Source organism: Callorhinus ursinus, unplaced genomic scaffold (assembly GCF_003265705.2).
Source record: "Callorhinus ursinus isolate GAN/ISIS: 27379988/994484 unplaced genomic scaffold, GSC_fseal_2.0 scaffold3, whole genome shotgun sequence".
Taxonomy (NCBI): domain Eukaryota; kingdom Metazoa; phylum Chordata; class Mammalia; order Carnivora; family Otariidae; genus Callorhinus; species Callorhinus ursinus.
The window spans coordinates 6085152-6229330 of NW_027397065.1; the positions used below are offsets into that span (position 1 = coordinate 6085152).

The following is a 144179-nucleotide window of genomic DNA, read 5'->3' on the forward strand; positions in this document are numbered from 1 at the left end:
GCGACTGCCTTCGGCTCAGGTCATGATCCTGGAGTCCCGGGATCGAGTCCCACATCGGGCTCCCTGCTCGGTGGGGAGTCTGCTTCTTCCTCTGACCCTCCCCCCTCTCATGTGCTCTCTCTCTCTCTCTCATTCTGGCTCTCTCAAATAAATGAATAAAATCTTTAAAAAAAAAAAAAAGAACCACTGATCTATACTGGAAGCATTTGTAGGCAAAAACACAACAAGCCCAGCAATCATTTCATTTGCATTCCTTGGCATGGATGAAAGGGTTAGTTCTTAAAGTAATTTAAGGGCACCGAATGCTATGTGAACTTGTACAATAGCACTCCATCTAGTTGTAGAAAATGAAGATCTCAGGAATGGTGTTATCTATAAGAATTTTATGACCCTAAAAAGAGCTTAAATTTTTCCTCTGGCTATTATTGAAGTTCGTGAATTAATACCTTTGATAATTTTATAACTTTCTCTGGAAGACAGCTAGTTCATTTCAGTGATTATGAATCAAGAACTATGTGGAGGGGTGCCTGGCTGGCTCAGTTGGAGGAGCATGGGACTCTTGATCTTGGGGTCCTGAGTTCAAGCCCCACATTGGGGGTAGAAATTGCTAAAAAATAAATAAATTTAAAGAAAGAGAGAAATATGTAGAGAATATGCTAATAGTGTCTTTGAAGTTGTCTTTTTCTCCAGTAATAATCTTTTCTCAGTTCTCTTCCTCTTCTCCCCCCAGTCCCTCTTCTATTCCCAATACCCAGTCCCCACCTAGGCCCATTCTTCCAGGCTGACCCAAACTTACTTAGTCTGAGCAACATTTTCAGAAATCATCAGCAGCAGATTACAATGAACAATTTTTTTTCAATTTGGCCCAAGTCTATGAAATTAATTTCCATTTCGACAATCACAACACTTCGCTTGGAAATATCAGTGACTGCACAAGCCATAGACAGATCAAGTGTAGGTGCTCAATCATCTGAATGGGGTTGGGTTATGTTTTCAATTGGAACAAGGTATTAAGTGATTAAACTGTGCCAGCAGACGTAACACTTTTATCAAGCCCTTTTCTTTCCAAGCAGCACAAGGATAGTCAATCCCTGGTTCTGAAAGTCTCTAAGGAAAACTTGGAATGTTTTAAGAAACCATGTTTGCAATTAAAGCACTGGCATTTTTTTTTTCCATCACAGAATAAAGGCTGAATACCATTTTGGAAACTTTACCTTTCTTTTTATTTCAATAAGCTGCTTAAGATCCTCTTGCATTCATTGACGGGATTTTTGGCCCCATTCTGCTGCACTAGTCCACAACCATTTAATTATTAAATGTTAACAGATTACAAGTGACTTAACAAAGGCACATTTAGAATTCGAGATACCATTATCTTAATTCCTACCACAGCTAGCATTCATACAATACAGAAGATCAAATACCAATTTGGGCACCATATTTTGCCTGCCTTTTTGTAGATGGAGTTAGAACACTGGTATGTCTTTACTTTACTCCTATCAGCATACCTGGCACATGGATGGGAGAAGGAGTTAATTAATAAAAGAATGAATGAATATGCAGGGTACTCAGTGTCTATAGACTATTTGAATCATGGGAGAAGTGGCAGCTTTTTAGTAATTCCTAGGACACTTCCTAAAAGTGCTCTTAAATGAAAAATACAAAATGAACACAATAAAATACTAAATACATATAATAAATCTGAAATAAAATTAAGCAGTCCATTATCATAAAATTATTTTTAAAAGTCTTCCAACTGATGGAAATGGGAGAAGTTAAAATGAAACTTCCTTGGGAAGTCCAAGAGATTATTGTGTCAGGCATTGTTCTTAGTGTTTTGTGTGGATTATCTCATTCAATCTCCCAGGAAAATCCTCTGAGACATAGACTATTTTGACCATTTTACAGGTATGGAAATCAAGGCAAGGGATTTGACTCACTACTCCACATCATATGATGCTGATGACTGCTATACGGTGGAGCCAAGTTTCAAATGGAGGCATTTAGCCATTTAGGGGGCACTTAGCCATTTAGGTGGTACTTTCACACAAAAGTGTTAAACTGATGGTCACATAATTTGTTGAAAGACATATAAGAACATGGGAATTAAAGAAATATTCAGAAAAATAGCAGGTGCTTCAAAGAATCCAAAGATTATACTCATATTTCTAATGGCAAATAAATAAATAGGCAGCACAGCATGAACTGTAGGGTCAGCTGAGCTGGGTTCACATCTCTAAGTCCTCATTTTTTGGCTGTGAGACCTTGGGCCAGTTACCTAACCTCTCTGAGCATCAGTTCTTCAACTGTAAATTGGCAATAAAAATACCAACCTTATGGAATTGTAATGATTAAATACAATGGATACAAAGAACTTTCTATAAAATAAGTATATAGTAAATATCAGTTATTATGTGTGACATAGATTATAAGATTGAATTGTATCCTAATTTCAGCATTGACTCTGTTTTGAAAATTGAAATGCCGATTTTCAGTTGAGTTAGGCTCCTCTAGCTACTTCCATAACATCCCCACTGTTTTTCCCAATTTGGTATCTTCAGAGAATATTTCTGTTACAATTAACATGAAACCAATGTTATGCTCTTTGTGTTTCAAAGATAAACTTGCAAACAATCTCCCTACCTCCACCAAAAGTACTGTCTTTGAAGTATTAAGAATATCTAATCTGGAGGGATGCCTGGATGGCTCAGTAGGTTAAGTGTCTGCCTTAGGCTTGGGTTGTGATCCTGGGGTCCTAGGATCGAGTCCCACATTGGGATCCTTGCTCAGCAGGAAGCCTGCTTCTCCCTCTGCCTGCTGCTCCCCCTCCTTGTGCTCTCTCTCCCTCTGTCTCTCTCTGACAAATAAATAAAATGTTAAAAAAAAAAAAAGAATATCTAACTTCAGGAGAAGGCCTGAAATGTGAGGAAGATGTGTGCAAGGGCATAAGGGAGCTTGAAATGAGGAGACAGACTTTTTAATCTAGTCATTAATTTTCCTGTAAGAAGAGCTCTCTCTGATAATAACATATTTTTACAAATTTTTATCAAGGTAAAAGATAATATATGGTTAAAAATAGTACATAGATTGACTATAATGAAAAGGAAGTGTCCTGCCCTTTCCTCACTTTCATTATAGCCCTTCATAAAGAATCATTTTAAGTTTTCCATTGTTTCTGATTTTCTTTCTGGTGATTACTACCATATTGCTAAATATTATGTTTATACACCTATTTGTTTATTAATTTTGGACAATGTCATAAACTTCCTGCCATGGTTTTGAAATGCAGATATAGGTTACCTATATGTACCACTTCCCATACATTTTCCCAATATAGTTTCCTCACCACGTTTTACTTTCTACAATGTTTGTCTTTTTAATTTTAAATATTTCACATGTGTTTCTTGATGCAACAACCTCAGGTAATATCCTTTGATTTCGCACTTTAGCTATCCTCCCATCTCTCACCACCCAAAGAGTATTTTTTGTGTTTTATGTTTATCTTACCAAATTTGATGACATTACACTCTGCTTTTTAAATTCATAAAATTGTTTATGTACTGGGCGCCTGAGTGGCTCAGATGGTTAAGCATCTGCCTTCGGCTCGGGTCACGATCCTGGGGTCCTGGGATCGAGTCCCACATCAGGCCCCTGCTCCTTGGGAGCCTATTTCTCCCTCTGCTTCTCTCTCTCTCTCTCTCTCCCTCTGTCTCTCATGAATAAACAAATAAAATCTTAAAAAAAATTTAAAAAAATTGTTTATGTACCTTTTTATAAATTCAATATAAAGTTGAAAATCAATAAAGTTTTACAATTGTGACAATGTAAATATTATTGATTTATTGCACAACTGTAGTATTTTCTCTTGTACAGCCTTTTTGTTTTTCCTGGAGTTTCCTATTGCCTTTCTTTTTTTCTTTGAATTCTCTTTGTTGCCTCCATAAATTTTATTAGAATCAAACCTCTGAAGTCTATTTATCTAAAACCTCCCTCCATGAGCTTTCTCCTTTTCTGCTCCAATTTTGACAAATAGCTCTCCAAGCTGTCTCTACAACTGATAGGCTGAGACATCCTTCATTATTTTCCTGGGTGGTAGCCAATATTTTCTGCATTGTATCTAATGTCATTTTTTTTTTAAGATTCATTTATTTGAGAGAGAGAGCACACACACGTGTGCATGGGGTGGGGAGGAGCAGAGGGAGAGAGAGAAAATCTCAAGCAGACTCCCCACTGAGTGAGAAGCCTGATGTAGGGCTCCATCTCACGACCCTGAGACCATTACCTGAGCCAAAATTAAGAGTCTGATGCTTAACCGACTGAGCCACCCAGACACCTGTCATGTCATTTTATTGATTGATTGATTGATTGATTATTTTGTGTGTGTGTGTGTGTGTGTGAAGAATTCTAGGTTTAAAATATTTTCCTTCAGAAAATTTAAGACACTGATCTACTATCTTTTGCTATGGCTGATACGAAGACCAACTGAATCTGATTCTGTTGTAAAAGTTCAGGCACCCCTGCCCCCAGGAAACTTTTAGTCTTCTCTTTATCGTTAGTGTTCTGTACATTTAAATAATGTATTGAATATGGGTCTGCATTTATTCACTGTTCTGAGCATTGAACTGATACCTTCAACCTGAGTACTCATGGTCTTTAACTCTATTTCCTTTCTTTAGTTGTCTTTTTTTTCTGTTTCTAAAATTCCTATTAGCTTTTTATTTTTTTAAAGATTTTTATTTATTTGTCAGAGAGAGAGAGAGAGCACAAGCAGGAGGAGCAGCAGAGGGAGAGGGAGAGGCAGGCTCCTCACTGAGCAAGGAGCCTGATACGGGACTCGATCCCAGGACCCTGGGATCATGACCTGAACCGAAGGCAGACACTTAACGACTGAGCCACCCAGGCGTCCCAATTCCTATTAGCTTTTAAGACAATTTTTTTCTCTCTTGCATGTCCTTTATATTTTCTATTTACCTTTCTACCTTTCTTTTGAAATTTAATTTTATTCTTCATTCAATTGTATTTTAGTCTGATAATCACATTTTTTAAAATTTCATTTTATTATGTTAGTTACCATACAAAACATCATTAGTTTTTGATGTAGTGATCCATGATTCATTGTTTTCATATAACACCCAGTGCTCCATGCAGTACGTGCCCTCCTTAATACCCATCACTGGGCTAACTCATCCCCCACTCTCCTCACCTCTAAAACCCTGTTTGTTTCTCAGAGTCCTGATAATCACATTTTTAAATGCAAGGAACACTTACCCCATCTATAATCTTTTTTTTTTCCATCCCATTCTTTTTTTACTGACGTTTATGCTTTCTTTTACGGATTTTTTTCTGTTTTTGTTGTTCCTGAACAATCTATTTCCTTCAAAGTACTGTCATCTCTGTGTTTGTTTCTCTCTTTTTATGAGTTTTTCTGGGCCTTTCTCATTCATAATGGTGGCTCTTCTCAAATGATTAGGGATGCTTGGCATCTGCTTATAAATAGGAAATAGTAAAATGGCTGACTGGTTGCTCTCTGAACATGGGTAGGGTCTTATCTACGGGCAGTTCGATTAATAAAATGTAATTTGGGAGCTGGCCATTTTATTGAAGAACACATACTTGTCATAACACACAGGTCTATGTTCTGTAGTATCAATGGCAGCACAAGTTCCCTGGATCCACTTTGACAATTTCTCTATAGAGAAGGACTTTCATTATATTGCAAAATGATACAATTGCCTATGCTGTACATATTGGAGTGGGGGCATTGATGATTTCACATATAATCGATTAAATGTCTGTTTTTAGTCACACATCTCACCTTCATCCTCCCTCACACCTATTTCTGAGTTCTGAGCCTTTCAGGGTTCCACAAGGCAGTCTGGACCCCTCTTTGTCTCTAGTCACCTCTGCATATTCTAGGTAGTGGCTGCTTCCTCCCTGGTTCATTAGTTACCATTCCTCCATCTATTTTTCAACTTCTAGAACTTTTACAAAATCTCTCTTTCGCAGATTCTTCTTATGTTCTTTTATACATTTAAACATGGCTTTCTATAATTTATTAATGTTTTAGGAGGGTCAGACTGCCATGTTGAATCAGAATCTTATGTTTAAAAAATTTAAAAACCTTTTTATATTGTTCACACTTTACTTATTTCAGACATCTGATTTATTGCTTTTTATTGGCAGTTTGTAATCAATCATGAACCTGAGTTTAATTTACAGTATAAATTAGATAGTTCTAAGGCACAGTCTTGGATGATTTGAATGACCAAACATAACTCTTTCTTTTGCAAACTATGCTTCAAAATGTGAAATGGATATAAAATATTTATTTCCAGGGAGTCCTATGTTAGTGTTAAGAGCCTAGAAAAAACAGTGCTCGCTTCAGCAGCACATATACTAAAACTGGAACAATACAGAGATTAGCATGGAGAGACTTTTTTTTTAAAGATTTTATTTATTTATTTGACAGAAAGAGAGCACAAGTAGGCAGAGAGGCAGGCAGAGGGAGAGGGAGAAGCAGGCTCTCCGCTGAGCAGGGAGCCCGATGTGGGGCTTGATCCCAGGACCTTGGGATCATGACCTGAGCCAAAGGCAGACACTTAATGACTAAGCCACCAGGTGCCCCATGGAGAGACTCTTAACTATAGAGAACTGAGGGTTGATGGAGGGAGGTGGGTGGGGAATGGGTTAAATGGGTGATGGGTAGGGGCACCTGGGTGTCTCAGTTGTTAAGCATCTTTACATGGCATAAAGAGTTTAAGTCAAAATAATATCCAGCTTATAAAGTGTTAGCACTCATTCAGTGTATTTAACTTAAAAACAAAAGCCTCACAGAATTCAAAAATAACAGTTTTATAAGCACTGAGGGCAAATTAGGTTTTCTTTCTTAGATCAACTCTATAAAGTTATTGAATGGACATTTAGACATTTCATCTTGGTATACAAACCACATTCTTACAGCAAGGTTAAAGACCATATCTGCTTGGCATTGGAGCTGAATTAAAATATAATACTAATTCACTATGCAAATAGCCTTACTTACAGTTGATTGTCTGCTTAGAAAATAAGGACAAATATCTTTCATTCTTGATTATGTTACTAAGTTTTAGCAATTTCCACTTGCAGTTCTTAGATTTTCTTGATGAAAACAGAATGTCTGGATATTTTAACGTTCTGTTTACAAATATCCAGGTGCTCACACTTTAATCAAATAAACCACAAGGTAGATTAGGCAGAACTAAATGAATCTGGTTAATATTCCCCAACTGAGCACAAACAGGGAGAGATTGTGACACTCGGGGTGAGCTGGTGCACAGACTTGGCAAAGTTTTATCTGGGCCCCCTTTGAAGCAGAGTTGGGAGTCACCATCAATTCCAATTTTCCTAATAAAGCAGTATCTCAAAAGAGACAAAGATAGGGTGGGTACCTGGGTGGCTCAGTCGGTTAAGTGTCTGACTTCGACTCAGGTCATGATCTCAGGGTCCTGAGATTGAGCCCTATATCGGGCTCCCTGCTCAGTGGGGGGGTCTGCTTCTCCCTCTTCCTTGGCCCCTCCTCCTGCCCCCCCAAATAAATAAAATCTTAAAAAAAAAAAGACAAGGATACACATGACTATTTGGAGAAAAAAATGTAACTGAGTAAAGAAAAGGAGGAAATAATGATAACAAATGATAAAATGGTAATAAGAGTCAAGCACTCTAAGTTCTTTACATGTATTAGTTCACTTAAAGAGAAAACACAGAAGAAGGAAGCTAGGGAGATAATTTATTTTCCTAGAAAGTCTGATGTTAAAATGACATCGTTTTTCTACTGTTATCCTTGAGGAAGTATGATGAATGGGACTCTACCTTACCATACTGTGGCTCTGAAGTCTTGGATCTTGTCAGAAATCAGTTTTGCTTTTTAGGTGATAAAAAAGGCATTCACATGGGTATGAACTGGAAACTCCACCAAGATAGCCAGATAGGGAGAAATGCTTAGTGCCTTTCAATTTGGGGGTGCTGGGCACTCTAATTAATTGTATTAATAAATCTCAATGCAAATTCTAGATTTCTTAAGTCTAAAAACTGGAGTTTCATTTTGTTTTTAAAATTTATTTATAAGCTATATCCTAACATGTTAAGTCCTCTTCTAAAACGACACATCATAATTTTAAATAGAATGATCAAAAGCACAGTAGTAAAAGCACACTGGTGAGATAGGAGTCTTGGAAACATGGATTCTAATCTCATCTCTGGCAAGAATCACCTGGTTAACAAAATAGACCATGGTTTTCTGGACATCTAATGTTGCCAGAAACTTAAACTAGAAACCTGCTGAATGCCACCACCTACACCCCACCATGCCAAACTGATTTTATGTCTTTGAACTGACTTTTTTGCATTTAGCTTTGTTCTGATCTAAGATTACATTCTCCTTAGTGAACTGGCTGAGCTCTACAACTCTAACTCTAAAGAAATGAAATGTGCCATTCACAGCCATCACATGGAGGAGCCATGTACTATTCAGGATATCCCAGGGGTGTAAATCGATTTTAAAAGGCAGAATTATACATGTGCTTTAGTGGAACCCCATATTACAAGTCAATATCTAAACTACGTGGTCATTTTAAATTTCAAAGATTATTTTTCCTATTTTACATGAGCAGGGCTTACTGGTGCTCTAAAACATGCAAATCAAAGTCCAGCAAAATAATGCAAGCTAATGGCAAAGTAGAAAGAAATCTTTAAAACCTGCTTTTACAAAGTTTTGACCTCTCTTACAAGCACCAACTTTCTAAACATTAGTCTCTGTCTCAAAGGAACTAAAAGGTCACTATCTCATTTTGCAGTGTCTAAGCCACCTTGCCCACATTTATGACACTTATTTTGCACTCCCCACATGCCTATGCCCATCCAGACACTAAATTAAGTGACCAGTAGTGGTTTTTTAGACCAACCGTTTGTTTTTTTTTTTTAAATTCTGGCAAAGCCGAGTAACAATGGAAGGCTGCTTTGGAGTTAGCAGCATTGCCAAAATTACACCCATGTGTAAGCACCACTTTTGTGGTGCGCAGGTCTCCAAAACGGCAGCTTTGCTTCTGCTAGCAATGGACTGTCTCTAGGCAGGAACATTCAGAGCCCCCAAGTGTAAAGGAGCAACACCTGGAAAGATTATGAGAGCATTTGCAGGCTGTGCATAGTACTAAAAGCTCTGCTGAATCGTTCCACTGCTGCTCTAGTCAGTAACAAATTGAAGCACTTTATAAAATTTGTAGCTCTTCAATAATTTTGAATCACTTTAAAGTGCTCATGCTCCAAACCATAAAGTCTTTCTTAACCACTGCAAACGTATAAAAGGTACATCATCAAAATGACAGTAATCAACTCCTTCAGTTTTAGGTGTGAAATTGTTCTGTGTTTTTTCTCCTTGTTTTTTTCACCAAGTGCCAAAAAAAGAAAAAAAAAAAGGTCATAAGGACACAATGTGCAAAATAGTCACTTTTCTTTTTTAAAGATTTTATTTATTTATTTGGCAGAGAGATAGAGAGAACAAGTAGGCAGAGAGGCAGGCAGAGGGAGAGGGAGAAGCAGGCTCCCCGCCGAGCAGGGAGCCCGATGCGGGGCTTGATCCCAGGACCCTGGGATTATGACCCAAGCCGAAGGCAGCCGCCTAACCGACTGAGCCACCCAGGCGCCCCAAGTCATTTTTCAATAGCACCAAGTAATCAAACTCCTAAAAATTTCTCAGATGAAGAAATATTTGATTTTAGACAAGATACCCTATGGTAGGGGTGTGTGTGTCTGTGTGTGTGTGTGTGAGAGAGAGAGAGAGAGAGGTGTCCAGGATCCTAATGAACTAAAAGAGGTCATTCATAGGCACAAAAATTGCTGATGCAATTTGGGAACGCCCTTGACATAAGATGTACCAGGTTGCCAGGGAAAGTAAGGGAAGGGAAGGCAAAGGAAGTGAATTAAGGCACTTTACAGTGTCTAAGTTTCTTTTTGAGTTAAAATAAATTTCTTGTGGCTTAAACCACTAACTGAACAGCACTAAAATATTGTCATGTTGACACAATTTTCTAATTTGCTTTTTTCTTTAAATTACTGAACTGATCCCATTTGGATTAGGTCCTTTCAGGTAATGAGTTATCAAGCCTCGTTCAGACTTGTTTACAACCAAACCAAATAAAACCAAACCATTAGTTTCTAAATGATGGTGTTCGATAATGTAATAATGTCTTTCATTTCCTAGGATAGCTGGAAATTAGAAACATTCTATGACCAGTTTTAGTACAACTCAAATTTAGCTCACTTGAAAGCATTCATAAACATTTTTTTTTAATACATGCTTACAAATTTGAGGCTGGGTGACACACATCTCTCACAGCTCTACTCACCCTAGTTGGTAGAACTAGTCACATGGCCCCGCCTAACTGCAAAAGAGCTAGGAAGTATGAGGGAACATTCACATATTTGTTAAGCAGTGAACATCTCTGTCATGGGTTCTACCCAAAAGAGCAGCTATTGTTTATATGCAAGCCACCTAGTCTATAGTCTTCTGTTATAGCAGCTTAAAAGGACTAAGGGAAAGAAACATCTCTAGCTGGAGACTGTCTATCTTCTCAATGAAAGTAGGCTACTTACTATACACACCAACAGTGAAGAAGGGGAATGAACTTGTTCCAGTAGCCTGTTGGCCCGGAGAAGATGTAGCCCTTCCTCATCTAATCAGAGAAAGAGAAACAGTCTTCAGCACATCAGCAGGAGGGACACCCAAGAGGGACAGTCCTCAGTTCCTATTTTTATGAGCCTAGCCTTGACTGTTACCTAGAAGCTGACTTGACTAAACCCAATCTACCATTTCTATAAAAATATACAGCTCAAAAGCTAACAACACACATTTCATATATGGCATTGGGAACTTAAGGGACATTTCAATGATGGAAGAAAATTTTCTTACAAAGCAGCATTTGGTTTTGGGCCTAGGTGCCCAAAATAGGATCAAGAGGGGACATTTACCAAGCCAAAAATCATGCATTTTTTTGTTTTTATCAAAAGAGAGAGCACTGATTTTACAAGGCTAACCCACTTGATGGAGAATAGATTGAGGTAGTTAAACTGTTGTGTTTCCATGTAAATTAGTGTGAACCTAAGAATGTATTAAATGAACAGCTATTATACAATTGCAAAGAGCGCCGGGGGTTTTCAACGAGGGGAGGGTTGCTTTCCTACAAGGCAGCTGAAAATTAAGTGGGGGGCCTCAGGTGGCAACAGTGAATGTAGAGTCAGGGAACAAAATATCTTGCAGTGTATGCGACAATCCTACAATAAAGCATTTCTTGCTAAAAATACTAAGGGAGAAACACTGAGCTAAACAAATACAAATACAAAAAAGATAAAAGTAGAAAAGCACTGACTCTTTATATTCCTCTTTCGATGAGGCAAGAGCTCTCCCTATCATATACCCAGAGAAATGCAGATTAGTCTGGAAAAGGAGATAAAATATATCAAGAAGTTGGAGGAACTTGAGACAAAGGTAACATCTCAAGTTAGTTTTTATTCAGATATTAAAAAGTACTTTGACCCCTTCCTCCTCTTTAACAATGCGGTGCTTAAAGGCTTCAGGTGGGCATCCATGGGGGGGGTGGGGAGATGGCACTGCAATGGTGTCAATATATAGAGACGGAATATGAAAAAAAATCATTGTAAATCAATGTCCACATATTTGCACAAGCATGTGTGCATGTGTACGTGAAATCAGACTTACCTATCCCATAGTTCTGTCCACTGAGAAAGTCTGGGAACAAGGATGATCCAAAGGCAATCAACACACCTGAATGCTCAATTCATGGTGTCTATCATTCTCCACTAAAAGAAAACTGGGTTTCTTAGAGAAATGATTGATTCCAGAGTAGGGAAAGTGCAAGAGGAGTCTGGAATACTTTGCGGTGCCAGAAAATAAGAAAGATCTCAGAGAACAATGGAGACACATTCCAAGGGTCACAGAAGCCAGCCTGAAGGAACTTCCACTGGCATTATCTGGGACAATATGAGCATCACAATAAATAACAATAGTAACATGTTACGACCCATTTAATAAACATGAGTCTATATGATTTAAGTTAATTGTACATTTGGTGAGGACCAAGATATTTACATTTTTTCAAAGTACCTCTCCACAAAATACTTATTACAAAGAGATTAAAAAAAAAAAAAACCTTCAGAGTGGCAGACACCACCTTAATCAAGGGATTAAAGTGAACAATAATTGTATGCCAGCTGATAGGATACAATGAGAAAAGCAAGATGTCACTTATGTGATAATCCTCCCAAAGTTGAATAACCTGAATTTACCCATAAAAATCAGAAAAAGCCAAACTGAGGGTCATCCTAGAAAATAACCCACCTAAAATCTTCAAAATGGTTAAGGCCATGAACACCAAGAAAAGATTAAAAAGCTATTTCAGACTGAAGGGCCTGACAACTAAATTGAGTGAAATTCTATACTGGATTACATAAAGAATATTATCAACAAAACTGGCAAATCCTGACTGTGGTTTAAAATTTAGATAGAAGTTATGTATCAATATCAAATTTCTGATTTTGATTGTTACACCCTGATTATATAGGTCTTTCACAAGAAAACACTATAGGATTAGAGAGTGAAAGGGCATTTCATGAGCAACGTACTATCAAATAGTTCAGCAAATTAAAAAAAAGTCCTTTGTAATATATTTGAAACTTAGATGTAAATTTAAGATAGTTTTAGGGTGTCTGGGTAGTTCAATCAGTTAAGCATCTGACTCTTGATCTAGGCTCAAGTTTTGAGTTCAAGATCTGTGTGGAGCCTACTTACAAATTAAGATAGTTTTAAAATAATTTTTTTAAGGGCTTGTTATAAATCAGGCTGTCTGCTAAACCCTAGAGAGATAGTAGTGGAGGGGGGAAACCCCTCAGTTCTTGCCACCCAGTCCTTATATATAGTCTGGCAGCAAAAAATAATAGTTGAACAAGTAATTAAAGTGCAAGAAAGGAAGCTGTTCAACTGTAGATTGAAGAAAGCCCACCCCCTCCCTGCCAAGAAGGTGATCTTTATGCTAAGGATGTAATGATGCATAGGTTTAGTCGGATGATGCGTGAATGAGTACGAGTCTGTGTGCTGTGGGGCGAGGGGATTTTAGACTTTGGCAATAGAATATCAGTGGTATGATAAAGCTGTGTAAACACTAGACATGCAAAGAAATTGATTACTTATGGTATCCACCATCAATACGATAGACCTGTAAGGTGCAGATACCAATAGTTGAAGCTGCTCAACAAATTATTAAAATGAACCAGGGTATCATTCCTGTTAAAATTTGTAAAGGGATTGAATTTTGAAAGAAAAAATAAGCTATAACACCTTGAATTTAAGTAGCTACTTCCTAAAAGAAATTCAACATATTCTCATTTACTAGTCAATTTTTAAAACATTATTATTAAAAAGAAGCGGTTTACCATTACTGTTTTATACTTGGGGAAACTGAAGCAAATGACTTGCACAAAACACACATAAATCTTAAAAGTGGTAGTGCCAGGACTACATTCACTGTTAAATGCCTATCCCAATGCTTTTTAGAATTACTTGCATTGAAAAAAGATCAACCATGTTCTTGTGGCATGAAAAAGAGGGAAATATTTTACATTCTTTTCATTATATAAACAGAAATATACTTACAAAGACTGAGTACAAATACATAATTATTTTATTTCATCAGTGTCAATTTGATCATTTTCCCCACTATTACCTATTTCTCTTCCATCCCAGCCTTTACTTTTTGGTGACTATTCTACTTTCTAGAGACTTCAGACCTTTTCCTTAGCAATTCATTCTCAAACATAAATGAGCTCCTACTTCAATGATTCTTAACCTTTTTAGTCACAAATCTCTTGAGAATTTGATGAATATTACGAACCACTTTCTCTTCCAAATGTTCACACACAAATATTTTAATAAAATGTTGAGGTTGCTATTTTAAAAATTTATTTTCCTTTTTCACGGTCATTTGTGTACCCCCCGATGATGAACCCCTGATCTTCTATATGTCAGTCACTGATTTATTTTCATGACAACCCTGAATACCCCGGAAGGTACTGTTACCCTCATAATACTGGAGGAAAGTAGGCCCTGTCAAGTAGTATAAATATGCTAGGATTTGAATCCATGTGTATACCTTCCCTAGATCCTTCCACTTACATATTCTTACCTACAGAATAGCCCTCAAAAGTCACCCAACTAAATCTAGAGTCCTGTGTCTAGCCTTCATCTGTCCAATCAGCTTTCTCCACATGCCAAATCTTTTGACCATTTTCCCACTCGAGGAAAAATCAAGCCTACCAAAGCTGCCAAACCTCTCAGGAGGTTTATAAAATTATTTTAATAGTATCCCCTTGCTAAGTGGTCTCTGGAGGCAGCTTCCTAACAACCAGCCCAGCTTTTAGGGCCACTGCAAACTATTTTTAAAAGTTCCCCCAGTGAGGAATGTTTCCTTTGTCCAAAGCTTCTGTTTGTAACTCCCAGGATAATGATAAACAGGCATGTGGCTGGTCTTGGCTTTCTAAATTCTCAGCCTTCTTCTGGTTGGTTTGCCTCTTTGGTGACAATGTATCCTCATCTCTAGAACCAATTCTGTGCCTTTCATCCTCTTGCAGTATTAAAGAAGGAACTATATGGTAGTCAGAGTTCTGGAAATGATTACATATAACAAACTCAGGCAGGTGAAAACAATACCTCAACTAAGCAGTTCCTTTTTAAAGATTTGTAGTCTAAATTTGAAATAAAGTTTTACCTTCTTGTACTTATATGCATCAGCAGGCAGATGGACAAATTATTGTCACTTCTTTGATTGATTGATTGGTTATTGGAGAAGGGAGAAATAAACTGAAGTCCTATTAGATGAATTAAACATGGGCAGATTCAGGTTTTGTGGGTTCTGAAGCATAAATAATTTGGAGGAATTCTCTTTAAGAAAAATATGTAATTATGTATACAGAATTAGGTTAAAAAGTGAATAGCTACTTACAATGAAAAAATCACTTAAAACACTGAAAATAACAACAATCTCACAAAATCCAGAAAAACAACATATTTTTATTAAATGACGTATCTCTGGCCCAGCATCTCATGACATGATGCTGGATGAGTGAGTCAGCACGGTGGGAGTTAGAAATATTCTAGAAGCCATGCTTTACTTGGATGGCCAACAATAACTACACATGGAAATGACAGAAAAGCACATAAATATACCCCACTAAACTTGAATGACAAAGATCCATAATTCAACTTCCCTTTAGCTGGATGCCCCATACACTTCAACACCATCCAACATCAGGAGCAGTGCAACCAGGGGTTAGTGTGAGTTTGAGTCAGCCATATTAAACTGTACATTTTGCAGAAAATATTAAAACTGAAGAGATCCAGGAAAACAGCTGCTACAACTTTCTTCATTTTGCCTACTAGCCAATAATTATCTTCATTTGAGACTATCACATGGTCTTTGCCTTGGCACTGAATGTGCAAAAAGATACTCTGCTGTAGAAGCACCTCTCCGCTCTCTGCAGCACACAACCCACCCCTTCTTCCACTGTCCCTAATCTAAGCTCCACCTCTAGACTGTTCTAGCTTTGTCTCTGTCTCCAGATACGTGTATGCTTCATATACTTAGTGTCTTCTGCTTTGTGTTCCATTAGCAGCTACAAAGAGATTAAGGCAAGGGATTCGAAATAAACCGTATCTTTCTTTTCCCTTGATAGACTATTTTTCCTCTCTCATCTTACAAATAAGGAATCCTACCAAAATCAAGTTTATAATTCAGATTTGCAGACCTCTCTAAAATAGTGGTTTAAATAATGGTTCATACTGTTGCCCCCCATATCTGTGATTGGTGAATATATCTTTTCTTCCAATATTATTCCGATTACTAAGTTTGAAATTTCTACCTTGATTACTCTTAAGAGTATTGATAACTCTTTAACATCTTGATTTTCTTAACATTCAGCTGATTCAACCACACAAACTACAACTTCCAAGACAGCTTTTGTCCTTCATAAAGTTTTCCCTAAAAATCAAATACATATTAATCTTCAATAAAGTACTTATCATACTGTGTTGCAATCATGTCTCTCAACTAGATTAGGAGCCACTTCAAGGCAAAGATGATCTTGTTCACATGTATACGCACAGGACACATTACAGTGGCCAACAGTAACCACTAGTTTGCTGGGCAAACTAATGCACATTTGAATGGAGGATACACATCACTTAAACATACATTTAATGTACAAAGGTACAGCTATCAACAAGAACACTTGAAACTTCACATTGCTTTCTAAATGTACTACCATACAATGTCATAGCAGTTGTAGAAGCCGATGAAGGTTTAAATTATTTCCAGATAACGTGAAAAGGTCAGTGGAATTTGCAACTTTTATAGATCTAGGAAGAAAAAACCCCAGCTCACTCCACCCTAAAACATAAAAACCCATGATTAACCTTTTTGGGTTCCATTATGGACAGATTCCCACCACTTTCTGAATGCACTGCCCTCGGGTGCCAAATGAAGGTGCCTCCATTTTCCACCTCACTGGTAAGAAAGAACTGATGAAAGAATTCTTCTCTTGGATTCTGAACTTCGGAAGATCCTGGAATTTCTTTTCACCACTGGATGGATGTGAGATGAGACTCTGGGAACTTTCACTTTATTTGGCTCTTCGGCTTTTATTTCCTTTGCTGAAGGGTGCCGGAAAGGATCAGATACCTATCTAGACTCTTAAACCAGGTTAAAGTACACGTAAGAGAAATACCATAAAGCAATAGTATTTTAGTGCTATGAAGCAGGAATATAAATTTTCTGAGTTTTCAGGAAATGAACTGATAAAGGCTGTGGCTCTGAATTTTTTTTTAATTTCAGGGACTAATAATCAACTTTTATTATGATTGTATAGTAGTAGACCAAATCTACTTATTAGTGTCATTTCAAAGCAAAATATATTTTAACATCACAAACTCTAGAAACAATCTTAGAATAAAGAGCCTTAAAATTATATCAACTTAGCTTCATGAAGAATATATTACATTGTCCTATTCTCTTTATCTTGCTACACAAGAAAAAACACTCCACTGCATTCAGAAACCTAACTATGAGCTCCATTCTTACTCAGCATTCCTGGAGTCTAAGATTTGTATAACTTTAATAAACTGTAAACTTCATATATTTTTTAAAATAAACTACAAAGATAGTAGAGAGAGCTCTATATGCTCCATACCCAGTTGTTCCTTTTATTAACATCCTATATTATTATGGCACATTTATCACAACTAATGAACCAATACTGATACATTATTATCTAAAGTCCATTCTTTGCTCAGATTTCCTTAGTTTTTTACCTAATGCCCTTTTTTCTCTCCCCGGATCCCATCTAGGATACAACATTTATATCTACTTATTATATCTCCTCAGTCTCCTCCTCTTGGCTCTAATAGTTTCTCAGAATTTCCTTCTTTTTGATATTCTTGAAATTTCTAAGAACTCTTGGTCAGGTATTTTATAAAATGTCCTTCAATTGGGACCTCTTTCTGATGTTTTTCTCATGATTATACATACCGGTGTTATTGGTTCTGTGGAGGAACTAGTGGAAAAGTGCCATTCTCCTTACATCATATTAAAGGTACATATTATAGGGGCGCCTGGATGGCTCTGTCGTTAAGCGTCTGCCTTCAGCTCAGATCATGATCCCAAGGTCCTGGGATCGAGCCCCACATCAGGCTCCCTGCTCAGCGGGAAGCCTGCTTCTCTCTCTCCCACTCCCGCTGCTTGTGTTCCCTCTCTCACTGTTGTCTCTGTCAAATAAATAAAATCTTTAAAAAAAATAAAGGTACATATTATTAACATAATTTACTGATGTTAACCTTGATCACTTTGTTAGGATGAGGTTTATCAGGTTTCTTCACTGTAAAATTAGCTTTCCCCTCCCTTTCCATCCTGTACCCTTTGTAATGAAGTCACTATGCGTGTATTACTATGCACTACTATGTTGAGTCTTCCATTGAACATATACACTGATGTGTTTATTTATTCTATTATTGATGGACACCTGGGCTGTTTCCAGTCTGGGGCTATTATGAATAAAGCTGCTATGAATATTCTTAAATCTTTCTGTGAATATATTTTTATTTCTCTTGGGTGAACATTTAAGGGTAGAATTGTTGGGTTGTCAGGCAGGTGTATTCTTAGTTCTACAAAACAAAAAAAACTACTAGAACTTTTAACAAAGTGATTGTATAATTCCCAGTGTGCCGGTAGCACAAAGTATGAGAGTTCCAGTTGCTTCATATCCTTGTCACTATTTAGTGGTGTCAGAAGCTTCTTTGTTTTTTGTTTTTTTAAGTAGGCTCCACATCCAGTGTGGAGCCCGATACAGGGCTTGAGCTCATGACCCTGAGATCAAGAACTGAGCTGAGATCAAGAGCTGGATGCTTAGCCAACTGAGCCACCGAGTTTTTAATTTTAGCCATTCCAGTAGGTATACAGCAGTATCTCATTGTGGTTTAAATTTGCATTCCCCTGATGACAAACGATATTGAGTGATACATATTTTAAAATACTGTGTGGAGCAGCTGGGGTGGCGGGAGGAGCGGCAGCGGTCAGGCAGCCCAGCTTCGCAAAGGCTCTTGGTGCGCCGGGGCCCGCAGCACACGACATGCGCCTGCCCCGCCGCCACGATGCCCAGGAGGAAGGTCAGCTCCGCCGAGGGGCGGCGAAGGAGGAGCTCAAGAGGAGGTCGGTGAGGTTGTCAACTAAACCTGCTCCTGCAAAAGTGGAAACAAAGCCAAAAAAGGCAGCAGGAAAGGATAAATCTTCAGACAAAAAAGTGCAAACAAAGGGGAAAACAGGAGCAAAGGGAAAACAGGCTGAAATGGCTAACCAAGAAACGAAAGAAGACTTACCTGCAGAAAACAGAGAAACTAAAAATGAGGAGAGCAGCCTCTGATGAACCAGGAGAAAAAGAAGCCAAGTCTGATTAATACCATAAACCATGTCTTATCAGTGGTCCCTGTCGCCCTTCTTGTACAATCCAGAGGAATATTTTTATCAACTATTTTGTAAATGCAAGTTTTTTAGTAGCTCTAGAAACATTTTTAAGGAGGAGGGAATCCCATCTCATCCCATTTTTTAAGTGTAAATGCTTTTTTTTAAGAGGTGAAATCATTTGCTGGTTGTTTATTTTTTGGTACAACCAGGAAATAGCGGGATATTGAATGTGGGAGATTTTGATTGTCTTGGCTATCAGCTCAACATTCCATATATGGGGTAGTTTTTATATCCTATAATACCAAGCATACTAAATGGCAATTTGGAGTCAGTCGTGCATTTACTATGTCTTGAATATTTTAAATTACTTCTATTCCCATGTTGTTTTTGGTAGAATTGTTTCCTAAAGAAAACCACTCCTAGATCTTGGCTCTCCCAGTCAGAATTCTTGTGCACTCTGTAACATCTTGGTCGTGGTAGTCCAGTTTTCCTAGTAACTCTGTTAATGTGCTGTGCAAGATTGAGAATTTGAGTATATGATATTAAATTGTGAATTAATGGGACTTAACAATTTAACAGTGTATCAGCATTTGAAGATCTTGGTACTTGATATACTGTTAAGGAAAATTTGCCTCCAAATTTTAAGCTGGAAGGTCACTGGAATAACTTGTAGAAAAGAATCACAACTACATGGTTTTTTTTAGATTTTCAGTACGTATGTTAAGAATTGTGTACAAACTGAAATGTCTGTACTGATCCTCAAAACAACCAATAAAAACTCAATTAAGAAAGAAAAGAAAGAAGTAATAAAAATAAAATACTATGTGAATGGAAGGCTGTCTCTGAACCAACTCTTCATGGGTAACAGAAAGTCTCTAATAAAAAATTAAAATCCAGAATTTGGGGCCTGCTACTTCCAGCCACAGTGAAATTAATAGGGATCAGATGCACTCTATCTTAAAGAACTATTCAAAGGGCAGCACAGGACCATAATCCCTGAAAGAAGAAAATTATGAGTGAACTCTGCTCCAGCTTACTGACTGAAGCACTCAAGCCACAGCACAGAAAAGAACCAAACCCCAATCCACTGATCTCCCTGAGCCGAGAATCTGGTGAGGAAAAGGCAACTAAAAATCAGGGAAGAGTATCAGAAAGGAGAGTTGCAGAGGGGGAACTCTAGAGATTGGCAGAGAATTCTTTCATGTCTTCAGCTGAGTTCTGATGAATGGATGCATTTGAGGAAATTACCCAATGTTGGGGAAAAGAACCACCAGAAAGGAACAGGCAGACAATCCTCGGGACTCAAATGGGTGGGGATAGTTCCTGTTCCCAGGAGTCAAAGTGGGCATTGGTAGAGTATTCAGAAGGGTATTTCCCCAGTAGTGGGTAAAAATTAGCACCAACTTAAAGGCTGCTCTTGTCTTAACAGCAAGCCTCAAAAGAAAACTGTCTCCTAGGTGTCCTAGGAACTTAGCTACATTCCAGAACAAAGCTCAGGAATATTTAAAGAAATATAAAAATATCCAATACCCAACAAGGCAAAATTCAGTGTTTGCCATCCAAAGATTTTCAGGAAGGCAAACAAATTAGAAAATATGAACCAAAATAAGAAAAATCTATCAACAGACACAAGTTCCAAAGCGAGAGAGAAGATAAAATTAATTGGGGCACCTGGGTGGCTCACTCTGTTAAGCATCCAACTCTTAATCTCAGCTCAGGTCTTGATCTCAGGGTCATGAGTTCAAGCCCTGTATTGGGATCCACGCTGGGTGTGGAACCTACTTAAAAAATTACTAGATCAACATATTGAATCAATTATTATAAACTTATATTCTTTATGTTCAAGACAGTAAAGTGTAAACCTGTTAAGAAGAGACATGTAGGAAATATAAAAGACCCAAATTGAACTTCTAGAGATTTTAAAAAAAGGTCCGAGGTTAAATACACTGGATTAGTGTTAGAAACTACAAAAAAAATTAGATTAGAAACTACAAAAAAAAAAAGTTAGTGAACTTCAAGATATAGCCATAAAAGCTATACAAAATAAGCACAGAGAGGAAAAATCACCTAAACAAAACCAAACTGTGTCAATGAGTTGTGGAAAGAATTAAAAAAAAAAAAAAAAGATAAACATTTTTATTGCTTTACAATCAGCAACAAATATAGCTTAACAATTACAAACATGGTACTTCTAAGTGGTACTCAAATGAAGTGACAAGACCAGAGAGTGCTCTTCCACTTAAAATGTGAAAACTAAACTCCACTCCTTCTGCCAAGAATTTAACACTCTCAAGTAAAATCAATACTTAAGAGGCAAAGAAAACTATTATCAAATTTATTACATATGTCTGATTACATAACTGAAAAACCTTTTATGCATGATCTAGATAGTGCTGGTACTTAACATTTTATTGAACAGTCCTAACTTTTAAGAACTGAGCACTCTTTTCTTTCAACACATTCTTCTGCAAAAGAGCTGTTAAAAAAATTATAAAATCCAACAATGCAATGCAACTGCATTTCTACTTCTTTTCTCAAGATGGAAAAATTAGTCTTTAACTTGACCTGAGATAAAAACCTAGTGATCTAAGAACCTCAACAAATTCAGTATAGGAAATTTAAAAAAATTATAAGAATCATCATATTAAAACTGCTAGATGTTGAGTACTTTATCATCTGCTTTGTGGTCAACTGTGAAGTGTCTATTTAAATTTCTTGCCCACTTTTTTTTTTGGTAGTTGTTTATATAACCTGAACACCAAAATTTTATCTCAACCTATGACATGTCTATTTTCTTAACAGGTTTTTTGATAAGAAATTTTTAATCTCTATGAAATCTATTTTATCATTAAAACAAATTTCATGATTATTGCTTACATACTAAGAAACCTTTGCCCACCCCTAAAATTACCAAACTGTTATGACTTTCTCTAAAAACTATCTGGTTTTAGCTTTTACAAAGAGGTATATGGTCTCTCTTGAATTAAATTTTGTGTGTAGTTTGAGGTACTACATACTACAAATGGAGGGACTGAGGTTCATTTTCTAAAATGTGGATATCTCATTATTCTAGTGCCAAGAGTTGAAATGACTATGCTTTCTCCATTACTGTAAAATTTCACTACTAAATTAAAAAAACTTTTGACGATTAACGTTTGTTAAATAAAATTTTGGTTTATTCCTATAATTCAGTTTTTTTCTCTGATGTTGATACTCAGTTTCAACAGAATGTTCAGTTGCCAGACTATTTTTAGACATAAGCCACTTACCCAAACTGGTACATGGACTATCTACTATAATGATAGAAATTTAAACATGTGGAAAAAAGTTACATTTCATGCTCTGAGGAAATGTTAAAAATAGAACAAGTAAATATACACATAAACACACAATCACAGTAATTCCTGTAATTTATCATTGCTCCTTATTTAAAGTAATTCTACTAACATAGTTTCATTTGTTTTAGTCTTTTGAAATTTTCTACTCATAAATATAAACTGTTTCACTAGAATTACAGAAAGAAAAATACATTCCAAGTAAAAGAGATGTTAAAGCAAGTTTTCGTACAGCACTATTTAAAAAAATACATTCTTTCATTTTTAATACTTCAGCAGTGGGTACACTTGATTTACTCAAACTGTGTTAGAATATTTAAAATTTTGGTAAGATGCTATTAATCAAATTTGTCCTCAGCCATCTTACCCTTTGCATAATTATCTTTGTGTAACAGATTATCTGACAGATTAAAGAACTGGTGGGTAAAATTTGTCTGCCAAATGGACACATCATATTGCTCTAGGGTCCTGCAATTCATCTGAAATCCTTTGAGTCCTTAAAAGTTCTACTGAAATAAAATGTAAACATGTTTGAATTAAGTTAAAAAGCACTTGACAGAAAAACTATAACCAGCGGACTCAGGAGATTATGTTTCTTACATGCTTTACTGTTCATTAGCAAACAAGCAGCATTTAAATTCAATGCCTATAATCCTTTATGTACAATACACCAGTCTGAAAAGGGGAATATATAATACTGTCCATCTTTTCAAAAATTTCATTAGTGAGCTCACAAATAGCAAAGTCCAAACAATCTGGGTGTTTTGTCAACCAATGAACTACTAAGAAAACTGCTAATAAGAAAAAACAAAAAAAACACTATGATAGTTCTTACTTCCTGCAAGTCATTACTCAGAAATTACTTTTTCAGTGAGGCTTTTTCTCTCCATGGGCTCCTTAAAATTTTAACTTTATCCCTACCATGCAACTTCATACTCCTTTTCCCTTCCCTGATTCTTCCCCACCCTCCCCACTCATTAGATCTTATCACTATCTAACATATCCTACATTTGACTCATTCATTTTGCTTCAATCCCGCACAGAACTCTAAGCTCCTTGAGGGAAGGGATTTTGATGTTTTGTTCACTGCTGTATGTAGAGCAGTTTCTGGAATATTGTAGGTACTCAAAAAAGATTTACTGAATGAGTAATTAAAGGAGTACAAAGCAAAATGTTCCTGGAGAAAACACTCTTTGTGAAGTCATTTTCAAGGAACGGTAAGTGAATACCCTCTAACGTGATCTGTGACCCATTCCTAAAGCCAAAAATTGCTATTCATTTTTCTCATGCTAACACAAAGAGAAATTGATACCAGCTGTAGAAATATATAGCTATACATTTAATGTAAATTCCTTATTTTATTTTATTTTATGATAAAACTGAGGTCAATAGTGATAATTCAATTCTATTTCATTAGTATAGGTTGAACGCCTAGTTAAGTGCAAAAAAATAGCTACCTGAAGACAGTAATGGGATGTTTCCTGATTGTTAAATTAACGTTCTTTCCACAAAATTATGCTGCGTCTTCATTTAAGACAATGAATAGTCTTTTGCCAAGTGGAGGAAAGGAGGGGAGTAACCACATATAGGGAGTTATAAGGGGGGGGGGGAAGGAAAGAACAACAATGAAATAGAAAAATACACATTCTCTGAATCACTGAAGATAAGCCCATCCAACATAATAATTTGTAGCTAAAAAAAGAAGTTCAATTTTAACAGAAGACAAACGTATGGACAGGCTGTATTTGGTTTTTCTTTTTTCTTAGGAAGAAAAAAAAGTAAAATGTTTACCATTTTAAAGGAGAGGAAGGTTGACATTAGCTTTGTGATCATCCTTAGTGTCCATGTCAGAGTATTCATGGCATATAACCAGCTCAGCTATGAACTCAGGGTACAGACATAATGAGACAAGTAGGAGTTAAAAGATAGTAGAAATATCTGAGATACTGGGGTTCATGGTCTAGGATCATAAATGTGTTCAAATCTGATTCCTTAAGCCACCTAAAGGTCTGTGAAGATGCAGGATGATCCACATTCAAAAATCACTTAGTTTTGTTTTGGTGAACAGAGCCATATACCATGATAGACCATTTTCAATTATGAGATGGCTCAGAAAGTGTGTTTGAATTCAGAGAATGTTGAGACCCTATGCTTTTCAGTACTGAGAATTTAATCTTTCATTTGAAAGAATAAAATTTATCCAGTGAAGTTCCAATTATAGATTTCATAATGAATTCTACTTATTGCTTCCTGGACCTATCAATTCCATTAATGGATGAATATCTGTTCTGAATCATAACTCAAGAAGAAATGTCACTATTTTACCAATGGTATTTGTATCAGAAACAATAAGACAATGAGCCCATTCTGCTTGGATGCGTTGGTCACTTATGCATAGCAACTGGAATTCTGGGGAAAATGCCAAAGATAATCAAAATGCATACGGATATTAAGATAAAATTATATGCTTTTCATTTCAGACATATCAATGGGGGTAAAAGGGAGAATACAGCTCTGATTTTTATAGTGCAATGGGCAGGGGGTGGGGGGGAGGAATAAACAAATTGTCAAATGCAATTCCACAAATCATATGGAAGCAAGATTATAAGGATTCCTAGTTAATTTAGTAGAAATATAAAATAACTGACCTATGAAGCATTTCTATTGACTAGAGCCCAATATAAAAAAATATAAGAATTCTACTGGCCTAATTAAGAATATTAAAATGTTATTAGGAATCATTTTGGATACATGTATGTGTATATATACACACACACACACATATTTATAAATTATGTTGTACACCTAAAATACAATGTTTTATGTCAATTATATCTCTATTAAAAAAGTGTTATTTGGTTTACATAAAGTACAAACCCTTTACACTCAGGAACAGAATTTGTGTACAGAGACAAGATACTTAAATAAGCCAGTAGTTATAACCATCACTCTCTTCAAATTTGTTTAGAAAGGCTAAAAGAACCTAAATCAAACCCATTACTTAAGTTAATGTGCAGTTTGCACAAGTTCACAGTATACTGAGGGAGAATTCAAGTCTAAAAAGAGTGAATCAAGAGTATTTTAGAAATGCATGTTACTTCATCCAATAATAAATTCTAAGCCTTCTCCCCACCCCACCCCCCAGATTACTCCACGGTACAATCTTTGAAAGTCAAAATAATAAATTATAGTTTTTAAAATGTAGCTCTTTAATAAAAAAGGTTTTAAGTATCAGGTGAGGTTCTTTTTAAGTCCAACATGTGAGAACGTTCACATACAAAATAAGTGTCATACTTCCCTATAATCTTGTTAAAAGATACTTATTTTAGTGGATGCTGCTATCTCAAGATGTTTTTGGAAATACACATGAACTATCATTAGGCTATATTAACAATTAATATTAGCTGAAGAGTTTTATCCAACTTAAGCACTTATTACTCACTCATATTTAAACATCTCAGCTAATTCCAAAATATTTAATCTATACCTAAAAGACAGGAACTTGTCTGTATTGCGATTACTCAAATGAATGTGAACCACAAGCCTTGAAAGTTAAGTCCAAAAGACCTTCAAAATTGCTTTCAATACTGACAATAGCACTGAAACAATAGCAACTAATATACAGCCTCTCAAGAACATTCTATGGAAGAACGTTTATCTATAAATTCTACTACTTGTTTAAAAAAGAAAACAAACCTTATTTATCTCTTATATTCATTCACCTTAAAAACTGAAAACTCTTAATTTTGGGTTTTACATAAAGCATCAAAAAAAATTTTTACTTTTTTTCATTTCCTATGAATTTATCATTCAAATTACCTCAATTTCATTCTGTAAAAGAAAATATTAACATTTCTTATTCTCAACACTAATACTTAAATCCTATTTAACATGTGTTTAAACTATTCCTGTATATTTGGTTAGTGGGAAAGGTTCTGATGTTTGAAAATGACAGAAAAAGAATTTTAATTTGGGAGAAATCACCCAAGTATTTTTAAAATTTTAAGCAGTCTCACACATAGGCAATGCAAATAAATTGCTTGATCTGATGAACTTTCAAAATGTATTTTAATCTCATTCCAAAAAGAAAGAAAATTTCTAGATACAAACACATCTCATTCAATCACATTTAATATACATTCAGCAACTTAAAATATTATAAGGATCCAATATTTTCACCTTTTATAATCTCAATATATTATATATTTAATATATAATATATATACAATACATACAGGTAGTCAGCAGGATTAAAGTAATTTTTTAAAAGTCTGATCAATATTGATAAATATCTTTAGACAATTAAAAGAACCGTATTTAGGATCACAGAATAAAATAAAATATGGGAGTTCCAAGCCTATTAGCAAGATTGCAAATGTTCATATAGCCAATCATTTTAAAAGATCCCTCAAGTTGGAAAGAATACATTTTAAAACAATACTCTTGCTATTCTCAAGCAGCAGTACTTGTAGATACTCAGCATGTACATCTCCATTAAATTTAAAATTATTATGCAGCTTTCTTTACTGTAATATACAGTAGCTATTTCTTCCTTTCTGTTGGATTTTGCTATTGTTGTTTGAAGAGTAACTAATATATTACCAACAGAAGTGACTCTAGCTCCTTTCCCTCCCCCAAAGCATGGCTCAGTCTGAAGATTGTTCTACAGGCAGCCACTACGAATACTGACAGTACCTTTATACCATTAAGAGCAATCAATCAATAACTGGAGTCATCTGAGAAGTTTCAAAGACTGCTAGAGGTTTCTGTAAACCAAGGTAATCAAAAGTATTACCCCTGTAGATAGCCCTCTCACATCAGTTAATATAAGGAGTTAGAATTCCAATGCCACAGTATAGCAGTTAATAATCTACTCTGTAATTTTAAATATTATACCACTGATTCACCCTGAGAATACAGAGGAAGCATTTAAAACAAGATATTCTGATATGTTTTTTTTCCTTTGTATTTGCTTTCTTCTGGTTTCCAACAGCCCTTCAAGGGCACAAATATTTCAAATCAAAGTGTGACTTGGATATCCTTTTTTGTTAACTGAGATTCATGCCACAGTCAGATACTGGTGATAGAAAAGCCCAAAAAGGCTTGTAGAAAAGAGACAAGCAGCAATCCACCAGGTCAGAAAAGACAGAAGTCCTCGAAAAAGGAGAGGAGTGAAAATATTTTTTAAGCTGCTCAGTGCCACTGTTATTTGTGTAACAGTTACCTTCATCTTCCCATCAGATGGTAATTCAGAGTAAACAGAGTTGGAGGGTAGACTATTATCCACTGGTAAGGTAGAGATAGATTCTGGATAAATCCCCCAGGAATGATTACCTAGAAAATTCAAGACAAAAGTAAAACTTGAAGACTAACTAATTCCAAGACCTCTAATTAAAAAAAAAAAAAAAAAAAAAAAACTTTTAACTTATACTTGAAATTAAGAACAAGAAGTTTAGTGGCATAACAAATTATTTCACATTGAAAATGAAGTAAAATAACCTTTCTACATATTTGGTAAAAAATTCATTTGACTTGATTAGACTACAAGCTGGTCTTACCAGTAAAAGTACACTTAAAAGTCTGATTTACTTTTAACTAACTGCACTAAAATCTGGTAAAATAATAAAAACAATTTTTTTCCTTGTATAATACATTAATCAACTACCTCTACTGGAGTGACAGGGACAAACTCAGTAACTTCTTAGAAATCTTTTCTACCTCTAGAATATCAGAATAAATTTCTTTCTCAGAAACTATCTATGATTTCAATGTGAGAGACTATTAATAGCTTCCAGAAAGTTTTTCATCATATATTTTCCTATGTTGGATAGGATATGAGTCACATAATTTATAAATGAGCTACTTCTTTATGTTCCATAGATTCCTAAAGGCCATTTACATCTACCGTCAGCTCTATAGTATCTACGAAGTCCACCCAAATAATACTTTTAGTTCCTTTGGGCTTCTTAAACCCCCACACTGACTGATTGCCTGATCTAAGCAAAGGGAAACAATCAATACAATAATGGATAGTTCTCGAATAACACCACACAGGAACTTCGTTTAGTGAACAGACTTATAGGAGAACTTTGTTCTTCCGCTGAGAAATCTTTATCCTATCAAAATCTAAAGGAGAACTCACTAAAGGATCCTGGATTCATGTAAGTATACAACAACCTTATAATAACTGAAATGTTAGGCACTAACAAAACCTTCCATCATCCTCTTACAACACAAAATAACTAAAACCAAGAGTGCTCATTCAAGTTTCTCAGTAAATCTGGGAATCAATCTTAGCAAACAATTCTTGTAAGTAAAGCATATTATAAAACTATACGAATCTGAAGATGATGAATCAACTTTTAAAAGTTTCCCATGTCAAACTTTTAAAGAAAACAATTTTAAGAAGCATATTTCTTTGTAGGTAACAAAAAGCATTATTAATTATAGGCAGAAAGTAAAACAACACATTTCCCAGTTGCCAGGGCAAGCCTACCTAGTGTTTTCAAAAGCAGAGTTGTGTGAAGCAGCATTACCAGAGGTGCCACATACTGCAGGGCAATGACACAAAGGTAATAAAAGACTCGAGCCACCTGCAACCAACAACATTCTTAAGTGTCTAATACGGCTGACATGTTATGAGTGAATTAAACTTTCATATAATTGTCAAAATGAATTGCTTAAGAGATAAGTAATCCCATCATGGGAAGGAAGCTAAACCCTATTAAGTTTGCACTTCATTATAAATGCCCCCAAACTGACTTCAGAAAGGCTCAGTTTAAAGATAAGTTGTTTTTTTTTTTTTTTTAAGATTTTATTTATTTATTTGACAGAGAGAGACACAATGAGAGACAGAACACAAGCAAGGGGAGTGGGAGAGGGAGAAGCAGGCTTCCCACTGAGCAGGGAGCCCAATGCGAGGCTTGGTCCCAGGACCCTGGGATCATGACCTGAACCGAAGGCAGACGCTTAACAACTGAGCCACCCAGGCACCCCTGAAGATAAATTGTAAATGTGGAAATATTAAACTCCTTGAAAATAGTTCTGAAGTGGTTAATATAAATTGGAGAAAATAATCCCTTAAATTTAAATGGTATATTCACTTACATTTCAAATATAAAACAAAATGCTAGGATCTCTAGACAGACACCAAAAACATCAAGCTAAATAAAAATAACAGACTAAGTCATAAAACCCTCATAAATAAAAACATCAAGTCCCCATTCTATATGAACATATACAACTAAAATTTGAGGTAAAATTATCATAGAGAGAACGAAAATATGTAAAAAAAAAAAAAAAAAGTGTCTGAATCTTGATGAACACCCTGACTATGAAAGAAAGTGAAAAACAGAGCACCCAACACCAAATTTCTAAAAAAACAGACATGATCCAGTTATACAGATCCAGTTAACTATAATGGTGGATGGATTCCTAGCCCTCTCCTTTTCTGAAATTCCCATTAAGTTAAATATTTACATTTCATGTTCAAATACTTGGAATAATGTTACATGGAATTAATTTAGCCACTAGAACTAGTATTTCCTACCCCATAAGTCTTAAAGGCTAGACAGTAACATTTTATAATGTCTTTCAAATCAAATGGGGGTCCCATTTAGCAATAGTAGATACACCACAGAATTGCAACCCAAACTGTATGATACTTCAAGTACTCAGGCAGGAAGAGGACTTGAGACTCTTTCTTCCCTTAGCACCAAAATCAGATTGAGATCTCTTCAGTATCTGTCAATTTAAGATTATGCCATATATTTAATGGCAAGAGTACTGTGGGATAAAATTACTATTAAGGTAAATTAAATGCCTAGTTTTCTTACAATACAGTGCTTGCTAGTCTTCATTGTGACTACAGTATGAAACTTACCATTTTCTGTAGCTCAACTGTACTTATTCGCCCTGCTTCTTTCTTCATCTGATCCACACATTTCTGGGCTAAGTTTAAGTAAGCTTGCAGGTGACTGCGCATCATGGCCAACCGCAAAGCACACAGCAGGATTATTAACCAGAGTCGCAGAGTATCGAATGTAGCTTCTGTCATTCTACAGATCAAGAAGTTGACATGGTGCTCTCAAAGACCAAAATACGTTAGCATGCTAGTTATGTGTGTCAGCGTTCACCGCATAAAATATAGGATATCTATACTTAATTACAGTTGGAGATATAAAACAAAAGTATCCCACTATACTACAGGCTTACCTATATATAATAATTTAACTTGTATAACAGACCTAGACAGATAAATGTTATCATGGAAGTATAGTAGTAACAGATATGTATCTACAAGAAAAATGTAGAAAAGTACCTGGGATCCTCTTCACTATCTACCCTCCTCCATGGAAAAAAAAACTGGTTGTGAAATGAAGAGAAAAGCTGGGTGCTCTTAAACTGGAGAATAAGAGAAAGAAGGAAACTATAGGAGACTGCCTGGGGAACTATCAAGTCAACAACCCATGCCTAGAGTTTTGTCTGATTATGTAGATATTTGAACAGGATCTCTCACTCTGCTGACTTCCTGATTGGGATCATAGGCAAACCAGAAATTCTAATATATTATGAAGAAATCAGATGTGTCAGATTCCTCTCCAACAAGTCATTTAACCTATGTGCTCAAGCTGGCTCAGTTGTCAGCAATTCCTCAAGATTAAGATGAGGATTCCAGGTAGAAGGTGTACCCTTATGATGTTTTCTTCAGTTGACTGGAGAGGGCTCCTTAAAGGACTTTAGAAAGAAGAGGTAATTTCTGATGTCCGGTGATTAACATAATATAATAAAATTAAAAAAAAAAAAAAGACCATGGTTTCTCCTTTGGTAAAAGGTAACACTGTGAGTACTTTGAAAGTAACACCTATACCATGTTCCTTGTCTATTCTAAACTCTAGCACATCAGGAGCTTAATATAGGATGGCTAAAATGTGTGAAATTACTTTTAAAAATGTGAATCTGTCAAGTTAAAATTACCATTAAGACTTACTTGTGTGGGGGGAAAAACATTACAATCTCAATGACTACTTCCCTAGTTCAATAAGATTAACTCTTAAAAAAAAAAAGTCATGGTCATCACTGATTATATACTCCAAGACAAATGTGTACCAGGATCTAAAAGAAATACATAATATAAAATGTATACTGTCAATGACTTGTCAAGGTTTTCTACTTTAATTTTGATGAGGCAGAGCAGTGAAAGAAACATTGATTAAGCATTTACTTCCAGCTGGTTGCATTACATGCATTCTTTCATTTAATTCCAATGATAACTTTGTGAGGTAGATACTATTATCTTCATTTTCCAGATGGGGAAACAGAGGCTCAGTGAAGTTAAATAATCTCCTTCAAGTGACAGTTTCAGTGAAGATCAGAACTGGGGTTTGAACCAGCTTCGTCTGAATCTTTGTTATTCTAACATAGTTCCACAATGCTAATGAGTTAACATATCGTAAGTACAGTTATCAGTACCTTTTAATAAATTGTTTCTGTGTTTCCTTACCATCTTCCTCTGTTAAAAGGGGAAATATGACCTAATATTAGATAACAATGTTAAGGCATTATTTTTAATGTGATAGGTATGATGATAATATTATGTTGGAAAATGTCATTTCTTAGAGGTACATACTCATGTACTTAGGGGTAAAAATGTTAGATCTCTACTTCACTTGAAAAACTACTTCTTTAAAAAAACAAAACAAAAAAAGGGTGAAGCAAATATGGAAAATATTAACAACTCTTATAGGGGCCAAATATTGAGTTTCCATTTATACTACTTATTTTATACTCTGTAATTTTCACAGTTAAGGATAAAAGAACTGAAGAAACTATCTTAAAAATAGGCCCCAAAACCAAAAATGTCAGATAACAACAGGACATTAAGTGAGAAGGCAGAAAAACTTACAAATACACAAGATAACTGTTAATGTGGATTAACAATCATTCACATTCATTAATGAAGATCATAAAAAAGTTAATGATGATTTGTAGCTTCAGTTTTAGAACACATCTTTTAGCATTTCTACTAATCTTTTAAAAATACAGTATCCTAATATTACCATTAAAAAACTTAAAATACAGTATATACCATTTTGGAAAAGTTTTGATTCTATAAGGAAACAAAAATTAGCCCTCAAATACCCATACTTACAAAGGGACACTTTCTTTACCCAATGGTGGGTTCATAATGTAGTCTTTGGTGATTGGTTTTACCCAGAGCAGAACCATAAATAAAGGAGCCAAGAAGTTGATATGAAGTAATGTTCTGAAAGTATTTAAGAAATAAATATAAAAACCCAGGAACAAAATACACTAATTAACTACAGAAACTTGGAACTTACAAAATGAAGGTAGAAACTTATTTTCAGTATCTGTATTAAGGTACCAATATCATCATTATTTTCTATTTATCATTATCACTTGACACTGATTTGAGCCCCTGCAAAACTACCTCATTATCTGAATTTCTCAAATGAGAACATTTAGATTCAGGAAAGTTAAATGACTTGCTCATGGCAATATTACAGGTTAAAGGCAGATGTAGCACTAAAATCTAAATCTGTTCGGTTCTATCCTAGTGTTAACTACCCCTACTATATCCCTGATTTAATACACAGGTACTTAAATGACTAACTTTATACAGTCAATGAATCCAATGGATTTTCAATATAGAGGCATCATCTTTTGACACTTTTTCAGTGCAAGCCAAAACAAAGTGCCTCCTTATTGTTTACAAATAAGAGTCAGTGATTAGCAAGGTCCAAAATACTAGAAGGCATACACTGTTAGAATCATAAATGATTTTCATATATTTTTATTTCTTCATGCAGTATTATGAATTTCCCTATCCTATACATACCAAGAAAATTTACATCACTCCACAAAGGCAATATACCTAATACACCAAAAGGTTTTAGGTCTGAGTTATAATTTCATTGTTAATTATTGTCCCAAGTTTGTATCCTACAAAGACAGATGACTGTAAAGACAGTTCTTATTTCAGAAAAAAAGACAAATTCCTCTATTTTATTACCATGTCCTGTTTTCAGGATCAACCACAGTGAAGGGCTAAACTGGAGGGTTTTAAATACACACACATGCATACACACACATTTCAAAATCTTCACTACAGTGAAAATGACAGTGATCTATGTGAGGAAAACAGGGCTGCGTCAGAACACCTGACAGGGAAAGGTGGAACTTTGGTTCTAAGCTCTGGCATTTAAACAAGTACTAGTGTCTGGCCATGGGGCTGAGGAGAACGCTGCTCGTTGTGCCAGTCATGTTATTCTCACACCAGAACAAGGTTGCCCACACTCCTGTATCATGGCAAGAGTGCTACAACACAACCAGGGGCTGCAATGAACTGAAAATGAAGCTCCAAACCCCAAAGGAGAAAAAAATCTGAAAAAGACGCTACATTTTACTGAAAAGGAAACTAAGATGTGCCCCCTCCCAATCCTAAACCACCACTAAATGCTTTAAATATTTTTATAAAGTGATTCTTTCATCCCCCAGCCTGGGTAAACCACCGGTGTGGGGGAAGAAAGCAGCAGTATTAGGTATGCAGTGTTGCTAGGGAACACTTTAGCATCAAGGAGCAGCCCACAGCGGTTTCAGTAGCTGGTGAAGGGCTCCCCTCCACCCACCCTTTCAGCTAATTTAAATCCTAACACTGGGTTTAGTGGACTTAAGTGTGTGTGTAGAAAGGAGGGGGAGAACCAGGTTTTGTTTTAAAAGAAGCCATTAGAAAGATGGATGGATGTTGGGAGGAAGGCAGGATGTAGCCAAGAGCACACTGAGTAGAAGGAGGGGGAAAAAAGGGATGAAGAAGTGGGTACTGGGAGGTGAGAATAGGTAAAGGCGTGCACGCATGGGCATGCACACATACATGCGTGCGCACACACACACACACACACACACACATAAAATATGCAGAAAAATGGAGGTTAAGGAAAAAACAAAAAAGATTCAAAATTAAAATAAAGGAAAATGACATGGGTAAGAGATAAGAATGTGAAAAGACTACGGAATCAGCATCATTTAATACAGGGTTTTAAGAGCAAAAATGTTAAGAAAAATGATCAGAGAAACTCAAAGATTATATACACATATATCAATGGAATATTCTCAACTTGGGCTTCCACTGTAAAACATAAAGACAAGATGGAAATTTTGGGTCTGGATATGAATTGAAAGATATAAACCTGTCATTCCGCCAAGGTGTCTAACATCAACAAAAAACATCTATAACAACCACAAAGAATATAGTAAATGGGCTTTGAACTATATGTAGAGATTCAAATATGATTTCTCCATTTGAGAACTAAAATAGAAATTGGCAGTTAAAAGTAATCTACGATATTTACTACTGTACAGTATCAGCAATCCCCAAATAAAATAACGTATTATTTTAACAAGAGTCTCATAAACCGATCAGTAATTTAGGAAAAACATACATTTCTTATGTATACAGAGTTAACTTTTAAATAAAAAATTAAAGTATTTAATTAAAATTACTTACATAAAATTTAAATATTTTAATGAAAATGTTCTGATTTAAGAGAATTACCATAGATCCTTAGTTCAGCTGTAGATGATACTACAGTATTATAAACATTGACTTCTGAGTTAAAAAGAACTAACATAAATACTGATACTTCCTTTTTTTAACAAGTAAAAAAGAAATTTAGTAATTGATGTATGTTTTTAATCACAGGACTCAAACTTTAGAAGTAAATAAAAGAAACCTGTTTATAGAAGAAGTAGTGTGACATCAAATGGTTATTTATTAATTTTCAATACAATAATTTATGATTTCATTACAATAATATACCTTCATTAAGATGGAAAACATATATTTATCTGCATGTGCTTATGTACATTTTCCGCTTACTGTGTAATTTTTTCTGTTGCCAAATTCAGGGCATCCAGATGCATTTGAGCCAGTCGTAATCCAGGAAATGTCAAAAAAGCCCCAATGAGTGAACAGAAAATAGCCAGGAAAAATTTGAAAGTAAGTTTTGAAACAGGACCCCTAAAAAAAAAAAAAAAAAAAAAGTATTAAGTTCTTTAACTTTCTAGGAATTTCCTTTCCTCTAATCAATTACTTTGCAAACCACAATAATAGTAGTAACAAAAACTAAGTAAACTTTTACAAAAAGACTACTCCTACTCAATTATCCATAATGGATTTTGGTGAACTGTAAACTAAAACAGGCATCTCTAGCCACACTGGTAACAACCTAACCTGCATATTCAACATAGAATTTGATATATGACTCAGGTACAAAGTTATTTAATCTCTGGTGGCAGAGGAATTAAATCAAATAAGAGCAAATCCAAGTAAGAATTCCATCAAACATACTAACTTTATACATATGTAAAAACTACGAGTGAAGATATTTCTAAAAGTCCTACTTAGAGAACTCTTTTCAAGGATTAAAAACACAAAGCCACTTACAGTAAATGTTTTTTTACAAAAAAATGGAAAAAATTAAACTTAAGTGATACTTAGTATTTTTAAAAACTTACTGAGATTCTAAACCTTGCTTTTCAAGAAACTGCATCGCACTATCTGAAAAATTTGTAAACCCTGCAGGGAAAAAAAAAATTATTCTTAATACAGAATCTTTCTTTGGAAATAAAATGTTAGGAAACAGAACATCTTAAATCTTGAAGTGACTAGCTTAGGCTCTTTCATGTGTTAATTAGTAGCCATAATGCAATAAAATTTGGTTATTAGCAGGAATAGGCTTTGAAAACAACCCTTTGATATTTGTACATTCCGTAAGTGTGCATAAAATTTGCATCTTTATCTATTTGAGTGAACTTCAGCATTGCAGAAACTTAAATTTAACTTTAAGGAAAAAATGAGGGGGCAGCATTTTTAGAAGAAGCTAACAAAAAGTTTAGCTAAAACAAAAAAAAGGAAGATTAAGAATAATAAAGGTTATTTAGAACATTACAGAATATACTCTCAAACCTAATTTTAAAAACATATCAAATATAAAACATAATAATGAAGTAAAAAATATTAACACTTGATAAAGCAAAACTGATTTTTAAACTTATATAAAATGATTACCTGTTTCAAGTCCAAATTCCAGATAGTTTTCTGTTACAATCAAGACTGCCATTGCTTTCACAAAGAAAAAAAATCCAAAGGTAACACAGACTGATCTTTCACCACCATCTTCTACTTTAAAATAGTGTGTAGTTAATGAAAATAGAACTTTGCTGCAGAAAAAAAAGTTCAGGAAAAACCACAAGTAACTGTGGGAGTTAAACAGAACCATCTTCATAGGACTTAAACTCCAATAAAATCTGACTACAACGTTTATTTTGATTCTACAACATGCTTATCTACAAGGTGCCCTTTGGAAGGAAGTGAAAAACTAATGAAAATCTGATTAGTCTTCCAGGAAATAGGACATAAAAACAAAGCAAATTTTAGCAAAGTTTATAACATTTTTAAGTTAATGAAAAGTGCACATATACATGTTAAGCTGTAACTAGGGAAAGAATGTATTTCTATTTTATCTGATTCAAATTTTACTAGGAGGTTATTATAATAATTTTATGAAACAGGTTCTCAGTGACATGAAAAGCCAAGGTAGAGGTTATTTTAGGGAACTACCTTTTCTTTGGCATGTTTTTCAAATAAATTATATTTAGAATTAAACATACACACATCACAGAAATCATCTGTAAATCATCCAATAATTCAAAATTTGAGAATTACTAATAGCCAATGGTAAGTTGGTATCGTTTCACAGATTACCATTAAACAAAAAACCTAGAGAAAATAAGTTCCAGCTGAGTACTCAAAAACAACCAAAGGTTCAATGTGCTCAATTATTTAAAAAAATAAAATACTTTTATGTAAAAATATTAATTATTTTATTTGAACTCCCCCACTCCTCCAAGGGATCAAATAAATATCAAACCAGTGGATGATGCAAAACTAGAACCCAGATTTCCATTATATCCAATTGTTCTTGAAAGCATAAACCTGCCAAACAAAATAAGGTGCTTAGCGAAAAAAATCTAGAAAAGCAACTTTCACATCAACTATATGTCAAGCATGGAAAATAATAACAGCTGTCGCTTAGTACTTGCAAGTGCTAGGCACTACCAATTAACTCATTTCATCCTCACATTAGCTAACTATCATCATTACTTTACAGATTTTAAAAAAACTGTGGCACAGAAAAGTAACTTGCCCAAGAGCACACAGCTTAATTAGAGGAAGTAAGGATTTAAAATCTAGGCAGTCTGGATCCAGAATGTTCACTTAACTTATTATACTGCCTCTTCTAAACTGTATACAGCACCTAAGTTATGTGGTAGTTTAGCAGTAACACAAGAAACCTAAAAATAGAGTTGCCATGAAAGATGTGAACAGTTCAAACATTCTCATGATCAGAAGACTCCTTCTTGAAAAGTTGGGAAAGGGTAAGAACTCTCTCATCCTTTCTGCTTAAAAAGCTGTCCTTTTTTGCCCTATTTAAAAATGGTTAATAAACTTATTACCCATTCTTCTAATTTTTTTTTTGGATACTACCTAGAATATTGGATATAAATGCTTCCCAGCTGCTTCCCAGCTGCTCTTAGTTAAGGTCCCCTAGCCTAAAGTAAGACAAAGGTAATACAGACAGATGACTTTTTGGCATTTTTTCAAATGGAACTTGAAATAAATCTCTACTGGAATGTAAAATCCATTATATCAAGGATTCTTGTCTCATTCAGTGCCACAAAAAATGCCTGGCACATAGTAGGTACTCAAACAATCAGTGAATGAATTTTGCCATAGAAATGTTTTTACATGGCAGTTTAGGTAAGCTGAAATAGTATTAATTCTATGCTTCAAGGGTAAATAGATTTTTGAAGAATGATATAAAAAACAACACTGTTTGCCTGGGACAATATACTCAAAGTAAAAAAAAGAAAAAAAACCTCAATGTAGAAAAAGTTTTAGTCTACAGATCTGTCTTTGTTATTGGTAATAACAAATATAAATTATTTACCACCCATGGTTATAAATGTAAAGGACTGCCTGGGTTTTATAAAAGCTATGGCTTTGTTTTCTTAAGGCTTATTTAGCAGATAGTTTCCCCTTTAAAATGTAAAAAAAAAAAAAAAAAAAAAAATACAGGAATAGCTCATCTTTACCCACTTATTCCAGAGCAACCAGGACCACAGAATAGTGTGATGGAAAGTATTTTATTAACACCCTTTACTCAGCTCATTTTTCAGTGAGTATCATCCCCTTCCTGCCTTCACTGTTCCCATCTCTTCTCATCTCATGTTATTTCCACTCCAGCTAATCTCCTTTTCATATAAATCTCTTCTTTTTCTTAAATACCATGATGCAAGATACTTTCTCTGTTTTCCTAATTACTTACCAGTAACACTGCTATTTTCTTTGGAGAACTATGGTCTTGAATGCTATGTTACAGACAAAATGAACTTTCATGGGCTAATATTGCCAGGGGAGATGCCATTTATAGCATTACTTCTCTAAAAAAGTATTACTTTACTTCTAAGCATTTTAGAACAATCTACAAATTAGTTTGGAGATACTACCTACAAATCACTGTACTAGAAACCGATTTCAACTTTTTAATATATTTCTTTATAGACTGTAATATTTTTATGCTACAGTTTATAAATAAAATACCCAATTTGCTTCTAAGATAAGACAAAACCAGATAATGAAAAGCTAGATGATAACCCCTGAACTTCTTTAATAAAAGACTTCTGCATGTTTTCATATTTACTATAGTGAATACCTGCTTTAGAATATATATAGCCAGAATACACATATAGAACTTCAGCATACAACTTCTGAAGTCATTTACCAGGTATTTTAAATGTCTTCTTATATCCACCATAACTCAGGTTAAATATATTACTGGTTAAGTATTTGAACAAATTACTTCCTTAATGTAAAAAAATAAGACTAATAAACAAGCAAACGCCATTAGTTTACAATTATTACCTCCAGCAAATATACAGCACTCTATCACAAAGTTATCTTGCTCAATTTAAGTCTGTAGTACTCTGGGTATAGAATAGAGAAATCTGAAACTCTATTGAAGTAAAAAGCTAACCCACACAATAATAGATGTCAGTTTCTATGATACTGAGCACTAAGGGGGAAAGGGGAAGCAAAATTATTTTTATAAATCCTCAAGTCTTATAAATCTGCAAAACCGACAATCTCTGCAATTTACAGTAAGAATTTCAAAAGTGTTATTTACACTGCAGTTCTTATTTCGCAGTGTGGTATTTTGTGATATTCCATGTGTTATCCCTTCGCCGTTCTTTCTAAAATCAGACAACATTATTGTACAAGTTTTCCCTAAACATATTTGTCTATCTTTTTCCTACCTTGGCTAATAGCTACTAAATCATTTATAAGCAATAAGAGTGTATCGCATCATTGCAGAAGTTGGCATGATTTTGTAACATTCAGCTTAAATAAGACTGTCAAATTGATAGGATGTCAATTTCAATTAAAATGATTAACGAGGGTTTAACAAAGCACTTTTAGGTTCCACATCATTTTAAGATGTAATATGAATTATTTTTAGCTTTTCTACAATTTAATCATTACATATATCCTACCACTATATTTTTCTCCATTTCTGTAAGAATACCTTCATTTTAGAGTTTTTGCATTTATGCTCTCACATCGAAGACAAACACTAGTGGTCCATAGTTGCTTAAAGTATAAAGACTTTCCAAGGGAAAAAAAAAATATTAAGACTATATACCCAACACAGTGCCCTGACAGAAATCAAGAGTCTCCAGTGAGGGCACCTGGGTGGCTCAGATGCTCAGACGCTTAAGCGTCTGCCTTCGGCTCAGGTCATGATCCCAGGGTCCTGGGAATGAGTCCCGCATCAGGCTTCTCCCTCTGCCTCTCTTTCTCTCTCATGAATAAATATATAAAATCTTTAAAAAAAAAAAAAAAAAAGGGTTTCCAGCGAGGGGAAATAAAGGCAGGATCTGCCCCACCATCAACGCAGACCTGTTCCATTAACCTGGGTGAAAATAATATTGTTTGTAATGAAAGATGCTTTTGAGAGGAGCTATGTGTGCATACAGAAAAAAAGCTACAAAGCATTAACCTAAACCTTAACCTTGCATAATCAAAGTTTGTCCGATAGTTTTCTAATTAACAAAAGTAACAAACACATTGTAGCTTAAATTTACATTATGATTTAGTTTTTAGTAGTTCAATTAGTGAAAACTATAAAATTAAGACTTCTCTGCTTAAAACTTCCTAACTTCTCAGAGAAGTATTACACATGTAAGATCCTATTATACAATTATTTTTAAAATAATGCAATTATAAAAGCATAACCTCATTATATCTATGATTAAGTGATATTAATCACTTTATTAAGAGCTGAACCCAGGTTAAAGTGTGATTATGAAAGCAAGTAACAAAAAAAATCTGACTTTTTCAATAAATAGGACTACTAAAGCTTTTCCCCATGCAAATCACTGTTTTTCTTACAATGAAGTAGAGAATCTATCTCTGAGTACCAAGTTTTCTAATAAAGCAAGTTAGGAACAATTTTACAAGTCTTTTAAACTTCATCTTAACTTTCAGGATTCAAGGAGTGATACACAAAAACACTATTTAAGAGTGATGATGAAATTCTAGAATACAGATGCTCCAATTTTTCCCTCTAAGATATTCTGAATCCTGTGTTCCTTACTCATTTAACTCTTCTCCAAAACTTGAAAATAAAAGAAACAACACTGGTGGTTCATTTTACTAGTATCAAACACTATAGGTCCATCTCTTTCTTGGCATTATACCGAAGAGTTTACACACTGGGAAAAATAAGGAAAATGAAGTAAGATTAAAAAAACAAATACGGGGGGCGGAGCAAGATGGCGGAGGAGTAGGAGACCAGGATTTCGTCTGGTCTCAGGAATTCAGCTGAATAGGGATCAAACCATTCTGACCACCTACGAACTCAACAGGAGACCGAAGAAGAGAGTAGCAACAACTCTCTGAACAGAGACGCGACCACTTACTGGAAGTCGGGCCACTGCTCCTCCAGCAGGGACCCAACAAGTGGCAGAGCCGGGGAGACTCCCCTTCCTCCCCTGGGAGGAGCGGCGCAAGAGCGCACCGCAGGGATCTGCTGGGTGTGCAGACTCCACACGGGGTCAGGTGCCAGAGATAGAAACGCTCGATCACAGGCCAGGTGAGCACGGAGTGCAGCCGGAGACCAGGGAGATGGGAGTGACTGCTTTTCTCTGGGGGCGCACTGAGGAGCGGGGCCCCGAGTTCTCGGCTCCTCTGGGCGGAGACTGGGAGGCCACCATTTTCACGCTGGTCCTCTAAAGCTGAAACCGAGAGCTTGCAGGGAACAAAAGCTCCCGAGCGCAGACTCGGGCAGATTGCTTAGCCCTGACTGAAATGGGCAGGGCAATTCCGCCTCCGGCAAAGACATTTGGGAACCACAGCAACAGGCCCCTCCCCCGAAGATCAGCACGAACAGCCAGCAAGCCAAGACCAAGTTTATCTATCAAGGAGAACGGGAGAACTCCAGCGCTAGGGGAATACTGCACATAGAATTCATGACTTTTTTACCATGATTCATTAGTTTTTCAAAGTTAATTTTCTAACTGGTATTTTTTTGAATTTTTCTTTTCCCCTTTTTCAACCAACATCTTATCAATCCCTTTTTAAAAAAAAAAAACATTTTTTATTTTTCTTTCTTAGTCATATTTTATCCCTTCATAGTAATTACCCTTATTTTTGGCATATATATTTGTAAGTTGTTCTCTCTTTAAAATTTTGAGATACAGTTTCTTCTAACAGATCAAAATATACCCTAAATCACTGGTGTATGGCTTTGTTCTAGTCTTCTGCCTGATCACATTCTTTCCGTTTTTTTTCTTAAATCTTCTTTTCTCAAACAACTTCTTATCAATTCCTTTTATAAAATCTTTTATAATTTTCATCTTTACAGTCAACTTCCATCCCTTAATTTTATCAGCCCTTATTTTGTACATATATAAGTCTTTCTTCCTTTAAAATTTTAGAAGGCACTTTCTTCTAACAGACCAAAATACGCCCAAAATCCAGTGTGTGGCACTGATCTATGCACTAGCCTGATCATATTTGATCACATTCTGTTTTTTTGTTTTGTTCTGTTTTTCTTTGTTTTTATCTCTTTTTTCTTTTTTTTTTTCTCCTCTTTCTTTTTTCTTTTGTTCCCTTTCTTTTCCCCTGGTTTCAGGTCTTTTCTGATTTGTATAGAGTGTATTTGCTGGGGACATTGTTAACCTGATAGCATTTTGTTCTCTCATTCATCTATTCTCCTCTGGACAAAATGACAAGATGAAAAAAATCACCCCAGCAAAAAGAACAAGAGGTAGTACCGTCTGCCAGGAACCTACTTAATACGGTTATTAGTATGATGTCGGACCTAGAGTTCAGAATCATGACCTTAAAGATACTAGCTGGGCTTGAAAAAAGCGTGGAAGTTATTAGAGAAATGCTTTTGGAGAAATAAAAGAACTAAAATCTAACCAAGTCGAAATCGAAAAAGCTATTAATAAGGTGCAATCAAAAATGGGGGCACTAACTGCTAGGATAAATGAGGAAGAAGAAAGAATCAGCGATATAGAAGACCAAATGATGGAAAATAAAGAGGCTGAGAAAAAGAGAGATAAACAACTATAGGATCATGAGGGCAGATCGAGAGATAAGTGATACGATAAGACGAAACAACATTAGAATAACTGGGATCCCAGAAGAAGAAGAAAGAGAGAGAGGGGCAGAAGGTATATTGGAGCAAATAATAGCAGAGAACTTCCCTAATGTGGGGAAGGAAACAGACATCAAAATCCAGGAGGCACAGAGAACCCTTCTCAAAATCAATAAAAATAGGACAACACCCCAACATCTAATAGTAAAACTTACGAGTCTCAGAGACAAAGAGAAAATCTTGAAAGCAGCTCGGGAGAAGAGATATGTAACCTATAATGGTAGAAACATTAGATTCGCAACAGACCTATCCACAGAGACCTGGCAGGCCAGAAAGGACTGGCATGATATATTCAGAGCACTAAATGAGAAAAACATGCAGCCAAGAATACTATATCCAGCTAGGCTGTCATTGAAGATAGAAGGAGAGATAAAAAGCTTCCAGGGCAAACAAAAACTAAAGGAATTTGCAAACACGAAACCAGCCCTCCAAGAAATATTGAGAGGGGTCCTCTAAAAAAAGAGAGAGCCTAAAAGCAGCATAGATCAGAAAGGAACACAGACAATATACAGTCACAGTCACCTTACAGGCAATAAAATGGCACTAAATTCATATCTTTCAATAGTTACCCTGAAGGTAAATGGGCTAAATGCCCCAATGAAAAGACACAGGCTATCAGATTGGATTAAAAAACAAGACCCATCAATATGCGGTCTGTAAGAGACTCATTTTAGACACCCCCACACTGAAAGTGAGGGGGTGGAAAACCATTTACCATGCTAATGGACACCAAAAGAAAGCTGGGGTGGCAATCCTTATATTAGACAAATTAGATTTTAAAACAAAGACTGTAATAAGAGATGAAGAAGGACACTATATCCTACTTAAAGGGTCTATCCACCAAGAAGATCTAACAATTGTAAATATCTATGCCCCTAACATGGGAGCAGCCAATTTTATAAGGAAATTAATAACAAAAGCAAAGAAACACATTGACAACAATACAATAATAGTGGGAGACTTTAACACCCCCCTGACTGAAATGGACAGATCATCGAGCAAAAGATCAACAAGGAAATAAAGACTTTAAATGAAACACTGGACCAAATGGACTTCACAGACATATTCAGAACGTTCCATCCCAAAGCAACGGAATACACAATCTTCTCTAGTGCCCATGGAACATTCTCCAGAATTGATCACATCCTAGGTCACAAATCAGGTCTCAACCTGTACCAAAAGACTGGGATTATTCCCTGCATCTTTTCAGACCACAATGCTTTGAAACTAGAACTCAATCACAAGAGGAAAGTCGGAAAGAACTCAAATACATGGAGGCTAAAGAGCATCCTACTAAAGAATGAATGGGTCAACCAGGAAGGTAAAGAGGAATTTAAAAAATTCATGGAAACCAATGAAAATGAAAACACAACTGTTCAAAATCTTTGGGATGCAGCAAAGGCAGTCCTAAGAGGAAAAGTATATACCGATACAAGCCTTTCTCTAGAAACAAGAAAGGTCTCAAATACACAACCTAACCCTACACCAAAAGGAGCTGGAGAAAGAACAGCAAATAAAGCCTAAACCCAGCAGGAGAAGAGAAATCATAAAGATCAGAGCAGAAATCAATGAAATGGAAACCAAAAGAAGAGTAGAACAGATCAACGAAACTAGGAGCTGGTTCTTTGAAAGAATTAACAAGATTGATAAACCCCTGGCCAGACTTCTCAAAAAGAAAAGAGAAATGACCCAAATCAACAAAATCATGAATGAAAGAGGAGAGATCACAACCAACACCAAAGAAATACAAACAATTACAAGAACATATTATGAGCAACTCTATGCCAGCAAATTAGATAACCTGGAAGAAATGGGTGCATTCCTAGAAATGTATCAACTACCAAAATTGAACCAGGAAGAAATAGAAAACCTGAACAGACCTATAACCACTAAGGAAATTGAAGCAGTCATCAAAAATCTTCCAAGAAACAAAAGCCCGGGGCCAGATGGCTTCCCAGGGGAATTCTACCAAACATTTCAAGAAGAATTAATACCTATTCTCTTGAAACTGTTCCAAAAAATAGAAATGGAAGGAAAACTTCCAAACTCATTTTATGAGGCCACCATTACCTTAATCCCAAAACCAGACAAAGACCCCATGCAAAAGGAGAATTACAGACCAATATCCTTGATGAACATGGATGCAAAAATTCTCATCAAAATACTAGCCAATAGGATCCAACAGTCCATTAAAAGGATTATTCACCATGACCAAGTGGGATTTATCCCTGGGCTGCAAGGTTGGTTCAACATCCGCAAATCAATCAACGTGACACAATACATTAACAAAAGAAAGAACAAGAATCATAGGATCCTCTCAACAGATGCAGAAAAAGCATTTGACAAAGTACAGCATCCTTTCTTGATCAAAACTCTTCAGAGTATAGGGATAGAGGGTACATACCTCAATATCATAAAAGCCATCTATGAAAAATCTACAGCGAATATCATTCTCAATGGGGAAAAGCTGAGAGCTTTTCTCCTAAGGTCAGGAACGCGGCAGGGATGTCCACTCACACCACTGCTATTCAACGTAGTATTAGAAGTCCTAGCCACAGCAATCAGACAACAAAAAGAAATAAAAGGCATCCGAATCGGCAAAGAGGAAGTCAAACTCTCACTCTTTGCAGATGATATGATACTGTATGTGAAAAACCCAAAAGACTCCACCCCAAAACTGCTAGAACTCATACAGGAATTCAGTAAAGTAGCAGGATATAAAATCAGTGCACATAAATCAGTGGCATTCCTATACACCAACAAGACAGAAGAGAGACAAATTAAGGAGTCGATCCCATTTACAATTGCTCCCAAAACCACAAGATACCTAGGAATAAATTTAACCAAGGAGGCAAAGGATCTGTACTCAGAAAACTATAAAATACTCATGAAAGAAATTGAAGAAGACACAAAGAAATGGAAAAACGTTCCATGCTCATGGATTGGAAGAACAAACATTGTGAAGATGTCAATGCTACCTAGAGCAATCTACACATTCAATGCAATCCCCATCAAAATACCATCCACTTTTTTCAAAGAAATGGAACAAATAATCCTAAAATTTGTATGGAACCAGAAGAGACCCCGAATAGCCAGAGGAATATTGAAAAAGAAAAGCAAAGCCGGTGGCATCACAATTCCAGACTTCCAGCTCTATGACAAAGCTGTCATCATCAAGACAGTATGGTCCTGGCACAAAAACAGACACATAGATCAATGGAACAGAATCGAGAGCCCAGAAATGGACCCTCAACTCTATGGTCAACTAATCTTTGACAAAGCAGGAAAGAATGTGCAATGGCAAAAAGACAGTCTCTTCAACAAATGGTGTTGGGAAAATTGGACAGCCACATGCAGAAGAATGAAACTGGACCATTTCCTTACACCACACACAAAAATAGACTCCAAATGGTTGAAAGACCTAAACGTGAGACAGGAGTCCATCAAAATCCTAAAGGAGAACACAGGCAGCCACCTCTTCGACCTCAGCCGCAGCAACTTCTTCCTAGAAACATCGCCAAAGGCAAGGGAAGCAAGGGCAAAAATGAACTATTGGGATTTCATCAAGATAAAAAGCTTTTGTACAGCAAAAGAAACAGTCCACAAAACCAAAAGACAATCGACAGAATGGGAGAAGATATTTGCAAATGACATATCAGATAAAGGGCTAGTATCCAAAATCTATAAAGAACTTATCAAACTCAACACCCAAAGAACAAATAATCCAATCAAGAAATGGGCAGAAGACATGAACAGACATTTTTCCAAAGAAGACATCCAAATGGCCAACAGACACATGAAAAAGTGCTCAACATCACTCGGCATCAGGGAAATCCAAATCAAAACCTCAGTGAGATACCACCTCACACCAGTCAGAATGGCTAAAATTAACAAGTCAGGAAACGACAGATGTTGGCAGGGATGCGGAGAAAGGGGAACCCTCCTACACCGTTGGTGGTAAAGCAAGCTGGTGCAGCCACTCTGGAAAACAGTATGGAGGTTCCTCAAACAGTTGAAAATAGAACTACCATACGATCCAGCAATTGCACTACTGGGTATTTACCACAAAGATACAAATGTAGGGATCTGAAGGGGTACGTGCACCCCAATGTTTATAGCAGCAATGTCCACAATAGCCAAACTGTGGAAAGAGTCAAGACGTCCATCAACAGATGAATGGATAAAGAAGATGTGGTATATATACACAATGGAATATTCTGCAGCCATCAAAAGGAATGAGATCTTGCCATTTGCAACAACGTGGATGGAACTGGAGGGTGTTATGCTGAGTGAAATAAGTCAATCATAGGAAGAGATGTATCATATGACCTCACTGATAGGAGGAATTCTTAATCTCAGGAAACAAACTGAGGGTTGCTGGAGTGGTGGGGGTGTGGGAGGGATGGGGTGGCTGGGGGATAGACATTGGGGAGGGTATATGCTATGGTGAGCGCTGTGAATTGTGCAAGACTGTTGAATCACAGATCTGTACCTCTGAAACAAATAATGCAATATATTTTAAGAAAAAAAAAAGAAGAAGATAGCAGGAGGGGAAGAATGAAGGGGAGTAAGTTGGAGGGGGAGATGAACCATGACAGACAATGGACTCTGAAAAACACACTGAGGGTTCTAGAGGGGAGGGGGGTGGGGGGATGGGTTAGCCTGGTGATGGGTTTTAAAGAGGGCACATTCTGCGTGGAGCACTGGGTGTTATGCACAAACAATGAATCATGGATCACTACATCAAAAGCTAATGATGTAATGTATGGTGATTAACACAATAAAAAAATTAAAAAATTTAAAAAAATAAAAAACAAATACAACCTTCCCTCCCTACCAAATCACAACATAACTGCTTTTGAGATCTAGCTATGATCTCTCTCATTGCCTGAGGGCCCTAAGCCCAGGCTGGAAAAACACTGCTTCATTTTTACTGAAAACGGATACGAGAATCCAGAGACAATTTCCAACTCCTTCACTTACAATGAAAAGCAAAACAACATCTTAGCCAAAAGTGGTATCAAATGACCAAAATGAAATTTCTCAAATATTACACCCACTGCAATACTTTGTTACCAAAGAATAATTAAATTACAAAATATGTCAACACTAAAGGAAAGAAAATAACAAAATTAGATGTAATCTAATCCAGGCAGGAAGCATAATCTTCCTTTTATCACTACTACCTTAATGTATTAACCACCAACACCAAAAATTTTATAACCTCTGCATCCTCAATTCATATTGAATACTGGATGAATCTTAAAACCAAGTATCTATTGAATCCCATATTAGAACAAAACCTTCCCATAACCTACAGTGTAAGATAACACATACAATATTCTGAAATGTAATATTATGATCTGGCTACACCCATATGTTCAAGCTTTCATTCAACAGTCCCCAAGCTCTACTTAAATCAAAATGGTGTGTTAACATTTCCTAAAGGTAACAGCTATACTGTCTTAGAGATCACAACCTAATATCTGAACTACCTTATTCCCCTCCCTCTACCTACTCAAAGACTCAAGCTCCACATCCTTTATAAAGCTTACCATTAACTCTCCAGCCCAGACATTCTCTCCCTCTTCTGAACTCACAGCAATCACTACCCTAATTCACCTGGTATGTGTATCATATGCTGTCTTTTTAATTTTTTTTTTTTAAAGTAGGCTCCATACCCACCGTGGAGCCCAATGCAGGGCTTGAACTCATGACCCTGAGCTTAAGACCTATGCTGAGCTAAGAGTTGGATGCTTAAGCGACTAAGCCAGCCAGGTGTCCCTATCATATGCTATCTTGAACTACAGTGTAACATAGATGGAAAGAAAGCATTCTCTAGGTCTAGGCTGCCTGCCTGAATATTGGTTCTACTCTTACTAGGTGATTCCCCCAAATAAAGTTAATTAACCTCTCTGTCCCCAATTTCTTCATTTGTGAAAAGCAACTAATACATCTACCACCTCAGAGAACTGTTTTGAACATTAAAGATTTCTTTGTAGTTTTTAGCAATAACGATGTTTTCTACATAATGGAATAAAATAATGGACTTCCAATACCAAAAAGTAGTATGAGAATGTATACAAGGACAAACAGATTATACAATGATAAAAAAATTAAGTTAATTTTCCTTCATATACAATTCCCAGTTACATTTAAATCTTCTAACCTTTTCCATGAAAATGTAATCTAGGAGGTACAATATTCTATAAAACACAGCAGTGTCATGCTGACCTCTCTGTAAGTGGAAACTGGATGCCCAACTTTCCACTCCCTGTGCAGCCGGGTTCCAAAGTTCACTGTGACTCCAGCAGAAGATGAAGATTTAGCCTCTGAAGAAACTGATTCTGAAGTACAGAATTTAGTTTAAGGCAACTGTATTGAAATCAGAATAAATGAAAGCCTACATACTCAAAGGGGTTCTCACTTTCAAAACCTGTGCAGCAGGCTCACACCCTCAGGCAAGATTAGACTCTCTTCTAGAGAACCCAAAAGGCCCCAAAGAAAAGTCCAATAGATAATGACATTACGGTCTACCCAGAACAAAACTAACTTCAGCATTACCAAGTTTTAATCTCCAGAAAGGCTAACCAAGCCCTACATTCATACAGTTTCCAATACACTTGTAGTGTCTGACTCTTAAACATGAAAGAAAAGCCAGGAATCTATAGACATTAAAGCAGGGATCAGAAAACTTTCTGTTAAGGAACAGATAGTAAATATTTTAGGCTTTGTGGACCATCAACAGTCTCTGTAGCATATTCTTCTGTCGGCTCTTTAATCTTTTTAAACAACCCTTTAAAAATGTTAAAAACCATTCTCAGCTCAAGAGCTATATAAAAACAGGATGCAACTCAGATGCAGCAGGCCAGTTTATCAATCTCTGTATTAGAGCATAGCATCTTATGTAAAAGAGAAAAAAATAGCATTGGGGAAAAACTAACTTGGAGAAATGAAAGATAATACAGGCAGAAGAATAAACATTTTTTACAGATATGTTCTTATACATAGATATCTACATATGAGATATATCTATATTTCATAAAGCTATTTCATTAGGCTAAACAAAAATCAATAGAACAGGCAAAATATTTTTTTAAAGATTTTATTTATTTGAGAGAGTGAGCAAGAGAGCGAGCGAGCGAGCACGAGCCAGGGGAGGGGCAGAGAAGCAACTCCCCACTGAGCAGGGAGCTGGACGTGGGACTCGATCCCAGGACTCTGGGATCATGACCTGAGCTGAAGGCAGATGCTTAACTGACTGAGCCACCCAGGTACCCTAGGCAAAATAGATTTTAAAAAAATAGGTTTGAAAGATAAAGTTGAGGCAAAGTTCCATCAAGCATAAATGGTGACAAAATGAGAGGATCAATCTAGGAAGTACAGTATCTGACTAACAAAAGTAGGAGACAGAAAGAGAACAGGGGGTGGGGAGATTACAAAAGAGAAGAAGTTATCAAAGACAACATAAAAGATATTTCCAAATTCAAAGTTTCCAAAGTAAAATAGCCTACCAGAAGCCCAGCACAAAGAATGAAAAAAAGATTTCCAACAGGGTACGTGATCATGAATCTTCAGAAACCAAAGAAAGAGAATATTGTAAAAACTTCCTGAGAAGAAAAATAAAACAAATTATATGCAAAAGATTACATATCATGACACTGTACTTCTAACAGTAAAGTCTGCTGAGAACAATGAAGCAACATCTTCAGAATTATGAAGAAAAATACTGATGACCTGGAATTCTGTATCCAGGTTAATTAGAGTACAGAATTAAGACACTTTCCAGACTGTAGTATAAAACTGGTGACCATGAATGTACACCTCAGCAGAAAGCTCCATCAAAACATTTGAACAAACCAAGAAAGAGAAAAACACTGAATTCTGGAAATGGTAAATTAAACTTGGGAGAAAGGCAAAGAGAATTCCAAGATGACAACAAAAGTAAGTCCTAGAATGATGGCTGTCTAGCAGGCCTGAGAGCAATCCCTCCAGATAAAAGCTAGAGAAGGGAAGTCTCCAGGAAGGGTACCTCCACAGAGAAAGAGAAAGGTGGGGGAACCAATACAAGTTATAAGCAACCTTGTGGAAGACAATATGGAGAAGCTAGTGGAATTAATAATAAATACAAAGAAAAAAGAAGTAAATTTTTAAAAAGTAATGAAAAAAATTACAAAAGAAGCTGTAATACCTTATAATGCTCACATATGAATATTATTTACATATGTGTAATAATCACTGAATATTGACACTTTTCAGTAAAAATGTAAAGTAATTAAGAACATAAAGGAGAGGAAGCAGAGAGGATGGCATAATTTAAGAAAGGAAAATCCTCACCTATCAGAACTCTCGAATTAACAGAAGTATAGGCATTATATTTAGAAACACAAAGATTTTTAAAAGCCAAAATAACCAGCTAAAACATGAACAGAAGTGGCAAAGGGGATCAGGAAGCAGACTCGGTTTTCAAGACATGTTGAGTACTTTTGTCTATATAACCTATGTGTATATATTGTTGGACAATAGTTGACATTTTAAGAAATTCAATCTAGGTTTTAATAAAGTCTTGATCTACAACATACCCCCAACTCCAGAAAAAAGGTACATTATGTCCTGGAGTTTAACAGAACCTAAACAACTATGAATTTACAGCATAAAACACATATGTATGTTTTACTACCTTTTCAATCTCATGCACTGAAATTATTTCAACATCCTATTAAAATACAGTGAAGTGTTACTGGTAATTAATATTAACCAACTGTTAGAAATGCTTCAATGCTATGAAACACTATCATCATAAAACTGTATGATTTCAATACAATTTAAACATCCACTGGCAAAAACCTGATGTATACACAACCCAGAACAGAACAAATATTCAACTTATTTTAGAAGTAAAGAAGTAAACTGGCAGCTTTTCCAAGAGTTCTAGTCTCCCTCCAAAAGAAAAATACCTGAGTATTCTCCAGCAATAACACCTGTGCCTAAAACTTTATTCCTGGCCAAAAGAATTAGCAAAGAGTTGCTGAACCAACTGAAGTCTATTGTGGGATTTTATTTTGTAGAATCTTCACCATGTTTCAACTCAAAACTCAACTGCTTGTTTTACCAAACTTTTGAAGCAATGTGTATTTTATTAATATATAATAAGCCCAAACTTATTAAATAGTATATAGTAGTAAACTAAAGAAAAATTTCCTATGAAGACACTTTCATTAGCATTTGACATATCAGAATATAAAACTGGCTTATTTTTTAAGAGACAGGAGAAATAACTACACTGTGGTACCCTATTTAGAGTTCCTCACTGACAACCGTGGTAACTTTATTTTGAAATCACTTGCACAGACTGTCTATACTAGCTAAGATAGTAAAGTTTTTTGTTGAGCTACTTACCAAATTTCTCTAATACCTATATATAACAAAATATTTTGAAATAAGGAAAGAAAATTCCTTTTAAGCTTTAATCCCATGATATGCTTATTAGCCGTAAGTTATTCATATAGAAAAATACGTAATAGACTATACCTGAAATACTACAGGAATGGATTTCAAAATGAATTTCTCTAACTTAGTTCCTTTAAATCTTTTCTTTCTTCATAAATTGTCCACAATTTCCAAGTAAGTATGATATACTTACTTTTATCCTTTCATACATAATACAACCTGATAATGTAAATAACATTATTATACCAAAAAAATTAGGCTTCTATATTTACAGACATGCATAGCAAAAAACACTAGGTAAAGACAGAGGTTTCCTGATTTAAAATTTAATGGAAATGATGGTCAAGTGCTTTCTGAGTAAACTCTTCCACTACCTTTATCTTGCTATTATCTTCATAGATCATTCTGTATATTAGACTTTCATAAAGAATATTAGTAAATATTCAAAATTGCATATGCAAAACTACTGATGCAAATAGTCATTTTCTTTTAATACTTTTTTTTTCTTTTTAACCCCTCAGTCCCAGCTGAATGAACCACATACTTTAAAGGTTAACTTATTTTACTTTATAAAATCTCAACCCTTGAAATAAAAAGAATGTTAGGGATGGGATAAATTTTTTTCTGCCACATGGCTGACATTTTTAAAGTTCTAATTTAGTGTCAACATTTTTTGCAACTGGAATTAAGCAACTATCCATGCAAATACCAAAATTTCAACAGGTAAGGAAAATCAAGGACAAAAGGAAAGATTTAATCAGTAGGAAATATTTTAAATATATTTAGCTTCAAGCTGGAGAAAGAGCTTTTAAATGATGAATAGGCTTAATTTTTAGATCTAAAATGGCAAATTTCTCTCAGATCTAGGTTAACAACTTAAAGAACATCTACTTACCAAGACACTGTTTCAATTTAGTTTGTACTTACATTGTTTTAAAGACCCAATTCTCATATTAAGAAAATGTCTTCTATACCCTAACATCTTGAAATTATTCAAAGATTTATCAATAGAAATAGAAAAAGATCACATTATGAGAATAAGTATTTTGTTGCCAATACACAAATCTAATGTACACTATCCTAAGAATAAATACAGAGGTTTTCACAGAAGTTTCTCAAAATTCTTTCAAAAAATTTATATTCTTTTAAAAATATAACATGTTTCCACTCAACTAAGTCATTTTCATGTAAACTAAGTTTTCCACTCCATAAAAGATTATAGTCTTGTTTTTGTGACCACTAACAATAAAAAATTTTTTTCTATTCAAATGGCTAACCCTCCCAACATCTATTTTTATATAAGTAAAAGCAACCAAAATACTGAAAACACGTTGTACTTTGCATCGTCACTGCAAAGCCTAAAAACTATACCAAGAATCTGCTACAGTACATACCCTGAGAACAAGTACATTAATCCTTATGAGCTATCAAGTAAAATCCTTTTAAAAAGAATTGATCCTGTCTTCCAACTTAAAAAATAAAACAACCAACTTGGATAATTTAAACCAAAATATTTTTTCATATTTTCTTAGAGAAGAAGATTTAAAGAGAAAAGAAACAGAACCTGATTTCTCTCAGACTTAAGCAAAAAAACTATTATGCATGTTTAAAATTTGTCCCACAAGAGCTTACAGCCAGTCTCAGCCTAGCCAGATTGTGGAAGGAAATAACAGTCATGGATTTTTGAGAGCATATAAAACACAGGTTTTATTTAACAAGATGAGCAAGCAACAAAAAACTATTAACTAATCATCTGGATTAAAACAAAGCAAAACAATGAAGATTATCCTTAAATTTTTAGCTGTAGAAGGAAAATTATCACTTCCTAGCTGAAAGGGGAAAAAAGTCTCAATTATAAATTAATAAACCAGAAATACTGGTTTTATCTCCCAAAGTAAGTTCTCTTTCTAACTCTAGGTTTCCAACCTGAAAGGCAAATAAAGTGGCAACACTGGTATCACAGAAGATCTCCACAAGTTTGTAAAAGAAACAATCTTTGACACACCATGCTATGTACAAATTTTTAACCAAGTAATTTGGCTTAGGTTCAATAGCTTTTACTCTGTTCCTTTCACACCAGGAGACTTGATAGCTTATGCAGTTCACTTCAGGGTTTAGTGTTTCATTTTTCTTATCGATATAGAGCAGAACATTTTATAAAATACAAATACAGCAATTTAGAATCCTTTAAGGAATTTAGAAAAGGTGACCAAGTTGTGCTGGTTTGCTATAGTTGTCTATTTCCTACAGCAAACAAATGCAGCATTTAATTTGCACACCTTAATTTACAAATCTACATACAGAACTCAATATTTAACACAGAAAACCTTAGAATTTATTTCCATTTAAACCATTCCCAACTTTTGGCACTGTATGAAATCTGCATGTCTGGCAACCAAGGCAAATTAAAATTTTAAAACACAGCCTTAAAACATACATAATAGGGTTTTGTACCTTAAACCATCCACATTGTAAAATATAAGCAGTGTGGAAATGTGACTAATGATCCAGTCCTTTAACCAAATATAATAGGACTACTGAGAAGCTTTATCATTCTTTGTAGAATAGCTTTCTTCTCACTCAAATTCACGTAATTGACTCAATATTACTCTGTGATACAGCTTATTCATAAGAAAAGGTTCTTTGAAAAAAAAAATCCATAGATTGTAGAGTATTTTAACTTTTAAAAGTTTTACTTTCACCAAAGGATAACTGAATTTTTTGTAAGCATCATTTTTACCTTTTGCTTTTCCTTTATTCATAAATGAAAATGATATACTTCGTATTATAAAATCAGTAGACATTTCTCCAGTGACTCTAAGACTTCATGCCATCATGCAGGAAAGACAATTAATACAACTGTTCCATCCTCACTCTAAGGCTTTCTTTACCCTTTATCTTCCCCATACCATGTAACTCAGCATAAATGGACATGGAACACACACACTCAATCAAATAGGTGGTTAGAATTACAAATAGGCAAGGGAGTAAAGCTGAGAATACGGTTGGGTTTAGGAGTGAGGCCAGAAGGTGTGATAGCTGAGATCCATGTACAATTCTGTTGAAACAGAAAGCAGAGCTGATGACAAGAGACAGCCCAGTTTTAGGTACCAGGGTTCAAGATTTCAGTGTCACACATTAAAAAAAAACTCATTCCTGGGCTTTTAGAACTTCCAAGATTCTGTGTAAGTTTTAATTGTGGTCCTACATGAGTATGTCAAATAAAACTGATGGGGTGAAAAAAACAAAATGCCCATGTAATGAAACAGTTTTCTTCTTCACTTTTAAAGTGAGCCAGTTAAGTTATACATGTCTAAATGTGGGACCACTTTAACAAAGGACATTTTATCAGTAACAACTGCAGAGAATTTCTGAATCAACTGATGTATGTGTGACTCTGGAATTAAGTGGAGCTATTGTCCTATGTAATCAATGGAGACATGTGTTTGACTAATAAGTAGGCTACATACAATAAGGAAATAAAGAGAAGCCAGACAGAGGTCACTGCAGTTATACGCTGTTTATACGGTGTGAAAGGCAAACCAGATATGTTATAACTAAGATAAAATATAGCTATAAACAGACTCCTCCCTGATGTTAAATCTGGAGAGCTGGCATTGAATTCTGGTTTCCTGCATACCACTGAAGGCAGTAGGTCATTTTCTCACATGCCACAAGTCTGAAGGAAAATCACATACCTAAACATACACACAATTCTCCTTTCCTCCTTCCTCCCTATCCCCTTTGTGGAGGGTTAAAGTTGGCAGAAAACAGCTTGGATTCTAAAGCCCTTCAGCACTTTCTGTCTTCTCTAGGATGGCGCGAGACAGCCAGCTACCAGATTCCCGCAGAGATGCTATTGTCTGGAGCATTTCACGAGTGCACTACTTAAAACTAAGCAGAGCCAGTTCAGTGCTGAAGACTGTGTGGGACCTTTGCTCTTGCATTATTAGGCATTACTGAATGAAATGAAAGATGAAATTTATTCACATAAACAATAATCTGAGTAGCTCTTAAGAGGTACATTTTTCTAATTTCTCTGGTAAATAGGTATTAAGGGTTGTAGAACATTAAATAAAACTGTATATCAAGTATGCATTTCTACATAAATACCACAAATACCATTTTAATATGCTACCACCAACCATGATGAAAATGAGGAATATTCCAGAATAAGCAGTATTTCAGTGAACATGAGAACTCAAAGTATGAAAAAAATAACACGGCATGTAGTCAGCTAGTGCTAATTATCAAGTTAAGGTATTTTTAGTGTGTTTATGTAACTCGATATTTATGGCTGGGTCTTTATTCTGACTGCATAGTATTTTTACATATTTAACACTATAGAATTGAAAAGTAATATTCTAATTGCTTATCAACTTAATCTTTTTTAAAAAAAATTTTATTTATTTATTTGACAGAGAGAGGAGAGAGAGCAGGAACACAAGCAGGGGGAGTGGGAGAGGGAGAAGCACGCTTCCTGCCAAGCAGGGAGCCCGATGCAGGGCTCAATCCCAGGACCCTGGGATCATGACCTGAGCCGAAGGAAGATGCTTAACGACTGAGCCACCCAGCCGCCCCAACTTAATCGCCTCTTGAAATGAGTACAGCACAAGATATCTGGGGATGTTTTTCAACTGACACATATGATCAGTGTTTCTATCCAGCAGAATATACAGCTGGTTGAAGATGTCAACTCTTAAAGACTTTGTTCTGGCCCCTCTGGTCTACATTATACCTAAATCAATCCAAAAGAGTCAACAAGGAGGATAGTGATGTTGAATGTCAAATCATATCATATATTTAAAAAAATATCCATTTATAGTTTTAAAAGACAGTTCAGCAGTCTCTAGTTGAATATAAAAGATGTAGGATATACATTTATTCTGCTTACTCCCGAAATCTGACTAAATAAACCATATAGCAAAGAAACTAAAAGCCAAAGAGGAGGAAGAAAATGAGTTTCTAGAAAAGCAATGTCAACAAAAGTTTGGAAGACTTACAGATGGACAAGAAATAACTGATTTAGGCTTCTGCCTTCTCTGTTACACTGGGTCAACAAAGGGAGAAACTCAGTAAAAAGAAAGCCAACTCATTTATAAGCTCTGGAAAAGTCAGGAAATGGAGATAGCGAGGACCTTTGAAGGAAGGATTGCAGGATGAATGAAAACAGGATGACAGGTTGAATGACTATATTAGCAGTAATCAGACTTGCCAGATCTTGTCTTGCCTAATCATACAGATTAGGTGATGGCCCTTCCTCAACTCTGGCAGAACCCAGAAGAAATACTATCTGAAGATATTAAATCAGCAAAAGATTGGGCTTGGGAGTACCATGCAAAACTTAGGGTGACAATGAAGACCTGAAAACAAGAAGCACAGGGGGCCCACAGACATGCATTTAAATTAATGCCTATACATTAAATGCTGAATATCTGAGCATTCTTCCCCAATCAATACCCGTAACACTGGCTGTCAGACTTACACCTCAAAGATGAGAGAATGGACAATGCTTGGAGAAAACGACAGATCCAACAACCTGCAGATACTGTATCAAGAGGTCCCCCCAGGATAATGTACGGTCCCCACTCAGTCATCTGCAAAAAAGGCCACCAATCAACAAGTTCCAGCCACTTGTACAAAGCCTAATTTTTAAATGCCTCCTTCTTGAATATAAAGATAATCAAAGATCACATGACATTTAAGAACAATCTCTTAACATGACAATGACTAAAAAGGTGGGGGGGGGTGGATACTCAGAAAATAAACAACACAAGGCATAAATTAAAACTTAAAAGATACTAATATCCTTAGAACTAAAAAGATATTACACATCCATGACAAAAGAATGTTATGGAAATAGAACATCCAAAGTCTTAGAAATTTTTTAAAAGGTTGATATAAAAAAATTCAACAAAAGGGTTAAGAGAAAATTAAGAGAAAAATCAAGAAAATAAAATAAAATAAATGAAAAATGGGAGATAATTTTAAAGTACCATTCAAAGGAAGAACAAGTCATTATGAAGAGTCCCTGAAAAAGACGACAGAAAACAGACTTTTATCATAGTCAATATAAAACTTCTGAATAAAAAAAAGATTGAGTACATCCACTGACTTCCGGTCTCTCTCCCTAACCCCCACCAAAATGGCAGTATAAAGGAATTTTTTTTTAAGTACATATATACAATGAATGAGAAGAAAAAAATCAGTAAAATTCCTCTAAAAAATGACATTACCATATTCAGAAGACAAGGTGAATGGGAAATGATTAGTGATAGATGACAAGCCAGGCAGATGTGCCAAATCCTCATTTACAGAGTGAAACGGCAACAGTAACAGTTAAAGCCTAAAACTAAAATCAAGCAGGAGCTTTGTACCCACATGGAAATATGCATGTAAACATCAAACAAAAAGGAGCTATCTCTGGAGAGGCAGAAATGGGGGAGGAAATGTTTAATTTTAATAAAAGTAAGGGAAAAACGGCCTAGTAAAAAAGGATGAGTCCCCAGATTTAAAAGCTAAACCTAGAATTTAACCCAATTAATGATGAAAACTTCAGAATACCAAAAGAGAAAAAGCATCTAGAGGGTGTATGTGAGGGGAAAGGGAGGCACATGCCAAGAGCAAGAAGGTATCTAGTTTCTCAAGAACCTTCAAAACTCCCAGGAAAAACTATTTCTTTCTTAGAATTTGTCCTGAGCCAAACCATCAACTGAGTATGAGGAAAAAATCATTTCAGGCATGCAAGATTTCAAAAATAAAAACTGTAGCACCCCTTTCCAGGACACTATAGAATGCGCTCTGCCAAAGGACAGTAAACCAAAGAGCAGATGATGTGATCCAGAAAGAAGCACAGAGAATTCTTAGACAGTGAAGAAAGACAAGTGAAGAAAATCCCAGGTTAACAGCAATGCAGTAAGTTTACAGAATTGAGAGCTACAGGAGGATATTTCCAAGAGAAAACAAAATAGAAATGATGTATTTGAACTACTGAGGTTTAGAATTCTGTAAAAAAGTTTAGCATCTATACACAAGAATAAAAAATTGTTCAAGGAAGTTGGTAAAACATATAATGCTTAGCTATAAATAATATTTTCATAGGTATCACTAAAACTGATTTGGTAAAAGTTGTTTCCTTACTATTTTGGTAGAAGTGAAGGGAATGAAAAGGAATGGGGAGAAAGGTGCAATAATCTAAAATTAAAGTAACACCATTATCACATAATATTTAACCATATGGAAGAAAACCTCAGAATACCTAAAAGAGGGTAAAGTGGCTCCTCTGTGACATGAAATTCACGTAAGAGAGCAAAGGCAAGGAACTGGCATCTTTTCTTGTATTTCACTTTTTAAACTATTTACCTCTACTTGGAAAGTTTTTTCTATTAAATAAAAGCGGATTTCAACAATGAAAAATTCTCTATCTAAATTTTTTTTCAAATCAGAGATGAGATCTAACTGTATTAGCTACAAACGGAACACAAACTTATAAATTACTATTAATGATGTTTGAAGGATACATTGCAAAAGATAAAACAAGCAGGCACCAGACTAAGCTGATATTCATTTCCTGCGTGGGCTTCATAAAATTGTAGTAGACTTCAGTTACTAGATACACAACTGTAGCAGCCACTGTGAAATCCACCAGCCACTGGTATTCTGGAAAATAATGCAATGCTGAAAAATAAAGGTCAAAAAAAAAAAAAGTTTACTTAAACTTTCATAAATAAATAGCTCAGGAGGATTTATCTATAGTTAACTTTAACCATGCTACAACTTTATTCATTTGTTGATATGCAATGTAAGGGTTGATGAATCTAAAAATGCAGGAAACAGACTGAGAATGTTGACACTCAAAATTAAATTTTAATACTTCATAAATTAAATTTTTAAAACCTGGAATGTTATCAAAAATTATTTAAATTGTTAAAAATATATGATTGCAAAATGAGTTGGTATTTTCTCAGCTGATTTAGCTGTTTTTTACAGAAATTAAAATTTTTTTTTTTTTAAAGAAAGCAGGAGTTGGGGGGGGAACAAAGGGAGAGGGAGATAATCTCCAGTAGACTCTGCACCGAGCGCAGAGCCTGATGCGGGGCTCAATCCTACCACCCTGAGATCATGACCTGAACTGAAACCAAGAGTTGGACGCTTAACCAAGCCAGCCACGTACCCCTCAAGTTTTTTTAAAAATATATTTTAATTTTTAAAAAAGATTTTTATTTGAGAGAGAATGAGCAGGGGGGAGGGGCAGAGGGAGAGGAAGAAGCAGACTCCCCACTGAGCAGGGAGCAGACAGGAGGTCAATCCCAGGACCCTGGGATCATGACCTGAGCCGAAGCCAGACATTTAACTGACTGATCCACAAAGGTGCCCCTCAAGACTTTTTTTTTTTTAAGGTTCTAAAGTACCATACTTTAACTTGAGGATATAACTTGGTATACAAAGATAAGTTTACTTATATTTTTCATTTCTGTGAAGTAAGAGTTAAGCTTTGCTATGGTTATTAACTGCATGCACTAAAGGAGGATTAATAATTTTGTGAGTTAATGCAGACTAAAATAGCATATCAGTATACTTTCTATTCTTGCTTGTGTTCCTGCAAGAAAAGCTGACGAAATGCCTGTCAATTTTCCATAAAACCATACCCCTTCCAACAAAGGGTTTACATTAAAATTAGCATTCTCTGAGAGTAAATATGATTCTATCTCTCTTTTCATCTCAGATATTCTGGTTTACTACTGCCTGAGTACAGTCCAAAGTATCAGCATCATTTTGTAGAAGACCTCCTAAAAATGTGGGAATAAGTCACATACATAAACATCAATTCCTATGTTCCCACTAGTAGATAATGATCTACATTGCTATGGAAAAATTTTAGTTGTAAAATGTAATATCTGAGGATATTTTAAAATCATGCATTCATAGAAAAAGTATTTTGAAAATACCACTCAAAGTAAGACTTATTTAAAATATTAAAACAAACCAAATAAACTTACTTATCTATAAGACAGCCAAAAATTCCAAATCCTTTTATGACTGGGTAAATTTTTAATTTGCTTCAAGTTATTTTAACTGTGTTAGGTTTTTTTTTCTTTTTTCTTTTTTCCTGATAAATATAATAGCTTATAAATATAAGTCTGAAAGATTTACCCTCAAGTAGTTGAAGGATTCTTACTCTCTAGCCACCTCACTTCTCCTCTAAAAATCACCCTTTTCAATGACTTTCCAGAAGGTGACAGGGAAATGGGTAGAACAGACAATATCCATTTGGGTAGACAAATACCCACTTATCTAAAGGCTTTCAATTTTTATTAATAACTGAAGCTCCAATTCTCCATGCTGCCTACAGTCAGAGGCTTCCTGCAGGGAATCCACTCACAGCAAACAGCCAAGTGACATTTCAAATATTTTTATGTGCTTTAAGAGGTTCTTGTAATAGATAGCTAATACAAATTAAGACAGACTTTCAAGATACTTATTGGGATACCAATAATATATACACATTCAACCTAAGTACAAATTATACATAATCTTGGCTACATATTTAACCCAAGTATTATATTCTTTTTGTATTCAGTAATATAATTACTTATGTGTCTTTTATTAGGCTATTTGGAAACAAAAGAAAACTTACAGCTCATCAAGCCTAGTGGTTTGCCTTAAGCTCTTGAGTGTATGTTAAATTCAGGGAGAAAACCCTCTACTTTTACCTAAACACACACACACAGAGCATGCATTCAGAAACGATTACGTAAACATAAATAAAACATCTCCCCATTATTCTGCTCTTGAAATTATGTGGCCAGTTGTTAAACTAGTACCATTTGCAATTAGTTTCAAAATTGTACTAATGAAACAAAATATTGAATAAGCTATGTGATAAGGCCTTAATTTTAATCTTTTTAAGTTCATTAAAATAGCCTAGTTCTCACTAACTGGCTCTACCACACTTAGTGAATAAGCCACACCAAGTTATTTAACTATATGAGTTCAATGAGTTTAAGGCAAAAAAAAAGGTCAATAACAGTTACACACCTCATAGAACTGGAAGAGGGTTAATAAACATAAAGCACTTACAACAATGCTTCATAAATACTCAAATTTAAGCTATTATTAAAGTTAATAAGCTGGTAATTATTCATTTAACATTAGTTACTAGTAAAAATGACAAAAATCTGTTCTAGAAATCAGGGAGACTATGTATATATTCTTATATTTACACGTCTGTGAACATTTTATACAAGTAAGTACACATAAAAAATTAATAAAACCAATGTGACAACCAGTCAAAAAGTCAAAGTGCTTTTAAATGTTTTAGATTTTGCATGAAAAAGTTAAAAAGAAAAAAGAGGATAACATAACCAGTCATAACAGTCTTAATGATACTGATTTATACTGTTCCTCGTTGACATTTTTGGGTTCTAGGACACCCTTTATATATATATATAAAATACACACGTAAAAAATCTTTGTAAATATAGAATCAACTTTCAGGTATCTTGAAGCCATTTTGTATCACTAAATAATTCTATATGAGATGCTACATGAATCTACTAAGGTTTTCCAGGGATGGTTATGATTTAACCCAAGAAGGGCCAAATTACATATGATATTTATACATTACCAAAATTATTTTTTTTCAAGATTTTATTCCTTTATTTGACAGAGAGAGAGCACAAGGAGGGGGAGCAGCAGAGGGAGAGGGAGAAGCAGGCTCCCTGAGGAGCAGGGAGCCCAATGCGGGACCCAATCCCAGGACCCTGGGATCATGACCTGAGCCAAAGGCAGATGCTTAACTGACTGAGCCACCCAGGCAACCCCAAAATTATTTTTTTTTAATATGTTATTTTTATTCCTCACTTTTCATGTAAACCATTAGTTCTCAAACCTGGTCCAAAGTCAGAACCACTAAGAGCATTTTAAAAAATACAAATTCCCAGAACCCACTCTAGATTTACTGGATCTCCAGGGGTAGATATGAAGAATCTTTCTTTCTAAAAGAGCTGCTCAAGGTATTCTGATGGGCAGTCAGGTTTGAAAATCAGTGTTTAATATAATACCACTTTAGATGCCATTCTCTTACAGGATTCAAATAATTTCACATAAATTTTACTTTAAATATAAAATCATTATAGTTATACAATTATAATCATTGATATACAGGGGGGAAAACCCACATAACTTATCAGAAATATCCCATGGGTGAAAGTAAATCTTAAATGTTTTCTGATTCCTAACCCAGTTCATTGCTCTAAAGCCACTTCCCTGTCTACTGAGCATGAGCATAAAGTTCAATCACTGTTAAGTACAGGTAATTAAAAACAAACACACAAAAGCATTTCTGCAAGCCACATCATAAAAGGAGCAAAATGGCACTTATGGCAAGAAGTCTAGAATTCAAAATAATGAAAAGTGACTGTGATCTCAACATGAAACAGAAAGTGTGTAACAAACATGTAAGTCAGCCTTTCTGAAAAATGGGAAAAATAATTCTTAGCACAGGTTAGGTGAATAGAAAAAGAAATTCAATTCAAATGAAGTCATTTTGAGCTTCTAAGTTCTGAAAAAGGTTTCATATTCTGTAAAATGGACTTAATGATTAAAAACCAAACAAAAAATTTAGCCACAATAGGTAAAATGAAAGTACTTTCACTAGCATAGTATAAAACTAAGATTTACAGAACACTTTACCAAGATTTCCCTTACCTAAAGTATCCACTTCTGTAACTGACTTTGTTTCTAGATGGAGGTCAATATCCTTTGGAATGGTCAATGGCTTACTTTCAATGTGACCATTGTATTTCCTATAAAAATCAGACAAGTGACACAAAAAGCAAGTTACCTATACTGTTATCCAAGTGCTTATATCAACTAATCACAAATGGGGTTTTAAATTTCACAAAGGAAGCAGAATTTCTAATATTTCATCAAAAAGGAGGTAAAAGAGTCAAAAGTTACAAAAGTGGTTTTTAAAGGGAAGACTACAAAATGTGGATATAAATTATTATGGGAATATGCAGATTACCAGGGGAAGATTTACCTAAATTAGTGACAAAATCTTGATTACTAGCTTAGCACTTCACCCTATTTCTCCTACTCTCTCTCCTGTAGATTTTAAGACAACTAACATCTTTTCATTTAGGTACAAGAGTAAAAGCAAATAAAAAATTAAAGAAACACCATTATCACATAATATTTAAGCATATGGGAGAAAATCTCAGAATACCTAAAAGAGGATAAAGTGGCTCCTCTGTGACATGAAATTCATATAAGAAAGCAAAGGCAAGGAACTGGCATCCTTTCTTGTATTTCACTTTGGAACAATTTATTTCTTTAGGTACAAAAATAAAAGGAAATTAAACCAAAATGCATCTCTCTCTGAAATTATACATGTCCACACATATGTATAAAGAGACCTGTAGCTATAAACAAGTCAGAGTTGAAGAAATATATTAAGATTTACGTGCATAAGAAATTCAGTTATGTGAAAGGCTAATTTGGAGTTGCTTTTACTGAATCACAAATGGGGGAAATAAAAGAATTCTTTAGGTACACACGTATCATTCCCAAATTTAATTTTTAAAGACACTCACACATATATAGAAAGTAATAAATTAAGTTTCAATAGCATTAATTACAATACCAAGAAACAATTTCCATTTTTTTCTGGAAAAACTTCAGTAAAAATATCAATTCATGTCAATAAATCAAATATTAATTATTGCTACCAGGAATAAGACAGTGCCATTTTGGCATCATTTTGTACATGTAAAGTCTTTTCAAAATAAAACAGAGAAGGAGGGCTTACACTCAATATTCCAATGATCTTTAAGGTGTATTTGCAATGATAAGTGTAAAAGAGAATGGTTAGCGAGATCAGAAGTCTTTTTAAAATTTCCAATTTCATGCCAAATAATCATTATGTTTAAAAAAAACTTTAGCACCTACAAATGCATTAGCTCAGGTTAATATCATTTTTATGATACACATGAGAAACCTGGTGACAATTTGTTGTCACTGACATTTTGTAATATATTAGAATCATAGTTTCAGGTCCTAAGTCCTCCCCAGCTGAGGACACTAAGGCCATATAGAGAGGCTAATTATCATGTACTTTACTTGAGAATTCAATTTAAATAGAGATATAAAATTTTAAAGCTGGAAAGATCCTTCAGAATTACTATGTTTGGCCCTTCCATTTCATAGATAAGGCTGCTGTGGTCCATTCAGTGAGGTTTATTAACAGGCAGTTTTCTTCATAAACTTTAAATGTGAATATAATATATAGCAACTGAATGGGACCTACGAAGTTATACTGGCTACCCTTTTTATTTGAAAAATGAAGAAAAGAGGTCAAAAGCAGGTAAATTTGCCCAATTTCATAATAACGAATAACAGTAAATTCTGGAAAAGAACTCAAATCAACAGATAAATGAGTTAGACGGTAAAAAGATGGGCTCTGGTTTTCTCCCCAGACAACCCCCAGCAAGTTTTAATATGATGGCTATACTGGTTTCATAATTTAAACACAAAGAATAAAATTAACCATTCTTAAGTAAAATAATCATTTCTGTGCTCATATATCATATTACTAAATACAGGATTTTCTTAAAGGGCAATTCAAAATTATTTTAGATCATGGGTTTTAATCTCCAATCTACCAAACGCGCATAGCATTATCAGTAAATGTTCCTTTAAGGAACGTACAAAATATATTTACATAAATTGTCTCAAATACTTAACACTTTATAAGCTCAACAATGTAACTTACCTATCTTTTCTGCTTTTCCCTTTTTGCTGCTTCCCTGCAAGAATTCTTAATTCTTCTTCTGTAGGATGTTGATACCATCTCAAACTAAGAAAAAAAGAATCCTTTTAAATAAAGGAATTAAAATCACCAGAATTATTCATTTATTGTACAAATATTTATTTAGTTTCCTATTCGTGAAGAAACTGAAGGGAAATACCAGGTGAAAAACTCTAATCTGAATTAAGATACTACTGCTTATGCCTTATAAGGGTTTCGATTCAAATCCAGCACTTACCAAGCACTTACTAGATGCCAGACCCTGCAATGCTGTTTATAGGTGTATTTTTTATCACTGACAATTATTAATACATATTAAGGCTATATAGGCCTACTATTAAAAGTAAATGGACTGAATTCTGCAGGCAAGCTGGCAGGAGCTCATTAGAACTCTCCACCCATCCTTCATTTACACGGAAGAAACTGACAGTTGTCTTAAAGAGAGTCCTTTGAACGTCCTCAAAACTACAAGTAGTTTTTGCTTTCCTTTCCTATCCTCCCCTCCTTTAATTTAGTTGGAGAATTCTAAAACTTTATGTATATAAAAATAAGAGTAAATTGTATTTACAAAACCCTTTAAGTTAGGGCTCCAGTAACTGGGTGTATTCACCTCCACCACACCGTCAAAAGACCCAAACAAGTCACTTAATCCTTCCCTGTCTCACCTGGATTTCCTATCTACCAGCTACCTAAACTTGATATTCAAGTTTAATCTTCAATGCACCCTGTCCACATATTATCATTAATTCTGTTCTTTAACTGGAGTCCTTGTCTTCCCTGGACACTCCCCTAAATGCATTCTGATCCCAAAGTTATCTTTCCATAATGCAAATCTTATCAAGGTAAATGCCTGTTTAAATCCTTTCCAAGAGTCTTCACAAGGTAAAGCAGTGAGGAGGCAGCTAGGCAAAGACTTTCATCAAGGCCCTGTTTTTATAAAGGAGAAACATACACGTAGTATTGCTAAACCTTCCAATTTTTCAATTACAAAAAAATCTAACTTTTTAAAGTAAAATATCTCAATTAAAAATGTTAGCAACTGATTTGCTGTTTTTAAAACCACTGAAGAATTGGCAATTTGCATAATGACTGGATATCTGATGATGTTATAAAATTACTGTTAAAAACTTTTAGCTGTAAAAACAGGATGATAGTTATTTTTATAAAAAGCTCACATACTTTAAAGATATACACAGAAGTATCTATGAATGAAGTAATATTTGCTACAAAATAATATGTTGGGGGGAGGAGAGATGAAGGGGAACACAGATGAAACATGTTGACCACCAAGTGTTAATTGTGATACATACATAGGAGATCATTATATTCATTATATATTCACTGTATTATTCTGTCTACTCTTTGTATATGTTCGAAATTTTCCATTAAAGTTATAACACACACTGTAAGGCCCAAATGTGCATAGGATTTGTGACCTGTTTACAGACTTTCATGACCTGAGTATTATCTACTTTACCAGACTCACCTTCAACAACTACTTTTTGAACATGATATTCTAGCTAAATGACATTTTATTCCACAAATTTGTTCATCCCTTGATGTTTTCGCATATATTCTTCTATCTGCTTATAAACACCTATGCCCCTATCTGGCAAACATCTAATTTACCTTTTATTATTTATAAGGCAAGTTGCCCTGTGGTGTAAAAAAGGAATGTATCTGGTCATTGTCTCCAGTTCTTGGCAAAGAGTTTTAAAAGCCTTTTGAATTTCCTGAGTGATAGGGGGTTTCTTTGTTATGTTATCAAGGGGACTCCTGGTAGACCTCCAGATAGCTTCAGAATGGTAGATGGTCACCAGAAATATCAACCATGTGATTAGAGCTGGGATTCTTAACCACCTGATCTGCAGGAAGGAGATGGGGGCTAGAGATTAAGTTCAATCATTTGTCCAGTTATTTAAAATCATACCTATGTAATGGAACTCCATAATATCTCTCAACAATGAAGCTCAGAGGAGCATCCTGGCTGGCCAAAACACTCATGTGCTTGGAGGGTGACAGGCCCTGACTCCACAGAGAGGTCATGGAAACTGCACTTCTTCCCAAACCTATTCCTCTACCATCTTTATAATAAAACTGTAATCCTAAGTATAGCATATAGCACTTTCCTGAGTTCTACTTGTTCTAGCAAATTACTGAACATGAGGGGTGTCATAGAAATGCCCCAATTTGTAGCCAGTAGCCAGTTTTCAAAAGTATGGGTGGCCTGGGGATTCCAAGAACTTGCAGCTGGCATCTGGAAGCCTAGGCATTCTTAAAGAGAACTTTGTCTTTAACCCATGGAGTCTATGTTAACTCCAGGCAGTGTCAAAATTAAACTGCAGTTGGTATCAGACCAGTTGGATTAAAATGAAATACTCCCCTAACTGAAAGATTCTTGGGAGTAAAGATTTTCTGACTTGTTTTTGTATACTTCAAAACTAGTACAGTTACTGGCATATAGTAAGTGCTCAAAAAGGATCACTGAACCAAAATGAATTCAGTTCTCCTCATAGTTGAAAGGTTTTAAAATAAAATATATATCCCAACCAAAAAGTCTCTAAACTAATTAAACATGGGTGAGGAGGCACTTCCTGAAATTTCCATTTAAGTCCAGAATTTTAACTTACAGTCGATTCTTGTTATTCGCGGTAGTTATGTTCTATAAAGTCGCCGCGAACACTGAACATTGCTCCTAGGGGAAATACAGGGTTAGGTTCCTGCGAGCCTCTGGTCACAACATTTTCATCAACCAATCAATACAAAACCTTGTTTTATGTGTGTTTATGTTTACAGACACCTTATTTAACATATACTGTTGATTCATTAAACATTTAATTCACAGCCAACAGCACTATAACCCATGCCTAAACAAAGCTTACTTAATAACTGTAATCTTAAGTATAGTATTTTCCCGAGTTCTGTATTTCTAGCAAATTTTCTCCATGAGGCATATCATGGCCTTCTTGTGCTTAGGAACACTAGACAGCCCTTCAGCACTATCCTTGGAGGCCATTTTAAACAGTAAAATCAACAAAAAGCTAAAATGTGAACAACATGATGCTAAATAGACCATGAAAAGCACACTCGTTTACAATATGAAAGGTGAAACGAGGCCTCAGCTGGGAACGTGGGCATTGGGCCACTAAAATTTTTTGCCACTCTAGATATGTCTTTGAATGACCTTGAAAGCACCCCAAGTATGAATTTGGGAGTTACAAATGAACTTCAGCAAGTACATAAATCACAAATACAGAGTGCATGAATGATGAGGATTGAGTGCATAACATTTAGAAGAACACTTAAGCAATAACTCACTTATAAAGACTAAAATTAGTCGTTTAGCTCTGAGAAATTACTAATTATTGCTAATAAGTGAAAGAACGCTTAGTATAGGAAAACTTAAGTTACTTTTAGAATACTATAATAACGAAATATTTTAAGATTCTTACATTTTCTAGGTTTTTCTTTTTAAATATACTAGAACTTGTTTAATCTCATTTTTGTGAACCCATTTTTCTAAAATGGATTGCACTTATAATTATACCTTTTATTGGACAACTCAGGTCATCTACATCAGTAATAATTATTGGTCAAAACTGGAAACTAAGGATGGTGGATGCTCTTAGGGCCACTTCTAGTCTGTTACTCATGTACCATCCATCCATCCATTCATTCATCAGACACTTATGGAGTTCCCTAGGGCCAAGTACTCTGCTAGGCAATTGAGATATAATCACATACAATAAAGCCAAAGTCCCTGCTTTCTTGATGCTTATATTCTAATTGGGGCTGAATTTAACCAATTAAAAAATGACCAAAAAATTACAAACTGGATACTACACAAAAGAACCAAACAAATGGTGAAAATGAGAGAGACAAGCCTTAGGCTGTAGGTTAGGAAAACCCATTTGAGAGGACATTAACCCACCATACCCATGGAGGGGAACAGCATTACAGGCAGGGAAGAGCATGTCCAAAAGCACAAAGGCATGAAAGAACACAGAACACTGCAGTAACCAAAAGGCCAAAGAGGCAGTTACACCATATGCAAAGAGAAACGTTATGAGGGAGGCTGAAGAGATAAAAAGTTAACAGATCATGCAAAGTCTCCTGGGTCACAATATGGAGTTCAGATTTTATGCTCAAAACAGGAGAGAGAAATAACTGTATTTGCCTTTTAAGATCTCTTTTGCTGCTTTCTGAATTAGAAGCAGGTAAGAAAAGGAGATATATTTTGGACGCTCAGGAAGTAGGAAAAAAAAAGAATGAAGGGTATCTACCCTTCTGATCTGAGGAAGATGGTAGCACATTTTCTGAGATGGAGTAGAACAGGAAGAATCAAGAATTTAAACATGCTGAGTTTTTAAGTACCTATGAAATAATAAGTGAAAACATCAAGAGGACAACTGTATATTAGAATCTAGAGCTCAGAGATAACCTGGGGTCATTACCTAACTGTGGTATTTATGGAATCAATAAGATCACCTAAGGGGAAAATAAAACATGGTAGAAGGCTAAATAGTTAATAAGGAAGTGAAAAGTAGGGGCACCTGGGTGGCTCAATGGATTAAGCGGCTGCCTCCGGCTCAGGTCGTGATCCCAGGGTCCTGAGATTGAGCCCTGTGTCGGGTTCCTGGCTCAGTGGAGAGCCTGCTTCTCCCTCTCCCTCTGCCCCCGCCCCCACTTGTGCCCTCTCTATCCTCAAATAAATAAAATCTTAAAAAAAAAAAAAAAAAAGGAAGTGAAAAGCAGAGTTCATGAAGACAATTCATGTGATAAATGTTGCTACAACAGAATACAGGGAAATAGGCCAAAACTAAGAAATGGACATGGGAGGGGCTTTGTTTTTTAAGGCAGAAGAGAGGCAGGGCTGTGACTCTATTTATTGTTGCTGTTACTTTTCATAAGAGATCTTTAAAAAAAAAAGTATGTTTATGTGTGTGTGTGCTAACAGTAATAATCCAAAGGAAGTGAAACAATTAAAGACAAGGAAGAAAGGAAGAATTAGGTGAAAGTTAGAGAGAAAGAGATATAGAGCACAAATGCAGGAACTGGGCCCTGACAGACAGGACACCTCCTCCTCAGGCCAAAATTAGAATTTATAGACATTTTTTAAAAAATAGAGATGGGTTGCACATGTAAATAGGGTTGTGGGTTTGGTGGTGAGAAAACGATTGCGGGGCTCTGGTTTCAAGAGCTGAGGCTGAGGCAGGCATGCCCAGTATTTGAGGAGAAAGGATTTGAGTTGAAAGCTGCCTGAGAAGTGGAGCAGACAAAGAATGCCAGGCAGCATGGAGTAGCTAAGGTCTGAAAGTTCAAAGTAAAACTTAGAAGGACAGTTGCACTGTTTTCCTTAACAGACAGTGCTTCATACATAGTTGGATTCCATACCATGTGGTTCCCATGTACTAGACACTTAAAGCTCTGGTCTCAGTTTTTAGCCTTTTCTTTTGCTAGTAGTTGGTATGTCTATCTTAGCAAAATAACTTGCAATCTGCTTGTAACTGCTGAACCATGCCTTTCTAATATGGGCTTGGAAGACATGTAAAAGCTAATTAGCTTTAGATTCTATGCAGCAGTTAATAAGAATGGTTACAAAAATACAATTAGAGAAAAACGTTTTGTGTTAATGTTATAAAATTGCACATACAGTATCATCACAACTATGACAGGAACATATAAGAAAAGATTAAAAGGAAATACAACAAAATGTACACAGTGATTATCTTCAGCTGATGAGAATATAGTCCATTACCTCTTATTTTTCCTTCTTATCAATTTATTATCTTTTTCTATATCACAGGCATATATTATGTTTGAAATGGGAAAAAAAACCTTTAAAATAGAAAGTATTAATAGGATCTCACTAAAAAACTGAACTTCTTACATTTAAGTTAAATGCATTAATGTCAGTGTATTTTATGACATTTACGTTGGCTATTCAGTGGCTTTTCTCACCTATGTTCAAATTGTCAGCAGTGTCTCAGATAATAAAGCCAACCTGGTATTCCACTTCACTAAATCACTGAAATAATTTTTTACTAACTGTCTTATATAAACCTCTTACATAAAATACCATCAGACTATAACTTTTCTTACTAAAGTTCAATAGCACTGAAAAAATAGGTATCAGAAAATATAGAATGTATTGACCCTAATTCTTCAAAAAAAAAAAAATTAAACAGCAATGTCACTTAAAGCCAACCACCTCAAAAATTTTTCAAAACTATAAATTTCAGAAATTTAAAATGGAAATCTAAGCATGAACAAATAGAGAAAAGCTTAGTACTAAAAAAAAAAAAGGTTTTAATAATAATTATACAGAACTCTTATTTCAAAACACAGCTCACTATACTGTCTTTTTTTATTATTTTATTTTTATTTTTTACTTTTTTATTATATTCAGTTAGCCAGCATATAGTACATCATTATTCTTGATGTAGTGTTCAACGAACTATACTTTCAGTCTTCATTCTAAATCTCAATAATTTTAACAAGTGAAAAAAAATGAGAGAAAACAAATACCACTTAAAACCTAGAAAACCTTTCAGCACAAGTAGCTAAAATATCATTAACGCATATACATTCTCTTGTTATTCACTGGAAATTTTAATAAAACAGCATGGCATTCTGGAACTGAAAGTTAAAAGGCAAGGACAGCAAGGACTCAGGCATTCCATAAGGGTGGTAGCTGACAGTTTAAACCTTTCCCTTGGGTCTTAGGTCCCACCTACTGTGCATTTGAATAGTAGGTTTCTCTCACCAAAGGGAACTTGCAGATGCTTGGATCAGGCAACATGCAAAAGATAACAGGCAAAAAGAATTACAGCAATTGAACATGAAGGTGTTGTTACACGCTCTTTACCCAATATAGGATGAGAGAAAAATCAAAATAAATCGAACCAGAACAAGTTTTCAATGAGGAACACATGGTAAGAAGCAGACCAAAGTTGAGAGCCTCGGGAAATAAAGGGGCAGAGAAGAATGCAGAAAGTTTAGGCTAAACAATCAAGGAAATGGAAAACAGGTCAGCAAGGAAGCTAGTACGAAAAAAAAAAAAAAACGCAAAATCCTACGTCCTCATGCAAAACCCACTATTCAAATGTACAAAGAATGTAACCTATCACTTACCTCTCCATGAAAAGAGGGGCCAAGCAAACTTCAAAACAAAAAGGAACTTTAATTACAATAGTAAGTAGAGAATAATTTGGCTACTATAAAGTGGTATGCTGGACATGATACAGAACACCGCTGTATGATCTGAGCAACTGTTAGAAGTGTATGTTAGGGAAGGGGCGCCTGGGTGGCTCAGTCGTTAAGCGTCTGCCTTCGGCTCAGGTCATGATCCCAGGGTCCTGGGCTGGAGTCCCGCATCAGGCTCCCTCCTCCGCGGGAAGCCTGCTTCTCCCTCTCCCGCTCCCCCTGCTTGTGTTCCCTCTCTCACTGTCTCTCTGTCAAATAAATAAAATCTTAAAAAAAATAAAAAATTTTAAAAAAGAAGTGTATGTTAGGGAAAGCAGTTCATACTAAAGGTACAAAGAAACCAACTTCCCATGGTTTTCCCTCCCTTTGGGGAGAGAGGGAGGAATTGAGCAGTGAGAGCACTAGACTGTTCACAGTTGAGTTTTTCAAGGTTAGTAACACATGCTCACAGGTTACAGGAAGAAGAGATTTTGTTACCTAAGTTCTTGTTAAAGCAGAATCCCTTCAACAAAATCTGACAGTCACATAAAAGTCACATAAAAAGGCATGTAAAAAAAAGAATAACATTTTTGAGAAAAATATTTTTCTATTAAAGAAAACTGGAAGAATGGAGTATAAAATATTTATAATTTAGTAATGTGGAATAAATTTAATTTCAATAGTGGGGTGAGAAGTATAATTTGAACAGATGATATTTCTTAAACTCTACTTCACACTTAGCACATTTATGGTATGGTAATCAAAATCAATGGTGAGGTGCTTTTTCATTCAGAATAAAAGGGGGCTATGTAGTCACAGAAAAGCCAGAAGAATACAATAAGCAAAGACAAACATACACTAACTATATACATCCAGAAGGATAGCTTATACAAGGCTAAGTACCACTAGGAATAAAAGGTAGGAAAAAAAAAATAAATTACTCTGTTAACTGCCAAAAGAAGTCACAGTAATTGTTACCACCACCAAATTCCAAACTCTGTTCAAGTATGTCAGTTCCAGGACAACATCTGGAGTTGATGAGCAGCTACACATTAAATAAACACTATACTGTGAATTGAACTTCTGGATAAGAAGCCTAGATCTGTTTCATTTTTCAGTATGTGAGTATGAGTAAAGTTAAAAACTTGTTTTCTCATCTATAAACACATCACCTACAGCAGAGAAGGATCAGACACTCACCAATCTTTTTACTTCCTAGATACAATGAAAACTACATTCCCAGATTCCCCTGCACTATGGCCCACAGGGCCCCAGCCTATGGAATTCGGGCAGAACTAATAGGTCTATTTCTAAGCTTGGCCCCTTGAATCACCTGAAAGATCCACAGCCTACTCCCTTTAGCTGCCAAGTGACACAGCATCTGTAACACAAGATTCCAAGGCAGCAGGAGGAATACAAGAGCCAACAAGTCCAAAGAAGCATAGACTCCCAAAGTCACCACTTCAAGGACAGCTGAACCCTTAAAATATCATTTTGTGAAGAATCTACCTGGAGAGGTGCCCAACCCCTTCCTGACTGTCCCATTTGACCCTGATTCCCACCTGGGGAACTGGAATGAGAAACTAAGTTCAGACACTGAGATTTCTGAGGCCCTAACATACCACAAAACCCATTTCCTCTGCTACCTAGTTCAGGGTACAGATCCAAACAGGATAACAGAAATAAAAATTTTTATCAATATTAAGTTTTATAATAATGTAAAAGCAATATTAATAGAATTAAACCAGGGTAACGAAAAAAAAAACTACAGATATACAACACTAACAGCAATATACATTATTTAACAAGACCTAGGAAACTTATTTTTTTATATTAAAAATCAACAGGCTGCTAATATAAAAGCAAAACTGTTGATTCCTTCAAGGTATGACTTCTTCAAGTAAATGGCAGGAGGCTTACTCATTAAGTAAAAACATAAAAAAAATCCAACAGCACTTTAAACCTTCCATTCCAAAAAGACAAAGATTGATGAGAGATATGGACATAAATTTATATGACACAAAAAGACAAGCCATATCTGTTAAGAAAAATATGAGTATTTATTTACAATATGAAGATATGATACTGGTGGGACAAATATTAGGACGATAGATACAGAACCTAAAAACATGTCTCTTCTGTCATACTCATGATTAATCTATCATGGAATCTACATATCTATTCACTTGAATAGTTCTATTCAATAGTTCCATTCAATATAGTCACTCCCAAGCCATGAGCCTCACCCCTTAAATTCCTTTAAACATTTTATAGATGATAAAGAATGCCCTCAGATCTTTCTCTTTCTTAAACTCAATAGCATCATAAGATTTAAAATGTAAACGGTCATTTCTGATCAAAATTTTTACATGAGCAATTTAGAAGGCATTTTACTTTTTATCAATATTAAAACAGTATAATTTCATATCATAAAAGGATGATATAACAATAATTATGCCAAAAGGATAAAATCAATGATCTGATTCAACAGTTAGGCAACAACATTTAGCAATTTGACTTCATGACCTAACAATTTCAGGATTAACATTAAAGAAAGATAGCTGATCTTAAAAACAACACAGGAAAAGAAATGGATTATAGCAGAAAAGTTAACTATTACTAGAAAATTCTGACTGCTATCCTTGGAACCTGATTTGGAATTAGAAACAGCATTAAACACTAAAGTTAATCTGTTTACAAAAGCAAATCAGGGTCACAAAAAATTAACTTCATGTTTATTTTTACCTCCCCCTCAAATTAGTAGTATTTTATGAAAGTCTTGTCAAGAAAGTAGAGATTTTTATTATAATACATAATTCTAATATTAACAAAGAGAAAAGAATTAGGTTTTCAATCTCTGAAGTTTAGCTTTTACTGGTGCATGTAAGTTTTATAGAAACAAATGGAAAGCAGATTAGGTAAAAACATGGAAATTGCTTATACCCTAAAATGAAACAAGACTGCCCAGATCTTTAGAGCCAGCAAGAGATCTGGAAGTCTCACTGGAGACTCATCATAGTCTATAAACATGGAATTCTCAGTAGAAAACAAGTTACCTTAACATATTTTTTATGTAATTTATTACTTCAGATTCCATTTATTTAGAATGAATGATAATTTGCCTACCTGATGTTTATCCTTTCATGATCTATAGAAAGGGGTTTGATAAGCAAAAAAGTAAACAAGACTACATAAGGCATAAGACTACACAATTAAAAACTAGTTGCAGATGACTAATTTTTTTCTCTTATAAATACTCTTTATAGAGGTTTTCAACTTCACTAAAACTTTAGTCATTATTTACTTTGCTAATAAAACATGTTTTTAGGGGTGCCTGGGTGGCTCAGTTGTTAAGTGGCTGCCTTTGGCTCAGGTCATGATCCCAGGGTCCTGGGATGGAGCCCCACACTGGGCTCCCTGCTCAGCGGGAAGCCTGCTTCTCCCTCTCCCACTCCCCCTGCTTGTGTTCCCTCTCTTGCCATCTCTCTGTGTCAAATAAATAAATAAAATCTTTAAAAACAAAACACGTTTTTAAACAGCTGTTCTCTCTCATATTCCATACATGTATGCGTGGGTGTGTGTGTATGTGTATCAGTGGTCAAAAATATTTTTAAGCAATCCAAGTATTTTTCTATATTTAAATGATATGAAAAAAGTATGAAGCATAAAGAATATTAAACTAGAAAATAAATTCTAATGGAAATTTAGCTTTGTGGATAGAACGGCCTTGAACTAATAATAAAGGCTTATTATTAGTCTTGCAGTGTATAAAATCATTAGGAGGATAAGAGCTATTAATTGTTTTCTAAGTCCAAAAGGTCTAAACAAAAGAAAATGGACCTACAAATCAGTAAACAGAATTTGGCTATTTACTGGAGATGAATAATTAGAATAAAACTATAGACATGGTACCAAATCTACAACTTACCTTTCATAATTGCACAGGATTTTGCCAAGTATTTCTATATGCAATTTTCCTGCATTTGTGTCATATCCCCTAAATTCAACTTCTTTACTTTCGATTTTATTATTTTGTTGTAAAAATATCAGCAAGGAAACTTAGCTCCTTTGTGGAAGGATTAGGAATAGTAGTAAGGTTATAGTGTAGTAGACAAAATTAAAACCATACAAAGTAACTCTGCCCCCTCCTTGTCAAGTTAAAGTTTAAAATTCTTTGCAGTAAAACAAAGAACCCCTAATTCTCATAATAAACTCTCAACTGAGTCACCAATAATAGAGCATACACTCTCACTCATTTTTTTCAGCAACAGTGAAAATATTTAAACACTTCAATGTATAGTCTCATCCCCTTGTTGACCAACCTTTTAAGAAGGTAACTACAGGAAAGTTATTTGGTATTTTCATTGACCATGGACAAAAGGGGACAGGAAGGAGGGAGGAGTGAATTCTTGACCATGATCCAATTACCTTTATACTAAAAAAATAAAACTACTAATATCTAAAGTAAGAAAAATAAGGAAGCTAGATTTTTCTCAGAACTTTCTTTTTGCCATGTTTTTAAAAAATAGGAATTCATACTTAACTTCTAGGAAATCAATCAGCCTGATATTTGAAAGTGCCAGACACAATTAGCCTAACTTTGCCTTACCTGCCATTACAGAGTAGCCATCGAGCAAGAGAATAGTGAGGTATAATCTTCTGCATGACACTGGCCATCACCATGGTAACGACCAGCTGTATACCTATCACACCCTGTATAAAACAAACAAACAAGTTTAACAATGAATGACTTTAAGATTTGAGGACACTGGTGGAAAACTTTCTATGCATTCTGAAAATTATACCTGAAAAAAGATGAGTTTACTGTTAAAATACATATTATTCTGGCATTTAAGCATTTCAAAACCACATGTTTAAACTTAAAACATTTGATCTCACAATCTTCTACAAATTACCCGAGGGTAACATCCATTTTAATAAAAGTTAAATGAGTTAGCATGCACATTTAGAATCAATTCCCAAGAAATGTTCTCCATTATTTAAGGGTATCAAAATGAAGTGAAAAGTAGTGATCTTTTTCATCTTTCTCCAAACTTACTCTATTCAACACACTTAAAACATTAGTTTGGCAAGCTTTAAAAGTATGCCCTACCTTTTACTTCTAAGGTGGTACTGATAATTAAATGATTAAGTGAATGATTAAAGAACATTAACTATAGTAAGTGTGATGACAGAACTGGCCTGAAAGTCATTAGAAAAAAAAAAATTGGGGCACCTGGGTGGCTCAGTCGTCAAGCATTTGTCTTCGGCTCAGGTCATGATCCCAGGGTCCTGGGATCGAGCCCCACATTGGGCTCCCTGCTTCGTGGGAAGCCTGCTTCTCCCTCTCCCAGTCCCTCTGCCTGTGTTCCCTCTCTTGCTATGTCTCTCTCTGTCAAATAAATAAAATCTTTAAAAAAAAAAATTAACTCATGATGTCATCACCAACTTCCAGTGGGTAGGCCTTCAACAATGTCCAAAAACCTCCTTAGTTTACTCTCATTATTCCCTCCCTGTTCTCTGTGATAACTAATTCAAAACCTTCCCCCATCTCCTCACACCTCCAACCTCCCTTTCTAACTCTCGATTCAGTAGAGGACATCTTGTACTTCACAAAGAAAATATACAGCATCGGGGTGCCTGGGTGGCTCAATCAGCTAAGCATCTGACTCTTGATTTCAACTCAGGTCATGATCTCAGGGTTGTGAGATCGAGCCCCATGTGGGGCACCCTGCTCAGCAGCGAGTCTTCCTGAGATTCTCTCTCCCCCTCTGGCCCTCCTCCGACTATCAAATAAATCTTAAAAAAAAAAAAAAAAAGGAAAAGAAACACCATCAAATGAGAACTCTCACTTGCTACCAACAAGCTCACAATCATTTGTATCTGCACCCATCTTTTCCCGCACCCTCTAGAAATAACAGAACATCTTCTACACAAATCCCTGCATCTGTGCTTCAGAGTCCATCCTCTCTTGATTTTCAGGGACCTCAACCACTGAATAGTTTACTTACTATATTTTCTTTAATCTCTTCTGTATCTGAATCCTTCCTACCAGCTCTGTAGCATTTGTCTCTCTCATCTTTCTGAAATAAAACAGTAATTTTCCCTCATTCTATAGCCCTCCTCCTTCATATTCGTAGCTACTTGACAAAAGACTTGTTGTCACTATTTCTATGTTCTTATGCCCCCCACACAGTTCCCATTTGACTTGTGCTTCAGCCCATTCCACTGAAACATCTACCATCAAGATCACTTCATCTCGCCAAATAACCTTTCCTTATCTTAAATCACAGCAATATCCCACAAGGTCTACCACATGCCTAGCTTTACTCACACCATGACAATCAATTCTTCATACTCCTCTTTGCTACCTCTTCCCTCTATCCAAGCAGTCCAAAAATAAAGTTGAATTCCTACCTCAAACCTAATATACCAAAAAAGTACATAAAAAAATATAAAAGTGTTTAAAAAGAAGTAGTATAGAGTACAGGTTTAAGAGCATGGATTCTAGACCCAAACTGCCTGGGAAAGAATCAGCCATCTACTAGTTGCATGACTTTTCACAGGTTATTTAAACATTTTGTACCTCTATTACCTTTCCTATAAAATAAAGCTACTAATTCAACCTACCTAACTTGGTTAGGAATTATGCCTGATACAGAGTAAGTTCAATATGTATTAGTACTATTTGTTGTTATTGTCATTGTTATTACCACTATTGTAAGATAACTTTTTTAAGTTTTTACTTTAAGTTTTTAAATTTCAAGACAGAGAAGTTGTTTCAAAAAACGACAAGTCTCCTAAGTGATAAAAGACCAAAAAATAAGTAGAAAAAAATCAAATTTCATTGATTATAACAAACTGTTCAACTGACTGTTCATCACTGTAACAAATGTACTACTCTGGAGTGAACTGGTGATGGGGGGGTGGGGAGGAGGTGGGGGGCCGTGGGTTGAGCATATACAAGGAAAGGGTATACAGGAACTTTCTTGTACTTTCCATTAATTTTGCTGTGAACCTAAAACTGCTCTAAAAAATAATTAATTAAAAAAATCAAATTTCTGTAATAGAGAATATAAATAATGTCAAATGACTAGCTGGGAAACGGCATTTGTAACTCACATCATAAAGGGATAATTTCCTTATACTATAAATAGCGAGAGTTCTTAAAAATCAACAACAGTACTCTCCCCCTCCCACCCACTCCCCATTCTGCAGGAGATATGTTCCAAGACCCCCCGTGAATAACTAAAACCTGGGATAGTATCCAATCCTATATAGACAATGTTTTTTTATTTCCTTTGAGCTTTTCCTTTTTAAAAAAAATTTAAACTCAAATTAATTAACACATAATGTATTACTGGTTTCAGAGGCAGAGGTCAGTGATTCACCAGTCTTATGTAACACCCAGTGCTCATCACATCACATGCCCTCCTTGAAGTCCATCACCCAGTTTCCCCATCCCCCCACCTCCCTCCCCTCCAGCAACCCTCAATTTGTTTCCTATGGTTAAGAGTCTGTTATGGTTTGTCTCCCTCTGATTTCATCTTGTTTTATTTTTCCCTCTCTTCCCCTATGATCCTCTGTTTTGTTTCTTAAATTCCACAATGAGTGAGATCATATAACTGTCTTTCTCTGGTTGACTTATTTCGCTTAGCTTAATACCCTCTAGTTCCATCCAGTTGCAAATGGCAAGATTTCATTTTTTTGATGGTTGAGTAGTATTCCACTGTATATACTATGGGCTCTTTCCATAGTTTGGCTATTGTGGACATTGCTGCTATAAACACTGGTGTGCAGATGCCTCTTCGGATCACTACATTTGTATCTTTGGGATAAATACCTCATAGTGCAAATGCTGGGCTGTAGGGTAGCTCTATTTTTAACTTTTTCAGGAACCTCCTTACTGTTTTCCAGAGTGGCTACACTAGCTTGCATTCCCACCAACAGTGTAAGAGGGTTCCCCTTTCTCCACATCCTCACCAACATCTGTCCTTTCCTGACTTGTTAATTTTAGCCATTCTGACTGGTGTGAGGTGGTTATCTCATTGTGGTTTTGATTTGAATTTCCCTGATGCCAAGTGATTGAGCATTTTCTCATACACAATGTTTTTTTTCTATACATACATACCTACAACAAAGTTTAATTTATAAATTAGGCTCAGTAAGAGACTAACAATTGTTAGTAACAAAACAGAAGAATTAAAACAACATACTGTAATAAAAGTTAAATCAATGTGTTCTCTCTCTCAGAATATATCTTACTATACTATCGTCGTCCTTCTTATGATGATGTAAAATGACAGAATGCCTACATGATTAGATTAAGTGAGATGAATGTCATAGGCACTGTGACATAGTATTAGGTTACTACTGACCTTCTGATGGTATGTCAGAAGGAGAATCATCTGCTTCCAGACCATGGTTGACCATAGGTAACTGAAACCATGGAAGTGAAACCACAGACAGTGGGGAGGGAGGAGGGTAACTACTGTACTAAAAGACCAAATGCCTAATTTAGAAATGAGTAAAAAATATGAACAGACAGTTCTCCAAAAAAAGAAAGTAAAAAATGGCTCTTAAACAGGACTGTTTTTAAAATGCTTTTGAAACCTGTCTCAACCCTGGTTTTACTGTGGATATTTTACTGCCTTATATTCTACCAGTTGGGTTAAAGTTCAGACCACTTTTGTATTCACCTAACATCAAAGGTTATATTTTTACCTTTCTACTTTCACATTTCCTATCACTTGAATTTACTATCCTATTTTCTGTGTAGTTTGTGATAGAAATTCTGCAATCTCCATACAATGAATGCCATTACAAAGAACTCTTTCAGGCAAAACAAGACCAAGAAATATATTAACAAGTATGTCAGAAGGTTGGTTTATTTGAGATTATAGACTAAAAAGCAGAAGATAAGTTTTTAGTCAGGGAAAGTTTTGTGGACAAAGTGAATCTCAATCTAGTCTTTAAAGCAATAAGTGATAGTATCACAGAATCTTCAAGGTCATCTAGTACAATCTCTCACAAACATATATACCAGTTTATTAGAGTATAAACTCCTTAATACCAGAAATCATATCTTAGTCATATCTAATAAATGTTACAGGTTAAATGGCATTTCAGAAAGACCAATACGGAAAATATATATGATGGAATGTGATGAATTGGGGAAGTGAGATATTTTGCTCAACTCTCTCCTCTCACTCCAAATCACTGAGCATATCACTAGTAGACATAGTATTGAAGATGTAAATCACGTGAAAGTAAAAAACAAAAATAAGCAAACTGGACTAAAATTAGGACTATCAACTAGGTTTCTGCAATGACCCAGACCAGAAATAATGAAGCTTTAAATTACAGTGGTATTGGGCGCCTGGGTGGCTCAGTCAGTTAAGCATCTGCCTTCAGCTCAGGTCATGGTCCCAGGGTCCTGGGATTGAGCCCCAGCGGGGAGCCTGCTTCTCCCTCTCCCTCTGCCTGCCGCTCCCCCTGCTTGTGCTTGCACTCTCTCTCTCGTCAAATAACAACGTCTTTTTAAAAAAATAATAAAATAAAATAAATTACAGTGGTATCTTTGGTACTCAGAAGAGAAAAGCATTCTGAAGATCTTGCTGCAGAATTCAGAGGCTTATCAAATATGGTGGCAAAGGAGGAATTAATAACCACCCCAAAAAATGCAAACACCAATCTCAATGTAGTAGTTAACGTTTGACTAAAAAACTGTTCAAAGCAAAAATGTAACCTCATAACATTCCTTTATTATGCCACTTCCACCTTTTTAAACAAAGTTAGAAACATTTTCTCAAAACCTCATCTATATACTGTGCTAAACACATTATTGTATGTATTCTTCTGACTTTCTAATAGTAGACAAATCTTTTCTAGAATGTATCTAATCTTTTAGAGAGGTAAAATTATGTGGAAACTATTTCACCAAAGTTACCCTTTTCGTATATACTGACTACAGATTTTCAAAATGGCAATCATTTTACAGAATTATATATTACCAATTTAATATACTAGGAATTCTAAATTTAGACCAACTTTTGAGACATTACTATGAAATTAGCAATTACAGCGTACATTCCAGGGATTAACATATTAAAATATAAAAAGTATTCATTAAGAGACACACAATTTGAAATTTAAAAACAAACCATTCTAACAACCTGTCTTCACTGCCCAACTTAGCACCTACGTATGCCCAAGTTTATACAAAAGCAGAATTTTTGAATTGTCTAACTTAAAAATAAAATTTCCTGAATATTTCCCTTTTTTTTAATTTTTAAGGATTTTATTTATTTATTTGACAGAGAGAGAGGGGGAGCACACGCACAAGCAGGGGGGAGTGGCAGCAGACGGAGAGGGAGAAGCAGGCTCCCGACGGAGCAGGGAGCCTGGTACAGGGCTTGATCCCAGGACCCTGGGATCATGACCTGAGCCAAAGACAGCCACTTAACTGACTGAGTCACCCAGGTGCCCCAAATATTTCTCTTTTTTTTTCTCATTTTTAATTAAAGAGAATGATTAAATAAATTTGACCATAAACAACCATATATTTCACAACAGGAAACTGTCAAACTGTGCAGAGACGTAGTGAGGCTACAAAGTCCATCATGGCTGAAGACTCAAACATAACCATATGGATCATTGACTCAAGCAGCCTTAATAATGTATCAAAACAATAACTTGACCAAAGAGATGGTTTCTGTCTAGATTCATTGCCCCTAGGCCCTGATTCCCTTGATAACTATAACTGGGAAAAGTCATTTATGAAATAGCTCATAAGCACCCAAGAAGGGTGAAACACTAGGGCAACTTAGGTTTCAACCTTTCCATATCTATTAACCTGAGGCCATGAAGAGCAAGATAAAATTATTTGCCTTTAAGTCTCTAGAAGAATAATCATTTCAGTTTTTGTCAGTAATCATTTCTGGGTAGGTTAAAAAAGTTCTTATAAAGGAAGATTAAACAATCCTCCAAGAAATAAAATATATCAGATATCAACATTTTATCTTACTTGTCAATATTGAAAATAAAATTCTCAAAACTTAAATATAAGTGCTACAACTTTAAAATTCAAATTTGGAATACCTTGTCAGACTCAGTGGAGTTGACATTTTTTTTTGTTTCATTAAACTAGCTCTCCTGCTGACAGACTGAAACAAAGCACACACTGTTTACCATTAGGAGGCATATTTGCATATATACTTGGGACTCAGACCAGCCCAAATGATTTCAAGTATAATCTCCCTGAATAAGTTAGAAGAGAGAAAAAGGAAAGAGGATATTACCTGTATAGGCTGCTTTTAGACAACAGGCTAGAGCAATGGAAAAGAGTCCAGAGAGACCACCAAGCTGAATGCGAACAGGCTCATTAAGCACCCACCTCAAAACAACTGCAAGCCCTAACTGACCAATTACAAGCAAGCACAGTTCCTAAGATTCCCAAAAAAGGGGAAAATTCCGTATGTCCTCATACTTCCTTGCTTTGCCCTAAAAATGCTGGCCCTCACAACAGCCTAGTCGCAGACAGTCTCTGCTCTGCTGTCTCTCCCACTGGTGAATTCTTTTAGGGTCTGTGCTGCCGGCCCCCATCCACTCTGGACACCGGGCCATCCGATCAGAGCGCCCCCATTACCTAATGACCTTCCTACTTTTTGTCTCTTGACTGTTTAAGTTTTAGTGATAGCTAAACGTGTTGAGATAGACTTCTTAACGACGCTCAAATAATTTAAAGGTCTAAGTTTTATTTCAACCTAGATTCACATAAAACTTAGAATTCACACTTTGAGCACTTAAACCATCTCTGAACAATTTACAAATGAGGAAATCAGGGTTCAAACAACGAAGATCAAAGTTACAGATTTATCCAAAACTCAGACCCTTAATTTCCAACCTAATGTTTTTTCCACTAAATCAATTCAGTGCATTCAATTAACATTTGATGAGCAACAAAGTACACGTGCTAATCATTGGATCACTCAAACACAATAGGGAGAAATAACACAGTCCCTGCCACCAATGAGCAGCCAGGGAACTAGGAGAGTAAATGGGACCATTATGACACAAAATGAGAGGACAGACAGAAGATTCTGAGAACACAGCAAAATGAGAGAGAGAGAGAGAGAGAGAGAAAATTATTAAGAGGAAAAAGCTGTGAAAGGACATTTTGGAAAAAGGTAAAGCCTAAGTCAAGACCCAATGAACTCAGTCTGGTGAGCCATCAAAACGAAAGGGGTTTAGAATATAATCTGAAAGCTACAGGAAACCCATGAAAAGTAGTACCAAATCAGTATTTAAGAAAAATCCCTCTGAAGAGCATGTAAAGAATAGATGAGGGCCAACTCAGCAGCATTAAGACAGTTAAGCTCAGGCATGAGAGGAAGAGCTGTGCTAAACATAGTAGCAGTACATAGTGTCTTTTACTTTGGTGCTAAGAACTATATATCATGCGACAAATGAGTTAGGGTCTCACTCAAACAATGCTAAAATCATGTAAGTCCAACTCATGTCACTACAGAAATTATTTGTATCTATATATAGTAAAAGCAAACAAAAATTTAATTTACAAGTATAGGCTGCCTGCCTAACATACATCCATTATCTTGCTGGCGGTTATCAGGAACTTGGCAAAGTAATTTTGTGTTTCACTGACTATTATATCCCAAACACTTAGCACAGTGACATTTAGAATAGTTCAAGGCACATAATAGGGCATTTGATATTTGTTGAACGAATGAATGAAAGGCACAAAAGAATCAGTCTTAACTTAAAAATCCAAGATTATCATACTAGGTAACAACAAATACATTAAGGCAATATTGCAGCATAAAATTGCATAGTACTATGAACAAAACTTATAAAAATTGAAAAAATTGAATATGAAAGTTTTGAGTAGATGAAACCTAACATGAAAACTGAAATCAGAGGTGAAGAATAAAAGAAAGGGAATTCCAGGTTAAATGACAAATAGAGTAACCATGGGATAGTGAAAATCCTAGCTCAACCAAAGCAAACTTTAGTATTATATGGCAAAGAACTGTGAGAAATTAGATGAAAACAAAATTTTACATTGTTGAGTCTTTATAACCAAGAGAACAAATTTAGCTGAGGTGTTTAAAAAGATCACCTTGGAAGACTTTTAAGCAGAGGTATGAGGATGAAATACTGCAAGTAACATATATGAAAAATGAGATACAGCAATATATTTAATCAATGAAAGAGAAAACCTAAGACTAAGGTAGAAGCAGTTGAAACTAGGAAAAAAAAAGATAAAAGTATGTAAGAAGGAAAAAAAAGATAAAAGTATATAAGAAGGAAACCAATCAGATTAACTCTGAGTGTGACTGAACATGAAAGAAAACAACGGTAGAATAAAAATGAGGAATATCTCATCAAAGATTATTTCAGGATGTTTTAGTCAGAGTGACTGGTAGACTCCTACAGCCACTGGGCAGGAAAACTGTAGACTGAAGGAAACTCAAGATGTGGACTAACAAGCCTTAGGTAGGTCTCCCAAGGACAGCAACTTGGCTACATCCTCAGCTTTTTCAGAACACAAAAAAATACATGCTTTGCTGGTACAATCAATCTATATGAAACTGACAATAATCAAGTTGTAACAATTTTATCAACTAATTTACAAGGAAGCAAACTATCAAGTGGATCAGATGTTCAAGTTCATTAAGTGTTCCACTCACTGGATTACTGTCTTAATGATCCTTTGGAGGTCAAATTTTAAGTAGGCTGCTTGGTGAGTAGTAATTTATTTTTATTTATTTATTTATTTATTTATTTATTTAAGATTTTATTTATTTACTTTGAGAGTGAGTCCATGATAGCTAGCAGAGGAAGGGGGATGCGGGATGCACAGCGGGAGGGAGAGAGAGAATCCCAAGCAGACTCTGCGCCGAGCACAAAGCCCCAGGATCGATCCCATGACCAAATCAAAAGTCGGACACTCAACCAACTGAGCCACCCAGGCTCCTCAAGGGAGGTAATGATTTAGATCAAAGAGTAGCACTGAGGGATAGCTCCTTCAGGCAGTGCTAAAGTTTAAAAAAAAAAAGAAAGAAAGAAAAAGAAATATACAGAATAGCTAGAGTGTGAAATACTCTCAACCCTAAATAGTTCTAGATAAATACATTCAATTCTGGCTGAAACTTCTAGATTTTCAACCGATAAAACTGCATTCCAACTGACACACTCTTTCCTTAGATAAAAACCTATCTAAAAATTATTCTATCTTTTGATATGTAAATACCACTGCTTTAGCTATCATCTAATCTGCCTTAGGTCTTAGAACCAATCCAAATCTAAATTCAAGGTGAGGGAACAACTCGTACCTTTCATCATGTAATTTTATCAAACTCTTTTAAGTGTTAACCACCCCTAACTGCCACCTACAAATTATACGTGATAAGTGGTATGGTAGAGGTCAATGCGGTGTTATGGGAGCACTCCAAGAAAGGCAGTGATTAAATCTAAACGGGAGCACTGGGAAAGACTGGTTCACAGAGGTGACATCTGAACTTACAAGGTTAAATAAGTATCCCACTCTCACAGAAGAGTAAAAAAAGTTCAGACAGATATACCCACCTGTACAAAGAGAGTAAATGGCATGATCCAAAATAATGAGCAATTCCACATGCTGTAGACTTTGATATGGACTGCACACAATGGACTTTTCTGCAGGTACTTAGAAATAAGTCCAAGATTTTAAGACTGGAATGAACCAAATCAAATGTATTTTGGAAAGGTAACTGCCACTATGGTGGAAAATTAAAGTGAAAAGTTAAAAGTAACTGGAAGCAAAGAGGTAAATTAGAAGTCCTTTGAAATAGTCCAACCAACACCGTAAGAGCCTAAACTAAAAGAGCTTCAAAAACAAGAGCAAAACCAGGAGCGCCTGGCTGGCTCAGTCAGTGGAGTGTGCAACTCCTACACACACTGTTTTGAGTTTAAGCCCCACACTATGCATTGAGTTTACTTAAAAAAAAAAAAAAAAAAGCTAAACCAAAACCAAAAAATTAAGAGTTTTAGAGAAAAAAGGGAATTAGGCATACCATTAGTAATTATCTCTGCAAGGACAGTATCATCCGCTGATAAGGATAAAACTTAAGTGATTATGTAGAGATAAAATGAAAATAACGAACACAATTATTCTTTGGAGAAACTGAGCAGTAAGAAGAAAAGCTGTTGGATACTAGAATGATGGACATACAAAAATATATTAAAAAATATATCTTCATAATGGGGAAAATATACATGCTTAAGGCAAAAGGGAAGGAACCAATGTTTGGGGGGTGGTGAATATTCTAGAAAGAAGTTTGTGGGAATTTAATCACTTAAGAATCAGAAATAGATGAGACTAAAGGTGTTAAGCTGAAAAAACTTTGAGACTTTGTCCTACTGAAGAGAAGCACAAATAGGTATAGAGATGTATTAAATTTAAAAACCGAGTGGACCAAGTTTGAGAGACCTTGAAGAATAACAACATCAGGGTCAGGATCTTGGCAATGTGACTGAGAAGAGGTCTAGAAACTCAGGAAGAAAGGTCTGATAAACTTATACATGTGGATGACTGACAGACCCAAGCTGTTTTTTTATTTTTTATTTTTTTTTAAACATTCTATTTATTTATTTGAGAGAGAGAGAGAGAGAGAGCACAAGAGGGGTGGAGGGTCAGAGGGAGAAGCAGACTCCCCGCCGAGCAGGGAGCCCGATGTGGGACTTGATCCCGGGACTCCAGGATCATGACCCGAGCCGAAGGCAGTCGCTCAACCGACGGAGCCACCCAGGCGCCCCTCCAAGCTGTTTTTTTAAAAAATGATTACTTCCAGGAGGGTCTTCAATAGGATTGAGGGCTGTCTAGATTTAATCGAGATAGGAAATCCTTCCATGTAATGCCAAAGCAGGTAAAAGGAGCATAAAACAATCATGAATAGGCAAGGAAAATCTTGCCCATAGACCATTTCTAGAATCTTAGGGTTCATTATGTGGTTGGTCTACCCTGGTTTTTATCTGGTTTTATAATATAGCTCCAGCCCTTCCAGACAGTAAATAGGTCTGAAAATAAGAAAAGGAAAACTTTGCTAAATAAATAAAATGAAAATAACAAAAGGTTTTGAGAGAACACAAGCTAAAGATCACCTATTAATATAAATTTACTAACTGAATTATATGAAATCAGATATTTGACTGTTTTGACCTACAAAAAACAGCAATTTCATATACTTCGAAGTAATACTACCAAAAGAATTATATAAATGAGAAGGTAAAATAAGAGAAAGAAAACTGTAAAACACAATTATCAACAGCTCTGATTTGAATTCAAGCATATAGGTTTTCAAATTTAATTGCTTACAGAATTTGGCGTGCCAGCATCACATTTCACTGCACAAAATATGTTTTTAATTCTTTAAAGTAAAAAATATGAGCAGAAATGTTTGCCATTTGCCAACTCAGAATAAGAAATTTAATGTACTTTAAGGTCAAAAATCAAAAGCCCTCAATAAAATGCCTTGGTACATCCTAAATATCTTAATTAGACAAACATGGTAGAAGAATGCATCAATTTGACCTAACTATACTCAAAAACAACTGCTCCAGATTTCCTGCTTAAGATGATGATATAAAACCATTCCTTGGAATCTGAATAAATATAGAAATAAACTTAAGACATTTTCTTTGATATAAATTGATAAGGCAAAGTGGAAGACCAACAACAAACAGGACAAGAATACTTTTTCACAACAATAGTGGGCATTCTAATGAAATATAACTCATTAACTATTTCAACTATTAGTGCTGAAATTAACAGTTGTTTATTTTAAAAGATAATTTTCCAGTTACAGTAGGTTGAGTGAATTATGCAATATCTCATATAAAGCAATACCAGCCAGTAATTAAAATACTGATGAAGGATGAACTATTTTTAAAGACGTGAACAAGCCACTTCTCCTCTTCCTACACGTGCATGTTTTATGACAGCACTGATAACTAACAAATAAAAGGTTCAATGGAAGAAGGCATCCCTAAATCTGGTATTTTTCCTTAACTGTATTTTTTGACATTACAGAAAATATCCCTACAGATCTATATCCAAAGCTCTTAGATAAATAAATTTATCTAATAAATTTATATTTGACATTTATAAATCATCTACTTTAGACCAATTCCTACCACTCTTCAACATTCACTTCACTTGTAAAATCTTCCTTGTTAAAAAACATATGCACAACTCCAAAGCAGCCTTTATCATGCTCAACTGTGACCAACATTGGAGGGTCTCTCCCCCATAGAAAATGTATTCACCTCATTTCTACAGCCCTAAACCCACTTCCCAGAGAGTGCCTAACATGGCAGGCTTTCAAGATATGTTGAATATTACCTTTTAGATGAAATAAAAGGATAAAGCATAAACTTGCCCACTGTCCTTCACTGTAAAGTTCCTAATATGTGCTAAGAGTTGAACTTTAACATAAAGAAAATTATTCACTTTAAGATCAACAGACAACATACTATATCTCAGAGAAAGAGATTTATCTATTTCTTCAAGATAATCCTCTCAATTTAACACAATAGGTACATGTTAGAAATTCTTTTAAACAAACTAAAAATTACAACTTTGGTAAGCACACTAATAAAGATTCATCAAACAAATTTAAAATAAAAATTTCAGCTCAACTCTAAATTTTAAGCCATATACAAAAGCCAAGAAAATTTAATGTGCACTCCTAATGGTAACTATTAGAAAGCTGCATTTATTGTAAATATTTTAATGTACTGAATAATTAAACATACTAGAATCAAAGTAGTTCTCTCTGTCACTAATAGCAGTTAGACAAGCCCTCTCTGGGACTCATTCCTTATCTACAAAATGACAAGAGTTGGCAAATGATCTCCAAAATCTTCAAAGATTTTATTGTTGATGACTGCAGTATTTTAATTAAATACACAATGGATTGTTGGCATTCACATATTTACCATTTCTAAACCACCTTCAAAGCCTGTGAGGTGTAGTTACTGCTGATAGGAGTATCTTCTTCATAAGGATTAAACGAACTAACATTTATAGAAGTTAAAGTAAATCAGAGCTCCAAGTTGATGTGCAAGAGTACACCTAGCCCACTGCCCAGCATTCTCCCCTCAACAGTGGTGTGCAGGAATTTCTCTCAGAGATCTGTGAATACCAATAGTCGTACAGTTTTGTTTTGTTTTTTAAGTTTATCTCAGATACTTAGCCAATTCTCTCTTATTAAATGATTCATTTTATGATCTGCCATTTTCTCTTATCAAGAGAACTATGAAGACCTAAAATACTTCTGCTACAATTGAGAAGCTCTCTATCAAAACCAAGAATAAGCACTCAATAAAAGTTAAAATCAAGTTAGAAAATAGTGTGAGTCTTAAAGAACTAATGTTAGTTATGATTTAACATTATAATCAATGTTACCCAAGTTCTCTTGTCTGTCCCTCCTGATTAGAAAACACATTTAGTTTGCAACTACTTCTAATTCTAGTTAGCATTTGACCTACCCAACCAACTAAGCTGTCTAGTAATAAATGATACAGTGAGGCTTCTTTGTCCTGATGTTAATTAGTCTAATAGGGAAAGGGAGGGGAGAGACAGTAAGCATGAATTTAAACATAATTTAACTATTAATAAAAGCAGAACTTTTCAGGAAAAAAGTCATGGCTTCTCTTTTGAGAAAGACTGTATTCAGAAACAGATAATTCTAGTCATAAACACTCATACTTGAACACATAAACCATAAAGAAACATTTTTAGTCAATCATTTATACTGATCATAAAAATGACCAAAATCTTCTGAAATGATAAAAATATTTAATAAACATTCAACTTAGTGGAATTATGATGGAGCAGAATCCTCCAATGTGACTTTTTCTCTTTAGGAAAAAAAGGCAGGAATACGTATGTATGGGAGCGCCTGGGTGGCTCGGTCAGTTAAGTGTCTGCCTTTGGCTCGGGTCACAATTCCAGGGTCCTGAGATGGAGCCCCGAATCATACTCCCTGCTCGGTGCAGAGTTCGCTTTCTCCCTCTCCCTCTAGCCCTCACCCCTGCTTGTGCTCTCATACACTCTCTCATTCTGTCAAATGCATAAAGTAAAAAATCTTAAAAAAAATACATGTGCATGAGCAGATTGGTTTTTCACACTACCTAAAGATTTTTTAAAAATAAATAAAACTTTATAATCAGACATTAAGATCCTGAGTCTCAATATCAAAGTATCAAAAGCTGAAATGATTTCAGATTTTTCTAAATCTTTTGTTTATGGGCAAAACACAAAAGATATTTTAATCTATTTTAACAATGGAATTACTAAGTCTGTTTTATATAACTGAAAGACATGAATGTAAAATCAGGATATTTTGAGTGAATGAGTTGTATTCTCTCAAGAACTATAGTTAAAAGACTAAAAATAGGTGGCATAGGGGCACCTGGGTGGCTCAGGTGGTTAAGCATCCGACTCTTGATTTTGGCTCAGGTCATAATCTCAGGATCCTGAGATCCCCGGGGCAACCTCCACACTCAGCATGGAGTCTGCTTGAGATTCGCTCTCTTCCTCTGCCCCTCCCACCCCTACTCTCTCTCGCTCGCTCTCTAAAATAATCTTTAAAAAAAAATAAAAAATAGGTGGCATAAATCAATTAAGTATCACCTACTATTATAGAGGTTTTTGTTTTTAAAAAAGAAACATACTTTCCTGTTCACTATTTGGAAAAATTATTAATATTTAACTTTATAGAAAAAATTACAGAACTACAATTTAAGCTTTGTGCCCAATATTACAATATTTTTTTAGGGTACAGTTCATAAATATGTACTCATAGATACCAGGCATATATGCTAAACATAGTCATATTTGTTCCAATGTCACCTTTTTTTTTTTTAAAGATTTTATTTATTTATTTGACACAGAGAGAGAGACAGCTCGAGAGGGAACACAAACAGGTGGATTAGGAGAGGGAGAAGCAGGTTCCTGGCAGAGCAGGGAGCCAGATGCAGGGCTCGATCCCAGGACCTTGGGATTATGACCTGAGCCGAAGGCAGACGCTTAACGACTAAGCCACCCAGGCGCCCCCCCAATGTCACCTCTTCAATGAGACTTTCCCTGAATGCCCTATCTAAAATAACCACCCTAGTCATCTTCTATCCCTTACCCTGCTTTATCTTTCTTTGTTGCATTTATCACGACCTACATATATTATGTCTCATTTGATTATCATCAGAATCTCCCAGTAAAACATAAGATCCACAGGGGCAGGCTTCTCTGTGTAATAAACACTTATATCCCTGTTGCCAAGAATACAGATATAGCTGACATACAGACAATGCTTAATAAATAATGAATGATTAATACTTTTGAGATAAGAGCATGATTTTTTTTTTTTAAAGATTTTATTTATTTGACAGAGAGAGACACAGCGAGAGCAGGAACACAAGCAGGGGGAGTGGGAGAGGGAGAAGCAGGTCTCACATCAGGGAGCCTGATGTGGGACTTGATCCCAGCACCCTGGGATCATGATCCCAGCCGAAGGCAGACGCCCAACAACTGAGCCACCCAGGCACCCAAGAGCATGATTTTTAAATGTTTGGTGAAACAAAAAGTATTATCATTCCAATCAAAACCAAGAGAATGTTCATTTTACCAGAACTTCAAAGATTTTTTTTTTTCCTAATTCAAGGGCAGGTGGTACATAAAGAGCAGAAAGACAATTTACAGACAAGTTTATTTCTTCAAAGTTTCTTTGCAGTAAGTTGTATTCATGCTTGACTTAGTAACATGGGCAAAACCACAGCACAATATTAAGAAGATAAAAAATACTCTTTTATTTATTTTAAAGAATTTATTTATTTATTAATTTCTTTGAGAGAAAGAAAGAGTGCCTTTGGCTCAGGTCATGATCTCGGGGTCCTAGGGTTGAACCCCACATCAGGCTCCTTGCTCAGCAGGGAGCCTGCTTCTCCCTCTCCCTCTGCCTAATGCTCCCCCTGCTTGTGCTTTCTGTCAAATAAATAAAATCTTAAAAAAAAAAAAATCAAAAGGATAAAGAAAAAAGTGGAAATCAGACTAAATTTTATTTAATCAGAAACATGTACATATTCTGAAAAATGTTCTGAAGTCATAGAATCAGAAATGTGAGAGTCAGAAGGTGTTTTAATCTCCACCAAGCCCCACTTCTCTTATCTAAGAGGAAACTGGAACCCTTACCAAGTTGAGTGATTCTGTCAAATTCATATAACAAATAATGGGCAGAATCTGGGTCTTCTGAGTTCAAGTACTACATGCCTTGCATATCATTAGGCCCAAGCAGGGCAAAGGTTCTTTTTTTTTAAAAAAGATTTTATTTATTTATTTGAGAGAGAGAGAGAGACACAGCAAGAGAGGGAACACAAGCTGAGGGAGTGGGAGAGGGAGAAGCAGGCTTCCTGTTGAGCAGGGAGCCCAATACGGGACTCGAACCCAGGACCCTGGGATCATGACCTGAGCCAAAGGCAGGCACTCAACAACTGAGCCACCCAAGAGCCCTAGTCCAAAGGTTCTTAATTTAACCAAGCTGTATTCAAAATAAATTCAACCCCTCACTTCATTTAATGGCTAAACCCTTTTTTTTTTTTTTTTGAGGTATTCCAAGCACTGACCAAACTTGCATATACAGACATCAATTTCATGACTGGGAACACTAAAGTGGAGTTAACACAGAAATGCAAGCAATACCAGAACGGAGTCAACTACCTGGCTGGTAGTTGCTGACTTTCTCCAGGTGACTTTCTCTTAAGTGACATTTTGAGAAACAGCATTAGTTTTCCTTAACCTAAAACAAAATTACAATTTTGAGATGGCAGGAGATGGGTTCTTCTAGTATTACAGAATACTGGGAATAAATTCACACTGAGCTTCTTTGTGACTATTTTAAGGATTTTTATTATACTTTTCTTCAACTTTTCAGACGAAGAAGTCAAAAACAGAGCTTAAATTTAAGAAGTGGAGATCGTGAGTTTTAGTCCAGACTATGCCAAACTATTGTCACCTTAGATAAACCAGTGCTTATTTCTAGACCTCAGATTCTTCCTTATGTAAAATAGGGAGGGTTGGGGGGTGGAGGTGGTTAGGCTAATTATTGTCTTTCGCTCCTTCTCATTCTTCTATTCCCTGTCTTTGTCTAATTTCACTGATCCAAAAGGAAAAAGAAAAAACCTCTTTATGAATACAAAGTGTTATTATTCACTGAGGTTAAACACACACACAGTGCCCAAGAGTCATAGGTTAAGTTAGCTGGTAGAGTGCACCAGAAACCACATTATTTTGAAGTTCTTTTCTTTCACATTAAGTTTCTAAAAGTCATTCAAAAGTCCAACATCAAACACAATAGCTGAACAATGTCAACATTTGGTCCTGAAAAAGCATGGTAGAGGCTAAATTCCAAGACAGACTGCCCTCCGGATGAGAATTTGAAATCTTTTATATCATCAAATAATTGACAACGTTGAACTTTACCAGATCCCTGTGATCTTGGAAAACAGCAAAGGTTAAGAAATAGCCCCCACACCCTTCTGTGTTCTGGAAAGGGTTTACTGCAATGAACCAGGGGTCCCCACAGGACTTAGGTTAAGACTCTAAGATGCCCCACTTGTTTACCTATGACAAGGTCAAAGCCCCCAAATTCCCTTTGCTTCATAAATGACTGGATGAATGGCATGTCCCCATAGATCAACTGGTACAAAATATTTGTTACTCAAATTCTGGGGAAGATCCTCTTTCCCCAGGTTCCTGAATTTTGGCCCACCCTTGTCTGAAGCAGCATAAACTTCTCTGGCCTGAGGGTAAAACAATCTGATCTACTGTTCAGTGGTACTTCCCTTTCATCTCACTTCCCCACACTTGGTTCTTTCTAGGATTGCTTTACTCCTCCCTAATAAAAAGAAAAACCTTTTTGCTTAACCTTTAAGACTTGCGTATCTTACGGTTAGGGCATTCTTCTTATTTCCCCAAGCCCTTGCAATATTCCTTTCCAATAAAATCTCTCCTTACTAAGTCTTAACTTTTCATTTGACACCCTTCCCAATTTCAAATGGGCTGAGTTTTGGGGCGCCTGGGGAGCTGAGTTTTGGGGCGCCTGGGTGGCTCAGTTGATTAAGCGGCTGCCCTCGGCTCAGGTCATGATCCCAAGGTCTTGGGATCGAGACCCACGTCAGGCTCCCTGCGCAGTGGAGAGCCTTCTTCTCCCCCTCCCTCTGCTTGCTGCTCTCTCTACTTGTGCTCTCTCTCGATCTGTCAAATAAATAAATACTTAACAAAAAGCAAACAAATGGGCTGAGTTTGAAAGATAAGCTGACTTTGCCCTTTCTCTTAGTGACAGGCGCTGATCCTCTACAAAGGGATCCGTTGTGTCCACCTGGAAAAGCTGACGGAATTTATAAGATCTTAAGTTCTTGGCTGCTACCAAGCAGCTGAGAAAAAGAGAGGGACGGAGATGATCAACCCAGCAAGGTCAACTCTGGGACCACCTGGCGCCACACGCCGTACACAGTGAATGGGCCACGAACATTCTGGCTACCTACTCCATACTCCTGGACAGATTTCGCGGTTGGGCAGGGCGGATGCCGCTTCCTCAGGGGCCCAGGAGCTCCGGGACAGGTGGGGAGTCCTGACCCCGTGGTTCATCCCATTGCTCTCGCCCTCTCCATCTTCAGCTAGACACCCGACTGGCTACCTTCACAGGACTAACCTCCTGGCCCCTAACTTCCCACTGTTGTTACTCCAGCCTTCACAGGAGGACTCACCATGGCGCCAAGGACAGGTCGTGGGCCAGACGCCCTGGAGTCCCCGGGACCGTCCTGGACCTTCCCTCCCTACCCTGCAGCCAGGAGCCTCTTAAACAACGCGAGGAAGAGTTTTCCGGCTCTGACGGAAGTTCTGCCCGCGCGGGACAGGAAGTCCCTCCCCTCTCTTGAACGCCGGCGACCCCACGCCACGCAGAGGTGAGGATACGCAGGACGTCCTCTAAGGCCACTTCCGTGGGTGCTAGGTTAGAAGCTAGGGGCGGTGCTGACCTTGAGAGCGCTTGAGGGAGGCGCAGGCGCAGCACAGGTAGGTGGGCGGGCGGCGCGACCCGCGCCGGTGAGGATCCGGAGGTAGGTTGGGTGGTTCGGGCCGGAGCGTGTCCTCTCATTGGGAGGTGGTGGAAGCGCAAGTTGATGAACCGGGTGGGAGCCGATCCCAAAGGATTAAGTGAAGGAGAAAAACCACAGGCCATGCTCGTGCTGGGACAACAGTAGTTGCTTCAGCCGAGCCACGCCTTTTTTTTTTTTTTTTCCACCTTTTCCTTTTCCAGGCTGACCCTCCTTGGAGACTTCCCGGATCTCCACAGACCTGTCTGTCCCTCTGTCGTCTCTTTTACCTGCTTTAGTGCATCCTAAAGCTCTCCCTTCCTCAAGGCAGTGGAATTTGACCCTGAGACGTTTCTTCACTATTAATATATATACCAGTGGAAACCAGAAGAACATCTACCAAGATCAGAGAAACGAAGAGGAGAATTCTGCCTGTTGGAAAATACATTCCAATATGGACGGTTTCCTTTTATTAAAAAATATATATATATATGTATCATCAGCTGGAAAAAAGTGAAACTCCCATGTACCTCTTAAATTTGTGTTGTTTTCGGTTTTTTCCCCCAAATTTGTACCCTTCAACTCTGTGCCTTTTTATTTGGTCACAGTACTGGAGGCAGGGTTGAAATGGATATACAGAACACCTTTAACCCAGAAATTAGTCTCACAATTTGGGGATCCTTGCTTAAGACGTGACTATCTACGATTTCATTTACAGGATCTCTTTTTGCCACTGTCTAGTTTTGTCATAAAGCTGGAATTGGGGAGCTAAACTAGGAAGCTTCACCAGACGTTAAGAAGTTTGGGCAGGCAGGGGTGGCTATGGATGTTGTTTCACCCTCCTTCTCAAAGTATTTGGAGAGCATGATATCCAGTCTATAAATGGTCGGAAGACCCTTGGAATCACTCCTTAGCTATCCAGAAGCAGCATGCACAGGGCAATTGCTTTGTATTAAAAAGGGGCTAGAGACTGAATGTTTGAGTTGTTTTTAACTTTAAATCTTCTTTTGGGGGGAGATGAGTAATGTGGCAGACAAGATAGAGGAATTACAAGTACTAACATTGGAAACAGCTGGAGGTGGGTGGGGCTGGGAAATAGTTTGTGAAATAGACCTGCTGAGAATCAGTCCAGAACTTCCCTGAGGGTTCTACCTCTGCTGTATAGGGACAACATTGTAAATAGACAAGCCCCAAGGCATCTGCAGATGCTAAGTGTGGTAGAGAAGAACTGGAGTCGTTCTGCTTGTGTATCTGTGGGAAGCAGCTGCTATCCTTGAGGAAGAAAAGGTGGAGAAGGAAACTGGCTATCAGTCTGTCAGTGACAACACATTCTATGAAGTCTTACTCTTTCATTTCTGACACTTTGGTTCTTACATCCATCCTAAACCTGGCAGCCTCATTGAGGTTCAAAAAGCCTCTCCTATGTGACAGTAAGACTGGAATTATTATCAGGATGGAACCCGTTCCTACCAGCGTAAAACCACAAAAGGAAATCACAGTATTCGTTAGTATACTGCAGTATTCTGCTTAACATTTTTAATAGATCATAGGGTTCTATGTTCCTTATTTGGTATTTGACAAGTTGTTAAATAACCCCTGGTTAATATCCTTTAATATTCCAATTTCTATTACAATGTGAAAAATCTGTTAAAGTAGCATTTTTTAAAGACTAAAACTCATATATGTTTAAAGGCAGCATCTCCCTTTTTTATCCCACAGAATTGTAGTATTTTGTATTGTTTCCACGTGTTGAAGTTGAGAGATTTACCTATTTCCATTTCTTAAAGTAGATGAGAGTCTCTGACAGAGATTCAAAGAAAGGGGAAAATTATGAAAGGGAATAAAATATGTGCATGATGGAGATTAGGAAGAAATTCAGTCGTCTTGCAAGGGAATTAGGAGTCCAATCTTTGATAAAAGTCTTGGTTGCTTGGGGTGCCTGGGTGGCTCAGTTGTTAAGCATCTGCCTTCGGCTCAGGTCATGGCCCCAGGGTCCTGGGATTGAGCGCCACATCGGGCTCCCTGCTTGGCAGGAGACCTGCTTCTCCCTCTTCCACTCCTTCTGCTTGTGTTCCCTCTCTCGCTGTGTCTCTCTCTATCAAATAAATAAATAAAATCTTTTAAAAAAAAGGCTTGGTTGCTCATTAGGGCTTTGTTTTGAGTTACAATGTTCTGAGTGAGAACCGTTCTCAAATACTTTAGAACACCAGCAAAAAGTTATGTCTTCTTTCAATACCCACACTGACCTGGAACATTTTCAACCATTAACACCTATCACTGTTGCAAAGGCCCACTCCATATTCTTTGCAAAATGTTTTCCTGATTAACTCCCCTTCTGAGAAATTTCCATTACTTTTTCTTTTCTTTAATAAATATGATTATTATGTGCTTATATGGTGCCTTTGTAATTTCTCCCCAATATATATTGTTTTCCTCATTAGACACAAATGCCTGGTTTGTGTTGACCACCTCCTTCTCCTTAAGAAATACCATTTAAATGAATGTTGTGGACATTGCTCTTAAAATGCTTTATGGACAAAAATGTAGCAATACTTATAATGGTAAAAAATCGTTACCAATTAGAGATTGGTCAAATTCTATCATGTATACTTAATTGGAATATTATTTAGCTATTTTTAATTGGAATATTATTTAGCTACTTTTTAAAAGTAATTAGTCTTTCTAATGGAAAAAGTTTATTTTCCAAGTTGAAAGAGCAGTCTACAAAATTGTGAACAGCATGATTGCTTTGATGTGAAAAAAAAATCCTAAACATAGAACAAAGAGTAAAAAAGGAAGTAACCAAATATATCAATCACCATTCCTAGAATTACCTTCTAAACCTTTCTGTAAGGGTGTAATTTTAAAAAATTTATTTTATTTAAGAACAGATGAAAGGAGCTTCTTTTCTTTCTTTCCCAAAATTATGCTTTGTAACTTCTCTGTAATTCTCATCTTCCTAATTTGGGAAAAACAAAACAGACATGCTCTTCAGAAGTATTTTGCAACCCTTTAATAATTCAGTAACCTTCCTCTGAAACTTTCCATTATTTACATGTTACCATAGTTGAAGCTAGGACCATACCACATACCTAATTGATTAGAATACTGCAAATTTTACACAAATTACACAATGCACATTTTCAAGGATCACTAACATACATAAATGGGAACCTGGTATCATTTGATACCTTTTGCTACTAGAAAAGTCTTTAAACAACCACCACCAAGAGCAATAAACAGACAAAATCATAAGAAAATACCTAACTGTTTAAAAGCTAAATTAACTTTTTTCATTCATTAAATATTTATTAAGTATGTACTGTGTCCCAGTCACTGTTCTAGACTTGGAGAAACAATGGTAAATAAAGCAGACATAGTCCTTACTATGAGGGAATGTACTTTTTAGTGGTAATAGACCATAAATAAAAATATAAGATAGTAATAGTCCTAGTCAGGAAATTAAAATAGATGACTATTTTAGATTAGGTGACTAAGGAAAGCTTCTAAGAAAGTGCCATTGAAGCTCCTATTTGACAGGAAAGTCCAGCTTTGCAAAAATTAGGGAAATCATGCTTGCAGAGGGGACAATAACACAAAACCTTAAGGCATGAACTAATTTGGAATATTTCAGGAACCAAAGAAGCTTACCTGTTTGGAGCATGGTGACTAAAAAGAGTAAGTTTAGAGGGGTATGAAAGAGCTAAGTTATATTGGCATTGAAAGCCAGGAAAGCATTTGGATTTTATTCTGAGTGTGATGAGAAAGGCATTTTAACCTGAGGAGTGGGTTGAAATAATATATATATTTTTAAATCTACTCTGATAATATTTTTTAATTGAAGTATTTAATCTACTTACATGTAACACAGTTACTAATATCGTTGGATTTGAATCTATTAAGATATTATTTGCTCTTTATTTGTCCCATCTCTCCTATGTTGATTTTGTCCTTTTTTGCATTCTTTTAGATTGATTTTTACTCACTCTATTTCTCCCACCCCATCAGCTTGAGAGTTAAATATTCTTTTAGTAGTTTGTATTGTACCTCCTCCTGGATGATACAACAACCTAAGAACACATCAACTTCATTTACCACCCCACTTCATGTTATATACATAGTGTATACTTAATCTCTTAATGTCTTAAATTCCTCAAGACATCATTTTTATACAATTACTGTGCATTTATATTTACTCAACCATTTACCTTTGTCTCTTGTGCTTTATGACTCCTTGAGTTTCTTAGCTTGTCTGGGATCATATTTCTTCTTTCTGAAGAAGATGCTTTAGTATTTCCTTTTGTCAATGTCTGCTGGTGATAAATTCAGTTTTTGTATCCTGAAACTATTTATTTCACCCTCATTTTCAAAGAACATGTTTACTGAATGAGCAGCTATTTTATCATTTTGAAGATACATTCCATTGCTCTGGCTTCCATAATTTTTTTGAGAAATAATTTTTATTTTTGCCCCTGTAAAAGTAATCTTTTTGTCTCTGGCTGCTTTTAAGATGCTTGTCTTAAATTTGAAGCAGTTTTATTATGATCTAACTAAATGCTTTGGGTTTTCTTGGTTTTCTTTTTGAGGTTTGTAATGCTTGTTGAATCTGGGATATGATGTTCTTATTCTGTTTTGGAAAATTCCCAGCTCCTAGATACTGCTTCTCCCCCATTCTTCCCCTTTCTCTCCTTCTGATACTCCACTTAAATGTATGTTAGATCATTTTACATTATCCCTTATGTATCCATTCATTTGTCTCTCATGGTTCATTCTGGATAATTCTTTCTTTGACTTCACTGTTTCCTTTTGAATAGTCTCTAATCTGTTAAATCTATCTGTTGAATCATTTATTTCAGTTATTTTTTGGTTGTTGTGAATTTGGGCATTTCTGTTTGTTTCTGTTTTTTGTTTTTTGGTTTTTTTAAGGATTTTATTTATTTGACAGAGAGAGAGACAGCAAGAGAGGGAACACAAGCAGGGGGAGTATGAGAGGGGAAGCAGGCTTCCCGCTGAGCAGGGAGCCCGATGCGGGGCTTGATCCCAGGACCCTGGGACCATGACCTGACCCAAAGGCAGACGCTTAACGACTGAGCCACCCAGGCGCCCCTGTTTGTTTCTATTTTAATGGCTTCCAGTTGTCTAGCAGTTATCTATTTCAGTCTGATCTTTTATTTTCTCAAACACATTAGTCATTTTAAAACCTGTGTCTAGTAACTATGGGATCTGCTATTATATGAAGCTCCTTTGTTTCTTGTTGTGGTTGTTTATTGTATTGTCTCATTTAGTTATATGTCTCATATATATTTTTTCACTTTATTTAAGTACTCTACACCCAATGTGGGGCTCAAACTCACAACCCCAAGAACAGGAATCACATGCTATTCTGATTAAGCCAGCCAGATGCCTATGTTACTTGTATTTTTTATTTTGTATTACTTATGTTACTTTTATTTATTTATGTTTATTTTTATTTATAACATTTTGTTGTTATGTTGTTATTTTTGATTGAATGCCAGAACTAGTATGGGAAGAAATTGTACTTTGAGATCTAAAATGATATTTTTGGCAGAAAGGATTTATGTTTCTTGGCAGGGGTTTTGGGCATTAGTAAGCTAAAATCTCTTTAATCGAGTCAGTGACTGAGATGATTGGACTCTGAGCAGGTCTACTTCTAATTCATACTTTTTCCCAGGGTATAGATCTTTGGAATCTCAACTTGAAGCCTGTAGAGTTTACCAGAGCAGGCCCTGAACTCCCAGTTTTCATCTTTTTAACTCCATGATTTAGTCAGAAGCTCTATTCAAGCTTCTTGGGCATCTTCTCAGGAATCAGCAGATACCTCAGAGGAAAAGCTATCATGAATGCTGGATTCAACAACTCTTTTTTTTCTTCTGGATTTTTCACTGCCTCATTAGCTCTCTAATGTTGTCAGATGTTTGTTTTATATTTTGTCCAGCTTTTCTAGTTGTTTACAGAAGAAGGACTATTCTAAATTACCAAGTCCATCATTACAAAAAATAGAAATAAAAAATATTTTAAGTACATATGAACCATTTATGAAATTTAATCATAAAAAATCTTTTAAATTTTAAAATAATTGGTATTATTAGATCACATTTTCTAATCACAGTATAATTTTACAGAAATCTAGGAAACCTCATATATTTGGAAAATAAACTCATTCCTATATAAGCTGGGTCAAATTCAAATAGGATTCTCAATGAAAAATAGAAAATGCACATTCAGAACTGATCAATGACAGAAATACTACATACTGACACCTATAGAATGTAGCTAAAACAATACTTAAAAGGAAATTGAAAAATTTAAATATTAAATTAAGGAAGACTGAAAATTATAGATCTAATAATCTGTCCTAAACCTGAGGGATTAGGAAAAGAGTAATGGACATAAAATTAATGAATAAAACAAAAAGCAAATATTCAATACAGAGAGGCAACGAAGTCAGAAGTTTTACCTTTTAATAATAATATTGACAAATCTTTGACAAGATTACCCAAGAAAGAAAGCAAACACAAAGAATATTAGAAATGAAAATGGGGACATTATTACAAATGCTGTAGAGATTGAGGAGATATCATAATGGGAAAATATAATTGAACTAGATGGTTCCCAGAAAAATGTAACTTTTCAAAAATTATTCAAGAAGAAATAGAAAATATGGTTTGATTACTATGTAAGAGATTGAATCAGTAGAAATTTTTCAAAAAAGAAAACATATTGCCCAGAAAAAGACTTGGAAAAATTAACATAGACATGGATAAAACCTTCTGCCAAATTAGAAGAAAACCTACAACAAACATTTAACAATGAAATTTTTGGGAACAGTCCCTTAGAATCAGGAACAAGTACCATACTGGAGATCCCAGCCAACATTGTATGACAGTAAAAGCAAATAAAAAGATAAAAAGATTGAAAATGAAGAAACAATTTACATATAAATTTTAAAATAAGACTTTATAATGATTTATAATGATTCTGGATATAATATTAATATCGAAAAGTGAATTGCATTTCTGTCCAGCAGAAATGAACTGTTAGAAAATGATTTTTTAAAAGATACCATTTACCATATTATTTTGAAAATATGAATTACATAGGAGCAAATTTATGATTTTAAATTTTTTTCCTTCAAGGGAAAAAAAAATCACAAAATATTATTAAAAGACATCAAAGAATGTCTATTAAGAAAAATATACCGTGTCCAAGTATTTAGAGACTCTAGAGTTAAGATGGCAAATCTCCCCTACAATGAAAGCAATTGCATTAAAAATCCCAGCTGAGTTCTTCTAGAAACTTGATAAGCTAATTCTGAAGTTTTTATGAAAGCACGAAGGATCAAGAATTTCAAGATACTCCAGAAGCAGATTTAAGATGGAAACAGTTAACTTGTCAGATAGCAAGAATTATAAAATTATACTAGTTAGGTGTTCATAATAGCCAAAATGTAGAAACAACACAAATGTCTATCAGCTTACCAAGAGAAACAAAATGTGGTATATCCATACAGTGGAATATTATTTGGCTATAGAAAAGAAATGAAGTACTGATACCTGCTATAACATGGATGAAGCTTGCAAATAATATGCTAAGTGAAAGAAGCCAATCACAAAAGGCCACATTATATGATTGCATTCGTATGACATTTCTGTAATAGGCAATCTATAGAGACAGTACACTGGTAATTGCTTAAGGATGACGAGGTTTAAGGAAATGGGAGCACAGGGTAGTAATAGCTAAAGGAAATGGGGTTTCTTTTTGAGGTGATGAAAATGTTCTAAAATTAACTATGGTGATTGTTGTACATATCTGTAAATATCCTAAAAAGCATCCCATCTTAATACTTTAAATGGGTGAACTATATGCTATGCAAATTATATCTCAATAAAGCTGTTAAAACTACAGTAATTAGGATAATATGACACTGTCTTAGGGATGGAAAAAATTACTTATACTGGAATACAACTCTAGAAATAGATGTACTCTTATAAGGAACCTTCATTTAAGACAGAGATGGCATTGCAGGCCAGCAGGAAAAGCAAGAGCAATTCAATAAGTGGTGCCGGATATCTATATGGAAGAAAATGAAATTGGAACTCCCTATTTAACATCATGCAGAAAAATCAGTTCAAGGTGAATTAAAATTTAAATGTGAAAGGAAAACCTATTAAACCTTCAGAAGATAAGATAGCAAGATTATCTTTATGATCTTATGGTAGGGAAATGCAAACTCAATAAAGAAAAAAGAATTATATTCAAATGCATTAAAAACCTCTGTTTAAAAGACACTATAAGCTCATGGAGTAGCAGTTGATTTCAGTTAAGCACAGGAAATGTAGAAGATGAGCCTGGAACATTTTGTTTTGCAAGACAGCTATCCTAGAATCATGTCAAATGGATTCAGGAGATAACTGAAAAGCATCCCACTGGCCAAAGATGGGATAATTTTACTGTCAGTAAGGACGTACAGGTTTATAGAAATTCTGATATCCCCCTGAGCACAGGTTGGAACATATCAAAGCAGTGGACTGGAACACATGAAATTATTAAATGTCTTTAAATCCATGATTTCATAATGATAGTAAAACTAACAAAAACATCTACTTGGTTGACACTGGGGGATGCTCTGAAATCAATTCATTATTTCGAAAACCAATAAAAAAAGTATGTTATAAAATTAATCAAGCATTTGTCCTGTGTTTTGATGTGCACTGTACCACAGGTAACCACATAATAAATGAGTTAAGTTTCTCTATATACATGTATTAATGAATGACGATAGAAGGATGGAATTAGAAAGTTGCCATTTTGAGATTGTTAATGAATAAATAGATTTATTCATTGTACATCAACAGCTACTAACATGATGAAAAAGAAAGCTTTATATGCCTCTTAATGGAAAAACACATCATCACCTACTAAAAAATCTTGACAAAAAAAATTGAACCTAGTACCGGGAAATACAGAGAACATGTTAAACACCATGACTACACAATCAGGAAAATCCAGTCTATGGAAAATCATGCAACAAATTAACTTTAACAAATATGTATGCAGGAGAGAGAGAGGATAGAGAAAATGATAGATTAAGAGACTTATTTAAAAGACATATATGGGTGCTTGGGTGGCACAGTTGGTTGATCCACCGACTCTTGATTTCAGCTCAAGTTGTGGTCTCGGGCATGAGATCAAAACCCACATCAGGCTCTGCGCTCAGTGAGGAGTCTGCTTGAGATGCTCTCTCTCTCCCTCTGTCCCTCCCCCTTTGTCCTCACACATGTGCTCTCTCTCTTTCTCTTTCAAATAAATAAATAAATCTTTTTCAAAAAATAAATAAATAAAAGACATATAAAGTGGTGCCTGACTGGCTCAGTCAGGAAAACACATGACTCTTAAATCTCAGGGTCGTGAGTCAAGCCCCATGTTGGGCATGGAGCATACTTAAAAGCAAAACAAAACAAAAAGACATATAAAGTGGGGCGTTTGGCTGGCTCAGTTGGTAGAGCATATGATTTTTGATCTCAGGGTCATGAGTTTAAGCCCCACGTTGGGCATAGAGCTTACTTAAAATAAATAATTAAAAAAAAATAAAATAAGACATATAAAGCAATATGTGAACTTCCATTAGTTATCTACTGCTGTACAACAAATTACCCCAAGACTTAATAGTTCAAAACTGAAAATACTTATGTCTTATAGTTTCTAAGGGTCAGGAATTTGGGAATGGCTTAGCTAGGTGTTCTGGCCCAGAGTTTCTCATGAGTTTGCAGTCAAGCTGTTGGCCGAGCTGCAGTGTTCTGAAGGCTTGACTGGTGATGGAAGATCCACTCCCAAGATTGCTCACTCACAGGGCTACTTAAGTGTCCTCACAACATGGCACCTGGCTTTTCCCAAAGCAAGTGATACAAGAAAGAGACAGAAGAAGTCAAAGCCACTCAAAATGATAATTACTTCTCCCATATTCTATTAATCCCACAGACAATCCCTGATGCAGTGTGGAAGGGAACTACCACAATCTCGGCTCCAAAGATTCATTCTTCCAATATTCAAAATACACTCATCTTGTCCCAAAATCCCTTAAAACTCTCATTCCATTACAGCATCAGCTCAAATCCTAGAAATATAAATCAAGTTCAGGAGTGGATGAGGATTTTCAGGTATACTTCCTTAAGCACAGCTCCTTAAATGGAGTTCCTCTTGATCTGAAGACCTATAAACTAAGACACAAAATATCTGCCTCCACACATGTAATGTAAAATGGATAGGATAACTATCTCCTATACCATAGACATGTGTATTCAAAAGGAGGGAAATGAGCACACAGGTTGAAAGAAATAACAAAATCCACCTGGGAACAGGTTGGCAGTCCCTTGATAAGGATTCAAGGCCTGAGAGTAATTTTCTATGACTCTTCATAGAGAGAGAGAGACCCACTCACTGAGTTATCCTTCTTTGTCCATGTTTACAGCTCTATGGTTGTCTGCTTGCTTTCTGCCTATAGAAAGTTGGATGTCCAAAAACCTAATTTCATTTGGTATTCTGTTCCTTTCAGTACAGGCTGGAAAACAGCCTGGCAATATAATTCTCTCTTAAAAGTCTTTCAGGGATGCCTGGGTGGCTCAGTCGGTTAAGCGTCTGCTTTCAGCTCAGGTCATGATCCCAGGGTCCTGGGATCGAGCTCCGCATCAGGCTCCCTGCTCAGCGAGGAGCCTGCTTCTCCCTCTGCCTGCAGTTCCCCCTGCTTGTGCTCTCTCTGTCTCTCTCTCTCTCTCTGATAGTAAATAAAATCTTAAAAAAAAAAAAAAGTCACTTTTAAAAAAGTATATTCTGGAGTGCCTGGGTGGCTCAGTCAGTTGGGCAGCTGCCTTCGGCTCAGGTCATGATCCCCGGGTCCTGGGATCGAGCCCCACGTCTGGCTCCCTGCTCAGTGGAGAGCCTGCTTCTCTCTCTCTCTCTGCCTGCTGCTCTGCCTACTTGTGCTTTCTCTCTGTGTGTCAAATAAATAAATAAAATCTCTTTTTTTAAGATTTTATTTATTTATTTGACAGAGACACAGCGAGAGAGGGAACACAAGAAGGGGGAGTGCAAGCCGAAGGCAGATGCTCAACCGACCGAGCCACCCAAGCGCACCTAAATAAATAAAATCTTAAAAAAAAAAAAGTATATTCTGCTAATATAATTCTCTTATAAACTTTGTGGCCTTCCTGTGAATTTTAGTTGAGTTCGTGCCATTAGACAAAGCAACGCCCATAACTCTCTTCCATATAAACCCTTCTCTACCTTGGGAAGACGCACCACACCCTTGAACTTAGAAGTCCTGTGATTTGGTTGAGAGGTTCTATGAGGCACACCCTTTTTGTCTGTATGACTTTACTCTGAGGTGCCATGTTAGAGCTTTCTGAGGTCTAAAGGGCTTTACTAACTATACCCTCAACTTCATATTTTCCTGTTACTCCCTGGATTTGTTCTTTGTTCAGAGCCATTTTCTAATTTTAGCATCATTCATCACCTGGAAAGGTTGGGAATCTTCAACTCTGCAAGTTCTGGCTCCTTGTTGTTTATCAGTCCTTCCTTTAACTTATCTCCCTCCTCTCATTTTACTGTAGGCAACAAGAAGAAACTAGGTGACATCTTTAACATTCTTGCTGGAAATCACCAGTTTATTCGGCATATTTTCTACTGTACATATAACTTCAGCTGACAAATTTGCTAAACTTTCTGCCACTTTCCTCCGATTTTCAATAAGACTTTTCTGATCTGTTAAGACCTCATCTGCCACCTCCTCAAAGTTATCAAGCATCTATAAACAAATTTCTTCAAGGCTTTTCAAACTTTCAATAACACTCTCCTCCAAGTCCTTCCACTTCTGCCCACTGCCACTTTCAGAGGCAATCTTCCATTTTAGGTATTTGTTATGGCAGTACCCCACTTCCAGGTACCAAAATCTTTATTAATTTGTTTTGCTTTATAACAAACTACCTCAAAACATAATATTTAAAGCAACAAACATTTCTTATTTCAGGCAGTGCCTGAGGTTCAGAAATCCAGAAGCAGCTTAGCTGAATGGTTCCAGCTCAGGGTGTCTCGTGAAGTAGCAATCAAACTGTCAGCTGGGCTACAATGATCTGATGGTTTACCTGGTGCTAGAGGATTCACTTCCAAGATGGCTTACTCTTGTGGCCATTGCCAAGATGCCTCAGTTCTTTGTTGGCTGCTTGGCATAATACTTTAGTTCCTCAGCACACCAACGAGCTGTCTGGCTTCCCCTAATGCAAGTGATTCAAGAGAGAGGGGCAGAGGCTACCATGGCTTTTATGTCTCTTTTGACCTAGCCTCAACATTGACATACCGTCACACAGATATGTGACCAACAGGTTGATCACACATATAAACCAAGATACAGTGTGAGAGGGAATTATCCCAAAGGTGTGAATACCAGGGAGTAGGAATCATTGGGTGCCACTTTGGAGCCTACCTACCACAGAATTTTGTCTGGATCATGATTCAAACAAACTTTTTTTTTAAGAATTTTTTATTTAGGGGCACCTGGGTGGCTTAGTCGTTGGGCGTCTGCCTTCGGCTCAGGTCATGATCCCAGAGTCCTGGGATCGAGCCCCGCATCGGGCTCCCTGCTCGGCGGGGAACCTGCTTCTCCCTCTCCCACTCCCCCTGCTTGTGTTCCCTCTCTCGCTGTCTCTCTCTGTCAAATAAATAATAAAATTAAAAAAAAGAATTTTTTATTTATTCATTTGAGACAGAGACATACAGAGAGACAGAGTGCAGGAGCAGTGGGGAGAGGCAGAGGAAGAGGGAGAAGCAGACTCCCTGCTGAGCAGGGCGCTGACATGGGGCTCAATCTCAGGACCTGGAGGTCATGACCTGAGCGGAAGGCAGATGCTTAACCATCTGAGCCACCCAGGAGCCCCTGATTCAAACAGACTTAAAGAAATTTTGTGATAATTAGAAACTTGAATGCTTACTGAATATTTGATGATATTTTGGAATTATAAATTTTTTATTATGTTCTAATAGTAATTTTTAAAGTCCCTTTATCTTTTAAAGATACATATTGAAATATTTAGAGATATAATGATATAATGTATGGGGTGTACTTTAAAATAATAAGAAATGGGGAAAGTGGGTGGTTGTATAAATGAAGCAAGTTTGATGGGCGCCTGGGTGGCTCAGTCGTTAAGCATCTGCCTTCAGCTCGGGTCATGATCCCAGGGTCCTGGGATTGAGTCCCACATCGGGCTCCCTGCTCGGCGGGAAGCCTGCATCTCCCACTCCCCCTGCTTGCATTCTCTCTCTCTCTCTGTCGAAAAAAAATTTAAAAAAATAAAATAAACAAAAAAATAAATAAATGAAGCAAGATTAGTTATGAATTGACAATAGTTGAAGCTGGGTAATAGGTAAATGGGAGCTCATTATTCTATTCTGCATACTTTTATATATGTTTTAACATTTTCTGTAAAAAAAAGCCAAAAAAAAAAAAAGACACCATAAGGAAAGTAAATGACAAGCCATAAACTGGGAGAAAATCATTACAACCCTTACTACTAACAAAAGGATTAGCATTCACATTGTGTAAAAAACTACTACCATTTAATTAAAAAAAAAAAGATAATGCTCTATACCACACCACACTACTCCAAACAGACAATTCATAGAGGAAGAAACCTGAAGAAATTCTCCAACACAAGGAAATGCAATTTCACACCTACTGCATAAGCAAAAATTTAAAAGTCTGACAATATCCCAGAACACATACTTTGCTATTTAGAGTATAAATTGATATAATCAATTTGGAAAACCATTTGGCGTTATATAGTAACCTTGAAGAGGTATATCCCCTATGGTCCAGGAGCAGTGTTCCAGGATATATAAGAAAGAAAATTCTTAACAGTATTATTTATAACAATAAAAACTAGAAACAGTCCAACTGTCCATCAACAGTAGAATGATTAAATACATTGTGTATACTCATACAGTAGAATACAACAGTGGAAAAAAATGAGTTACAAATCCATGGACATGGATGAATCTCTAACAACGTTGAGCAAAAAAGAAATTCGCAAAAGAATATTACACTAGGATTCTACTTCTATAAATTAAAGAAGCAATAAAAGTAAACAATATGTTGTTTAAGAGTACAAATGTAAGACATAAATCTATAAAGTGAATGAATGATAACCACAAAATCAAAATAGTGATTTTCTCTAGCTGTAGAAGGAAGGGAATGGAATAAGGAAAGGCACACAAGAACATAAAAATAGTGTGATTTTACATTTTGGTTTAGCTGAAACAGTCCTGGTTTACCTATTTTCCTGATGTTATAATTAATAGCACTTTTACTCTCAAATGTGCTCTGGTTTAGGAAATAAATTATACGTTCATCCTTTCTAAAGCAACTTTTTTCCTTTTAATCTGGGTAGAAGGCATATGATGTTCATGATGTACAATGAACATCACACATATATTTTACAAATATTCATTTGAAACTTATATCACACATACATTTTACAAATATTCATTTGAAACTAGCCAATATTTACTAATATATTTTTAAATTTTAGAGAGTGACTACATAGTGAAAAAAAATCTGTATACAGGATAAATGTAAATAGGATTTGAATGAAACCTTATCATCTGGGTGGATATAAAATAAATAACATATTGTGTGCCTGGCATCATGTTTAGGTCTTTATAGATATTACTTCATTTTCACAGCAAGACTTTTAGGTAAGTATTATCTCTATCTTACACATGAAGAATCTCAGGCACAAAGAGTATATATAACTTAGCCAAAGTCATACTGTAAGTGACAGAGCAGAATTTGAACCCAAGCAATGTGAAACTAAACTCCATGCTCTTAACCACAATACCAGAGTCCATAAAAGAAATTCTTAATCTTTTTTGTGTCATGGATCCCTTTGGCAGTCTGGTGAAGTCCATAAAGCCCTTTTTAGAATCGTGTTTTTAAATGCATAATATATGCATAGAATCATTAATGGAACAAATTATATTAAAATACAATAATCAAGATATTCAACAAAAAGTGTGCTATATATGTGCTTCCTTATTAATGCACCAAATAACAAAATCTAGCAGAGGATCTAATAATGTCTAAAATTTAAAAGTAGTAAACACCAAAAAAGCAAAAACAAAAAAAAAACACCAAACTACGATAGTAATGTGATGGGAAAATATCTGTGATTTTTATTGGTGAAAATGTCACCAGTACTTCTAATAACACTGTCACTGATTGTAATTGAAAGAAATGCTAACTTTCACTTAGAGGGTAGCAAAAATTAAGGTATAATATTTTCCCATTGAAATTCATAGCCCTCTGTGGTAAAACTAGTTCATAGACTTTCTGACATATATTTCACTTCAGAAAAGTCATTTTTCCCCACCCCACCTCGCAGTTTCTGGTTTGGGATTATACGAAAAATGAGATGCACAAAAAGGCAGTTCATTAAAAATAATACATATATTTCTCCATGTGGTGAACTTGAGTGGGGGATGAGAAACAAGAATGTGTTAGAATAATCAGGTGTATATGGGAAGCTTGGAAGTGCTTTAGAATGTTTTATTTGAGAGGTTTAAAACTGGTTCCAAATATATACTGCCACATGTAATTATTTATAAAAGAATTCATTATTGATACCACAGTGCCCTATGATACACTATTTGTCAAGAGGTGTAGCAATGCACCAATCAAAAAAGAAAATTCAAATACTGGACACCTTTTAAAAGTTTCATTGAGCTAAAAGCAAAACATTTGACAAGTTTTTGATTTGTCTTTCTCATGATCTGATGTCCCAGCAGAGCAACTGGAGAACCTAATTCTGACCAACAAGGAGGAATTGCCTGGCTAATTGGAACTGACAGAAACCTTGGGAGAAAGCAACCACATACCAAGGATAATTATAAGAAGGTAACACGGGCCCAAAAGAATAGTGTCAAGGAAACTGAAACCCCCAAATGAGGTGAGACTTGCAAAAAAATGCTAAGAAAGGACAAAGAACGGGCTTTTTAAAATTCTATTCAGAGCCAGAAGATGATCAAGGAAGGGAAAAGCCCACTTTGCAGCTTCTGGTGTAAGGTTAGAGCTGACAGAGAAAGCAGAACTCCCTAAATATTATTTTGCTTCATTCTCTGCAAAGGAAACATGAGAAGAAGGTTGATGTAGTAGAAAGAATTATGTGTGTTTGTGGGGTCAGGGAAATCTGAGTTTAATTCTCTGTTTCAACACTTTGTAGTTATATAACCCTACATCTCCTTTTCCCCTTTTCCCCCCATTTTCTGTGAAATGGAGACAACCATATCTTTTTCATAGCATTGTTCTGAGTAACAGAAGTAACACATTCAAAACGTTAAGCTAGGCTCACAGTAGTGACAATAAATAGCAATTTATTAATATCCAAAAGAGTAGTATAAATATGAGCAGGAAGCAATACTCTTCCCAAACTGGGAAAGAAATTCTAAAAAAGTACCTAACAGCTCCAATTTATATTATGTCATCTGACAGGAACAGTGCTTATTGCAGGCCTTGTAGCGGAATGCTGGTGGGGGAGCACAGATGAGGCCTGAGAACAACTATCCCCATCGTTGAGAAATTTTGGGAAACAATAGGTGCTAGAACATGAAACATGGACAAATGTCTGCCTTCAAGATAAGAAGTGGAAATTTAAAACCTGGAATTATTTGCTTTTTGACCCAGTGATATTCCTCCCATCGGTGTAGTATTCATTTGCCCAGGGAAGGGAGAATTCCAAAAGAAAGCCACTAAAACAAAGAAATAGACTGAATTTCCCAAAGAAGTGCTTAAAGTGAAGGCACAAGTCTTGAAAACTAAGGTGGTGATGAAAGAAGAGTCCTCTTGGGTTTCTTCAAAACTTCAAGAGGTATAGCTTCAAAGAAGAAGGAAAAAGTTGTATCCTTAGGCAAGATGTAGTGAACTGAATGGTGGCACCTGAAAAAGATGTCCATGTCCCACATCTGTGGAAACTGTGAATGTTACCTTTTTTTAGGAAAAGGGTCTTTTGCAGATGTAATTAAGTTAAAAATCTTGAGATGAGGGGATCAATTGCCCTGGATTATCTCAGGCCGTAAATTCAATGACAAGTATCCTTATGTGACAGAGAAGATACAGAGGAGGCAGTGTGACCACAGAGCCTAAGATTGGACTCATGTGGCCACAAATGAAGGAATGGGGACAGCTAGTAGAAGCCGGAAGAGGCACAAAAATAGGTTTTATCCTAGATCTTTCAGAAGAAGTGCAGCCCTGTTAACATCTTGATTTCAGACTTCTGGCCTCAAAAGTGTAAAATAATAAAATTTTGTTGTGTTAAGCCACCAATCTATGGTAATTTGTTATGGCAGCCCTATAAAGTTAGTGCACAGAGTTTTAAAAGAATCCAGTAACATCTTTAAGTAGCTTAGGCTTTCTTGGGTTGGAAGGAATGCACAGGGGGTGGGGGTAGGGGTGGTGGTTGTGAAATGGATGGTGTAGGGTGAAGAAAGTCTGAGGGACTCACTCCATGGAGGGAATATGTGAACCAGACTGGCGTTAGCAAAATACAGATCATACAGTCTCTGCTTGGACAGAGATTGTCAGGGTTTGAAAGAGACTTGACAGGGTTACCCTATGCATTGCCAAAACCAGGAAGCCAAGCCCAGTTTCCCCAAAGAGTATTCTATGTCATCAGAGAGAGCTTCTGTTTGATTGACAAATGTTTTCCATTCCCCACCCTCTTGATCTGTAGCAGTACCAGTAGCTGTCTCTGCCAATACTTTACTCAATCCTGTCCAAACTACTCTTGGAAAAAGTACTTTTTCAATATTACCTGGCATCACAAACCTTCAGAAATAGAAACAATTATGGACAACTAAAGGGGTTCCAATGATAAAGAACGGAGTCATAATTAAAATTCATAAAATTTGGGGAGTCTGTAACCATAAATGCAGAGTCCAACCAACTAAGAGGGATTTTTTAAGTTTATTCACTCATTTAGATGTCACAAATTTATGGAACATCTACTATGTATAAGTGTCTATGTTAGGCTTTAGAAAGATGATTAAAGTATTGCCCTTGGATTGCAGCAGTTTAAAATCTGGTGAGTGAAACAGACTTATAAAGAAATAAACTATATCACAACATAAGTGTTCATTGTAAAGCCTCATATTTCGTAAAAAATTTTTAAAAATTAACTACATATAACTGCTGGGGATGGACTGACCCTAGCATGTGTAAAACACCTTCAGGAGCTTAATAAACTGAAAAAAATTTTTTTTTCAATAATATAACAGTGTGCTGATATTCTTATTCTAGCTCATAAATTTTCTAAAAATTAACAAGGGCCTAAGCACCCAGAGGAGGTAATACAAATAGCCAATAAAGATATAAAAGCAAATTTTAAAAATGCATTCTCAACTACAAGCAAATCAGGGCAACAAATTTAAAGAAAATCAATAAATAATAGTATTCCATGTTTGCAAAGATGTGGTGAAATGGACACTTACATACCGCTGGAGTAAATATAAAATGGTAATTTTTTGGAAAGTTATTGTATACAAGTCATACTATGCAATGCAGCTATTTTTTTCTAGGAAACTACTTTAAGAAATAATCTAAAACATATACATAAAAGGATACATAAGGAAGTCCATAACAGGTTATGTATATTAGCAAAAAAAATTAAGATGAATGATTTAAAAGATATGTACAGCCTATTTGATGGGATGTCATAATCATAATCAGTATTGTGTCTTAAAAAGAGAATTTCTGCTATATTTTATATTATATTATACTATATTAAACCAGAAGGCTAAGGATCATGACTTTTCACTGTAAACCCTCTTGAACGTTTTGAATTTTGTGCCATGTGCATGTAACACATCCAAAAAAAAAATGCAATTTTAAAAATAAATTATTTGGCTTAAATTTTTTTAATAATCACACTAAGTGAAAGGTAAGGAAATTTCATTACTCCCTGCAGTGAATATGTATAATTGGAAAATGTATACATTCTGTGTTACTAGAATATTTTGTTGAGTATTTTGCACTGTAAGAAATCTAGAACCAGTTTACATACAAGCAAGAAGAATGATAAAGGACCTCATGTAAGACATGGCTAGAGGAAAATGTAAATGTTTAGCCTAGAGAGCATGATGCCTGTCTTCAAGTATCTGAAGTATGCAGAAAAGGGACCATACTTCCTCAGGAAAGTCTCAGAGGATGAAACTAGACCCAGTGGCAGGAGCAATAATAAGCCATTTTAGTTCAATGTCAAAACACTTACAGACTTGTTTACTTGTTTATAGACCATTTCAGCCCAATGTCAAGAAACTTTGTAACAGAACTGGCTAAAAACAAAAAACAAAAAACAAAAAACAAAAAACAGAGAGAGAGAGAGTTCACAGTCACTTGAAGGATTCAAGCATAAATTGTCACCTACTTGATTGGACATTATAGAAGAGATTCAAGCATCAGAAGTGTGGTTTTTGTATGATTCCTGCTGTGTGAGAAATCATTTAACCTCTCTGATACACCATTCTCTGTAAAACGGGGAAGTTCGACTGAATTACCTTCAGTGCCTTTTGAGTTTTAAATTGTTTGAGTCTCCATTGGTGTAGTTACATTTTGCCTGTCTTTTCCAGATTTACATAATATCGGCCTTTTATCACTTGAAATACATCACACCACACTTGTGAGAATTAATTGAATATTTGTAAAAATGCAAAACGCTATGTAAGACATCATTACAGTCCAATATCGTTGGCCATTAGGAAAATGCAAATTAACGCCACAATGAGGTACCACCACACACCTGTTAGAATGGCCAGCTAAAATTAAAAATATTTATGATACCAAGTATTGATAAGATGTGGAGCAACTGTATCTCTTTGCTGGTGGAAATGTAAAATAATACAGTTACTCTAGAAAACAGTTTGGCAGTTTCTCACAAAGTTAAACATACATTTACCATAAGACCCAGTAATCTAACTACTGGGTATTTAATCTAGAGAAATGAAAACATAAGTTTGCACAAAAATCTACGTATAGATTTTCATAACAACTCTATGTGACAGCCCAAAACTGGAAACCACTCAGATGTCCTCTGATGGGTAAATGAATACACTGTGGTACATCTATATCATGGAATACTATTCAGCAATAAAAAGGAACAAACTATCAACATACAGAAAACAACTTACATGTATCTCAAGGCCATGATACTGACTGAAAAAAAGCCAATATCAAAAGAATATGTATGATATAACTCCATTTCTACAACATCCTCAAAATGGCAAAATTATAGTGTTGGAGAACACATCAGTGGTGCCAGGGGTTAGAGTTGGAGGGAAGGTGTGACTATAAAGGGGTAGTAGGAGGGAGTTACGTTGGGGGAATGGGATAGTTTTGCATCCTAATTGTGGTGATCACTACATTAATCTATTACATGTGATAAATTTTATAGAACTAGACAAACACACAGAAATCTATGTTTATCTTCAAGTTTCTGGAAAGCAAGGAAATTTGTATCTACATTCACTTTTTGTTTTCATTGACTTTTTTATGTTTAGCTGTCTTGTAATCAATAATGTGAAATGTTTCTCATATGAAACATTTTTCGTGTTGAAGAATGCCATAGAAAAAAGGGTGTGAGGTGTACTTACTTGGAGTAATTTTACTCCTTTTCTTTACTCCTTTTCTTTAAAGGAGTAAATGGTCAAATGCGAAAGTAAATTCAGGCAAAGCCCATTTTAATTTAATTTTATTCTTGTTTTTAAATTTTATAATCACATTTTCAAAGAAGCCTCTGGAAAAGATTTTTACATAAATTTTCACAGCTCACTTAATTGTGATATACTTTTTTACTATTTATCTTATGACTAAAGAGACTATCCATACCTTGCCAGGTTCTATTTTAGCTGCTGATTCTGTTTATACTTAACTAACTTTATTTCCATTCAGATTTCCTGATAAACACAGGAGTTTAAAATTAATTCCTATGCTAGGATAAGATCTATACATAGAGTTTGTTTCAAGAGGGAAATTGTCTTATAAGATGACCCTTATGGATACTAAAATATTAGCCTCTCTTAGATAGTATCTTAGACTGTCCTTGTGACTGATACTACCAATGGTCACCAATATTTTCCATTCTCTTCCCTTTTCTGGATATGTAAAACGTTATATTTCTTTGTTCTATTGATAGACAATGGCCAGAGCTGCTGTGTCACTTCCAGTGCATGATTCACCATGATGTCTATCCTGGCACAAAGAATGAAGCATCAAAATGAGATGGAGATATCAGAAGAAGAAAGTGACCTTGAATGTTGAGCTACTACTACACGAAGGGTTGCCATGGAGAAATTCCTAGACTCTTAGCGGATTAGCCTGAGTAAGAACTTTTATGTGATAAGCCCCTGAGATTTTGTTATAGTTTATTACTACAGTATTACCTAGCCTGTCCTATCAAATAAATTCTGCATAGTAACATTGCCTGTGTTAAAAGTTTTCAAAAAACAAAACAAACAAAAAGTTTTCATGGCCTTTTGTGCTTTCTATATATCAGATAAATAATTATATGTAAGTTGCCAGCTTTTCTAATAAGAATATATTTAATATGATAAACATTTCAATTGATAACTTATTCTGCTAGCCTCTGCCACCAATTTTAGATCTCAAATGTCTAATCTAAATGAATAATACTTTTAATTACATACATATGTGTACATATATATATATGTATATTGAACATATACCTTGCGTTAATTATTACCAACCAATAAAAAAAAGGATACATTTGGTTTTTTGTTTTGAAGATTTTATTTGTAAGTGATCTCTACACCAAATGTGGGGCTCAAACCTAAAACCCTGAGATCAAGAGTCACACATTCTACTAACTGAGCCAGCCAGGCACCCCCCAGGATATGTCTGTTAATGCAGATGTTTAATTCACTAGGTAACAATTGATATTTCTAGTCATGTTTCCTGGGTAGCAGAACCTGAGATAGAGATCTGCATGTAGGAAAATTTGCATGAGGTAGAGGGCCTGGGCCTTTTTATACTCATCAATGGCCATTCATTGGATAAAGACTGCCTCCAGGGAGTAGGTATGACCTTGGGTAAGGCAATTCATGGACAGAGCTGACATCTTGAGCCAACAGCACTCCCAGCAGTTGGATAAACAAGTTCTTTAGTCCTGAAGAGGAATCTCGTTATCAGTGGAATCTGGCTCAGTATCCAGTACACCTGTTAATCATAGAGGCATGTATCTATCTGAAATTTTTAGAGGATCACTACCATCATCATCATCATCATTATCACATTTACGACAACTTTACTATGTGCCAGGCACTTGTCCTAAGTGTTTGAAATTATTAACTCATGTAATTCTCAAAGTAACTCTATAATATACTTTCAAATGATTCATCTTCAAAAATAAAAGTCAATATAAGTGCTTTCTATAACATCCCATAGTGCCAGAAATGATTTGCTAATGATCATTTAATAATTTCCACTGTAAGTTACTTTATCCACTATAAGCAGCCTCATTCAGTAACTCATTGGCCATATAGTTACTTTTTTCATGGGTTGCACTCTCTAAATTATAGAATGTATTATCATATCTAATTTACTTTAAAATAATTGAACATAGACAACGTGATATTATTTGTGAATATATATGTGTGTTAACGTAGGCTACATCATAAGTGCTATTGCTTGCCATAATTGGGAATTCATACTCCCAGATATGGTCAGCTAATATTTAGTCCAAAAGGCCACAATCCAGAGGAAGCTATGACACACATTTTAGTCATACTTATCTTGAACACCAGAATTTTACTAATTAACATAATGAATATTAGCAGCGGGTTTTCATTGATGAAATTGAAGTTGGTCTAGGTATGTGAATTGGCTAATATATTTTAGACATTCCACTTTTTCAGAATAGGCAATCAAAATCTAACAAGCACCATAATCTGTATCCTTAGGAAAGGCACCAAAATTTGATCTCTGAAACATCATGTATCCAGTTTTTGATTCAATGGATTCTGGCCACTTGAAAGGATTCTAAGTATTGCTGCATCTACCTTAAGTGAACCTTTCATGTATGTTGTAGTCATATGCGGTAGCCAGTCTTCAAATTGGCCCTCATTGACCTTAATTCGAATAATCCTTACTATTCAACCTTTTGTGTAGTTCCCTCCCACACTGAATAGAGATAAACTATGTAACCAATAAGATATTCTGTAAATGAAGATACATGACTTCCAAAGCTAAGTCTTCTTTTTTTTGGCTCTGGAAATGCTTTATTAAATTTCCAAAGAGAAAAACATAGTAACTCATATAAAAGATGTTAACCACTGCTTTGAAAACACACATTTTAACCCATAATTTAAGATTTTTTCAATATGTTTGTTCAAGATTATTTTCTAGCAAGATAATCAAAATATTCCAATCAGAAAAAACACTTTAAAGGTATTTTTTCAGTTTAATTTAAATAGATTTACAAGCATAAATCTTATCCATAATTATGAGAATTGCCTACTCTACTCAGTAGGCTATAAATGTATCATATGTAAAATAGAATGTAGGTTACAATTGGGAGTATATACCTAAATGACATCATAAGGTGTATTTTTAAGAGTTCCTTTTCTTTTTCTTTTTTAAAAATTTAAATTGAATTAATTAACATAATGTAGTATTAGTTTTACAGGTAGAATTCATTCATCAGTCTTATATAACACCCAGTGCTCATTACATCACCTGCCCTCCTTAAAGTCCATCACCCAGTTACCCTATCCCCTCATTCCCCCTTCCAAAGCTAAGTCTTAAAAGACATTGCAATTCTGGGGCGCCTGGCTGGCGCAGTCATTAAACATCTGCCTTCAGCTCAGGTCATGATCCCAGGGTTCTGGGATCGAGTGCTGCATCAGGCTCCCTGCTCCTCAGGAAGCCTGCTTCTCCCTCTCCCACTCCCCCTGCTTGTGTTCCCTCTCTCGCTGTGTCTCTCTCTGTCAAATAAATAAAATCTTAAAAAAAAAAAAAAAAGACACTGCAATTCTGCCTTGTCCTCTTGGATTATCTATTTTGGAGGAAGACAACTACCATGTTGTGAAGCCGTTCAAGCAACCTAATGGAGATGCATATGGGGAGGTCCACAGGTCTCCTGCCAATACTCCACACTAACTTGCCAGGCATGTGAGTCAGCCATCTTACAAGTAGGTCTTCCAGTCCCAGTCAAGCCTTCAGGTAATAACAGCACCAGCCAACTTTTTGACTCATGAGAAACCCTGAACCAAAACAACCCAGCCAAATTGACTTAGCCTTGATCTACAGAAACTATGAGATAATAAATATTTATTGTTGTGCTAAGTCACTAAATTTGGGGGTCCTTTATTATGCAGCAACAGATAACTGCAACATGACAGTACAAAAGGATGGAGAGCTGAAACTTAACTGAGCTTACAGAAGAGACTGTATGAACTGTTGTATAAAAGCCTCCTTACTAATAACTGTTTATTTTCAAAATGTTTATTTATATGCAGAATTTGGTCTGAGACTTGCTTTTTTTTTTTTTTTAAGATTTTATGTATTTATTTGACAGAGAGAGAGTTAGTGAAAGCAGGAACACAAGCAGGGGGAGAGGGAGAGGGAGAAGCAGGCTTCCCACAGAGCAGGGAGCCTAATGCGGGGCTTGATCCCAGTACCCTGGGATCATGACCCGAGCCGAAGGCGGGCGCTTAATGACTGAGCCACCCAGGCGCCCCCTGAGACTTGCTTTTAACTTAGTATCAAGGTGTGTCAAAGTACACCACACACTTATCTCAAAAATTGGTGGGTACTTTTTTCTGTCAAAAAGAACAAAATAAGGGCACCTGGCTGGCTCAGTCAGTGGAGCATGTGGCTCTTGATCTCAGGATTGTGAGTTCGGGTTCCATATTGGGCATGAAGCCTACTTAAAAAAAAGAGAGAGAGAAAGAACAGAATAGTTGTGTGTGACCAAATTGGCTTAGATCATTTTGCTAGAGAGTCCTATTGATTTTTCTGCCTACTATAGCCAACCCTAACTTGATTCTATCCACTTCTCTTTATCACCACCATCAATCCAGTCTGGGCTACCTTCATCTCTCACCTGGGCCACTACAATAATCTTCCTACTCATTTATTCATATCCATTATCCACTGGTCCTCTTCTACTCCATTGTCAATATTAAAGTCAGAATGATCCTTTTAAAACATAAATCTATTCATGTAATTCTACCACCATCCCTGCCCCGGTTTAACATCTTTCAATGCCCGGTTTGGACTTACCAATCTTTCAAGCCTTGCCTTGCACTCTTCTCCCTCTTACCCACTGTGATCCCATCTCATTGGTTTTTCTTTAATTACTAGAACTCTTCTTGTTCTTCCTCATCATAGAGGATTTGTATGTGGTCTTCCCTCTGCCTTGAAATCTCTTCCTTTTCTTTTTTGTCTAATTTAAGTCTACCCATCCTTCATATCTAGTGCATATGTCAGTTCTGCAGCAAAACTTTTCCCAATCTCCCTAACCCTTATAGCATCACACACATCTCCTTTGTTCACCAGTCACCTTGCAATTTTACATTTGTTTGTATAATTGTTTGATTAATGTTTGTGTTCATTCCTAGACCTTATGTTCTATAAGAACAGGTACCATATCTGCTTAAACTCATTCATGTATGCCCTGGAGCCTACCACAGTGCTGAGAATATAATACAAATTTGATAAGTATTTGATTAAAGACTGAATAACTGATTAGCTAATTGAATGAATTGAGATAGTTATGAATGTTGCTTCAGAGCCAGACCACCTAGATTCAAATCTGACAGTTCCTAACTAGGCTTATGTTAGAAACAATTTTGCCTTAGATTTATCCTCTGTAAATTGGGAATAATAATTATTTTATAGTGTTTTGCAAGGATTAAATGAATTAGTATACATTAAGGGCTTAAAGCCATTCCTTTCATGGTAAGTACTACATATGGTAGCTGCAATTATTATTATCATTAATATATTTAATCAGTTTGTCCTGCTAGTCCCTTAGGCCACAGCCACTAGTTCCTGGGATAGCTTCATTCTTTTCATGTAGATACCCAGTTTCAAATGTCTATGTAAAAACAAGAAGCTATGTCAAAGACACAAATCAAAGGCAGAGTTTATAAATTTTTGTGCATTATCAAGTTTTAAATAAGGTGTGAGGAGACTAATGTTAACTCCCATATCACAGGTGTTTATTTATTAATTTACTATTTATTAAAAAATGTATATTTACTATTTATAAAAAAAGACTAGGGAAGAAGAGTTTGAATTAAATGAGAACCTCAAAGAGTTCTATACCCTTTACTAGGACACAGTTAACACACTGAAGAATTGAGCCCACAATCATTTTCTGAGTTTTTGCATTGTTTACTTACTTCAAATAATGACAAGTTATTAACAGTATATGTATATATATATATATGGATATGTTTGTGTGTGTGTGTGTGTGTGTAATATATAACACACACATACCACTGATCACTCTGGATTATGGACCTTCCATACTCTGAGGCACTGACTTTAAAATGTTAAAGCTGCAGGTCTGTAACTTTTAAACACCATATGTTTATAAACTATTGAAATGGTATCTCTTTTTGACAGTGGAAGCATTTTGCATGCTCAGTACAAAGGCAGCAATGGTTGGACCTTGGTTAGCTGCTGATGCTTTGTACAGAAGTTGTGAATGCTGGTCTTTTATTATATTCAGGGCCCTACCTACAAACAGGTCCATTGTAAGCTGCCATAAACCAAAGGGTCGATTTAGATAAGTGTTGTCAATGATGCATTCTGTTCTTTGTTTACTACCAACCGTGAAAGATAACACTTTGCACTTTCCAAAAAACTGAGATCACCTAGTCCTTACAACTTAGGTTGTTTTAGTCTGGTAAGGAAAAAAAAAAAACAAAAAAACAAAACTTTTTTCAACTTCAACTCATTGACAGTTCCTCCTGGCTTTTTAAGGAAATACCTCTGAAAGAAAATAGATTAAATTTACATGGGACTAACAGCAGATCAGATACTATACTTTATAGTCTGTTGAAAACAGAACTAACCTTCATGGAAAAGAGGTCATTTATAGTTAAAAGGAGCAGAAGAAAGGTTAGAGGGAAGATTACTAGCCTGAAAAAACCAACCTCCATCCCTTTACTAGTTTGTTAGACCTTAAAATTCCACCATTAGAAATGTATTTGTTTTGGGCGACTGGGTGGCTCAGTTGTTAAGCGTCTGCCTTCGGCTCAGGTCGTGATCCCGGGGTCCAGGAATCGAGCCCCACATTGGGCTCCCTGCTCAGCGGGAAGCCTGCTTCTCCCTCTCCCACTCCCCCTGCTTGTGTTCCCTCTCTCGCTGTGTCTCTCTGTCAAATAAATAAAATCTTTAAAAAAAAAAAAAAAGAAGAAATGTACTTGTTTGTATTTTAAAAGATAATTCCTTGAAGCAGTTACCTGTGGGAAAAATGTGAATTCTCTATCAATTCCTTTTCCTGAAAGCGAATTTTGAAAGTACTAGGATCAAGAGGAAACTTGCTCCTGAAAGCTCTGATTTGACTGCAGGAGTGCTGTGGAGAGAAAAGGCTGGAAGAGCACAGACTGCATTTGAAGAGAGACTAGAGGGAACTCTCTGGCCACAGAAAACAGTGATTTAACTGTGTGATGACTATGAGGAGAAAGAGAAAAAAGAAGTGGGCTTTTTTGTTTTCATTTGTTTCTCTGGGCAACTACAATAGAAAAAAAAAATATGAGGGGCACCTGAGTAACTCAGCTGGTTAAGTGTCTGCCTTTGGCTCAGGTCATGATCCCAGGGTCCTGCATCAGGCTCCTTGCACAGCGGGAAGCCTGCTTCTCCCTCTCCCTCCACTGCTCCCCTCTGCTTGTGCACTCTCTCTCTCTGACAAATAAATAAATTTTTAAAAAAAGAAAAAATATGTTGCTAGATAATGAGATAGAATGGATGCAATGCTCAGATAAAATAGGAGGGTTATTCCACTGTCATGCCAAGAGTGTGAGAGCAACCTCACTTCCATAATATCCTGGTCATTTTTTTCTGACCATAATCATGCTAAATTTATTACTTCCTTATAGGGTGATTAGTATACACAGAGCCCCTTGAGGGTAATACAAAATTTTAAGTTTTCTGTCTTTAAGGAGCTATTCCACATGCCCTCTCTCCCAATAACATCAATTTACCTGTTAAGCTGACTATGATAGATTGAGGATCCCTCCATGAATAAGTGAGGAAACACAGGTCCCTTTGTCTTATAATAAGGAACCAAGGAGCATGCAGAAAGTAAAGGTAGGATGAATGAATAAGAAAGGAAGGTGTACAGATTTATACGCTTAACTATTCTTTAGTGCCGGATATTTGCTAATTGAACTATAAAGGAAAAGCTATCGTCTTGTGATGAGCAAAGGAATTTTGTGGCATGATAATTTGCTAGCGGGTGTAGGGGAGCTAGAAATGGTAGGAGCAGAGGGGCTGTACCAAGATTTACATCTCACCAGCAATGTACAAGAGTCATAGTATCTGATTTTGAAAACTTGCATGTATAGTGGTATCTGATTCTGGTTTTAATTTGTATTTCCCTAAAAAATAATGATACTGAAACATTTTTCACCTGCTTATTGACCATTTAGATATCTACATTTTTAAAAAGATTTTATTTATTTATTTGAGAGAGAGTGCACCAAGCAGTAGGGAGAGGCAGAGGGAGAGAGAGAAGCTGAGCAGGGAGCCCGACAATGTGTGTGGGGAGAGGGGTTTGGGGCTCAATCCCAAGACCCTAGGATCATGACCTGAGCCGAAGGCAGACGCTTAAATGACTGAGCCACCCAGGTGCCCCTAGATATCTACATTTTTGAAGTGACTGTTCAAGTCTTGCACATTTTTCAAAACATTGAGTTGTCTTCTTTTGCTGATTTTGGATATAAGTCCTTTGTCAGTAGTTGTTTTACATTTTTCTTCCACTCTGTGGATTGTTCTCTCATTTTATTAAAGCTGTCTTTTGATAAACAAAGGGTCTTCATTTTAATGAAGTCTATTTTATAGTCTCTTCCTCTATGGTTAGTGCTTTTTCTATTTAAGAAAACATTGTCTACCTTAAGGTCATGAAGCTATTCTCCTATATTTTCTTTTAGAAGTTTCTTTGTTTTACCCTTCACATTAGATTTTTATCCATTTTGAGTTAATTTTATATATAATGTGAGGAAGGGGTCAGGGTTCATATTTTTCATATAGGTCACCAATTGATCCAGAATCATTTATTCAAAAGATCATCCTTTCCACCACTGACTTGCACCTTTGTCATAAATCACATTTTTGCGTAATTGCAAAGCACATAATTGCATATGGGTGATGACCTCCCCCAAATATTCTATTAAACCTGTTAATTATTTGAGTGAACAATACAATTGTTTGATTGGTGAACAATTTTTTAACTGGTAAAAAAAATTTTTTAAATCCAAGTAAATGAAGAAACTAAGTTTAAAAGGGCCCAAAAAAGCATATGGTGAAAAGTAGAAGTAAATGTACCTTCTACCCTGCTCACCAGTACCCCATTTCTTTCTCCACAGCAGTCATCATGTCAGAGCCCAGATATACCAAACATATCTACTTAATTCCTAGAGTCCTGAAAAAAGAAATCCCTTTATCCCAAAGTCTACCCCCTGATTCTAATGTAATGACTTCTCTATGTGATTCTGATATTAAGTTTCTAAGTGGGGGACGCCTGGGTGGCTCAGTCAGTTAAGCATCTGCCTTTGGCTCAGGTCATGATCAAGTCCTGAGATCAAGTCCCACATTGGGCTCCTTGCTCAGTGGGGAGCCTGCTTCTCCCTCTGCCTGCTGCTCCCCCTGCTTGTGCTCTCTCTCTCTGACAAATAAATAAATTTAAAATCTTTAAAAAAAAGTTTCTAGGTGATTCTGATGAGTATATTCCAACATAATTTAAAAGTCCATTTTCCTTCACTCTTTTAAAAAGCATATAGCTGGAGTTTTGAAAGTCCCATTAGACAAGGGCTTCATTTTATTAGCGGGATTTAACTTATTTATATGTATTGTGATTATTATTTTTAAAGATTTTATTTATTTACTTGACAGAGAGAGAGCACAAGTAGGCACAGTGGTAGACAGAAGAAGAGGGAGAAGCAGGCTTCCCCACTGAGCAGAGTCCAACACGCGGCTCAATCCCAGGACCCTGGGATCATGACCTGAGCCAAAGGCAGACGCTTAACTAACTGAGCCACCCAGACACCCCTGTGATTATATTTCTTCCTGCCATTTTATTTTATATTATTTACTACCTTTTTTTTCTTTCTTATCTTCTGTGGAATTAATCAAGCTTGCATTCTCGTTTTATTTCTATTTATTTATTTTTTAATTTTATTATGTTAATCACCATACATTACATCATTAGTTTTTGATATAGTGTTCCATGATTCATCGTGCATTCTAATTTTAGCAGTTTAGAAATTATATATCTTCTTTTATTCTACTCTTAGATATTTAAATTTTAACCCCCATTATATATATATATATTTTTTTTTTTTCCTCCTAAAGTCTAGAATTAAGGAGCATCTGTATCCTGCCCTTGATCAATTTCACATCTTTCTCCTTCAGTTTCTCCTACAACTTAAACAGGGCAGATCCAGTTTTTGTATAGCCTGTAGTTTATAAAATTTTGAGATTCCTCTTTAAAACAATTTGAAGTTCTAAAATTAAAAGATGGATAAGAAAGTGAATGTTTAGGATGAGAAAAGAAATCAGAACAAATTATAAAATTTTAAGTTTTACAAATTTATAAATCTTCAACTTTTTTTAGGTAATCTCTATACCCATTGTGGGGCTCAAATTCATGACCCCAAGATCAACATGCTCTATGAACTAAGCCAGCAAGGCACCCCACAAATTTTTTAAAAGATTTTATTTATTTATTTTGAGAGAGAGAGAGAGAGTGGGGTGCCCAAGTGGGGGAGGGGCAGAGGCAGAGGGAGCGAGAATCTCAAGGAAACTCTATGCTGAGCATGGAGCCTGAGGCTGGGCTCGATCTCATGACCCTGACTGAGATCATGACCTGAGCCACAATCAAGAGTTGGACACTTAACAGACTGAGCCACCCAGGGACCCCTCAAGTTTATAAATCTTAAACAAAGATAGTCTATGAACACAACAATTCAGAAAAATAATGTAATAGTTTTATTAATTGCTTAGAATTTCTAGCGTACTTTTTCCCCTATATTTTCTTTCTTTATAATTTTGCATTTCTGATTATTGGAAGACTAATCCACAAATTATCTTCTAACTATGTATATATCAAGCTTATTCCCCTACCACCACCTCCACCCCCATCTATATAATCTGTAGTGCTGGGTAGATGGGACATACTCACATCATGATACAACTCTAGGCTCTACAGTTTTCCTGGAGTCAGGACAGTGAGAAGGAAAATTCCTAAGACCCTTCCTACATGGGGGCATGCTAGTAAGAAAAGTTAACTTCACAAATTGACTATGAACCACCCAAATATATTCCCCTAAATACAAATTAAATAATTTCCTCAACTCAAGTGTCCCCTTGCCAAATTCCCAAAGCATCCAGGACTATCCAATGCCACCTGTCTTGAGAAGTATAGCAGAGAATACGGAGAGAAATTAAAGTGGTCAATGATTATTTTCACACATAAAATACTTAAAAATTTCCAACTCTTTTATATTTTAAAGAAGTTTCTTAAAAAGATAGGCATATATATATTAATACACACATATATACTTATGTATGCAGCAGGTATCATCATAACAACTGAGAAGAAATTTAAAAACTGGTTGCCTCTGGGGAAAGGTAATGGAGACTTTAGGATGGCAGGTGAAGGAAAAGGAGATTTTCCCTTTCACTGTCTGCATTCTTGTAACTTTGTTTTTCTTTTCTTTCTTTATTAGAGAGTGAGCACGTGAGCAGGGGGAGGGGCAGAGGGAGAGGGAGAGAGAGAATCTTAAGCAGACTCCATGCCCAGCACAGAGCCCCACACAGGGCTGGATCTCATCACCCTGAGATCATGACCTGAGCTGAAATCAAGCATCAGACGCTTAACTGACTGAGCCACCCAGACGCCACTTGTTTTTCTTTTCTATGTACATTTATTATTTATTCAACTTATGAAACAAAAAATAATAAATCTGTCTTTTAAAATCCAAAAGGAAAACACAAACTATTAAAGCATGTAGTGAACTCTCCTTATACCTGTTCCTGATACTACTATGGTCTGAATGTCTGTTTCCCTGACAAATTCATATATTGAAATCCTAACCTCCCCCTCCCCCCCAGCAAATTAGGAGCTAGGTCTTTGGGGAGGTGCCTAGGTCATGAGGGTGGAGTCCTCATGAATGAAATTGGTGTTCTTATAAAAGACGCCACGGGATTCCTTGCCCCTTCTACCTTGTGAGGGCACAGTGAGAAGGCACTGGCTCTGAATCAGGAAGAGCGTCTTCACCCTAGCCCCTAGAACTGTAAGAAATTTCTGTTATTTATAAGACACTCAGTCTATGGTACTTTGTTCTAGCAGCCCAAATGAACTAAGATACTTTTTTTTTTTTTACTGTTACAGGCTCAAACGTTTAATGTTTTCTCTGTTTAAAATTATATTGCAGTGCTTTTAAAATAGCTACCATTTATTTTATTTGGGAAGTGCTCCCTCCTGCTACCTTTTCTAAGAGTTTATATATGACCGGTGTTATTTCTTCTTTAAACGTTTGATAGGATTCACCAATGAAATTATCTAAGCCTAGAGCTTTCTCTGTGGGAGGGTTTTTCATTAAAAAAAATTCAATTTCTTTAATTGAAGAGCTATTCAGATTTCCTTCTTCATTTTTTTTTGTTATTAGAGTAAGTTATATTTTAAAGACTTTGCCTATGTCATCTAAATTGTTATATTTGTTGGCAAAAGGATATTCATATATTTCCTTACTATCCATTTACTGTCTTTAAAATCTGTAGTGACACACCTTTTATTCTTGACACTGATAACTTGTGTTTTCTCTTTATTTTCTCTTGATCAGTCTAGCTAGATGTTTATCACTTTTGTTAATCCTCTCAAAGAGCTTTCTGGGTTTTTGTTTGCTGCTTTTCTGGAGTTTTTAACCAATTTATATTTAATGTAACTATTATTCTGGTGGTGTTTAATTTTATGATCTTCTTGCTTTCTGTTTGTCCCATCAGCTTTTTTTGTTCCTCTGTATCTACTTATTCACAAATTTTAGGCTAATTGAATATTAGTTCTTTAAGGCATTAAGACAGCAGGTTCCTAACTAGTTTTTAGTCACATGGCCAAAAAACCCCACAGAAACAGGAAATTCACTTAGTGTCATTAACTCTATCAATTAATGTTTCCACTCCCTTCCAACTTTTTACTGCTTTTGGGCATATTCCCATGCCTTCAGATAATTGTTTTTTATATTTTCTCCATATGTATTGTTGTTATCCACAGTTTGCTTAATAGGAGATATTCTCCCTTTGCCAGGGGTAGAACCTAATTTTTAAAGCTCTTATCAACTCTGTTACAATGCCCTTCACTTATACAGTGTATGATGAATCTAGGGATTGAAATAATTCACTAGCAGATCTGTATTTCTTTAATGGATCACTATTAGCCCTGAAATCTAACTACTGGAGGAATCATAAAAAGAAGTTTGCTCAATGATTTCTATGTGTGTGTGTGTGTGAAGTATTTAAAATGTTGGTAAGAAAATGAATAAACAATATCTTAAGTGTTTACCTTTGAATGGTTGGATTATAAGGTGATTTTTTTCTCCTTCAGGATCTTTAGAATTGTCCAAATTTCTATAATTGACCTACTCTATAATTGGAATGAAGGATATTAATTCTTTTTGAATAAGGGAATAAGAGGACACTAACATCTGCTGATCACCTACCAGGAGCTGGGTAGTGAACTAGGCACTATTTCATTTTAAACCTCTGATATTTTTTTAAACCATAAGAAAATATCTTTAAAACTAACCTTTTTTTTTTAAAGATTTATTTATTTATTTTGAGAGAGTGAGAATGAGAGAGAGAGAGAGTACATGAGAGGGGGGAGGGTCGGAGGGAGAAGCAGACGCCCCGCCGAGCAGGGAGCCCGATGCGGGACTCAATCCCAGGACTCCAGGATCATGACCTGAGCTGAAGGCAGTCGCGTAACCAACTGAGCCACCCAGGCGCCCAAAACTGTTAAGGTGTGCAGTTTAGAGGATTATTTATTTCCTATCCTAATGATGTCCTTTGGTGTCTTTTTCATTAGGAATCTTTCTGTGTCCTCCTTAGGTTAAGAGTAGTAGATGAGTTCTAGAAACTCATCAATATCTGGGATGTAGTAATAGTTGAGAAAAAGCAATGCTCCCTCATTATAACCAGGCAGAAATCTGACCTCTTGCAACCTTAGAAAGAGACAATTTCCCCTTTGTTTTCCTGATATTCTTGAGGTACCTTAACTGTGTAGGATTTTGTCCTTTCTTCTAAGGAACAATAACATTTTTCATCCAGCCTCATTTAATTTACCAGTTTTAATTATTAATTCTCACTCTTTCAGAATGATTAAGTAAAAAGAGAATATTCTGTAGTAGAGCGAGACTGAGGAAAGTATAGTCTACAACAAGCACAGAATTGGAGGCCAAGCAAACTCTTCAGCCCTCATTTCCTAAGGACCAGAAGCAGCTTCTGTGTTCTTGCCCTAGGGCTTACCCTCAGTGCTTTCTAGGTAAAACTGCCTTGGCTTCCCCCTCCTAATCAGGGAAAAGGTGATTGGATTGAGTCATGTTTCACCTGAAGTATTTTGGCCCCTTATCTGAACCAGTCATTACATCTTGAGGCAGTTGTAACTAGGACTGCTGTAATGATCTGACAAAAGACGTATTCCTTCAACATTACCAGTCATTAACTCTCCAAGACAAGATGTGACGTGCCACAGCCCTCAGACAGTTCATGCAGTAGGAGTCCCTTCTTGACAAATATAATCCCTTTTCACCTTTGTTCATGACAATTTTATTTCTTTCACAGTGTCAAACTACCAATTTTTCCAAGTCAGCACTCCCTAGTTGGACCAGGGATCTTTTTTCACTTAAAAGGGAGGTACTACTATCTTTTCACTTTTTGATTGTATCTTACTTTAATTGGTCTTTCTTAGAATAGTAATTTTGAGCAGATATATATATATATGTATATATGTATACATACATATATAGTAGCCAAGCTTGACTCTAACACCTATAAATGTTTTCTTGCTGCAGATTTTACAGTTTGAAGTAAAAAAAAAAGCCTGTTTTAATCATGGGCACTACTTTATGTTCAGTATGTACAATAAAGACTTATTCCACAGATGTGATGTGACAATGAATCTGGTGTTAGGGATATTTACCTGAAAGCAAAAGAAAAGCAGGACACTTGGTATCTAGTCTTCAATTCTTAACTTTACTTAAGTAACTGCCTGCCCAGGAAATTCTAAAATAAATTCTCTTGTAAAAATGGGATCATTGGTTCAAAATACCTCTATCCTTTTCCCTCCAGTGGTTAAACTTACACAAAACTATGAAACTGATACCACAATTGAAAAGAAGCATTTCTCTCTGAAGACTGTAATTTCCCCTGGAGAGTCTCATTAGCTAGAAGCAGATATAAGTATCTGAAACACAATGCAAAATTCTGAACATAAGTAAAATGGGACATGGTTCTTTAACAATTGACTTAAAAGGAAACTAGGCCAAGGATCCAGGGCTGCACAGGAAAACTATGCTGACAGACTCAGGAAAAATAGACAACAAAGAACAAAATGGCCTCCTAGCAGCAGTCTGAGGTGACAGCCTGGAGAATGGTCAAGGAAAGGCATTCCAAGTTCAGGAACTGGCTGAATGGCATCAGGGAAAGTGGACTATGCCAGATCTGGAATAGGGTATGGAATCTTGCACTGGGCTCAGATTTCCTCCAGATAAGCCTTCTCTGTGGTATAGAGTAGCAAAGTTCAATGAGACAGTATTTATCAAGTGTTAGTTTAAGATGATCAAGAAAGAGAAGAAAAACTAAGAAATATAGACGAGAGTAGTAACTTCAATATCTGATTTAAGAAAGAACTCTTGTGCCCTCTTGAAGAGAGACAGTCACACTGAATCAAACACAGTAAGATCATCTGCACAGCAAGAGTGCTGAATGGATGAGCTATGTGCAGAACTGAAAGAGATCGAGTGCTGAGGTCTGAGTGATGCGTGGTCCCTAGACTGGTAAGGCTAGGATGAGAAAGACAATCTCCTGTGGGAGAAGAAGAAGAATCATTGGGGCACCTGAGTGGCTCAGTCCGTTGGGCGTCTGCCTTCGGCTCAGGTCATGATCCCAGGGTCCTGGGATCGAGTCCCACATCGGGCTCCCTGCTCAGCGGGGAGCCTGCTTCTCCCTCTCTCTGCCTGCCACTCTCCCTGCTTGTGTTCTCTCCCTCTCTCTCTCTGACAAATAAATAAATAAAAATAAAAATGATCTTTAGGTAACTTTCAGCTTTTCAGTTATAGAGCAAACCCACATTTTGAGGCTGCAATTACTCTTCTTCTCTTAGAAGTATAGTTAGATGGGCACTACTTCCCCAATATATATAATTTTTAAAAATAACGGCCTGGATTATAAACAAGAAAGCTAGTTATTACCATGTAACAATTTTATGTAATGGGGTATAACTGCTTACTAATTGTTCCATGTTCTCTCATTTTTTTATTTCTTTATCTCTTAATTAGATTTTGAGTACCTCAAGGGCCCGATAAATACCATGCACTGCTTAAAAGCTTAAACTCTGAAGGTTGAAGGTTGATGGAGCTAGTGAGATTCCTAGCCCTTGAGAAAATGATGAACCTCTCTAGGCTTCAGTTTCTTCGTGTGTAAAATGGGAATAATAAGAATACCTTCCTCACAGGGTTGTACTAAGGAATAACTAAAGTGAATGAAAGAACATAAATAAAATGTTTCCATTTTGTGACAAACAGAGCAGCATTTAAGTTTACTAATATTGAAATAAAACATGTCTACTGTCTTTTCTTCTGTCATATACCTTTAGCTCTGTGCTGGAAGGCATTCTATTTGTTTGTTATCACCTTTTGTGGAAAGTCCAGGACTGACAAGTCACTAAATTTGAGGTTATGTTTGGGATAGTATGACAGAGACTAAAGATTGGAAAACTCGATAGTCCCTCAGGGCAGCTGAAACTGAGGCACAATCAGGAGCCCATGTGACTACTCAACTGGGAGAGGCATGCCACAGGCAACAAGATGCGATGGAAGCAGTAAACATGCAATGGTTTCTAAGGGACAGGAACTCCAAGTGAAAGCAGTAAATTATTTATATATATATATATATATTTAATTTCAACACATTCATATGAGAACATGAGCATGGTAAGGACAAGTTACTATGTTGAACAAATGAAAATATTTACATAGGGGTGCCTGGGTGGCTCAGATGGTTGAGTGTCTGCCTTTGGCTCAGGTCATGATCCCAGGGTCCTGGGATCGAGTCCCGCATTGGGCTCCCTGCTCCTTGGGAGCCTGCTTCTCCCTCTGCCTCTATCTCTCTGTCTCTCATGAATAAATAAATAAAATCTTTAGAAAAATTTACATAACCTGAAATAATTGCCAATGCAAAGCTAAGGAGAATTGCACTGGATTACAATTTGTAAAAAATCTACTGGACTCAGCCACTGAACTTCCTCACTATTCTCAGTGCTTCCAGAACCTCTGCACCTCTCTCCCTTCTGCCACTTCCTCCAATCCAGTCTGTATAAACAATGTAAAAGCAATGGCAGTTTTTAAGTTTAACTGTGATTAGTAGAGCTGATTCATATAGTAAACTGAGAAGAGCCATTTAAGAGAAAAGAAAAGCATATTCTACAATTAAAGACACATATCATTCAGCCTATCTGTATATATGTATTTATATATAACATACATAAATATAGATATAATATACATAAATATAGTCACTAGGCAATCACCACAAAGTATTTAAGGTAAATTATATACATTATCAAAATCTGTCATGTATCATATTTCTATTTAATGCATCCAGATGCCCTAATGATCACTGAATGGAAGCAAACTGGTAAGCTGCAAGTGATGTCTAGAAAATTGGTCACTGAGATTGTATTAGAAATCTTCCAGGAATAGAAGCAAAGAGAAAACAAGTAAGTATAATTGTTTCCATAGTTGTAGTCAATATTAAATTAAAATGCACCACACAGTTTTCTAACTGTTATTTTAAATTTCTTGGTTTTAACTGTGAAGAATGCCTCCTCTAAAGTATTCCTAAAATAAAACAGAATACTTAATAAATAACTCTGATAGAGCTCTGTGTTTTATTACCTTATTTTATTTGTCTGGGTCATAAATGAAGGATTTCAATCTTTCATTTGGCATCTTCAGAAGTACTGAATTTACACACATAAAAAAAGTTATATTTTTCTTTTCTTATGTGACTTCAGAAAGTAAACACTGGTGGTTTTATTAAGCATTTATTAACCTTAGAACCATGCCTCAGACTTAATGTTAAATATATTGCTGTGTGTCCTGAAAAATATTTCTTCAGTGGTGAGGAAATACGCTATTTCTTGAAAGACAGAAGAAACACAGAACTAAGAAAAATGCATGTTCACTTGCCATACAGCTTAAGCAGCAGTTTCTATTTAGAGAGAGAAGAAAAATAAAACATTTTTCTTCCCCAGAGTTTTAAAAAAATTAGTTACTTGGGCCTAACAATGAGAAGAACAACTGAAAATAGCAGAGATTTGGTTGCTTGATGTTGCTGCTATGAGACTGAATTCAACCCAGCATGTGTGAGACCTTGCTCTGGCCCCTCGGCTCTACTATACTTCAAGGCACATGGAAGTGTGCAGCGTAGATAGTTCTGGTACCCTGTGATTGAGGACTGCAATGCCAGGGCACAGAGATTGCCCATAATTTGGTAAGCAGTAAAGAACAACTAGAGATTAAGAGGTAAGGGGTGGAGGAAGGTTATACTTAAAAACAAATTCTTAAGGAAAGAACTCAATAATTCACCTAATGTAAAGATCTGATAACTAAAAAAATTTGAAATGAAGATTTCAAAAGACAGAGTCTAACTCAGGCATGGACTAATAATCACATAATGTATAACTGGACTTTAAAAATGTGATCCTAACAGATATGTCAGAGATTCCTTAGGTGCAAGTAAAATCTTATGTAGAAGTGAGTGCGGGTGGTGGTAAGTCTGATCAATGGTTTTCAAACATTTTTTAACAGTGAGTACTTAAATTTAAAAATAAAAAAGAAGCAACCATTTACATTTCATTTAGACCAATGAATGCAGAGCTGCTCTGGTTGACGTGGGGATGGGCATGGGAGATAGGGGCACTCAACACATCTCAGTATGGGCCTGAGGCTTCTCTGCACAATTTCAGGGCACTACCCAATGAAAGTAAAGAGGACCAGATGACTTCTCCAGGTCCTCTACATCCCTTGATCAATGATAGAACAGCCCGGCTTTTATAAAGATGCATCCTTAGATTTTTGCAAATCTCCAAATTAATACCACTAAAGTATATACTTATCCCTACCTTCCCCAATATGACATAATTTAACCAGAGTAACCACACATGCACTGCATAAAAAAACTACGAAAACATTCTGAAATGACAGGCTGGGTAATTCCCAGGCTCACTTATTACCTATATGACTTGTTCCCACACATCAACCTTGCAAAATAATCTAACTGTTCAGATAGAGCCTTATGCATCATCTTTTATATAATACCATTTTTTGGTTTAACGTTGGATTCACTATGTCAGTCCAAAGTGTGCATAAGCATAACAGAAACTAAATACAACCCACAATCTCATTCTCAACATTAGAAATTATTGTGGTAATATAGTAAATGATTTTGTGAAGTTCATGTTTCAATACTATATATACTGTTAAGGCATGATGAAATTCTTGAATCAATGAAATATCAGAATTGAGGAAATTAAGGATGTCCATGATAAAAACACACACAGATAAATAAGCATAAATAAAGGCTTTCTCTAAGGAATTCAAAATGCTTCACAGATGATTCTTTGTCATTCATGTTAATGAAGGGCAGATGATCTTCATTTTAGTTAATGGCTTTAATTTTCTACCCTGCCAAATTTTTTACTGACCCCACTGCTAAATAATTTAAGCCTAACATCCTCTTTCTCCCTTTACATCATCCTTTAAAGGGAGAGCTAATGAATAATAAAAACACAAAATTGGACAACAGATCTAGAAAGGACAAAAAAGAAATTCTGAATGGTTCATAACTTGTATAATAAATAGGTGACTACCCTATTTAATCTTGTAATTCTCTTGTGAGCTAGAATGGGAAGATGCAATTTGCTAATAAGGAAACAGGCAAAGAGAATATATTCACTATGCTAATTCCAAATGATTTATCCAATGTCACCCTGAGCTAAGGTTCAGCATAGAATTGAGTGATTATTGAGATAATCTAAATAGGGCATTGGATTACTAAAGAAGCCCATGGATCTCCTTCTCAGAAAATATAAAAATAAGATTGGTACTCATGTTGGCTTTGGATAGAAATAATTTTGTCAAAAGACACAATTATTAACTCTGGGGAAAATAACTCCTTTTCAAATAACATTAGGTATTTCAATTCAAATGAAAAATTTTTATTGTTTTTCCTAGTAGACTTAGGACACTGGGTTGTGCTGGATAGGTGCTGAAGGGCCGCAACACACACATTTTACCTTCAAGGGACTTTAAATCTAGGAGAGGGTATAAAATATATCCCAATAGTTATGAAATCCTCACAGCATTGTTAGTGCTACAAAAAGAGGAGAGAGTGATTATATGTAGCTCGATGGCTGATAAAAGGGAGGGTAGTAGGTAGGGGTAGAGATAAAACTAGACTGGGCATAAATTGATAACTACTGAAGCTGTAAAATGGGTGCATGAAGGTTCATTACAGTATTTTGTCCATTTAATTTTTTTCAAAATAAAAAGTGTCTCTTAAATAAAAAAGGCTTCATGAATGAAGTGGCATTTAAGATAGACCTTGACAAAAGGGCACTATCTTGATAAAGCAAGAAGTGAGGGTAGAAACAGCAAGAGCCTGACAAGTACTTGAAAAGCCTCGGACTACTTAGATTCAAACTGTACTACTTAGAACATAAAAGTAGTGTGATACAACTAAAGTAGTGTGATACAACTAAATGTGATACAACTAAAAATTATTTGTATTATTACTGTTTTGATGACTGAATATTAAATTGTGATGATTAAAATTATTACTGCAGTTGATAGCCATTGGTGACTTGAGCATGATTTGATTAAATCTCTGATTACAGGGGAAAGAGAAAGACTGGAATGAAGCAGATCTGAGTCCAAATTCCAATTAGGAGGACAGTACAAAGTTCAGAAGAGGCAATCTAGAAAAGAACGGTGACAGCAGACATGGAAAAGAAAGACTAGGGAACAGGGAGAATACTGGGACAATTGCTTGAAGTATGAGGAGAGAGAAAGTCAAAGATAAATTCAAGATTTTGTTTCCAGTCTGGGCACACAGAAGCAGAGGGGGGAGGATCTAGATTAGTGAAGAAGGCAAAGTAGGTTTTGGTTATGACTAGTCTGAGGGACTAGAAGGAGAGCATCTATGTAGAGGTGACCAAAAAACAGGAAAGTATTGTCGCTCTATAAAAGAGAGGAATGGGAAAAGAAAGCAACTTGGGACTTACTCATGGAACTAATCAGTGAAGCACAAAATTGCCGAGCAGGTGGGTGAGTAAAAAGAAAAAAGATAAGAGGGCTGAGAACAAAAACTTGGGGTTGGTTTGGGGTGAGACAAGAAAAACAGTGAAAGACAGAAGAGAACATGGATAGAAATAATACTGCTAACACCTTGTATTTACTCAATATTGGCTAACAATAAACGGTGCCAAATTTAAGTGGTTTCAAACAATACAATTTTTTCTCTCACTCAAGCAAGAGCCCAACATGGATTCCTGCTTAGGTGGCTCTTCTATCAGCAGCAGTGAAGGGATTCGGAGTCCTGCAAGTCCTTTAAGTCTATACTGTTCAGTCAAAGGATGGAAAAAGCAAATGGAAAATCATGGGAGGGAGGTTTTATGGGTCAGCCCTGAAGTCATGGGTATCACTACTGCTCACGTATCAAAATTCAGTCATCCTGCTGCACCAAAATGTAAGGTCTAACTAGTCAGAATCTGTCACACCTTATGTTTGTATCACACAATTTTTAGAGGACTTTCTTATACTTTACTATATAGTACAGTTTCATGGAAGGCACTAAAACACAGTGGTTGAAAGCATGAGCTCTAGAGTTAAAAATGACTTGGATTTGTTTCTTGGCTTCAGGGTTTGAAGCACAGGTGTCACCTAGGATAAATTAAATCACCTCCCTGAGCCTCATCTGTAAAATGGTGATAATAACAAAAGCCAACCACAGGACTGTTAGCAAGATTAAGTGAGTTTAAATGTAAAGTGTTTAAATAGTGCCTGGCATGTGTCTGGCATGTAGTAAGTACTCAGTGAGGATTAGCTATTATGATCATATTAGAACTATCATATTAGGACTGCAGCAATTTAGTGACAGAGCGGGCATTAAATAACGTGAAATGTAGACAGACAGCAGCAGAGGCCAGAGGAGGAAAAAGTCATCGATTTGCCCACTAAGCTATATGAATAATTACAGAAAATTCTGCTTTGTTAACGTTGCTTAGCACCAACCAACTAAGAGGTGAAAGAGGCAACATTCCCAAATCACAGCAAATTTGTTTATATGTTTAGAACTCCAAAATAAATGGCCTCTGAGCAAATCAGATGGCACTGCAGTCAAGGTAAACCCTAGAAGGTTCAGATGGGGTCTTTTTCCAAAACTCTCATACTGAGTTAAGTAGTCCATGCCTTGGAGAAAGAGTGCTTATCAATTTGAGATTGACTTTCTCTCCTTCCCTCTCTCAGGGTAAAATCTTGTAGTAGGTCACAGCCAGAGGATCTATGCGAGCTCATTTCACCTGAGCAAGTATTCGACTGTACTTTATGTATATATAGTGTAAGCAGGAATATTGCCCGTGGGCGGTATTTATTTTTGGAAGGTTCACTTCCTTTTCTATCTTTTGTTGCTTTGTCCTCATGCCTGTCAAATATCTTTTCACTTTGTCACTTTTGAGATTTCTTGGTAAATGTCCAAATATCCTTTCTATAAAAAATCCTTTTTCATTCTTTTTTTTAATGTTATGTTAATCACCATACATTACATCATTAGATTTTGATGTAGTGTTCCATGATTCATTGTTTGCATATAACATGTAAAAAATCCTTTTAAAATTAAACCTTTTGGGGGCACTTGAGCGGCTCAGTCGGTTAAGCGTGTGACTCTTGGTTTCAGCTTAGGTCATGATCTTGGGGTCCTGAGATCAAGCCCCACAACGGGCTCCGCTGTCAGCGCAGGGTCTGCTTGTCCGTCTCCCTCTGCTCCTTCCCCTACTCGTGCTTTCTCTCCCTCTATCTCTAAAATAAATAAATAAAATCTTTAAAAATAAAAAAATAGAAATTAAATTAAACCTTTTGCTTTGACATAATTGCAGATTGGCATGCAGTTGTAAGTAATAATACAGAGATCCAGGGTACACTTTACCCATCATTTGCCCCAGTGGTAACATAGTACTAGTACAGGATAATACAGCATCACAACCAGATTATTGACATTGATACAGTCAAGATACAGAACACTTCCATCAAAACAAGGATCCCTCTTTTACCCTTTTATAACTGCCCTCATCTTCCTCTCACTCCTACCCCTTCCTTGAACCCTAGTAACCACTAATCAGTTTTCCATTTGATAATTTTGTTATTTCAAGAATATTATGTAATAAATGAAATCATATAGTGTGTAGCCTTTTGTCATTGGCTTTTTTTTTTCCACTCAGCATAATTCTCTGATGATATTATTCCAGGGTGTTGTGTGTATCAAGCCTTTTCTCCTTTTTATTGCTGAGTAGTATTCCATGGTATGGGTGCATTGATTTGTTCTACCATAAACCTGCTGAAGAATATCTGGGTTGCTTCCAGTTTTAAATATCCAGAAAACTGCATGCAAAAAATACATATCAACTATCCCTCCAACCTAATATCTAAGACAATGGATCCAAGAACAACCAAGTAGTCAATGGCGAAAGACTGAACTGGATAGATTTTTTTTTCCTAATGCATAAAGGTATAGAAAAAAAAACAATATGAAGCCTATGAAAATATTCTGTGATGTCAAATTCAAGTATTTCACTTTTATGATATGAATAGATACCTCAGTTTCAAAGAACATTTACCATGAGAAATTTTAGAGAGCTCTTCTCTGTATCCCCCCAAATCCAGAAAAATTTGGATTCTATGAATCAAACTAAAAGGTGAGATAACACACTTGGATGAAAGGGAGCTGGCTAAAAACCAGATGATGTGAATTATAGACAGATCAGAAAGAAACAAAAAGAAAAGTCATCTGCAAAAGTGGAAACACTGTCATAAGTAATAAATTACAGATGTAGAAAAGTATTTTGGCAATTAGGATGATACACTTGGATAATTCTATTATAATAAAAAAAGAAAAAAATGAAATTTTGAAAGAGAAGATCATAGAGAATGCAGAGAACAGAGAGTTGACAAATGAAAGCAAAGTGAAACTTTAGACTGCGCAGAAGAAAGTTTCTAGTCTGAGGAAAGCCTGGTCTATATAGACGGAATAGGCTCATCTGTAGGTGTCAAAATTAATGAAAAGACATCACTACTATTTAAATATACCTCCAGGACTGTAGGGAATTACAAGCAAAAGAAACGATCCTAGAGGCATTAGGGAAAAACAAAACAAAAAAACAGTTCCTATCCTAGAATAAGAATTGAACTTGTCTTAGACAACTTATAACAAACGAAATAGTATCTCATAATAAATAGAAGAAAATAGAGCAACATCTATAGTTCTGAGGGAAAACAAAATTAAGACTCAAGAATTTCAACCAAAACCAAATTTGACATTTATGTTTGAAAGCAGCAGAAATAAGTCTCAGGTATGGAAGGCCTTAGAACATGTGCCATTCATCTATCCTTAAATAAACTGTGAAGACCTATTTCAGGTAAATGAGAAACAAAGCAAATGGAAAACTCAATGATGGCATTATAAATTAGTTAGTTATAAACAATTTAGACAATGAAATGTAGAATTAAATTAATAAAATGATTTTTTTGAATGATTTCAAAACAAGAGGCAAAGATCACTTTAAAAAGACACAGTATAAAAATATTTAACAATAATCTGGATGTTGGATGTAGGGGGTATTCATTCTTTTGTACTACATATTTTGTTTTATTTTATTTGGTACATTAGTCATTAAAGAAACACGGATTTATTTATGTAATATGATGGTAATCTTTAGTAGAATGATAAAAACAAATATTACCAACATCACTAGGGTAAGTAGTTAAATTTCAGTTTTCTTACAGCAAAACTAGAAATCAGTAGAATTATCAAAGAAGCATAAAACAAAATGACACATTTTAAAATGCATGAAGATGTCAGCTATGACAATAACTTTCAATGGGTTAAAATTTTCAATTAAAATACATAAATACTGGGGCACCTGGGTGGCTCAGACGTTAAGCATCTGCCTTTGGCTCAGGTCATGATCCCAGGGTTCTGAGATTGAGTCCCGCATGAGGCTCCCCGCTCCGCGGGAAGCCTGCTTCTCCCTCTCCCACTCCCTCTGCTTGTGTTCCCTCTCTCGCTGTGTCTCTCTCTGTCAAATAAATAAATAAAATCTTTAAAAAATACATAAATATTCTCACACTGTCAAAATACAAAATCACTTATGTGTTCTTTACAAAAAGACACATTGTCAAACAAAATAAGAATATTTTAAAGTATGATAGTTAAACGATTTCAAAGTAAAAAAAAATAAAAGGATAAAGGAAAAAAGCACACGTATATTACTGATGATGGTCAGAGTAGAACCCAAGGCAAGGAAAGAGCACTAAACAGGACAAAGATGATGATTATTTTATTTTTATAAAGGTAACTTTAAAACAGAGATAAGTGATTATGTACATAACATATCAAAATACATAAAACAAAATTATAAAAGTAATGGACATTAACAATTCTATTAGTATTTGATATGTTAAGTTGGTAAAACATTAGTAAGTTTATATGGTATCCCAACAGCATAATTTTTAAGGCCTAATTGTTAGATATAAATATCTTTAA

General features: G+C 35.8%; 1 protein-coding gene and 1 pseudogene across 10 annotated transcripts; one reads left to right on the plus strand and one right to left on the minus strand.

The window, feature by feature from the left end:
• Positions 1–15098: 15098 nt before the first annotated feature.
• TMEM161B (transmembrane protein 161B) lies at positions 15099–97596 on the minus strand. 10 transcript variants are annotated; one of them, XM_025866744.2, is made up of 13 exons: positions 97460–97596; positions 78246–78349; positions 66416–66499; positions 64351–64448; positions 60162–60318; positions 36474–36625; positions 35921–35981; positions 35283–35423; positions 32538–32651; positions 30270–30444; positions 28884–28980; positions 27612–27721; positions 15099–18829 (listed from the first exon to the last, which is right to left on the minus strand). In XM_025866744.2, exons 1-13 carry the CDS (start codon positions 97460–97462, stop codon positions 18818–18820), a joined length of 1308 nt encoding a protein of 435 aa, XP_025722529.1. In that variant the 5' UTR covers positions 97463–97596; the 3' UTR covers positions 15099–18817. The 10 variants fall into 10 exon arrangements, with proteins under 10 accessions (XP_025722529.1, XP_025722531.1, XP_073743883.1 ...); XM_073887782.1 differs by lacking the exon at positions 15099–18829 and adding an exon at positions 69082–69146 and having other exon boundaries at positions 19251–27721; positions 97460–97490; XM_073887790.1 differs by lacking the exons at positions 15099–18829; positions 97460–97596 and adding exons at positions 69082–69146; positions 73586–73613 and having other exon boundaries at positions 19251–27721.
• On the plus strand, positions 18743–19265 carry LOC141371653 (non-histone chromosomal protein HMG-14 pseudogene; annotated as a pseudogene).
• Positions 97597–144179: the final 46583 nt, after the last annotated feature.

Excerpts from the sequence above, each read along its gene's own strand:
- TMEM161B (XM_025866743.2), bottom strand. Across the intron at positions 66,500-78,245 it reads TGGCTACTCTGTAATGGCAG|TTTGAGATGGTATCAACATC; the intron begins GTAAGGCAAAGT and ends TTTTTTTCTTAG. Across the intron at positions 36,626-60,161 it reads CTTGTTTTATCTTTTGCAAT|CAAAGTTCTATTTTCATTAA; the intron begins GTATCCTTCAAA and ends TTTTTTCTGCAG.